We start from the raw sequence: 144,179 nt of genomic DNA on the forward strand, positions 1-144,179 counted from the left end.
CATGTTATTATTATCTGATAAGGTTGACCTGAATGCATGTTTGACTGTTACTATTTACTGCATGCCATGTTATTATTATCTAATGCATGGGACTAGGTTATTGATGGAGGAAGGACTGAAAGTGGCTTGACCACGTACTGGAGGCTTTGCCTCAACTTACTGATATCTGAGCAGCAATGCTGCAACTGTGGAGTGTGGGGCTAGGTGGGTTGAGCTATTCCCCACATGGAGTGTAGGGCTGGTACGGGTGGAGTGTAGCGGTTGGTTATAGGCTGGGTTGGGCTTGCATACACGAATATGTCTGTTCTGTTCTGGAATGGGCCTATGGGCCATACTGTTATCTGAAAAGGGGATAAGGCCCAGTTTACTGTATTTTGAAAAGGGCTTCGGCCCAGTACCCACTATTATCTGAATAGGGCTTAGGCCCAATGGGCTTGAGCTAGCTTGGGCTTTGGATGGGTTTTCCATACACACTGAGTTTTCCAAACTCACCCCCTTTCTATTCCATCCTTGCTTGTGAGCCCTAGTTGGTGGACTTGGAGTTGGGCGGGATTCAGAGTGGCCACGAAGATTAAATTTTTGGTTTTTTTTTAAAATAAGTTTCAATTAGCTTCTTTTTAAATTTCGCATTTATTTTTGATTATTTCTATTTTGGTTAAAGTTGTAATAATGCCGTTCTATTATTTTTATTTTGGGTTTTTAAATTGGTTTGCTCTAGGGTGCATTTTATAAAAGTTACTTATTTTCAAAATATCACGATAACCTAGCAAAGCTTCCGCAACGTAAATGTTTTCAAAGGAAATAAATATTTTAAATAGACTTAAACTTAATTTGTTGTTCGTGGACAAGTAATAAGCTTAAAGTGTGGCAATGGATGTGTGCATGTCTAGGATTGGATCATGGAAGAGCTAGGTACTTAAGCAGTCTAATTGACTCACCTCCTCTTTTTTTGAATCCTACCTGGTGCGCAGCTTCCATTCAGTTTAATTTAAAATGAAAATGTTCTTTAAACACTAAGAAAGATTTTAGATAAAACATGAATTCTCTAATAACGCTTCAATGTGACACGCCAGATTCGGTCGTAACGTCTAGGCCGGGTTTGAGGTGTTACATATTTAGTGTTCAGAGATAGGGTTTGCGTGCCCAAAAATGATGAGCTTATTCGGAAAATTTTGCGAGAAGCACATGATAGCCGTTTTTCTATCCATCTAGGAAGTACCAAGATGTACAATGATTTGAAAAAAATGTACTGGTGGAAAGGTATGAAAAGAGATATCTCTGAATTTGTATCGAATTGCCTGATAGTCAGCAAGTCAAAGCTGAACATCAAGTACCTTCAGGATTGCTACAACCCGTAATGGTTCCCAAATGGAAATGGGACATAGTTACTATGGGTTTTGTGACAGCATTACCATTGACCCCGAAAAAGAAAGATGCTATATGGGTTGTGGTGGATAAATTGACAAAGTCGGCTCATTTTATTACGGTATATGTATTTGAGATTGTGAGATTACACGGTGTACCGCTATCAATAATTTTAGATAGAGACCCGAGATTCACTTTGAGATTTTAGAAAAAGGTGCAAGAATCTTTGTGTACAAAATTGAATTTTAGTATAGCTTTTCACCCACAGACTGATGGTCAGTCTGAACGAATGATACAAGCCATTGAGGATGTGTTGTGATGTTGCATCCTCGAATTTCAAGGTAGCTGGGAAATGTGCTTGCCATTGGTAGAGTTTGCCTATAATAATAGCTTTCAAAAGAGATTGAAGATGGCACCGTATGAAGCCTTGTATGGCAGGAAGTGCCGAACTCTATTGTATTGGACTGAACTCAAAGAGAGTCAGATTCATGGAATTGACCTGATCAAGGAAACTGAAGAAAAGTTTAAAGTGATTCGTGATTGTTTAAAAGTGGCATCGGATAGGAAAAAAGTCATATGCTGATTAAAAAAAGAAAAGAAATTGAATTTCAAGTCGGAGATAAAGTATTCTTGAAAGTATCCTCATAGAAAAAGGTATTGAGATTTGGCTGGAAAGGCAAGCTGAGTCCGCGGTTTATTGGACCATACGAGATCATTGAAAGAGTTAGACATTAGCTTATATTGGCATTGCCACCTGAACTGGAAAAGATTCACGACGTGTTTCATGTATCCATGTCAAGGCGATATCGATCAGACCTTTCTCATGTAATTTCACCGACTGAGATTGAAATTAGACTGGACATGACTTATGGTGAGGAACCGATCAAGATTTTGGCTTGTGAGGTTAAACGGCTGAGAAATAAAGACGTGGCTTTGGTAAAAGTCTTATGGCACTGACATGGTGTGGAAGAGGCTACATAGGAGCCAGAAGTAACCATGTGAAGCCAATATCCAAAACTGTTTACTAGTAAGAGTTTCGAGGACGAAAGTCCCTAAAAGGGGAGAAATGTAACATCCCGAAATAGGGCCTAGTTGGAACAGTGGTTTCGGGACCACAAATCCAACATCAAAATATTTATTTTATGATTATTATAAGGTCTAAAATGTGAGTATAGGTATGAGTTAAAGTTTCATGAAGAAATTTTATGAATAAGTACCCAATTGGAAATTTGGGACTAAATCGAATAAATTGCAAAAATTAGATTCTAGAAGCAATTTGAATGAAATTGCTTTAGATTATAAATTAGAAGGTCTTAAGGAGCAATTCGCCCAATTTCTACGTTTTTGGACAAAAATGGGTTTGTATGGATGAAATTTAAAAAAAAAATATCTTAAGGGCATATTGGTCATTTGGTATTTTAATGAAATAAAATGGGAGAAAGAAGGAAAAAATCAGCCATTTTCATCTCCATGGCTGCCAAAAATTGAAGGGACACCATAGCTAGGGTTTTCAACATTTTCAAGCTCAATAGTAAGTGCTCCCAAGCCTTATTTTTAATGTTCTTCATATTTTTGAAATCTCAGTAGCTTATTCTCTCTATTTTTACCCATATTTCATGCTAGGATTCATGTTTAAAAATTTACCCATGCATGAGTTACTTGTATTTTGATGGTTTACGGCAGAATATGAAAGTTAGGTGAGTGTTAAACATCTTTTTCTAGGTGGTTTTCATGAAAAACCCCTAAAATGACCTTTTTGCAAAAGGTGTAAAATATGTGGTAGATATGAGAAATAATAGAAAATGATAGGCTGCCATAAGAGGGAAAAACATTTGGCTAGGCTTGGGTAAGGTAGAAATTGCATGCATTTTATTATACGAGCATAAGGACTAAATCGTAACAATGTTAAAGGCTAGAGGCAAAATGGTCATTTGGACCGGGAGTGAAATTTAGACTTGAAAACTATAATGTGAGGTGTTAATGATCTATTTTTATTGTTATAAACCCCGAGGAACAAATTTCAGAGGTCGATCAAGGAAAATGAAAGGTTTCAGAATAACCGGAACACGATGCAGAACGAGTACCTGGTAAGTTCGAATAACTAAAAGTAAACTCATAATATACTTAGTTGTATAAATTATTAATGTATGAATATTATATTTGATGGTGGAATGGAAAACCTATCAAATGTATTTTTGGTAATGACATGAGACAAATGTCCCGGTTGAGGTCGAAAAGGAAGTTCGATGGATGAACCATGTGTCATGTGATTTTGAGATCTTGCATGTGTTGCAGAAAAATTTAGCCTGGACTGGTAATCTGATTAGGGTCTGAATTTAGCCTGGACTGGTAATTCAGATTCGAGAAGGATGTTTGTCACTATAAGGGATTTGGCCTGGACTGGTAATCCCGAGATCACCTTATGAGTTTACGATACGGGGGATTTAGCCTGGACTGGTAATCTCGCCGTAGAATGTATGGTTTACGAGAGTGCATGCCTGAAATGATCATTCCTAAGAATTGACGGTAAAAGGATAGTGCATCGAGATTTCCTAGAAACTCAATGGGATTAATATGGAATATAAAGATGAAACGATGAATGATGAGCTCATTTAATGATAAATTACATGATGTATTATGATTGTGACTAACTTGTGGATTGAATGCAAGTGCTAGGGAAACCATTTCATTCTAGTCGGTTTTATTTCTCATTATGGTTGTATGTTAATTATCGGTAAGTTTACTTTCTAGTTATGTGAGCTTACTAAGAATGAAAATGCTTACCCCTCTCTTTTCCCTGTCTTTCAAAGCTCAAGGAGTCATGAAGGTTGGAAAATGATTGGAGAGTCAACACACTATCAACTAGTTTAGCTTTGGTACATAGATACTTATTATGTTCAATGGCATGTATAGGTATTTTTGGGTCATTTTGTTGTATGTGTCATTTGGCTAGCAATGTAAAGGCTTGAATGTTATGTCTATTTATTTTGTGTATGGCCTTGATATATGGCCTGTATTGGTGTAGGTTTCTATCCTACTAATCATGCAATTTGTATTTTTTTAAATCATTACATGGTGTATTATGCATGGATATGATAAATGTGACCAATTCATTTGAAATTGGGAGGATCACAGTTGGAAATGAGTTAAAAGACGAGCCAAATCCGATATTGTGATTAATGAGACTATAATCCTTAATACAAAAAGGGTAACCTAGCATGTGCAAAACTAATGATATGAGATTTACATGCAATTGACAATTATGATAGAACTGGAGTACGATTAGGGCATGTTAGATATCAGTAGAAGCTATAGATGAGAGTCAGAAATTGAGGGTGACCAAAGGCTTGAAAAGTAGCCTAATAAGGTCCACACGGGTAGACACACAGGCATGTGTCCAGGCCATGTGTGATACATGGATCGCCCTTAGGCGTTTAGTATGATCGTGTGTCTCCTGCACCTAAAATTTTAAGTCAGTGTCGAACACGGGCAAGACTCACGGGCGTGTGTCTTGGCCATGTGAATCTAACAGAATACTCAAGTTTTTGACACGGGGTGACCACACGGGCGTGTCTCAATGCACACGGGTGTGTGTATGATCTCAACACGAGCGTGCAAGGTATTAACCTATAAGTTTTGCTCAGATCTTTAGTTTGGTCCCGAACCTTTCTCAATGTTTGTTTAGGGCCTCGTAGGCCCAAAATTGGGACACTACAATGTTAGTGGGTTTGTTTTGAGTTGAAACGAAATTTTATAACCTGTATTTTCCGTTTATTCTCGTATATATGTCTAGTAACGCCTCGTACTTGTCCTCGGTCTCAGGTATGTATAAGGGGTGTTACCTTTAGGGGTATCAGAGCTATGGGTCAGTCGTTTCTAGGTCTACCGTAGAGAGTAATGGATTTCACTATACATGCCATTATTTGAACATTGATAGTGTGACACCTCCTAACCGTTTAAATTTTTTTTGAATATAGTAAATGTCTTTTAAGGAAGAACAAGATGAGTCCGAGGGAGCCGAGAGCGATGCTCCAGCTTCCGTGCATCAAACTATTTCTAGTAGTAGTAGAAGTTCTGTGTCTGAAGGCTGGGAAGAGGCCAAAGCCGCCTTCTTCGAAATGATGGATGAGTGGTTTGGGGATTACTTGAGGAATCGCCCCAACATACCACGACCTCCCCTGCCCCTTAACAAATGTAATGAGGAAGTACCACGAGGTATGGTACCTATAAGAGTTGGTAAAGCCCCTGTAGACAAGCTTAGAAAGTATGGGGCTGAAGAAATTAGAGCTAAGGTTGATGATGCCAAAAGGGCCAAGTTATGGCTTGAGAATACTACACGGGTATTAGATGAATTATCGTACACACCTGAGGAGTGCTTGAAGTGTTTCGTGTCCCTCCTAAAGGATACTGCATACCACTGGTGGAAGACTGTATCTTCCATGGTGCCGAAGGAAAACATTACTTGGGAATTTTTCCAAGTAGAGTTTAAAAAGAAATACATCAGTCAGAGGTTCTTAGACTCAAAGCGAAATGAGTTCCTGGAACTCAAACAAGGAAATAAAACTATAGCAGAATACAAAAGGGAGTTCGTAAGGCTAAGTCAATATGCAACTGAATGGGTCCAAACTGAGCCAGAAATGTGTAAATGCTTCGAGGAAGGTCTGAATAAGGAAATCAAGTTGTTAATCAAGATTCTTGAGATACGAGAGTTCACTGCATTAGCTGTCTGGGTTAAGAAGGCCTAGGAGCTTAATAACGAAAGAAAGCAAGCTAAGAGAGAAGCTCAAGTTTCGGAGCAAAGCTAGTGGTAAGACATTCTCATTTCCTACGAAGAAATCAAGGAGCCAGCATAAACGCTCCATTTCATTGGTAGGATATTCGGGTAAAGCGAGAGGCTCCAAATGACAAAATCAGAGGTCTTCCTCCCCAATGGTGACTAGTGTGGGGAGTGTAGATGAGCAAAAGCTGAAGTGTAAAAGTTGTAACAAATTTCAGATGTGGTTCTCTTGCAGAGACTGCCCAGAACGAAATGAAAAAGAAGTGGAAGTGACTTCGAAGTCGAGTACTCCCATTACTCGAAGTAGACCTCTGAGGTACCCTGAAAGAGCTAGCGCCAGTCGAGTCACGGCTAAAGATGTTGCAAAATCAGAGGCTCGAGCCTCGACGAGAACATACACAATGCACTCTCGAGAGGAAGCCTCTGTTCCCGATGTCATCACGGGTACTTTTTCTCTTTTTGATACATGTGTGATTGCCTTAATTGATCCGGGATCGACACATTCATACATTTGCATGATATTGGTGTCCAGTATGAATATATCTATTGAACCTACAAAATTTATCATCAGAGTGTTGACTCCATTCGGTAAGTCAGTTCTTGTGGATAAAGTCTGCAAGAACTGTTCTTTAACGATTCAGGGTCATTGTTTTCTGGCTGACCTTATGTTGTTACCTTTTGATAAGTTTGACGTAATACTTGGTATGGATTGATTAGCCCTGCATGATGTGATTGTAAACTATGGTAGTAAGTATATCGTGTTGAAGTGCCCAAATGGTGGGACCTTAAAAGTTGATTCTAGAGAATTAGATACGTCACCGGTTGTAATTACCTTGATGGTTACTCTAAGATATATGAGAAAAGGGTGCGAAGCCTATCTTGCTTTTGTACTGAGCACTAAAGAAATGGAATTGAAATTGAGTCTGTGCCGGTAGTGTGTGAATATTTAGATGTGTTTCCAGAGGAATTACCCGGACTACCCCTGAAAGAGAAATAGAGTTTGGCATTGAATTGATACCAGGGATAACTCCTATTTCAATTGCTCCATATAGGATGGCACCAACTGAGCTGAGAGAGTTGAAAGCACAGTTGCAAGAGCTGACAGATAAAGGTTTTGCAAGGTCGACCTTTTCACCTTGGGGTGCTCTTGTGTTATTTGTAAAGAAGAAAGATGGTTTAATTAGGCTATGTATAGACTATCGGCAATTGAACAAGGTTACTATCAAGAATAAGTATCCTGTGCCAAGCATCGACGACCTGTTCGACCAATTGAGGGGAGCCACTTTATTTTCTAAGATAGACTTGAGGTCCGGCTATTATCAGTTGCGAGTTAGAGAATTGGACTGAAGCTCTAGTCTTAGTATTACTTGAGCCGGGAAAAGAGTTTGTGGTCTACAGTAATGCATCCTTGAATGGACTGGGTTGTGTACTCATGCAAGATGGCAAGGTGATAGCTTATGCTTCGTGGCAGTTAAGACCACACGAGAAGAATTATCCGACACATGACTTAGAACTTGCCGCTATTGTTTTTGCCTTAAAAATATAGACGCATTATTTATACGGTGAGACTTGTCGTATATTTACGGACCATAAGAGTTTGAAGTATTTGATGACTAAAAAAGAATAAAATTTGAGATAGTAGAGGTCGTTATAATTGATTAAGGATTATGAGTTGATCATCGATTATCACCCGGGAAAGGTGAATGTGGTCGCTGACGCATTAAGCAGAAAGTCCTTGTTTGCATTGGGAGCCATGGATGCTCGATTGGCATTGCTCGATGATAGTTCAATTTTGGTAGAGCTTGAGGCCAGACTGACATTTCTTTAGGAAATTTGTGATGCCCAAACTAATGATAATAACTTGCAAGCTAAAAGAGATTAGAGTGAGTCGGGTATCGAGTCAGATTTTTGGGTTGGTTCCGATGGATATTTAATGTTTAGAGATAGGGTTTGCATGCCCAAAAAAGATGAACTTATTCGAAAAATTTTGTGAGAAGCACATGATAGCTGTTTGTCTATCCATCTGGGAAGTACCAAGATGTACAATGATTTGAAGAAAATGTACTGGTGGAAAGGCATGAAAAGAGAAATCTTCGAATTTCTATCGAAGTGCCTGATACGTCAGCAAGTCAAAGCCAAACATCAAGTACCTTCAGGATTGCTACAACCCGTAATGGTTCCCAAATGGAAATGGGACATAGTTACTATGGGTTTCGTGACAGGATTACCATTGACCCCGAAAAAGAAAGATACTATATGGGTTGTGGTGGATAAATTGACAAAGCCGGCTCATTTTATTCCGGTAAGGACAGATTTCTCACTTGATAAGTTGGCCGACTTGTATGTATCTTAGATTGTGAGATTACACGGTGTACCGCTATCGATAATTTCAAATAGAGACTCGAGATCCAATTCGAGATTCTGGAAAAATTTGCAAGAAGCTTTGGGTACAAAACTAAATTTTAGTACAGCTTTTCACCCACAGACTGATGGTCAGTCTAAGCGGATGATACAAGTCCTTGGGGATATGTTGTGATGTAGCATCCTCGAATTTCAAGGTAGCTGGGAAAAGTACTTGCCATTGGTAGAGTTTGCCTATAATAATAGCTTTCGAACGAGTTTAAAAATGGCACCGTATGAAGCCTTGTATGGCAGGAAATATTGAACTCCATTATATTGAACTGAACTCAAAGAGAGTCAGATTCATGGAATTGACCTGATCAAGGAAACTGAAGAAAATGATAAAGTGATTTGTGATGTTTAAAAGCGGCATCGGATAGGCAAAAGTCATATGCTGATTTAAAAAGAAAATAAATTGAATTTTAAGTCAGAGATAAAGTATTCTTGAAAGTATCCCCATGAAAAAAGGTATTGAGGTTTGGCCAAAAAAGCAAGCTGAGTTTGCGGTTTATTAGACCATACGAGAACATTAAAAGAGTTAGACCATTAGCTTATAGATTGGCATTGCCACCTGAACTGGAAAAGATTGACGACATGTTTTATGTATCCATGTTAAGGCGATATTGATCAGACCCCTCTCATGTAATTTCACTGACTGATATTGAAATTAGACTGAACATGACTTATGGTGAGGAACTGGTCAAGATCTTGGCTCGTGAGGTTAAACGGCTGAGAAATAAAGACGTGGCTTTGGTAAAAGTCTTATGGAACCAACATGTTGTGGAAGTGGCTACATGGGAGCCAGAAGAAACCATGAGAAGCCAATATTCGAATCTATTTATTGGTAAGACTTTCGAGGACGAAAGTCCTTAAGAGGGGAGAAATGTAACATCCCAAAATAGGGCCTAGTTGGAATAGTGGTTTTGGGACCACAAATCTGACATCAAAATATTTATTTTATGATTATTATAAGGTCTAAAATGTGAGTATAGGTATGTGTTAAAGTTTCATGAAGAAATTTTATGAATAAGTGCCCAATTGGAAATTTGGGACTAAATTGAATAAATTGCAAAACTTGGATTCTAGAAGCAATTTGTATGAAATTGCTTTAGATTATAAATTAGAAGGTATTGAGGAGAAATTTTCCCAATTTCTAAGCTTTTGAAAATAAATTGGGTTTTTATGGATGAAATTTTAAAAAAATGGCTTAAGGGTATTTTGGTTATTTGGCATTTTAATGAAATAAAATGGGAAAAAGAAGGCAAAAATCAGCCATTTTCTTCTCCATGGCTGTCAAAAATTGAAGGGACACCATAGCTAGGGTTTTCAACATTTTCAAGCTCAATAGTAAGTGCTCCCAAGCCCTGTTTTTAATGTTTTTTGTTTTTTTGAAATCTCGGTAGCTTATTCTCTCTATTTTTACCAGTATTTCATGCTAGGATTCATGTTTAAAAATTTACCCATGCATGATTTACTTGTATTTTGATGGTTTATGGAGAATATAAAAGTTGGGTGAGTGTTAAACATCTTTTTCTAGGTGGTTTTCATTAAAAACCCCTAAAAGGACCTTTTCGCAAAAGATGTAAAATATTTTTGCAAAAGGTGTAAAATATGTGGTAGAAATGAGAAATAATGGACAATGTGGGCTGCCATAAGAGGGAAAAACATTCGGCTAGGCTTGGGTAAGGTAGAAATTGCATGCATTTCATTATACGAGCCTAGGGACTAAATTGTAACAATGTTAAAGGCTAGGGGCAAAACAGTCATTTGGACCAGAGGTGAAATTTAAACTTGAAAAGTATAATGTGAGGTGTTAATGATCTATTTTTATTGTTATAGACCCCGAGGAACAAATTTTGGAGGTCGATTGAGGAAAACTAAAGGTTTCAGAATAACCGGAACAAGATACAGAATGAATACTAGGTAAGTTCGAATAACTAGAAGTAAACTTATAATATACTTAATTGAATAATTTGTGAATGTATGAATATTATATTTGATGGTGGAATGAAAAACCTATGAAATGTATTTTTGGTAATGACATGTGACAAATGTCCCAGTTGAGGTTGAAAAGGAAGTTCGATGGATGGACCATGTTTCATGTGATTTTGAGATCCTGCATGTGTTGCAGAAAGGATTTAGCTCAGACGGGTAATCCGTTGATATCAATGATAGAAAGGATCTTGCCCGAATGGGTGTTCCTTGAGTGATTGAGCCTCCCGAGGAATATATGTGTATAAAGGATTTAGCCCCGAAGGGTAATCCGATTAGGGTCTGAATTTAGCCTGGACTGGTAATTCAGATCTGAGCTCATTAAGGATGTTTGTCACTATAAGAGATTTGGCCTAGACTGGTAATCCTGACATCACCTTATGAGTTTACGATACGGGGGATTTAGCATGGATTGGTAATCTCGCCGTAGAATGTATTGTTCACGGGAGTGCATGTCTGAAATGATCATTCCTAAGAATTGACAGTAAAAGGATAGTCCATCGAGATTCTTAGAAACTCAACGGGATTAATATGGAATATAAAGATGAAACGGTGAATGATGAGCTCATCTAATGATAAATTACATGACGTATTATGATTGTGACAAACTTGTGGATTGGATGCAAGTGCTAGGGAAACCATTTCATTCTAGTCGGTTTTATTGCTTATTATGGTTGTATGTTAATTATCGGTAAGTTTACTTTCTAGTTATTCCAGCTTACTAATCATGAAAATGCTTACCCCTCTCTTTTCCATGTCTTTCAGAGCTCGAGGACTCGTAAAGGTTGGAAGACGGTTGGAGAGTCAACACACTATCAACTAGTCCAGCTTTGGTACATAGATACTTTATTATGTTCAATGGCATGTATAGGTATTTTTGGGTCATTTTGTCATATGTGTCATTTGGCTAGCAATGTAAAGGCTTGAATGTTATGTCTATTCATTTTATATATGGCCTTGATATATGGCCTGTATTGGTGTAGGTTGCTATCCTACTAATAATGCAATTTTTACTTGTTGAAATGATTACATGGTGTATTATGAATGAATACGATAAATGTGACCAAGTCATTTGAAATTGGGAGGATCACAGTTGGCAATGAGTTAAAAGACTACCCAAATTTGATATTGTGATTAATGAGACTATAATCCTTAATACAAAAAGGGTAAACTAGCATGTGCAAAACCAATGATATGAGGTTTACATGCAATTGACAATTATGATAGAACTTGAGTGCGATTAGGGCATGTTAGATATCAGTAGAAGCTATAGATGAGAGTGGGCAATTGAGGGTGACCAAAGGCTTGAAAAGTAGCCTAATAAGGTCCACACGGATCGCCCTTGGGCGTTTGGTATGACCGTGTGCCCTCTGCACCTAAAATTTTAAGTCAGTGTCGAACACGGGCTAGGCACACGGACGTGTGTCTTGGCGATGTGAATATAACAGAATACTCAAGTTTTGGACACGGGGTGACCACATGGGCGTGTCCCAATGCACCCGGGCGTGTGTATGATCTCAACACGGGCATTCGAGGTATTAACCTATAAGTTTTCCTCAGATATTTAGTTTGGTCTCGAACCTTTCTCAATGTTTGTTTAGGGCCTTGTTGGCCCAAAATTGGGACACTACAATGTTAGTGGGTTTGTTTTGAGTTGAAACGAAATTTTATAACCTGTATTTTCCATTTATACTCGTATATATGTCCAATAATGCCTTGTCCTTGTCCCCGATCTCGGGTAAGGGTAAGGGGTGTTACAATCTCTACTTGTTACTTAAATGTGTTTTAATATGTTGTGCACTTGAACAGCTGTTGAGAAAACTTAAAGTTGTAATGAAATGGATGTTTTTTTATATAGATAAATGTGTTTGTGGTTACAAGATGGGAATGAATTGTGATGAAACACATTGAGGTGTCAGGTTGATAAATGTTTCATACATAAAATGAATATCTGACTAGGTTTGAGTGTGTTTGAAGTTGAATTGCATATTCCATATGTGTATTTGAAAGTGTGTAGGTACCTATGCAATAAGGGAGTGAAATTGAGCAAGAAAGGGATCATTTTTGGTTCACATGGCTTGAGACGCAAGCGTGTGACTTAGCCCTATAAGGCACACGGCCTCATGTCATTTGAGGGTCTTTCATATGCAAGTTAGTGAGTTACATGACCTAACACATGGCCTGGCATGCAGGCTTGTGGGGGGAACATAGAGAGTTACATGGCCTGGCACACGGGCATGTGACATGGCCGTGCGACACGACCATGTGTCCCTACTTAGATGGGTGAGGACACGGATAGGGACACAGCTGTGTGTCCCTTGTTCAAAAGTGACACGGCCTAGGAGGTTCCACATGGTTTTGCCATACGGCCGTGTGCCCCTTGTTTTCAAATTTTGGTTCTTTTCCTTGAACTTTCGGTTTTGTTTTGAATTAGTCCTAAATTGCTCCTAAGCTATTTTTAGGGCCTTGAGGGCTCGATTCAGGGATGAAATATATGAAAATGAATGGTTTATGATATTTTTGAAATTATTGAATGTTATGATGTTTAAAGGTTCCAATTGATCGGTAATACTCTGTAACCCTAATTCAGCAACGAATACGAGTTAGGGGTGTTACAATTGGATAACTCATTTTATTTAAAGGTGTCACATAGTTAAAGGAACCACTTCAAGTGTTGATTTGGGTCTTCAACCATGTTCTATTTGAGTTGCAACATATTTGGGATCATCTGGATGTTGGTCGTCTTTATCTTGAAATTATTAGTGTTAATCGCCAGTTATTCAATGCTTCATTGACCTCATCTATTGTAGGTAGGCTGAGCCATTGGGTCTTCTTCTCAATTATTTCCTTGTTGCTCTTGATGCTCCTCAAATAACGACTTTTCCCGTGGTAAATTTATAACCACGAGTGGATCAGTATTCATCGTTGGACAATTGTATTGAATTAGTTTCTCTGGATTTGAATTTAGTTCAATTGGAGTGCTAGAGCTTCGAGTCAGAAATGACCTAAACAAAAAATAAAAGAAAAAGTAAAATAAAATAAATAAACAAAAACTAAAAATCATATTTATAGGTCCTAATGTTCCTATATCTTACTAATTGAAATAAATTATTTTCACAATCAATTGCTGAAACCTCTTGGCAATGGCACAACAACTTGATTGCCTATAAATGTGTTATCGTTTATAATAAAATGTGGCACCGAAAATATAAGAGATTAAGAACGACGGTGCTCGCAAGTGCAGGGGTCAATTTGTAATATAGCTTGTACAACAAAATAGTTAGAAGTATTCCGAAGATCATACCCAACAGAAGATGGAATAAATAATAAAAATAATTTTACAATAATAAGTCTAAGTAGTAGTAGTTAATTCCTATATTATGATAAACCATAAAATAAGTTGATGGAATAAAAATAAATAAAGAAAGAAAAATAAACAAATGAAATAAATCAGCAAACCAATTAAGAAGATTAACTTGCTTTAGGGTTTGTAACTAACTTCAAATTAGGGTTTTAGGGTGAATTAGCAATGAATTAACCAATTATTACCTCCCGGTCTGACCTCTAATTAAATAATCAATTCATTGATACTCACTTATCTTTCAACCTCACTTTCTCAACTAGGATAAATTACAATTTACTTGATTCGACTTATCTTCTCACCTCGTCTGTAACACCCCTAACCCGTATCCGTCGTCAAAATAGGGTTTCGAAGTATGACCAAAAATTTCAAAATATTTTACAACTAATTTATGTAAATTACTATTCATTTACCGAGATCATTCAAAACATCTCTTAATTGGACCCTTAAGGTCTAATACGAGCATTAGAATCAAGTCATGACATAATCGGGAGCTCTAAGAATTTTTTCCGAAATTACAAAAATTTTCCAAGGTGCAGGGCTCACATGCCTGTGTAGTCCAAGGGACACGTCCGTGTTGCAAGCCGTGTTCGACCACATGTAACTCTCTGACTTGAACACACGGCCATGGCATACGCCCGTGTGCTAGGCTGTATGGTTAGTTAATTCAATTTGAATTAGGTGTAGGTTTCACATGGCCATGTCTCTGCTTGTGTGCTCAATTCTGAGCATTCTATTTATGAAAATCAAAGTGCAAGGGACACACGACCTAACTATATGTCCAACACTAAAGCTCACATCTATAAACCAACCAATTCAAGTGTTCAAATTAAGCGAATTCCATCATTCATCATGGCTTATCATTTCATGCGTACATGTTTACAATCTTACCTTAGTTCAATCCATGTATTAAACATGATTTGATCAACTACTTAACATATATATAGCTACCATAGTTTGACACTGCAAGTATATTTAAACAAACCATTACTAGCCATTCCAATGGCTAGATTACAAGCATCATTTACATTTGCATGCTAGTATGGCAAATATATCCTATACATGCCATTACAACCATAATTGATTTACCATATTGTACAGCCATGGGCCGATGGATAGTGTAGTGATCTCCACTGAGCTTCCAATCCAACGAGCTTCTGATTCACTATAAAATAAGGAAATAAAACTAAGTAAGCATAAAATGCTTAGTAAGTTCGTATAACATGGTACTTAACTTACCATTCATTCTATTTTGAGGTAACTATGTAAGGTATAATCAATCAGCTTGATTTTAAGCCCAAAACACATTCTTATTACCCTTGTTAGTCATATATTCCATATTAACATCAAAACATATATAGGCTCAACAACAATCAAGTTTCCAAGCACATATGCTTTCCACGACATGTATTCATTTAACATGCATGATTCATCTCATTATTTCAAGTATAATTTCATAATAGTTCATTTCGAGTTCAGATCATTTTATATCAGAACTTTGCTCATTTTACTCAGAACATCAAGGTCACGATTGGTACACTCAAGGTGTACAAGTCTATAATCAAGAATGAACTTATATTTATCAAATAAAGTCTATGTACAAATATCATCATCTCATGTTTTCATATATTATATGTCATGTATCATCATTTACTTGTATTTTAGCTGGATACGTGTAATAACTCATTTCTTATCCATATCTTTTCATATCAAGATTTTTACCTATTGAATTTATCTGAAATATCGATGGTTACACAGGTAGTACACTCGAGGTGTATGAATCAGAATCCGTCAGTTCATGTCCAATGGTACCTATAGGGTACTATATCGAAGAGTACACTCTTGAGCCACACATGTATACGACAAGATTGCCAGTCCAGGCTAAATCATTTTTGTGACATATGCTCTAAAGTGCTTGATCTGGATTACCCGTTCGGGCTAAATCCAATTCATAACATATTCTCGAGAGGATTTATATCAATATTACCAGTCCGGGCTAAGTCCTTTCATAAATGAGGTCAATAGGATTACTCGTCCGAGCTAATCCCATCAGCAACAAATGTAGGACCTCATTCATTTCGAGAAATCAGACATCCATCAATATTTATTTATTCGACAAGATTTAGCATTTTCAAGCATTTCTCGGCATGTAATTATTCCATACATCTATAACATTCACAAAATTTAAATGATCACATTCCACATTCGTTCCAAGTAATATTTTTCTCGTTTATCCTTTATCGGACACTTTCGTTAATTGGGCTCTATCAAGTATATTTTCAATGTCATATACATATAAGATATTTATACAATTCCCAAACACAACACTTAATTCAAGCATAAAAACATATAAAATTTAGTTACACGAACTTATCTCGACAATTGTTCATGTACAAAAAATCTACTAATTTGACATTTTCCTCTTTTCCTCGTTGTAACTCTGAATTTGGTCTATCCGGATCCAAATAAGCTTAATAAGTCTTCTTACTCTCTCCTAGGGTTTCCATAGAAATATTTGGGGAAGATGATATGGCATTGCTTTCTTTTTCATTTAATTAAAATTTCATTTAATAACTTTTTATCTTTCCAATTTAGTCCTTAGCTTTTTTTTTTCCATGAATGAGTCATATCAAAATATCTACATTCTTTCTTTAATGGTCTAATTAGCATATAAGGACCTTAAGTTTTGAATTCCATAGCTATTTGATCTTTCTAGCTACTATAATCAAACTTTTGCATTTTATGCGATTTGGTCCTTCTTGTAATTAAGCACATAATCGGTAAAATTTTCTTATAAAAAATTTCACATGACATGTCTATCATAATACAGACCATATAATAAAATAAAAATAAATTTTATTTTCGGCTCAGATTTGTGGTCCCGAGACCACTATTCTGATTTACCGAAATTGGGTTGTTACAACTCTCCCCTTTACGAAATTTTCGTCCTTGAAAATTTTCCCAGTAAAGAAATTCAGACATTATTTTCTCATAGTTTCCTTTAGTTCCTAGGTACCTTCTTCTATATCATGTCATTGTCAAGGAACTCTCACTAAAGCTACCTTTATATTTTCGTTTCTTTCACTTCACATGCCGAAATTTCAACTAGTCCCTCACTGTAAGTTGTGTCAGGCTAAATTTAACATTTATAAAAGCAACAACAGATAATGGGTCTGACTGATATTGTCATAACACATACCAAAAAAAAAACATTGTGAATTCTGTAGAACTCTGATAATAATAGCAATCAATACGCAACAGATCTAATTCTTTTCAATGATCTCATATGACCCGGTAAGCCACAAACTTAATTTTTGCCTGTACAGCCAATCTGAAGAACTTTATTTCATGGTGAATTTCCAAAAATACTTTGTCACCATCAAAAACTCTATTTCTTTTCCTTTTTGATTCACATCGGATTTTTGACGATCAAATACTACTTTTTAAAACTATCTCAGATCACTTTCATTCTTCTTCGGGTTCAAGGAATTTAAATCTACTACATGTATCTTTTCTCACTGAACTCTGTCCAAAACATCAGAGTTTTATATTTGTGACCATAGAAAGGCTTGTATAGTAAAAGTTTTGTACCTGACTGTCAACTATTATAATAAGCAAATTTAACCAGAGGCAAATACTTTTCCCAATTAGCTTCAAATTCAAGTACACAACATCGAAACAATCATATGTTTAGATTGACCATCCGTTTGAAAATGAAATATGGTACTAAACTGTAACCATATACCCAGAGTTTCCTGTAACTTGTATCAGAATCAGAATTTAAACTGTAGATCTCTATCAGAAATAACAGAAACTAGCACATCATATAATCTGACAATCTCAGAAACAGATCATTTAAGCAATTCATCAAGCGATAAATCCATTCATGCTAGAACAAAATGTGCAGGCTTTATTAAACAATCGACATTTACTTAAATAGTATCTTTCTTTTTCATAGACAGAGATGATCCCAATATAAAGTTCATAGTAACTTTGTCTCATTTCCATTTCGGTATTTTCATGACTATAACCATCTCAAAAGTATCATCTCTATCTTGTTGATACATCCAACATTTAAATATAAATTTAGAGATACCATCTTTCATTCTGGGCTACCAGTAGATCTTTTTCAAATCGATGTGAATCTTATCATTTCCCAAATAAACAGACATAGTACCACTGTAACCATTCATGTAAAATTTTCTATAAAAGTTCTGAATTCTTCAGTACACAGGCTCTATCTCAGAATAATAGAAAATCATCAAATTCAAATCTGCTATCCTAATTGAATAATTATTTCATTCTATACCCGTTTAACTTACAACTCATTATCACTTTTCTGAGTTTCACTGTTCTGTTATAGAATCATCGGTTTAGCTCTATACTCAGCTAAAATTAATCTTTCATCATATAATAGCAATCGGTATCCATGGCTTACAAAGCAAACATAAATTTTCTACTCAGAATATCTGTAACCTCATTCGTTCTTTCTGAGTGATATACAATTATAAAATCATAATCTTTCAACATTTCAAACCATATACGCTATTTCAGATTCAAATCTTTTAGCAACATTAGGTACTTCAACTTTTAATAATCGGTGAATATATGACATTTTTCACTAAACAAGTAATGTTATCAGATTTCAACACAAAAGCAATAGTTTTCAATTCTAGATCATGTATCGGGTAACTCTTTCCATGTGGTCTTTAACTGTCCAAAAGTACAGTCTATCACTTTGCCTTACTGTATCAAAACACAGTCTAATCCTATTCAATAGTGCAGTACTATAATAACAAATTCCTTACCCAATTCAGGCTGAACCAAAATTAATGTTGTTATCAACAGAGTTTCCAATTGGTTTAAACTTTACTAACATTTGTCAGCCCATTCAAATCTTACATCTTTCTCTAATAACAATGTCATCAATGTAACTATTTTAATTATTAACATTGAAGCTTTGAGTTTTTCCAAAGCCACAACCCTCAGATAGATTTAAACCATAGTTCATTAATGTGACAGATATTTCAACCATTTAGATAAAGCAACACTTCAATATCAATAATGTACCTCAAATTAGAAGAGGGAGAACCAAAAGTGGCCCTATGATAACCAATGCAGTAATTTCGTTTCTATAATCCATAATCTCTGTCACCAAATTTCATGATCGAATCAATATTTATAACGGTAATAAACGTAATTACCTCCAACCGATGAATATCTTTCACGGATAAATCATGTTTGAATAATAAAGAGATCGATGATATCTCAGAGAAAATTCAGAAAGGTAATATCATGCATAATCAGTAGAAACAACTGTGATAAAGACAATATAACTTGCACATTCGCAATTCAGGGCTTCAACCAATAGAAGTAGAAAATGATATCATATGAACTTTATCATCAAATCTTATATCAATCATGATAAAATATAAAACCCGAGTATGATAGAGTAATACTACTCATGAGTCAACCAGACTTTCAGTAATTCCATCTATCATAGTTTACTAGCCTTTCAATACGATAAGTATTGCATCTGTACATGCACAATTTTAAATGCCTCTGAGAATAACAAAATTTATGGAGTACTTAGAAGAGGTTGCTATAATATACTCAATTATAACAGTTGTATTCACATATCATTGTAATTTCATCACTATTCCACTGACTAATAAAGTCAACTATAATATTACATTATTCAGTTCACTAAAAGAGTTGATTCGAAAGAATTTTTGGCTAATCCATTCTGTAATTATCATATCTGTATAAGTTGATTACTCATGAATAATCTTTTTCCTTAACAATGACAACACATATTTAGAAAAATCTTCAGAAAAATCTGATATCTCTTTTAATACCGTCTTTACTTATTAACCCATTCTCAATTTTGACTACATTTTAACCATTCAGCCTTTGAACCCTTCTTTCACACTTATAAACTTAATCAATATCTTGTGAATTTTCATCGTATAAAACTATACTGGTAAGGGGGTGGAGATCGTAAGCCTCAAAATTTAACTTTAAAAAATACACGCATATCACTTAACGTGTATCACTAACATTTCTATTATAAAATATTTATTTCATACCTTTATGAGTCTCGTTTCATCATAAGTAGCATTTTTACTCAGGCACGTGAGTATTACTTTCAGCAGTATCGTAATTAGCTCGGTTGTAAAGCATCTATATTTATTTGTAAAACAATTTTCATCAGAGTCGAGATATATCACACTATCACTGGTTATATAATGGCATGTATTTCCAAACTCCACATATGCTACGTTCAGTCTGAGAACCGACTAAATTGTAGATTTGAAGCACTAAATGTAACACCCCTAACCCATATCTATCGTTGAAATAGGGTTTCGAAGCATTACCAGAACTTTCAAAACATTTTACAACTAATTTATGTAAATTAGTATTCAATTACCGAGATCATTCAAAACGTCCCTTAATTGGACCCTCGAGGTCCAATACAAGCATTAGAATCGAGTCAGGAGATAATCAGGAGCTCTAAGAATATTTTGTGAAATTACAAAAATTTTTCAGGGTGCAAGGCTCACACACCCGTGTGTTCCAAGAGACGCGCCAGTATGACTGTAACAACCCGATTTTGGGCTTAGTTGGAACAGTGGTTTCGGGATCACAAATCCAAAGTCAGAGAAATTATTTTATTATTAATTTGGTGTTATAGCATAATTATATGAGTGCATGAAAAATTTGATGAATTAATTGTAGCATTTGGGGGCTTAATTTCGAAAAAGGACTAAATCGCATAAAGGGCTAAATCGCATAAAGGGAAAAAGTTTTATTTTACTAGATAGATAAACCAAATAGCTAGAGAACCAAAATTGGGGGTCTTTAAAGTGAAATTAGGCCTTTAAATGAGTGACGACCGGCCATGAGACAAGGAATTAAAATAGTCAAAATGGTTAGGTGAATTTTGGTAACCAAACTGACTGGAAATAAAATAAAATAAACAAAGAATGATATCATCTCTATCTCATCTTCTTCTTCACCAAAATTTTTAGCAAAAGTAAGGGTTTTGAAGTTTTAAGATTTCACCCAAGCTATCTTCTTGTAAGTAAGTGATTTAGATGCCTATTTTTGATAATTTTGTACTTTTGGAACCCTTGTAGCATGAGCTAGATAATGGGGGAACTATTTTGTGAAATGATTAATAATCTAGGGTTTTTCCATGAGAGCATTTATGTTGTTTGCTGAATTTTTATGGAAGAAAATGAGTCTTGGTTGTGTAATAAACAACTTTTGTGAAAGAAGTTTGCATGAAAACACCAAAAAAGGGCTATTTTGTAAAGTTGTAACATAGGCTGCAAATGTGTGAAATAATTTAAATTGTGAGTTGCTATAGTTATAAAAAGAATTCGGCTAGGCTTGGTAAAGGAGGAAATTCAATAAAAAATGATTTCGAGCCTAAGGGCAAAATTGTAATTTTTGTAAAGTCTAAGGGCAAAACGGTCATTTTTCCAAATTGAGAATTATAGAATGTTTTAATTAATGTAATGATTAAATGGGTGAATTTCATCATGTTAGATCAAGAAAATCGAGATTTCAACTTAAATCGAAAAGTACGAGGTTATGGACTAAAATGGAGTAATTAGCCAAAATTGCATTCGAGATAAGTCCGTGTGACTAAATAAGCACATTATCCATGTTATTGTTAAAATTACATGAAATCTATCTTGCTTTGGTTAGTTGATGATATTGAGTATGATGAAAGTGATGTCAAACGTTAATAACATTTATGTGAAGAAAGAATACATTAGAAATTTGATGGAATATGATATTCTATAGAAACGAGTAAGTTGTACGTAAATAATGCTAATTCAATATTATCATGTATTGTACGATTAGTATGGTATAAATTGTTGATTTGCATTGTGAATGAGAATTTATATAATGAGGACTTCCGGTTGAACATTAGGAATAGATTTGGATATTCATGCCATGACGTTGGGTGATACGTGTGCTAGTGTAAGACATGTTTGGGACATGCATCGGCCACATATTGAGAGCACGTGTAAGACATGTCTGGCACATGCATCGGTCTCGAGATATACCAGCCAGTGTAAGACATGTCTGGGACATGCATCGGCCTCGAGATATACAAGCTACTGTAAGACTTGCCTGGGACATGGCGTCAGCTTGTTGTGTGTCAGTGTAAGACCTATCTAGGACATGGCATCGACACCGATAGATGAGAGCCAGTGTAAGACTTGTTTGGGACAAGGCATCGGCCTCGATATATGGAATTTAGTGTAAGACCTGTCTAGGACATGGCATCGACTTTGATGTGCTAGCCAGTGTAAGACCATGTCTGGGACATGACGTCGGCATCTTATCCCATGTTTGGGGCTAATGAATATCCTGTAGTATTCCAAATGGTTTAACGAAAGATTTATTGTAACAGCCCGATTTAGACCCTAATTAGAACGGTGGTTTTAGGACCACGAATCAGAGTTAAAAAATATTTAAAAAAATATTTTCTATGTTTTTTTTTTGTGTGAATTTATATCTGTGAAAGTTTCGTGATTTAATTTAGTCGTTTAGGTGTCCGATTAAATAAAAGGACTTAATCGCGTAAATTGAAATTTTGATAGTTTAAAACATAAGGGCTGAATTGTTAGTGGCTTTCTAAATTGAAGCATTTCTATTGTAAATAAGCCATAAACATGTGATATGGACAGTAGTGCCCTTGTTATTAATGGTTTTATATTTTTTTTAAAGGATAAATAAGTAAATAATGTAATAACATGTAAAAATAAAACATAAAATTATAATATAGATTATAATATCATCCTCATCAACCGAAACTAAAAACAAAAGAAAAGAAAAAGAGAAACCTAGGGTTTGACCATTTCTAAGCTCAATCAAGGTATGTGTTTAGCTCGGTTTTTGATAATTTTTACGTTTTTGAGATCGTTGCTAAGTTATCTTCAAGACCCAAGCTTGAATTTTTTATTTTGATGAATATTTTGAATTATGCCGTTGATGAGAACCTGTGATTTTTGTTGTTTGATGATGAAATATGAAAGATATGTTTTGGGTTAACATATTTTGTATTGGAATTTTTGATGATTTAGAGTAATTAGGACTAAATTGCAAAAATAATAATTTGAGGGACTAAAATGTGAAATAAATGAAATGTTTGGGCTTGTATGAATATGGGTAAGATTCGTCCTAACATGAGTGAAGTGAAATTTTGCATATTTTGTGTTTTGTGCAATAAGGACTAAATTGTAAAAAGTGTAAATGTTAGGGGTAAATGGTAATTTTCCCATTTATTTGTTTTTGGAATAAATTGAACGAAAATATGTTTGAATGAGCTTAATTTGAATATGTTTAGATCAAGAACCAAAGAAATCAGATTTGGATTGGGGGAAAACAAAAGTTGTCGACTAGCTGTCCCGTTCCGTTTTATATTGACCGAGGTAAGTGTATAAGCAATAGACGTACTTAATTTTAATTAAATGCTAAATATATATGCTAAAATGAAATAGATGGATTTATATATGCTATGGCAGAATCTGAATAAGCTTGGCTGCTATATTTTCGAATTCGTTTCGACCGAGTTACGATGTTCGAAAGCCTCGTATGAACCTTACGAATAGTTGAGATACATATGTCATGGCATAGGATTCCGATACATGTGTGCGACTAAGACCATGGCATCGATATGTGACTCTGATATATGTGTACGAGTAAGACCTTGTCTAGGACAGTGGCATCGATATGTGATTACACGTAAGAGCACGACTGGGACGTTGGCATTGTACGATATATGTGTGATTATCCGAGTGTCCTATCCAATTCTGAATGGTTCATCGGGCAAAGATAAATTGTGTTTGAATTTATAAAATGAGCTAAATGACCAGGTATGAATTAACTTGTTGTTTACCTAAAATAAGTTAAGTGAGTAACTTGACACTTATTACAAATTATGTGTAATGAAAATGAAGATTATATGTGAACTAGGTAAGTGTATTCGGCCTTGTGAATATTATTGAAATGATTCTTAATTAAAGGCATGAATGATTATATGTATTCGGCTACATGACTAATATGTTTGTATGATGTTAAATTGTGATACATGAGCTTATGTATTTGTGTGTATGGGAACTAGGTTATTAATGACTATTTGGCTTTGGAAGTTATATGATAATATGTTAATTTGGCTATATAAACATTCGGCCAAGGTGACATTAATGAATGAATATATATAATATGAACTTTATATGTTTGGATCTAAAGGTGTTATGATAATATAAATTGGTTTAGTTTAATCAAGTTGATAATATCATTGGGTTGCTATTTGCTTATGACTTACTAAGCTAATAAAAAGCTTACTCTGTGTATATGTGCGATTCTGTTTTATAGATTTTGGATTCAAGTTACGAGCTCGAAGATCGTCAGCAAAGTCCATCACACTATCTACTGCTTCGGTATTTAAATAGTTGAACTCAAACTATGGCATGTCTAGGCTGGATTATCTTTTGAATTGTTGAATTTTAGTTTTGTATAATTTGAGCCATGCGAAAATGGCTTAATTTCCATGTTTGATTTCGGTTATGTTTGCTTATGGTTTTAGTTTATTTTGGCTATGGTATCTTATGCTATGGATGAACGATATTTGTGATGTATGTTTTGTTATGCATTGAAGTTGATTGGCAATTTGGATGTGCTTTGAAAGATTCGACTATAGTGTACTTATAAGTATGATCTATAATCGCTATTTTATTCTTGATTAAGATGATTTGGCTATGACTAGTAATAATAATCTCATTTGGTTGACAAGTACACTCGGTTAAATGTTGAAATGTGATAATGAATATATATATATTTGGATATTAGTTCGGCACATATATATTTTCTTGTGAAAATGTGGTTGATTATAATGCTAATGGTTGTTTATACAATTGGTTGTGTTAATTTTGGTAATCGGTTACTATTTTCATGTGATAAATGTTTAGAAATTTGGTTGAAGATTATGGGTATATATATGTTTATGTGGTTGAAAAATCAGCTATGATATATATACATATTTGTATATTCATAAGTGTACTTAATGGACCCAACTATGTTTCATGATAACATATAATATCTATATATATGTGTGATTTTATTATGGATGGTATATTTACGTGTTTAGCTATATAAATTGTTGGTTACTAGTAAGTTTACAACTATGTATAAATGAATTATGATAGCCAGGTGGTTAAAAGAATAAGAGGGGCTTTATGAATAACCGGATGTTTGTTCTTATTTTGTGTTATTATGTAAAACATATGAATTACGTATACATTAATATATTAATGCTGCATAATTACTTAAAAAGGTTAGTAACGAAATTTGTTTTAAAAAAATGTATAATTTGTACGTGAGCATAACTTATATAAAATATATCTAATATTCAATTATCAAAATAGTTGATTTGTTATATGCTCTGTATGCGCAATACTTGTTTTGTTACATGTTGGATTAAGCACTAAATATGCTATGTGGTAAATGATATGAATTTTTTTAGTTTGATTAAATTACGAACATTGATGTAATCAAAATCTTGAATTGTAATCTGTAATGCACATTTTTATGATTTGTAATATGATCGGTAATGCTTCATAATCCTAATCTGGTGACAGATACGACCTAAGGGTGTTACATTTATGGTTAGTATCAAAATGAAAGAACTTATGACCATGTGGTGAGTGGTATAGGTGCCTGAATGAGAATTATGAAATACGAGTTTCATTTACGTTGTATGTTTAGTAAGGAAGGAAAGTGAGTAAGTTATGCTTATGATAATCCATGTATTTTACATGAAATTGATGAGATGTGAATTCAATTCATGTTGTATGATTAATAAGGACTGAATATGAGTAAGTAAAGTATATGAGCATATTGAGTAACACAGGTATGTATGCCAAACTCATGAGAAATGATTCCGGTTTATTATGCACATTTGGTGAGGATGTAAATAGGTAATTCATGCCTATGAGAATGATTTTGTGATGACCTTATGATTATAGGTCTATAATTATGATGTATAAACATGTATTTTTACTAATGTGGTGAAAATGAATTAAGAAGGTGTGATAAACTTAGTATCATTAATTTACACTAAAATAGTTTTGGACAGCAGCTGGAGTCCGAATTTGAAAATCCACCAAAAATTGTGGAATTGAGTTAGAAGCTGAATAAAATATGAAATTAAAAAATATTGAGCATAGTTTCACATAGAAGAAACCGTGTAAGCAAAGAAGTTTCATACTATGAAATATTTAAATTGTTGTGAGACAGAGTTAGAATGATTTCAAAACCCCTTGTTCTAATTTGAGAAATTCATTGAAATTTGTACAAAAATATTTATGGGTTATAATTTATATTCTTATAATTCCTTATGAGTCTATTTTCAAGAGAAATAGATAGGAACATCATTTGAGTCCCGTATTATGAGATAATTAATTTTTAGTGAAGAGGGGTCAGAACTGTCAAATAGCGAAAAAGGGGTAAATTTAAGGAATAAGCTGTACTTATTGGCTAGACAAAAAACTTTGAAAATTTTATGGTAAGAAGATATGTGAGTCTAGTTTCAGGTAAAATTAGCAGATCTTAGTTTGGAGTTCCGTAGCTCCAGCTATAAATAAATTGGTAACTATGACTTGAGAAAACAACATGACCAGAATATAAGTAAAAGTGTAATTATAGTTGTATTACCTTGAGAAGCTTGTTGGTTTATTGCTTATTATTTTCATATGGATTTACTAAGCTTTAAGCTTACTCCCTCATCTCCATTTCTTTAGAGTTTTCAGGTCGGCTCGGGGTTGGAAATCGTCAGAGGCAGCATCACACTATCAAGTCATCATTTTGGAAGTGTCGACTTATATATATATGTTAAGCTTTTACAAGTGAGTGGCATGTATAAAGAAATAGCTTTGATGTTAGATGTTATCATGAGTAGCCAAATGTATTGTTTTATGTTGATTCATTATATATAGCCATGGGATGTGGCTTATAATGTTTTGGCTTATAAGCCTAATTATCCTTACTATTTGTTAATGCCTTACAATGTGATTATAATTGTTTAATAGGAATAAATAGTATAACATATGTGCATGAGATGCCCTAGGACCCTTCGGGGTGGTCATGGCTATGGAATAATAGCATAAATTGGCATTAAGTTGATAATGTTTGAGCATGGACATTTGTTGAATAAGTAGAGATTAATTATTGGGTAATATGTTATGGTTGGTTGTTAAAAACGTGTAAGGCATGTTAAATCATTAAAATGATGCTATGATAGGTGTCTTTAAAGTGGTTTAGTTTGTGAAAGATTAAGGCAATAAAAAGGCTTGGAAAATAGCCTAAGTGCTAGCCACACGGGCAGAGACACGGCCATTTGTCTCAGCCGTGTGGAGGACACGGCCTAACACACAGGCATGTGGCCTGGCCGTGTGGTTCAATTTGTTTTACTGACATTATAAACAGAGAGTTACACGGGCTGAGGACACGAGTGTGTGACCCTGTAACATGAAACTTTTTCTAAGTTTTCCTAAAACTTTCCAAAGTTCTTGGTTTAGTCCCAAACTAACTTTAATGCATGTTTAGAGCCTCGATAGCTCGTGTATGGGACATCCTGCATGTGTTTGGAAAGTTTTGATACGATTGAAATTTTATGGCTCGGTTTTATGAAATGGTGTACGTTTAAGTCTGGTAATGCCTCGTACCCTATCCCAGCATCGAATATGGGTAAGGGGTGTTACATTTAGTGGTATCAAAGCTATGGTTTAGTCGATTCTCAGACTAATCTACCATTTGTGAGAGTCTAGCAATGCATGCCACATAAAATCCGTGATAGTGTGATGTCTACAGACGCGAATGTGGTCTATCTCGCTTAGACAGAGATACTCCCCAACCGAGTTACATTCGACCATGTTGGAAATGATGCTAAAGTATCTTAGTAAAGTGCACTTATGATGAAATGAGACTCACGAAGGTATGAATAAAGATCTATGATGAGTATATGATGATGTAGTATATGATGATGTACGATATGAAAATTTATTATGTGATAAACTCATCCGTAATTGTTTGACAGTTTTATGATGGTATGTGCCTGACGTATTTTGATTAAGTGAATGTGATGAATAAATTGACCCAAAATTCATAAAATGTATGAATTAGTGCACTTGTGTAACACCCCTTACCCGTTACCGTCGCCGGAACAGGATACAAGGTTTTACCAGAACATAACACATACCATTAAACATAACCGAAATATAAATATGTCATCCAATTTGATAGTGCATCGTATAATATATGTCTTGAACAATATTAGCCAACTTTAATGGCTTGTACAAATTAGCTGGTCGAGTACTGTAACTAATATTTTAAACCTAGACAAATATGACACGTAACAAAATAATTAAGCCTACTATACATGCCATAATTCAAAACGTTTAGTTCAAATACCCTAAAGTATGATAGTGCGGGTAGATCTTCACGATCCTTAACTCTGAGCAAGTCAAGAACACTATAAGACAAAAGAGAGAAACAAAGTAAGCTTATAGCTTAGTAAGTAAGTATGTAAATACTAATTAAAAAAAAATCTAACATGTTTACACAACAATTCAAGTATATCTACTTTAACTTCACTATTCATTCCACTTTGTTTAAGCTGTCTCTGCTGCGTCATATTTACTAAATAAATCATAACTTGAGTTACAAAACTCAAAATTCAAATCCGTAAAATTTCCCTGAATCTAGACTCATAAAGCTTTTTGCTAATTTTTTTATATAATTTTTGGTTCAGCCGATTAGTACAGTTTATTAGTTAAATTTTCCCCTGTTACACAGCTCGACTGATCTGACCTCTGTTCACTACAAATTGAATTTCTCTCAGTACACAATTCAAAAAACCCTGAAGTCTGTTTCATTTAAAACTAGTCTCAATAAGGAATTTAGGCATGTAAACTATATTTCTTAATTTGCTTTGTACAATTTTTAATGATTTTTCAAAGTTGGAACAGGGGATCACGTATTCATCCTGAGCAAGTCACATACAATTGTAAATATCTCAAAATATAGAATTCCTTTTCTTGCTCTGTTTCTTTTATATGAAAGTAGACTCATTAAACTTTAATTTCACATCTCATTCAACCTCTAATTATATTCCTCCTATTTTTGGTGATTTTTCAAAATCACGTCACTGCTACCATCTAAAAACAGTTTTAATGCTAATTTCACTCTTTCACACATTCTTTATGCTAACCTCATTTTATCTTATATATGTATATACCACAAATCATTTTCACCACATTTCATTCACCATAAGTGTAGGTCCAAACCACAATATCACCACAAAACCATCCCGTTGAACAATTCGGATCAATCCTCGATATTTAATGGTTTCAAAGACACATTTCACCATCATACTTCGTTTAGTTCGGCTCTCTTGTACACATGGTGAACACTTAGTACCACTCATGCGACCCAACCGATTTGTCTCGTAGCTCTCTTGTCTACATGGTGTCCTTCACTTGGAATCACGCATGCGACCTAGCTACATTTATCTTTCACGTAGCTCTCTTGTCTACATGGTGTCCTTCACTTGGAATCACGCATGCACCTAGCTACATTTATCTTTCACGTAGCTCTCTTGTCTACATGGGATACATCTCGTATCACACATGTGACCTAGCTACTACTGAGGTGTCTCGTAGCTTTCTTGTACACATGATGTGCACTCAGCATCATACATGTGACCTAGCTACGCTCCTCTATTTCATTCGATCTCTCCAATGTTCAACCGGATCTCTCTCTATATTTATTTCCATTCTTCCAATAGTCGATTTATATTTTAACATCAGCTAGTATATTTATATAATAGGCTGAAATATAAGAATGTACATGAAATTATTGTAATATTTACATACAAACTTACCTTGGTGCAAAATGTGGAAATTTTGCAATTTAGTCCAAAACTTTTTCCTTCCCCCCTTCGAGATCAATTCCGCGTCTTTCTTGATCTATAATAACACATTTAGCTCATTTAATACTCATACTATTTATTTCAATCCAAAAATCACATCATGGAAAAATTACATTTTTCCCTAACTTTTCAAAATTACAATTTTGCCCCTAGGCTCGGGAATTTAATTTCAGCCCTTATTCTTATATTTTATGATATGCTGAACATTTTTCTCTTCTACAACAACATCAAATTCTCACTCTATCATATAGTTATGAACAATAGGTATTTTTACCGATTATCTTGCTTTTACTCGCTTTCACTTAAAACCGAGTAGCACAAGTTATTTAACATAATTTAAAACCTCATATTCTATCATAAAACATCAAAATACACAAATTTCACCTATGGGTATTTTTCCAAATGTGAACCCTAGGTTAAATTATTACTAGCATAAGCTTAATCGAGCTTCGGGATTCCAAAACGTAAAGAACATTAAAAGCGGGCTTGGAATCACTTACTATGGAGCTTGAAAATTGAAGAAACCCTAGCTATGGAGAGAGGAGAATTCGCAGCAACTAAGGAGGATGATGATCAATTTTGTGTTATTTTTCCCATTCTATTTCATTTAATATCCAAATGACCAAAATGCCCTCCTTACTAAACTTTCAAAATTCCTTCCATGTCCTAATTTTGTCCATGAACTTAAAATTGGTCAAATTACTATTTAAGACCTCCTAATTAATATTCCAAAACAATTTCATACTAAAACTTCGGGATGCAAATTTTGCAACTTATTCGATTTAATCCCTACTTTCAATTTAAGCACTTTAGGCATAGAATTTCATCACGAAATTTTCACACAATCATGCAATCATATCATAAACCCCAAAATAATTATAAAACAATTATTTCTATCTCGGATTTGTGGTCACGAAACCACTATTCCGATTAGGCCCTAATTAGGGTTGTCACAATTCTCCCCCCTTTTGAGATTTTCGTCCCGAAAATCTTACCCAGAAAGAGGTTTGGGTCTTGTTTCCTCATAGCTTCCTCGGGTTCCCACGTAGCCTCTTCTATCCCATGTCTGTGCCACAATACTTTCACTAAAGCTATACTTTTATTTCTTAACTGCTTAACCTCTCGAGCCAAAATCTTTATTGGTTTCTCCTCATAGGTCATATCCGATCGAATCTCAATTTCGTTGGGAAATCACATGTGAAGGATCGAACGATAACGTCGCAACATTGATACATGAAACACGTTATGAATTCTTTCTAACTCTGCCGGTAAGGCCAACCGATATGCCATCTGGTCCAATTCTCTCAAGAATCTCGTACGCCCAATAAAACGCGGACTCAACTTGCCTTTTCGACTAAATCTCGAATCTTTTTCCATGGTGACACCTTCAAGAACACTTTATCACCCACCGAAATTCAATCTCTTTTCTTTTTAAATCGATATGACTTTTGTCGATCTGAAGCGACTTTCAAGCAATCCCGAATTACTTTTATTTTCTCTTGGTTTCTTTAACTAGATCAACTCCATGAATCTGCTTTCTCACTAAGCTCGGTCCAATAAAAGGAGTTCGACACTTACGACCATACAAGGCTTCAGACGGTGCCATTTGTATACTTGATTGATAACTGTTATTGTAGGCAAACTCAATCAAAGATAGATATTTCTCCCAACTACCTCCAAATTCTAAAACACAAGATCTAAGCATATCTTGAGTACGGATTACTCTTTCCGCTTTGACCATCTGTTTGTGGATGAAATGCGGTACTAAAGTTCAATTTTGTACCCAAAGCTTCTTGTAACTTTTTCCAAAATCTCGAGGTAAATCTTGGATCTCTATCGATATTATAGACATAGGTACTCCGTGCAACTTCACAATTTCAGCAATATATAATTCGGGTAATTTATCAAGTGAGTAATCGGTACGTCTTGGTATAAAGTGGGCTGACTTTGTTAATCTATCAACCACTACCCAAACAAAGATCCTTCTTTTAGGAGTTAAAGGCAAACCGTTACAAAATCCATGGTAATCTTGTCCCATTTCCACTCGTGCACCATTACGGTTGAAGTAATCCTCAAGGCACTTGATGTTCACTTTTACTTGTTGATGATCAAACACTTGGTTACAAATTCGAAATGTCCTTTTCATACCGCCACCAATACTGACTTCTTTAAATCATTATACATTTTTGTGCTACCAGATGAACTGATAAACAGCCATTGTGCGCCTCATGTAATATTTTCGAATCAATTTATCGCTTTTCAAGACACATATCCTGTCTCAAACATCAAATAGTCATCCGGTCCAACTCGAAAATCGAGTCGTAACTTGATTCGCATTGAGTTCTCTTGATCCGCAACTCACTATCATTCTTTTGAGCATCACAAATCAACTGGAGAAATAACGGTTTAGCTCTCATCTCTGCTAAGATTGACCCATCATCAGACAATGCTAACCCCGTGTTCATGACTCTCAAAGTAAAAAGAAATTTTCTGCTCAAGGCGTCAGCAACTACATTTGCTTTTCCCGGATGATAATCAATCACTAAATCATAATCCTTTAATAATTCAAGCCATATTCATTACATAAGCCAGATAAGCTTCACACCCTTTTCTCATGTATTTCTGTGCAGACATGTGCGAAATCACCATAGGCAATTTATTTGATTCATTTGTTTCAACCCACAGAATTTCTCCATTTTCACATTTCAACTCTAGTGTCTTTTGTTTACAATCTACCTTAGCATCATACAATGTTAACCAGGTCCATTCCCAAGATAACGTTAAACTCACCAAATGGTAACAACATCAAGTTGGCCGGAAAAGGACCTTGAATCATTAATGGGCAATTCTTGCAAACCTTGTCAACTAGCACATATTGGCCTAAGGGTTCGACACTTTAATCGTAAACTCAAGAAATTCAACAGCAACTTTTTATTGGATACTAAATTCATGCAAATATAGGAATGAGTGGACCCGGATCAATCAATGCAATAACAATAGTATCATAGAGAGAAATGTACTAGTAATAACATCGGAGATGTTGCATCTTCTCGCACGTATAGCATAAGCTCTAGCAGTGCTCTAGCTTCGATCTTGCCGTTAAATCTTTCATCACAGTTTACTACTAGTCCCACCTCCAAGATTTCTCGGTGGTCTACCTCTACTAGCGGTGGTATTCATCTAGCACTCAAATCTTTCTTCTTTAACTTTCTCCGGACAATCTCTAATAAAATGCTCATGAGAACTGCTTTTGAAACAAGCTCGCTCGGTCCCCAACACTCACCATAATGTTGCTCGCCACATTGTCGACACTCGGCTTTCTAGGTCGCACATTACCCACACTTGCCACCAAGTAGCTTGAGCTTTAGACCCGAATATGCTCTACCACGATCTCTGTGAATCCCCAATTGAAACTGTCATTCGAGGGTTTGTCTCTTTGGACCTCTTAGGTTGAGATTGAAATGGCTTGCTTATCTGTCTTTTTCTCGACATCTCGGGCCTCAATAGCGACTTTTCTTCTTTCTTTGTTCAATTCTTCGACTTTAAAAGCTCGATCAACCAATACTACAAATTCTTTCAACTCCAAAATTCCTACAAGCACTTTAATGTCCTCATTCAGCCCATCTTCAAATCTTCTACACATAATGGCCTCGGTGGACACACATTCTCGGGCATACTTGTCGAGTCTTACAAATTCGCGTTCATACTCGCTACGCACATTTTCCCTCGCTTCAATTCAAGGAACTCCTTCCGTTTTTGATCAATAAATTGCTGACTTATGTATTTCTTTCTAAATTCTTCCCGGAAGAAATCCCAAGTAACTTTTTCTTTTGGCACCACTGCAACCAAAGTCTTCCACCGGTGGTAAGTCAATCTCTCAAAAGTGATACAAGACACTTTAAGCATTCCTCGGTGTACATGAGAGCTCATCAAATACACGGTAGAATTTTCAAGCCGAATTCCGCTTTCTCGGGATCATCATCGACCTTTGCTCTAAACTCTTGCCCCTTGTTTTCGAATCTTGTCAACCGGAGGCTTGTTCATTCTTACCAAATCTATACCTTGAGCAGCTGAGAATCGCCCGAGGTATAGGAGGGGTGGAGGAGGTTGAGCATTTGGATTTGCTCGAATAAATTCAAGATACCAATTGTTCATCATTTGGAGAAAGGCATCCCGAGCCTCATCTCCTTGTCTCAATGTCTCAGTCTACTTTCCACAAAGCGGTCCCTTGTGCGGGAGCCGGCACATTACTAGCAAAGATCATCACCGCAGTTCCTTCAGATCCATTACTAAATTAAAACAAAACACGCTTTAGAATAATCGAGTCACCACACTATCACAATATTTTTATGGCATGTATAGCTAGACTTTTACACACACTTTATTAGTCCGAGAACCGACTAAACCATAGCTCTGATACCACTAAATGTAACACCCCTTACCCGTTACCGTCGCCGGAATAGGATACAAGGTTTTACCAGAACATAACACATACCATTAAACATAACCGAAATATAAATATGTCATCCAATTTGATAGTGCATCGTATAATATATGTCTTGAACAATATTAGCCAACTTTAATGGCTTGTACAAATTAGCTGGTCGAGTAATCAGTAACTAACATTTTAAACCTAGACAAATATGACACGTAACAAAATAATTAAGCCTACTATACATGCCATAATTCAAAACGTTTAGTTCAAATACCCTAAAGCATGATAGTGCGGTAGATCTTCACGATCCTTAACTCCCGAGCAAGTCAAGAACACTATAAGACAAAAGAGAGAAACAAAGTAAGCTTATAGCTTAGTAAGTAAGTATGTAAATACTAATTAAAAAAATCTAACATGTTTACACAACAATTCAAGTATATCTACTTTAACTTCACTATTCATTCCACTTTGTTTAAGCTGTCTCTCAAGCGTCATATTTACTAAATAAATCATAACTCGAGTTACAAAACTCGAAATTCAAATCCGTAAAATTTCCTGAATCTAGACTCATAAAGCTTTTTGCTACTTTTTTCTATAATTTTGGTTCATCCGATTAGTACAGTTTATTAGTTAAATTTTCCCTGTTACACAGCTCGACTGATCTGACCTCTGTTCACTACAAATTGAATTTCTCTCAGTACACAATTCAAAAACCCTGAAGTCTGTTTCATTTAAAACTAGTCTCAATAAGGAATTTAGGCATGTAAACTATATTTCTTAATTTGCTTTGTACAATTTTTAATGATTTTTCAAAGTTGGAACAGGGGATCACGTATTCATCCTGAGCAAGTCACATACAATTGTAAATATCTCAAAATATAGAATTCCTTTTCTTGCTCTGTTTCTTTTATATGAAAGTAGACTCATTAAACTTTAATTTCACATCTCATTCAACCTCTAATTATATTCCTCCTATTTTTGGTGATTTTTCAAAATCACGTCACTGCTACCATCTAAAAACAGTTTTAATGCTAATTTCACTCTTTCACACATTCTTTATGCTAACCTCATTTTATCTTATATATGTATATACCACAAATCATTTTCACCACATTTCATTCACCATAAGTGTAGGTCCAAACCACAATATCACCACAAAACCATCCCGTTGAACAATTCGGATCAATCCTCGATATTTAATGGTTTCAAAGACACACCCCACCATCAATCTTCGCTTAGTTCGGCTCTCTTGTACACATGGTGAACACTTAGTACCACTCATGCACCCAACCGATTTGTCTCGTAGCTCTCTTGTCTACATGGTGTCCTTCACTTGGAATCACGCATGCGACCTAGCTACATTTATCTTTCACGTAGCTCTCTTGTCTACATGGTGTCCTTCACTTGGAATCACGCATGCGACCTAGCTACATTTATCTTTCACGTAGCTCTCTTGTCTACATGGGATACATCTCGTATCACACATGTGACCTAGCTACTACAGGGTGTCTCAGTAGCTTTCTTGTACACATGATGTGCACTCAGCATCATACATGTGACCTAGCTACGCCCTCTATTTCATTCGATCTCTCCAATGTTCAACCGGATCTCTCTCTATATTTATTTCCATTCTTCCAATAGTCGATTTATATTTTAACATCAGCTAGTATATTTATATAATAGGCTGAAATATAAGAATGTACATGAAATTATTGTAATATTTACATACAAACTTACCTTGGTGCAAAATGTGGAAATTTTGCAATTTAGTCCAAAACTTTTCCTTCCCCGCTCGAGATCAATTCGCGTCTTTCTTGATCTATAATAACACATTTAGCTCATTTAATACTCATACTATTTATTTCAATCCAAAATCACATCATGGAAAAATTACATTTTGCCCCTAACTTTTCAAAATTACAATTTTGCCCCTAGGCTCGGAATTTAATTTCAGCCCTTATTCTTATATTTTATGATATGCTGAACATTTTCTCTTCTACAACAACATCAAATTCTCACTCTATCATATAGTTATGAACAATAGGTATTTTTACCGATTATGCTGCTTTTACTCGTTTTCACGTAAAACCGAGTAGCACAAGTTATTTAACATAATTTAAAACCTCATATTCTATCATAAAACATCAAAATACACAAATTTCACCTATGGGTATTTTTCCAAATGTGAACCCTAGGTTAAATTATTACTAGCATAAGCTTAATCGAGCTTAAGGATTCCAAAAACGTAAAGAACATTAAAAGCGGGCTTGGAATCACTTACTATGGAGCTTGAAAATTGAAGAAACCCTAGCTATGGAGAGAGGAGAATTCGGCAGCAACTAAGGAGGATGATGATCAATTTTGTGTTATTTTTCCCATTTTATTTCATTTAATATCCAAATGACCAAAATGCCCCTCCTTACTAAACTTTCAAAAATTCCTTCCATGTCCTAATTTTGTCCATGAACTTAAAATTGGTCAAATTACTATTTAAGACCTCCTAATTAATATTCCAAAACAATTTCATACTAAAAACTTCTGGGATGCAAATTTTGCAACTTATTCGATTTAATCCCTACTTTCAATTTAAGCACTTTAGGCATAGAATTTCATCACGAAATTTTCACACAATCATGCAATCATATCATAAACCCCAAAATAATTATAAAACAATTATTTCTATCTCGGATTTGTGGTCACGAAACCACTATTCCGATTAGGCCCTAATTCGGGTTGTCACAACTTGTTTGGATTAGATAATTGGAAAGTTTATATGACATAAATATGCATATTAATCTACCTGATATGCATAGTATAACTATGAGGACGTTGCTATGATAATGATGAATGTTAATCTACGAACGTGCATATATGAGAGTCAAGTTAGAGGTTTTACGACCTCACCCTCTTACCAACAAGGTGTCCTATAATGAAATTTCATAAGATACTGTTAAATAAGTTCCCAAGTGTGAAATTGAAAAGTTCAGTGGTAGCATAATTATAAATGTGATCCGAGATAGAAAATGGGTTGTTTTGTAAATATAGTATTAAAAGAGATAACAGATTGTTTGAAAGATCATTCAAACTATGCCATGTCACAATTATGAAATAAGTTAATTTCGATTAACCAATCCGGTCAGGTATGGTATTAAAGGGATGTATTACTTGAAATCTCTACTAAATTGATTTTCAGTAATGAATGGAATGATGTCGGGTTAGTGATGACGAAAATAGTTGAGGGAATAATGTTTGAAGGGTAAAGATGTCTAAATATGACAGTTCAGTTAAATAGAATTTGAAGATCTCTTCTGAGGTATTCTTGTGGCTATCTATGTTCCGATAAAATTCTTATTGTACAAGAAAGTTGTTTAATCAATATGATAGCTGAAAGCGTTGTCCATTTGATTGGTTTATAATCTGCATCATTCTATTTCTCTCTGGTGTTCTATTTTATTCTGTCCGTTGAAAGTTGACGAGGAATTGTGCGTGTTACTATGACTCTGTTTCTTCTAATTGGTACTCTATTCCGGTACATATATATATATGAACAGTATGTGGTCCTTGTTGCATTTGATTCTATTAGGTCTGTATGGTATCTTCTTCTGGATTTCTTTTCTCTGAGGGATCATTAAGATCTTTATTATTTCATCTGGGCTATGATCTCAAAAATTTTGTATGTCTTCATATCTTGAATGTAAATGTCTCTGTTCACTTGTCATTCCTATTGTTAATATGTATTGGACATGGTTCATTTTATAGGATATTCTTGGGTCAGAGCTAAAAGTGGTTATTACTATTATATCTTTAGTCTGACCACGAAAACACGGTGATATTGATGTGATGTTTTCTAGTTTTCATAAAAAGGGGTGAAATTGGTCAGAGTATGGATTGTGGTAGCTCAAGTCCAGATTGTGTATTGGGTTGCATTTACTGATTGTGACAGCCCAAAATTGACCCTAGTCGGAATGTGGTTTCGGGACCACAAAACCGAGGCATAAAAAATAATTTAAAAATTTATTTTGATGCCTATGATATGTGTTAATTTGTGTATGACATTTTGATGTTTCAATTTAGAATTATAAATGTGAATTTCACTAGAAAGGACCTAGTAGTAAACTTTGAAAGTATGATGGGGAAATGTGTGATGACTAGTTGATCATGCATGCAAAATAAGGGATTTGCATGTCAAATTTCCCCAAAGATGGTATAGTGGCCGGCCATGACAAGGGAATATGGGCAAGGAAAACATGTTATGACATGTTTTGTTAATGCATGATGTGATAAATGATAAAAAAATTAAGCATGTAGGAAGAGAAACAAAAAATCAAAATTTGCTCATCCTTTCCCCCCTTTTGCCGTGAGTGAAAGAGAAGCAAAGAAAAAAAATTTTGTTCATCCATTTTCTCTTCTTTGGCCGAAAATACTAAGGAAAAAGGAAGGATTTTTGCTTCATGCTTGGTTTAGAAGAGAACTAGAAGGAGATTCGCTATAATTGCATCAAGATTAAGGTATGTCCGAGGTTGTGTCATGAGTTTCATGCTTGTTTTGGTTGCTAACTTGATGTGCATGTTAGCCATGGTTCAAATCCTTGTTATGCCATGAAAATGGTATTTGGCCAAGGTTGATATTGTGTTAAAGCCATTGCATGCTAAATGTGAAGCTTGTTGATGATGCATGTAATGATGGATTTACTACTCTTGAAATTTTTTTAGTATTCTTGAGTAGGACATTGAATTCTTTGTTTAACCATGACCAAAGTTAAAAGGGTATGGTTGTGATGTATTCGCCATGGTGCATTCATGAGCATGATTTATGCTTGTTACTTGATTGGTAAAATTTGTGTTTGGATGGGTATGAACCCCTTGAGATTGACCATGCACCTATATATATATATATATATGTTTGCACATGATGTGTTGGAATGACATATATACTACCTCAAAGTATGTATTTTCATGTGATTGTGTTTTGATTATGAAGCAAATGATAGATGTGTATTGAGCTACAATATGTAAAGCATTAGCTAGTAAAATGTGTGCCATGCATGTGTGGTATTAAACATGTAATTGGCCTCAACATCAACATGCATAATCGGCCCATGAATGAGTACCTAAGAGGTTGTGTTGTTCGCCATGAGTAAGCATGTTGAAGGCTTTGTGTGTTGAGTCGATTCATGAATTCCGTACTTATGTGACTTTAATGTCTAGTGAATATATGTGGGCTAAGTGCCTTGAGTTCCTCTTTTTGATACTCAAATGATTGAATCAATTTATTTGCTAAATTAAGCTCAAGAGCAAAGAGGGACCAAATCCGATAAAAGGAAGGAAAAGTAGTCGAATAGCCATCGGAATCGCTCGACAACATCCGAGGTAAGTTTTCGAGTATCGAAACTTAGATTTTGATTCGATTGAATGAAGTAATAAGCAATCGAAATTCTGCCTTGTATATGGCCATTGAGCCGAAATGATATTTTGTTAAGTGAATTGTGCATAAAAGTTTTGTTGTGAAAATGAAACAAAGATGTGTATGAATGTTCGAGTGATATCGGGCTAAGCCCAAGGCAATTGTGCGAAGTTATGATACCGGGCTAAGCCCAAAGGCAATTGTGCGAAGCTATGATATCCGGGCTAAGCCCAAGGCAATTGTGCGAGCTATGATACGGGCTAAGCCCAAGGCAATTGTGCGAGTTGTGATATCCGGTTAAGTCCGAAGGCATTTGTGCGGTTACCATAACCGGCTATGTCCCAAGGTGTTTTGAACGAGTAGCTATATCCGGATAAACTCGAAGGTATGTGAATTGAAATTTTATAAGCTGCTGGAAAATTTTCAGTTATTGCACATGTGAAATTCCCAAGAACAAGGTATGTTTTGTGTGTGCTTTGCACACTATGAGTAAATGCGCATCTAATATTCGCTCTAATGATAAATGAACTATCGGCATTAACTAGGCCGTTATTTGCGTCTGAATATAAGAGTTGGGATTGTGAAGTAAGCATGTCTTTGAGAAATTGTGCATATGAATTATTGTTTAGCTACTTGAATGCTATGCTTTGGTTGTGTGTATATTATGGCTCAAACTTACTAAGCATAAATTGCTTACTCCGCTTTCTTTGTTTCTCTGTTTATAGATTTTGCTCGTTAGCGATCGGATTCGGGATCATAGAAGTTGAAGTCAACCACACTATCAAAGCCCTTTTTGGTACTCCTTTAGTTGAGTTCGGATATGGCATGTATAGGACCACCCTCGGTTGTTTTAAAGTACTTGTGATGTATATGTGTACGGCCATGCGAAAATGGTTCGTAAAAGTGGAGTATGGAATTTGACCATATGTGGTTTGTAATTATATTTGGTTTCATGATGTGATTATGGTTTGGAATGAGAGAGTTGGTCACATGATCAGCCATTGGAATGGCTAAATACGATCACATGTGGACCTAAGTATGACTAGACAATAGTTGGTCCATGGGAACTACAATATAGGTAAAGCCTACCTTAAAAACAGAGGCTGCCAGCTGCAGTGACGTGGATGTGAAAAATCACCAAAATTTGTAGGAATGGTGTTAAATAGTGAATAAATTATGTGATCGAATATTGACGAGTCTATTTTCATATGAAAGTAACGAAACGATCATATGATCAGTATACCGAGAGATATTAAAGTTCTCGTGAGATAGGGCCGGAACAGTTTGTGGGTCCCCTGTCGCGGCTTTGAAAATTTTCCATAAATTATCCAGAATTAATTTGAAGTCATGCCTTATATGTGAAGATTCCTTTTTGAGTCTAGTTTCATTGGAAACAAACGGTATCAGTATTAAAACCCTGTACAGAGAGATATTCAAGTTGTAACGTGTGAAGGTCAGTGTAGTCGACCCCTGTAACAGGGGCGACTTTAACTAATAAACTGTACCAATTGGCCTGACCAAAAATTCTAGAAATAGATCCATGGATGGATATATGAGTCTAAATTCAGGTAAAATTTACGGAATCAGTTTCCAAGTTGTGAAACTCGAGATATGCTTTTTAAGGCGACAGCGATGCAATTTTCCAGCTTGCCTGGGAATGTCAAATTGGTCGGTGCCATAAGTGGTTTTGGCTTGTTAACCTCGTGTCCGACAACCAAGAACGGTCTCGGGTTCGGGGTGTTACAATTTTATTGGTATCAGAGCCAGGTTTAGTCGATCCTAGGACTACCGTGATATGTTTGGGGTCTAGCTATACATGCCATTAAGTGATAAATTGATAGTGTGGTGATTTCTGACAATCTGATTTTGTGTTTGCTTATAGCAATGGATCCCGATCCCAACCGAGCAATAGCTGATGATGTAGAGAGTGCGGCGCCTGCTCCCGCGCAAGGGACAGCGCCGGCGGACTCTCAACCTATTGCCAGCAATCGAAAGATGAGGCTAAGCAAGCCTTTTATAGTGTGATGAATGATTGGTTTAACCAATACATTCGAACTAACACGGCTGTTCCACAACCTCCATTCCCGACTAATGCAACCCCCGTACCTACAATACCTCCAGAATCCACCAAGTAAGGTCAAGTAAGCCCAAATGACGAATTGAAAACATGGGGCTACTGAATTTAAAGCTACGGATAGCGACGATGCCGAGCAAGCTGAATTTTGGTTGGACAACACTATCCGGGTGCTAGATGAGTTATCATGTACACCCGATGAATGCTTAAAGTGTACTATCTCCTTGCTACGCGATTCCGCCTACTATTGGTGGAGTACTCTGACTTCTGTGGTGTCTAGAGAGCAAGTAACTTGGGAGTTCTTCCAAACTGAATTCAAAGAAGTATATCACCGAGATTTATGGACCAAAACGAAAGGAATTCCTTGATCTTAAGCAAGGTTCCATGTCGATTCTGACTACTGACGAAAATTTGCGAGGCTTAGCCGATGCAGCGCAAAGTGCATTTCTTCGAAGTCGTGATGTGTAAATGCTTCAAGATGGACCGAACGATGATATAAGTCGTATGTTGGCATTTTGGAAATCCGAGAGTTTGTGGCTCTTGTCGAGCGAGCGTACAAAGCCGAGGAGCTCGAGATGGAGAAAAGAAAAGTCAAGTAGGAGTTTCAGTAAGAGGTCTTCGGGGAAGCCCTTCCCACAGTCATCAAAGAAATTTAGAGATGGCTTAGGTCGGTCTAGAGACATTTCGGGCTTTTCTAGACGAGACCGCGATCGACCCCCCCTATGGGCACGCGAGTCACTTCGATCGCCAGTGTTGGCAATGATCGTCGAGATAGAACGAAGTGCCAATATTGTGGCAAGTGGCATTCTAGGAGTTGTAGATTCCGTGACCGCTCCTGTTACAAGTGCGGATCAGTCGATCATTTCATTAAGGATTGCCCGAGTTTATCTGAACAAAACGTAAATCAAAGTGGGAACCCGGGTGCTACCACAACTCGAGGTAGGCCGTCTAGAAACACGGGCAATGCTAGTGGCGGTCGAGAGGATCTAGAGATGCCACCATCGGATCGAGGCTCGTGCTCTCGCTAGGACTTATGCCATACGCAGACGCCGAGGATGCCGCCTCACGGATGTTATTACCGGTATCCTCACTCTTTTCGATACTAATGTGATTGCTTTGATTGACCTGGTTCCACTCATTCTTATATATGCGAAACCTTAGCATCCAAAGAAGACTTTGCCCATTGAGTCTCATCGAGTTTGTAATTCGTGTCAAACCCTTGGGTCATTACGTGCTCGTCAACAAAGTGTGTAAGAAAAGTCCCTAGTATTCGAGGTTCTTGTTTTCCGGCGGACTTGATGCTTTTGCCGTTCGGCGAATTCGACGTTATTCTTGGTTTGGATTGGTTGACCATGGACGATGCGGTTGTAAATTGCAAAAGCAAGACTATCGATTTGAGGTGCGCGAATAACGAGATAATTCGGGTTGAGTCTACAGACTTAAAGGGGTTGCCAGCTGTAATATCAGCAATGTTGGCCCAGAAATATGTAAGAAAAGGGTGCGAAGTGTACCTTGCATATGTGCTCGATGACAAGGAGTCAGAAAAGAAACCCGAATCTGCGCGATGGTTTGTGAATACCGGATGTTTTCCTCAAGAATTGCGGGTTTACCACTGCTCGGAAATAGAGTTTGGCATCGAATTGGTACCGGTACCACTCCAATTTCGATAGCTCCGTATCGTATGGCACCAACGGAATTAAAGGAGTTGAAAGCTCGATTGCAAGAATTGGTGGATAGAGGTTTTGCTCGTCCGAAGTTTTCACCTTTGGGTGCGCCGGTGTTGTTTGTGAAAAGAAGGATGGAACCATGAGGTTGTGCATCGACTATCGTCGACTTAATAAAGCGACGATAAAGAACAAATATCCGTTATCACAGATCGACGATTTGTTCGATCAATCGAAGGAGCCTCGGTGTTCTCGAAAATAGATTTAAGATTGGGCTATTATCGCCATGAATTCGAGATTCGGACGTACCCAAGACGCCTTGAACGAGATATGGTCACCACGAGTTCCTAGTGATACCGCTTTGGGCTTACTAATGCCCTGCGGTATCTATGGATTTGATGAATCGGATCTTCGGACCATATTTGGATCGATTCAAGTTGTCTTCATTGATGACATTTTGGCCTATTCAAGAAATGAGACCGAACATGCTTTGAACACCGAGGTTAGTGCCGCAAATTTTACGGGATAAGCGCTTATATGCTAAGTTCAGCAAGTGTGAGTTACGTTAAGAGAGGTTAGCTTCTTGGGGCATGTGGTATCTGATCGAGTATTCGAGTCGGTCCAGTTGCATATCGTTTGATTTTGCCCCGAACTCGAAAAGATTCACGATGTCTTTCATGTTTCGATGCTTCGATGCTTCGACGCTATAGATCTAATCCATCGCACGTAATTAGTCCATCAGAGGTTGAAATTCAATCCGATATGAGTTATGAAGAAAAACCGATTCGTATCCTAGCTCGTGAAGTGAAGGAGTTGCGAAACAAAAGGGTTCCGTTAGTAAAAGTGTTATGGCTCAAACACGGGATGGAAGAAGCTACTTGGGAACCCAAGAGCTCTATGAAAGAGCGATACCCAAACCTATTTACCGGTAAGATTTTCAGGGACGAAAATCTCTTAAGTGGGGGAGAGTTGTGACACCGCTAACGTGACCCTAGTCGGAGAGTGGTTTCGGGACCACAAAACCGAGTCACAAGAATAATTAGGTGTTATATTCTGTGCTTATTGTATGTGGAATTTGTATGCGTAAATATTTCGTGCCTTGATTTTATTAATTAGGTGCTAATTCATAAGAAAGGACCCATGTGTTAGGAGTGATAGGTGAATTTTTAAGTGGCCAAATAATGCATGAAGTAAAGACATGAGGGATTTGCATGTCAATTTAGCCAACTATAGGAAGTGGCCGCCATGGTAATGAAGATGGCTAAAGAAAACATGTCTTGAACATGTTTTGTTAATGGTGGATGTTAGAAATAATAAAATAAAGAGCATGGGCAAAGGGAACATGTTCCAAACATGTCTAGTTAATGGATCATGTTAGAAAGAATAAAGAAATGGAGAAAAAAAGGGGAAATAATGAACAAAAAAAAAGAGTGTGGATGCCCCCCTTTGTTGCCGTGAGTTGTAGAGAAAGAAAGAAAAAAATTTTTGTTCATCCATTTTTCTCTTCTTTGGCCGAAAATACTAAGGAAAAAGGAAGGATTTTTGCTTCATGCTTGGTTTAGAAGAGAACCAGAAGGAGATTTGGCTATACTTGCATCAAGATTAAGGTATGTTTGAGGTTGTGTCATGAGATTCATGCTTGTTTTGGTTGCTAACTTAATGTGCATGTTAGCCATGGTTCAAATCCTTGTTATGCCATGAAAATGGTATTTGGCCAAGGTGGATATTGTGTTAAAGCCATTGCATGCTAAATGTGAAGCTTGCTAATGATGCATGTGGTGATGGATTGACTACTCTTGAAATTTCTTTGTAGCAATCTTGAGTAAAACATTGAATTTTTTTTGTTTAACCATGACCGAAGTTGAAAGGGTATGGTTGTGATGTATTCGGCCATGGTGCATTCATGAGCATGATTTATGCTTGTTACTTGAGTGGTAAAAATTTGTGTTTTGAATGGATATGAACACCTTGAGATTCGGCCTTGCACCTATAAGTGTACATATGTTTGCACATGATGTATTGGTATGACATACATACTATCTCAAAGTATGTATTTTCTTGTGATTATGTTTTGGTTATGAAGTAAATGATAGATGTGTATTGAGCTACAATATGTAAAGCATTAGCTAGTAAAATGTGTGCCATTCATGTGTGGTATTAAACATGTAATTGGCCTCAACATCAACATGCATAATCGGCCATGAATGAGTGCCTAAGAGGTTGTGTTGTTCGGCCATGAGTAAGCATGTTGAAGGCTTGTGTGTTGAGTTGATTCATGAATTTCGTACTTATGTGACTTTAATGTCTAGTGAATATATGTGGGCTAAGTGCCTTGAGTTCCTCTTTTCGACACTCAAATGATTGAATCAATTTAATTGTTAAATTAAGCTCAAGAGCAAAGAGGGACCAAATCCGATAAAGGGAAGGAAAAAGTAGTCGAATAGCCATCGGAATCATTCGACAACATCCGAGGTAAGTTTTCGAGTATCGAAACTTAGATTTTGATTCAACTGAATGAAGTAATAAGCAATCGAAACTGTGCCCTTGTATATGGCCATTGAGCCGAAATGATATTTTTGATTAAGTAAAATGTGCATAAAAGTTTGTTATGAAATTGAAACAAAGATGCGAAGGTAATTGTGCGAATTGTGATATCCGGGCTAAGCCCGAAGGCAATTGTGCGACCAGATATCGGGCTAAGCCGAAGGCAATTGTGTGAGCTATGATATTCGGCTAAGCCCAAGGCAATTGTGCGAAGTTGTGATATCCGGTTAAGTCCCAAGGCATTTGTGCGGGTTACCATAACCGGGCTATGTCCCGAAGGTGTTTTGAACGAGTAGCTATATCCGGATAAACTCCGAAGGTATGTGATTTGAAATTTATAAGCTGCTGGAAAATTTTCAGTTATTGCATTTGTGAAATTCCCAACAAGGTATGTTTTGTGTGTGCTTTGCACACTATGAGTAAATCGTCATGAATATTCGCTCTAATGATAAATGAGCTATCGGCATTAACTAGGCCGTTATTTGTGTATAGAATATAAGAGTTGGGATTGTGAAGTAAGCATGTCATTGAGAAATTGTACATATGAATTATTGTTTAGCTACTTGAATGCTATGCTTTGGTTGTGTGTATATTATGGCTCGAAACTTACTAAGCATAAATTGCTTACTCCGTTTCTTTGTTTCTCTGTTTATAGATTTTGCTCGTTAGCGATCGGATTCGGGATCATAGAAGTTGAAGTCAACCACACTATCAAAGCCCTTTTTGGTACTCCTTTAGTTGAGTTTTGGATATGGCATGTATAGGACTACCCTCGGTTGTTTTAAGTACTTTGTGATGTATATGTGTGCGGCCATGCGAAAATGGTTCGTAAAAGTGGAGTATGGAATTTGACCATATGTGGTTTGTAATTATATTTGGTTTCATGATGTGATTATGGTTTGGAATGAGAGAGTTGGTCACATGATCAGCCATTGGAATGGCTAAATATGATCATATGTGGACCTAAGTATGACTAGACTATAGTTGGTCCATGGGAACTACAATATAGGTAAAGCCTACCTTAAAAACAGAGGCTACCAGCTGCAGTGACGTGGATGTGAAAAATCACCAAAATTTGTAGGAATGGTGTTAAATAGTGAATAAATTATGTGATCGAATATTGACGAGTCTATTTTCATATGAAAGTAACGAAACGATCATATGATCAGTATACCGAGAGATATTAAAGTTCTCGTGAGATAGGGCCGGAACAGTTTGTGGGTCCCCTGTCGCGGCTTTGAAAATTTTCCATAAATTATCCAGAATTAATTTGAAGTCATGCCTTATATGTGAAGATTCCTTTTTGAGTCTAGTTTCATTGGAAACAAACGGTATCAGTATTAAAACCCTGTACAGAGAGATATTCAAGTTGTAACGCATGAAGGTCAGTGTAGTCGACCCCTGTAACAGGGCGACTTTAACTAATAAACTGTACCAATTGGCCTGACCAAAATTCTAGAAATAGATCCATGGATGGATATATGAGTCTAAATTCAGGTAAAATTTACGGAATCAGTTTCCAAGTTGTGAAACTCGAGATATGCTTTTTAAGGCGACAGCGATGCAATTTTCCAGCTTGCACGGAATGTCAAATTGGTCGGTGCCATAAGTGGTTTTGGCTTGTTAACCTCGTGTCCGGCAACCGCAACGGTCTCGGGTTCGGGTGTTACAATTTATTGGTATCGAGCCAGGTTTAGTCGATCCTAGGACTACCGTGATATGTTTGGGGTCTAGCTATACATGCCATTAAGTGATAAATTGATAGTGTGGTGATTTACGACAATCGATTTTGTGTTTGCTTATAGCAATGGATCCCGATCCCAACCGAGCAATAGTCGATGATGTAGAGAGTCGGCGCCTGCTCCCGCGCAAGGGACAATAATGGCGGACTCTCAACCTATTGCCGACAATCGAAAGATGAGGCTAAGCAAGCCTTTTATAGTGTGATGAATGATTGGTTTAACCAATACATTCGAACTAACACTACTGTTCCACAACCTCCATTCCCGACTAATGCAACCCCAGTACCTACAATACCTCCTAGAATCCGACCAAGTAAGGTCAAGTAAGCCCCAATGATGAATTGAAAACATGGGGCTACTGAATTTAAAGCTACGGATAGCGACGATGCCGAAGCAAGCTGAATTTTGGTTGGACAACACTATCCGGTGCTAGATGAGTTATCATGTACACCGATGAATGCTTAAAGTGTACTATCTCCTTGCTACGCGATTCCGCCTACTATTGGTGGAGTACTCGACTTCGTGGTGTCTAGAGAGCAAGTAACTTGGGAGTTCTTCCAAACTGAATTCAAAGAAGTATATCGATCGAGATTTATGGACCAAAAACGAAAGGAATTCCTTGATCTTAAGCAAGGTTCCATGTCGATTCACCGACTCTGAACGAAAATTTGCGAGGCTTAGCCAGATGCTGCATGCAGTGCATTTCTTCGAAGTCGTGATGTGTAAATGCTTCAAGATGGACCGAACGATGATATAAGTCGTATGTTGGCATTTTGGAAATCCGAGAGTTTGTGGCTCTTGTCGAGCGAGCGTACAAAGCCGAGGAGCTCAAGATGGAGAAAAGAAAAGTCAAGTAGGAGTTTCAGAAGAGGTCTTGAAGCCCTTCCCACATCATCAAAGAAATTTAGAGATGGCTTAGGTCGGTCTAGAGACATTTCGGGCTTTTCTAGACGAGACCGCGATCGACCCCCCTATGGGCACGCTGAGTCACTTGATCGCCAAATGTTGGCAATGATCGTCGAGATAGAACGGTGCCAATATTGTGGCAAGTGGCATTCTAGGAGTTGTAGATTCCGTGACCGCTCTCATTACAAGTGCGGATCATCGATCATTTCATTAAGGATTGCCCGAGTTTATCTCGAACAAAGCGTAAATCAAAGTGGGAACCCGGTGCTACCACAACTCGAGGTAGGCCGTCTAGAAACACGGGCAATGCTAGTGGCGGTCGAGAGGATCTAGAGATGCCACCATCGGATCCGAGGCTCGTGCTCTGCTAGGACTTATGCCATCTGCGACGCCGAGGATGTTTGCCTCACCGGATGTTATTACCGGTATCCTCACTCTTTTCGATACTAATGTGATTGCTTTGATTGACCCCGGTTCCACTCATTCTTATATATGCGAAACCTTAGCATCCAAAGAAGACTTTGCCCATTGAGTCTCTCGAGTTTGTAATTCGGGTGTCAAACCCCTTGGGTCATTACGTGCTCGTCAACAAAGTGTGTAAGAAAAGTCCCCTAGTATTTTGAGGTTCTTGTTTTCCGGCGGACTTGATGCTTTTGCCATTCGACGAATTCGACGTTATTCTTGGTTTGGATTGGTTGACCATGCACGATGCGGTTGTAAATTGCAAAAGCAAGACTATTGATTTGAGGTGCACGAATAACGAGATAATTCGGGTTGAGTCTACGGACTTAAAGGGATTGCCAGCTGTAATATCAGCAATGTTGGCTCAGAAATACGTAAGAAAGGGGTGTGAAGCATACCTTGCGTATGTTCTAGATGACAAGGAGTTAGAAAAGAAACCCGAATCTGTGCAAGTGGTTTGTGAATACCCGGATGTTTTCCTTAAAGAATTGCCGGGTTTACCACCTGTTCGGGAAATAGAGTTTGGCATCGAATTGGTACCTGGTACCATTCCAATTTCGATAGCTCCATATCGTATGGCACCAACGGAATTAAAGGAGTTGAAAGCTCAGTTGCAAGAATTGGTGGATAGAGGTTTTGCTCGCCCGAGTTTTCGCCTTGGGGTGCGCCGGTGTTGTTTGTGAAAAGAAGGATGGAACCATGAGGTTGCAGATCGACTATCGTCGACTTAATAAAGCGACGATAAAGAACAAATATCCGTTACCGCGTACCGATGATTTGTAAAAAGGTTTCTCAACAATAGCCATGCCAATGACGAAGCTACTCCAAAAGGATGTTAAGTTCGAATGGATGGAGAAATATCAGAAAAGTTTCGATCAATTGAAAACTTATTTGACTGAAGCCCCAATTCTAGTGCAACCCGAATCTGGCAAAGAGTTTGTCATCTATAGTGACGCCTCCCTACTTGGGTTAGGTTGCGTATTGATGCAAGAAGGTCTAGTTGTGGCCTATGCGTCGAGGCAATTAAAGCCACATGAGAAAAATTATCCGATCCATGGTCTCAAATTGGCTGCCATCGTATTCGCCTTAAAGATATGGCGACATTACTTATTTGGTGAGAAGTGCCATGTGTATTCGGATCATAAAAGTCCCAAATATTTGATGACTCAAAGAGACTTAAATCTACGACAAAGACGTTGGCTCGAGCTGTTAAAGGATTATGAGCTGGTCATTGACTATCACCTGGGAGAGGCGAATATGGTTGAGGATGCCTTAAGTCGTAAATCATTATTCGCTTCTGACGATGAATGTGCACTTGTCCGTTCGATCCGACAATGTGTCAGTAGCTGAATTGAAAGCCAAACCATTATTGATACATCAAATTCGTGAAGCTCAGAAAGTCAACGACGAGTTGGCTGCAAAACGGGCTGAGTGTGTTCCGAACAAGGACTCGGAGTTTCAAATCGATGATGACGATTGTTTGAGGTTCAGGAGTCGTCTGTGTGTTCCAAAGAATTCGGAACTTATTTCGATAATACTGAACGAAGCCCATTGTAGCCGAATGGCGAACCACCCGGGGAGTACGAAGATGTACAACGATTTGAAACGTCGGTTTTGGTGGCATGGTATGAAACGAGACATCTCCGACTTTGTTTCGAGATGTTTAATATGTCAACAAGTGAAAGCGGAACATCAAGTGCCTTCAGGATTACTTCAGCCGATCACGATACCCGAGTGGAAATGGGATCGAGTCACAATGGACTTTGTATCCGAACTGCCATTGTCAGCGAGTAAGAAAGATACGATTTGGGTCGTTGTAGATAGATTGACTAAGTCGGCTCACTTTGTCCCCGTACGTACGGACTTTTCAATGGACAAACTAGCCGAACTGTACGTTTCTCAAATTGTGAGATTACACGGGGTGCCTATTTCCATCGTGTCGGATAGAGATCCGAGATTTACCTCGCGATTTTGGAAGAAGTTGCGAGAGGCTCTCAGTGCGGTTGCATTTCAGCACCGCCTTTCACCCCCAAACCGATGGTCAATTCGACGGATGATTCGGATACTTGAGGATATGTTAAGATGTTGCATCCTCGAGTTCGATGGTTCATGGGAGCGGTATTTGCCTTTGATTGAATTCGCTTACAACAATAGTTTTCAATCAAGTATTAAGATGGCACCTTACGAGGCCTTGTGCGGGCGTAAATGCCGTACACCATTGTGTTGGACGGAGCTCGGTGAAAGCAAAATTTTCGGGTGGACTTGATTAAAGATCTTTGAATGCAAAGTGATAGTGATCCGTGAAAATCAAGATAGCCTCCGATCGTCGAAGTCGTGACGCGGATCTGAAGCATAAAGACATCGAGCATCGGTGGGAGATAAAGTGTTTCTCAAGGTTTCGCCTTGGAAAAAGATACTCAGATTCGGCCGTAAGGGAAAGTTGAGCCCGAGGTTCATTAGGCCATATGAGATATCCGAGCGAGTCGGTTTAGTTGCGTCTCGTTTGATATTGCCCCCTGAACTCGAAAATATTTACGATGTCTTTCATGTTTCGATGCTTCGACGCTATAGATTTGATCCATCACACGTGGTTAGTCCATCGGAGGTTGAAATTCAAGCCAATATGAGTTATGAGAAAGAACCGGTTCGTATCCTATCACGTGAAGTGAAAGAGTTGCGAAACAAGCGGGTTCCGCTGGTGAAAGTGTTATGGCTCAAACACGGGATAGAAGAAGCTACTTGGGAAACCGAGAACTCTATGAAAGAGCGATACCCAACCCTATTTACCGGTAAGATTTTCGGGAAGAAAATTTCTTAAGTGGGGAGAGTTGTGACACCAAAATTGACCCTAGTCGGAATGTGGTTTCGGGACCACAAAAACCGAGGCATAAAAATAATTTAAAATTTATTTTGATGCCTATGATATGTGTTAATTTGTGTATGACATTTTGATGTTTCAATTTAGAATTATAAATGTGAATTTCACTAGAAAGGACCTAGTAGTAAACTTTGAAAGTATGATGGGGAAATGTGTGATGACTAGTTGATCATGCATGCAAAATAAGGGATTTGCATGTCAAATTTCCCCAAAGATGGTGTAGTGGCCGCCATGACAAGGGAATATGGGCAAGGAAACATGTTATGACATGTTTTGTTAATGCATGATGTGATAAATGATAAAAAAAATTAAGCATGTAGGAAGAGAAACAAAAAAATCAAAAATTTGCTCATCCTTTCCCCCCTTTTGCCGTGAGTGAAAGAGAAGCAAAGAAAAAAAAAATTTTGTTCATCCATTTTTCTCTTCTTTGGCCGAAAATACTAAGGAAAAAGGAAGGATTTTTGCTTCATGCTTGGTTTAGAAGAGAACTAGAAGGAGATTCGGCTATAATTGCATCAAGATTAAGGTATGTCTGAGGTTGTGTCATGAGTTTCATGCTTGTTTTGGTTGCTAACTTGATGTGCATGTTAGCCATGGTTCAAATCCTTGTTATGCCATGAAAATGGTATTTGGCCAAGGTTGATATTGTGTTAAAGCCATTGCATGCTAAATGTGAAGCTTGTTGATGATGCATGTAATGATGGATTGACTACTCTTGAAATTTCTTTTTAGTATTCTTGAGTAGGACATTGAATTCTTTGTTTAACCATGACCAAAGTTAAAAGGGTATGGTTGTGATGTATTCGGCCATGGTGCATTCATGAGCATGATTTATGCTTGTTACTTGATTGGTAAAAATTTGTGTTTGGATGGGTATGAACCCCTTGAGATTCGGCCATGCACCTATATATATATATATATGTTTGCACATGATGTGTTGGAATGACATATATACTACCTCAAAGTATGTATTTTCATGTGATTGTGTTTTGATTATGAAGCAAATGATAGATGTGTATTGAGCTACAATATGTAAAGCATTAGCTAGTAAAATGTGTGCCATGCATGTGTGGTATTAAACATGTAATTGGCCTCAACATCAACATGCATAATCGGCCCATGAATGAGTACCTAAGAGGTTGTGTTGTTCGGCCATGAGTAAGCATGTTGAAGGCTTTGTGTGTTGAGTCGATTCATGAATTCGTACTTATGTGACTTTAATGTCTAGTGAATATATGTGGGCTAAGTGCCTTGAGTTCCTTTTTGATACTCAAATGATTGAATCAATTTATTTGCTAAATTAAGCTCAAGAGCAAAGAGGGACCAAATCCGATAAAAGGAAGGAAAAAGTAGTCGAATAGCCATCTAATCGCTCGACAACATCCGAGGTAAGTTTTCGAGTATCGAAACTTAGATTTTGATTCGATTGAATGAAGTAATAAGCAATCGAAATTCTGCCTTTGTATATGGCCATTGAGCCGAAATGATATTTTTGTTAAGTGAATTGTGCATAAAAGTTTTGTTGTGAAAATGAAACAAAGATGTGTATGAATGTTCGAGTGATATCCGGGCTAAGCCCGAAGGCAATTGTGCGAGTTATGATACCGGGCTAAGCCCAAAGGCAATTGTGCGAAGCTATGATATCCGGGCTAAGCCCAAGGCAATTGTGCGAAGCTATGATACCGGGCTAAGCCGAAGGCAATTGTGCGAGTTGTGATATCCGGTTAAGTCCGAAGGCATTTGTCGGGTTACCATAACGGGCTATGTCCCGAAGGTGTTTTGAACGAGTAGCTATATCCGGATAAACTCCGAAGGTATGTGAATTGAAATTTTATAAGCTGCTGGAAAATTTTCAGTTATTGCACATGTGAAATTCCCAAGAACAAGGTATGTTTTGTGTGTGCTTTGCACACTATGAGTAAATGCGTACGAATATTCGCTCTAATGATAAATGAACTATCGGCATTAACTAGGCCGTTATTTGCGTACGAATATAAGAGTTGGGATTGTGAAGTAAGCATGTCTTTGAGAAATTGTGCATATGAATTATTGTTTAGCTACTTGAATGCTATGCTTTGGTTGTGTGTATATTATGGCTCGAAACTTACTAAGCATAAATTGCTTACTCCGTTTCTTTGTTTCTCTGTTTATAGATTTTGCTCGTTAGCGATCGGATTCGGGATCATAGAAGTTGAAGTCAACCACACTATCAAAGCCCTTTTGGTACTCCTTTAGTTGAGTTCGGATATGGCATGTATAGGACCACCCTCGGTTGTTTTAAGTACTTGTGATGTATATGTGTACGGCCATGCAAAATGGTTCGTAAAAGTGGAGTATGGAATTTGACCATATGTGGTTTGTAATTATATTTGGTTTCATGATGTGATTATGGTTTGGAATGAGAGAGTTGGTCACATGATCAGCCATTGGAATGGCTAAATACGATCACATGTGGACCTAAGTATGACTAGACAATAGTTGGTCCATGGGAACTACAATATAGGTAAAGCCTACCTTAAAAACAGAGGCTGCCAGCTGCAGTGACGTGGATGTGAAAAATCACCAAAATTTGGAGGAATGGTGTTAAATAGTGAATAAATTATGTGATCGAACCTTGACGAGTCTATTTTCATATGAAAGTAACGAAACGATCATATGATCAGTATACCGAGAGATATTAAAGTTCTCGTGAGATAGGGCCGGAACAGTTTGTGGGTCCCCTGTCGCGGCTTTGAAAATTTTCCATAAATTATCCAGAATTAATTAGAAGTCATGCCTTATATGTGAAGATTCCTTTTTGAGTCTAGTTTCATTGGAAACAAACGGTATCAGTATTAAAACCCTGTACAGAGAGATATTCAAGTTGTAACGTGCGAAGGTCAGTGTAGTTGACCCCTGTAACAGGGGCGACTTTAACTAATAAACTGTACCAATTGGCCCGACCAAAAATTCTAGAAATAAATCCATGGATGGATATATGAGTCTAAATTCAGGTAAAATTTACGGAATCAGTTTCCAAGTTGTGAAACTCGAGATATGCTTTTTAAGGCGACAGCGATGCAATTTTCCAGCTTGCCTGGGAATGTCAAATTGGTCGGTGCCATAAGTGGTTTTGGCTTGTTAACCCCTCGTGTCCGACACCGGCAACGGTCTCGGGTTCGGGGTGTTACACTGATAACATTACTTTTCTATTGGAATTAGCAAGAGACTATATGATCTGTTTGGACTAAAATAGTTTATAGTGGATTTTGATTTGTGTTGTGAAAGAATCATAAAAGATTATATGTTTGAATTATTCTATCATCAGTATGAAAGGATTTCTTGAATTATTATTGATTGATAATTAAGATTGATTCGGTTGTTCAATCTGTGTGAGTTATTTGTTCAAAAGATTAAATGAAGTATTTATGCCCGAGTCTATTCTTAGGTTTGGAAATAAAATTCTATTTCTTTATGGGTTAAAGTCGGGTACTCATGAATGAAGGATGTTTATGTTAAAAGACATTGTTAAGAGTTAAGGTTGTCCTAATTGATAGAATTATCGCCTTTGTGAAAGTTGGCCTAGTCGACCACATGTTAGCAAGGTTTTGAATAATTGAGAACATTGTTAACAGAAATGTTAGATCTGGCTTGGCCTGTAACGGGCAAGAAATTCATGATTTTCAGTGATGTGTCATTAAGTGGATTAAGATGTGTTTTAAGACTATAAGGTAATGTGATAGCTTAAAGTGTTCGATGTCATATAAAGATCTGAGTCTGAGGTAGCGTAGATGACTGGGACAGTTGCCAGACTACGAGTTAGTTATTGTTTGATCTTTGAGTAAAGTAAAATGCAGCTACCAATACTTGGGTAGAAAATCCTCGATTTCATTGATAATGATGGTTATACGGTTAATCTTGTCTATTAACGGTTCAGTCTTAGTTGAGTACAAGGCTGAAATTGAAGTTTTATTGTAAGTCTGTGCAGCAGAGAAATGTTATGTGATTTGTTGTCATATGTTTGGCAAAATTGCAAATTGGTGCAGTAGGTACAAAATTCTCACTTGACAGGTAAATGGAAATTATGTGTCTCTGAGGTTGTCATATTTCTTTGAATGATAGTCTGCATTAATCAGACTAAGATCCGGGTTATATATATTGTGATTCCTTGGGAAAGCTAAAGGAGGATTTGAAATTTAAAGGCAACTGAGAATTGATTCGGTAATCAATCAGACTGTGTGAAATTATAGAGAGTGTAAGGCCAAGATGAACTGGCTAGTTTTATTATTTGAATTTGAAAAGATTCAAGTATGTGCGTATATGTGACATGATGGCATAGATCAGACCATTGTGTATATGAACTCTCAGATAGAGGTTGTAATTCAGCTGAGGTGGGGAATAACAATGAACCGCTTATGACATTGATATGAGAAAATAATGATATAAGTATTAAAGGCACAGACGAGTGAAAGTTCTTTAACAATGACTGTGAGAAAGAGAAGTTTATGTGAGAAAAGAAAACCAATTTTTCGGTAGGATTTTTAGGGATGAAAATCCCTAAGGGGGAAGAACTGTAACAGCCCAATTTTGGGCTTAGTCGAAACAGTGGTTTTGGGACCACAAATCCAAATTCAGAGAAATTATTTTATTATTAATTTGGTGTTATAGCATGATTATATGAGTGCATGAAAAATTTTATGAATTAATTGTAGCGTTTGAGGGCTTAATTTTGAAAAAGGAGTAAATCGCATAAAGGGAAAAAGTTTTAATTTACTAGATAGATAAACCAAATAGCTATAGAACCAAAATTGGGGGTCTTTAAAGTGAAATTAGGCCTTTAAATGAGTGATGGCCGGCCATGAGACAAGGAATTAAAATACTCAAAATGGTTAGGTGAATTTTGGTAACCAAATTGACTAGAAATAAAATAAAATAAACAAAAAATGATATCATCTCTTTCTCATCTTCTTCTTTACTGAAATTTTTGGCAAAAGGGTTTTGAAGCTTTAAAATTTCAGCCAAGCTATCTTCTAGCAAGTAAGTGATTTAGATGCCTATTTTTGTTAATTTTTGTGCTTTTAGAACCCTTGTAGCATGAGCTAGATAATGGGGGAACTATTTTGTGGAATGGTTGATAATCTAGGGTTTTTCCATGAGAGCATTTATGTTGTTTGCTGAATTTTTATGGAAGAAAATGAGTCTTGGTTGTGTAATAAACAACTTTTGTGAAAGAAGTTTGCATGAAAACACCATTAAAGGGCTATTTTGTAAAGTTGTAACATAAGCTGTAAATGTGTGAAATAATTGAAATTGTGAGTTGCTATAGTTATAAAAAAGAATTCGGCTAGGCTTGGTAAAGGAGGAAATTCAATTAAAAATGATTTATGAGCCTAAGGGCAAAATTGTAATTTTTGTAAAGTTTAAGGGCAAAACGGTCATTTTTCCAAATTGAGAATTATAGAATGTTTTAATTAATGTAATGATTAAATGGGTGAATTTCATCATGTTAGATCAAGAAAATCGAGATTTCAACTTAAATCGAAAAGTACGAGGTTATGGACTAAAATGGAGTAATTAGCCGAAATTGCATTCGAGATAAGTCCGTGTGACTAAATAAGCATGTTATCCATGTTATTGTTAAAATTACTTGAAATCTATCTTGCTTTGGTTAGTTGATGATATTGAATATGATGAAAGTGATGTCAAACGTTAATAACATTCATGTGAAGATAGAATACATTAGAAAATTGATGGAATATGATATTCAATAGAAACTAGTAAGTTGTACGTAAATAATGCTAATTCAATATTGTCATGTATTGTACGATTAGTATGGTATGAATTGTTGATTTGCGTTGTAAATTAGAATTTATATAATGAAGACTTCCGGTTGAACAGTAGGAATATATTTGGATATTCATGCCATGACATTAGGTGATATGTGTGCTAGTGTAAGACATGTTTGGGACATGCATCGTGTGACAGCCCAAAATTGACCCTAGTCGGAAGGTAGTCTCGGGACCACAAAACCGAGGCATAAAAATAATTAAAAATTTAATTTGATGCCTATAATATGTGTGTGCTCATGTATGACATTTTATGATGATTGATTTAGTGTTATAAGGGTGAATTCCACAAGAAAGGACTTAGTAATGAACTTTGAAAGTATGATAGGGAAATGTGTGATGACTAATTAAAGCATGCATGCAAAATAATGGACTTGCATGTCAAATTCCCCCTTTTATAGGTGGTGGCCGGCCATGACAAGGAGGATGGGCTAAACATGTCATGAAACATGTTTTGTTGGTGCATTAGGGTGAAATAATAAACAAAGGTGTATGGGTGATAAAAAAATGAAAAAAAATGTGTGTGAGTGTGGTAATCCCCCATTGCCGTGAGTTGTAGAGAAGGAAAGAAAAAAATTTTGTTCATCCTTTCTTTGAGCCAAAACTAAGGAAGAAGGAGGATTTTTGCTTCATGCTTGGTTTGGAAGAGATCTAGAAGGAGATTTGGCTAAGTTTGCATCAAGATTAAGGTATGTATGAGGTTGTGTTAGGAGTTTCATGCATGTTTTGGTTGCTAACTTGATGTGCATGTTAGCCATGGCTCAAATCTTTGTTAAGCCATGGAAATGGTATTTGGCCAAAGTTGTTATGGTGATAAAGCCATTGCATGCTAAGTGTGAAGCTTGATGATGATGCATGCAATGATGGATTGTCTACTCTTGAGTAAGATTTTGAGCTTTCTTTTGTTTTATCATGATTGAAGTTGAAAAGGAGCATGATTGTCATATTCGCCATGATGCATTCATGAGCATGGTTCATGCTTCTTGCATGTTAGTTAAAATTTGTGTTTTGGATGGCTATGGACACCTTGAAATTGACCATGCTCATATATGTATATATATGTTTGCACATGATGTTTTGGTTATGAAGGAAGTGATGAATAAGTTTGTTTAAAGAAGAAGATGTTGAAGAATAATTGTGAAATTGTAAGCACATTCGCCTAGCACACATATGAGTGCTTGATGCTATATTGTAAGTTTTGAGCTACAATATGCAAAGCATTAACTAGTAAAATGCATGTTGTTTTTGTGTGGTATTAAGTGCATAATTGGCCTCAACATGGACAAGTATATTCGCCTTGGGTAGCCTATTGAAGGCCTTAGCTTTTCCTTGATGCTCGAATAAATTGTATTGAATTGCTTGATGTAGTATAAAATGTGCATGACCATTGTGTATTCAAGCTAAAGGGTAGCCATATGACCATTTAAATTCCTTGTCATATTCGCCATAAGCTAGCACAATGAGGTTTTGATAAATTGAATTTGTTTGAATTAGCTCAAGAGCTAAGAGGGCCACAATTGGACAAGGGAAGGAAAAAGTGATCGAATAGCCGTAAAAGCCGTTCGACAACATCCGAGGTAAGTCCTCAAGAAGTGACCTTACTTGAATTATGTGGAATGAAATATGGATGTATTGATTATTGATTTATGTGTGTATGAGTATTGAATGATACCCGGCTAAGTCCCGGCGATTATGTTAGTGATTATAATTGTGTTTGAGCCTTAGTAACGAAAATAAATATGTATGTCCAATGATTATTGATGTATGTGTGCATGAGAAATTGATTGATATCCGGCTAAGCCCCAAGACAATTATGCTGGAAATTATAACCGGTTAAGACCAAGGCAATTGTGCTAGTGGCTACATCCGGCTAAGACCAAGGCATTCATGCGAGTCATTCTATCCGGGCTAAGACCAAGGCATTTGTGCAAATCGTGATATCCGGTTAAGTCCGTGAGGCCTTGGTGCGGGTTACCATAACCGGCTATGTCCCAAGGCGATTGATCGAGTAGCGACATCCGGTTAAACTCAAGGTATGTGATTTGAAAATTATAAGCTTGCTGGAAAATTTCAGCTAATGCACTTGTGAAATTTCCCAATGACAAGGTAAGTGCGGTGTGTGCTTTGCTTGCGCTAGGAGTAAGGCGTGTGAATATCCGCTCCTATGATGGAACGAGTTATCGGCCTTAATGAAGCCGTTATTTGTGTATGAACATAAGAGTTGGATGGTGAAGTAAGTATGATTATGTGAATGTGCATTAATGAAATGATGCATTTAACTATGTGAATGTATTGCTGTAATTAGAGTTGATTATATTCCTTGAGACTTACTAAGCATAAAAATGCTTACTCATTGCTTTGGCTCTCGGTTTTCTAGATTTCGCTCGATAGCAATCGGATTCGGGATCGTTGAAGTCGAAGTCATCCACACTATCAAGCCCCCATTTTGGTATAAATTCTTGGTTGAACTTGAAATGGCATGTATAGGACTACCCTTGTTGGTTTAAATATGTTATGATGTATATGTGTGCGGCCATGCGAAAATGGCTCGTAATAGTGAAGTATCAACTTAAACTATTTGCGGTTTGTATATATATATATGGTGTCATGATGTGACTATGAATTGGAAATGGGAATGTTGGTCACATGATCAGCCATTGGCATGGTTAAAATGATCATATGTGGACCTATGTAAGGCAAGACTAGTTGGTTCATGGAGACTACAAAATAGGTAAGACCTACCTTAAAACAGATGCTGCCAGCTGCAGTAATGTGAATGTGAAAAATCACCAAAATTTGTAGGAATGGTATTAAATAGTGAATCAGCTATGTAAATGAACATTGATGAGTCTATTTTCATATGGAAGAAACGAAATGGTCATAGGAGTTACATGTTAAGAGATATTAAAGCTATTGTGAGACAGGGCCAGAACGGTTTCTGGGTTCCCTGTCGCAACTTTAAAAATTTACTATAAATTATCCAGAAATAATTAGGAGACATACCTTATATTTACAGATTCCATTTTGGGTCTAGTTTCATTAGAAATAAACGGTACAAGCATTAAAGCCCTGTACAGAGAGATATTCAAGTTATACCGCGCGAAGGTCAGAGCAGTCGATCCCTGTAACATGGGTGACTTTAACTAATAAAATGTAACAATTGGCCCAACCAAAAATTCTAGAAATAAATCCATGGATGGATATATGAGTCTAAATTCAGGGAAAATTTACGAAACCAGTTTCCGAGTTTTGAAACTCGAGATATGATTTTAAGGCGACAGTGACGCAGTTTTTCCAGCCTGACTGAAATGTCCAATGGATGGGCAAAACAAGTGAACTTGGCTTGCTAACCCCTCGTGTCCGACACGGCGATGGTCTCGGGTTCGGGTGTTACAATTTTATTGGTATCGAGCCACGGTTTAGTCGATTCTAGGACTACCGTGAGGTGTTTGGGGTCTAGCTATACATGCCATTAAATGATGAATCGATAGTGTGGTGATTTACGACAATTTGACTTTGAGTTTGTTTATAGCAATGGATCCCGATCCCAACCGAGCAATAGCTGATGATGTGGAGAGTGTGGCGCTGCTCCCGCAAGGGACAGCTGGCCGGACTCTCAACCTATGGCCAACAATCCGAATGATGAGTCTAGGCAAGCCTTTTATAGTGTGATGAGCGAATGGTTTAATCAATACATTCGAACTAACACGGCTGTCCCACAACCTCCATTCCCGACAAATGCAACCCCCGCACCTACAATTGTGACAGCCTTAAAACGACCCTAGTCGAAATGTGGTTTCGGGACCACAAAACCAAGGCATAAAAATAATTTAATATTTATTTTATTGCCTATAATGTGTGTTAACTCATGTGTGATATTTTTATGCTTTGATTTAGAATTATAGATGTGAATTTCACTAGAAAGGACCTAGTAATAAACTTTGAAAGTATGAGGGAAATGTGTGATGACTAATTAAAGGATGCATGCAAAACAATGGACTTGCATGTCAAATTTCCCCCATAGCTAGTGGCCGCCATGACAAGGATTTATGGGCAAAAATCATGTCATGAAACATGTTTGGTAAATGGGTTATGATGGAAAGAATAAAATAAGGGTATGGAATAAACAATTAATGTTAGTAGATGAGAAACAAAAAAAAAAAAGTGTCCATCTTCCTCCATAGCTTGGCGAATGTCCTAAAGGAAGAAAGAAAAATTTTGTTCATCTCTTTTCACTCTCTTGTTGGCGAAAATACTAAGGTTAAGGAAGGAGTTTTGCTTCATACTTGGTTTGGAAGAGGATTAGGAAGAGGTTGGCTAAACTTGCATCAAGATTAAGGTATGTTTGAGGTTCATGCATGTTTTAGTTGCTAGCTTAATGTTCTTGTTAGCCCATGGTTCAAATCCTTGTTATGTCATGGGAATGAAATTCGCCAAAGTGAATGTGGTGTTAATGCCATTGCATGTTAAATAACAAGCTTGAAAGTGATACATGTGATGGAGGATTGAAGATTCTTAGATTTTCTTTTAGCATTTTTTTGAATGAGATACTAAGTTCTTTGTTTCACCATGACCAAATTGAAATGGTGTGGTGTTGTGGTATTCGCCATGATATATCCATAAGTATAATTCATGCATGTTGCATGGTAAGTAAGATTTAAGCTTTGGAAATGTGTATATATTTGGGATATAAGCCACTTGAGAATTCGCCCTTGCACCTACATGAATATATGTTTGCACATGATGGATTGGTATGACATATATACTAATTCAAAGTGTATATTTGCTTGTGATGATGTGTTGATTATGAAGTAAATAAGAGATGTGCAATGAATTACGATATGTAATGTGTTAGTAGTAAAATGTATGCTGTTTTTTTTGTGTGGTATTAAGTGTATATTCGGCCACATGAGGGTAATTAGTGTGCATGCATTCGGTTTGAGGCAAGCATATTGATGCCTATTCTTGGCTTAGAAAATTCGGCTAAGAGGAATATTAACTAATGTGTTGAGTTCGATTTATGATTTCGTACATATACAACTTTGATGCCTAATGTATATAAGGGCCAAGTACTTTGAACTTCACGTTGATGTTTGAATGTATTGAATTGCTTGTTGTGATGTAAAATGTGCATGACCATTGTGTATTTGAGCTAAAGGATGGCCATATGACCATTTACACTCCTTGTCATATTCGCCATAAGCTATCATGATGAGATTTTAATAAGTTAAATTTGTGTAAATTAGCTCAAGAGCAAAGGGAGCTAAATCCGATAAAGGAAGGAAAAAGTAGTTGAATAGCCGTCGAAATCGCTCGACAACATCCAAGGTAAGTCTTGAGTGATGACCCTACTTGAATTATATCAAAATTATGCTCCTTGTTTGTGTGGCCATTGAGCGAAATAGTAAAGGTTGATAGATATTTTGTGTTAGAGCTTTAGTAACGAAAATGAACTATGGACGTGTCTTGAATATTGATATATATGTAAGTGAACATTGGAGATATATCCGGGCTAAGACCAAGGCATTCGTATGCGAGTTGATATATCCGGGCTAAGACCAAGGCATTCGTGCGAGTTGATATATATCCGGGCTAAGACCGAAGGCATTCGTGCGAGTTGATATATCCGGCTAAGACCAAGGCATTCGTATGCGAGTTGATATATCCGGGCTAAGACCAAGGCCTTTGTGCAAGTCACCAAATCCGGGTTATGACCGAAGGCAATCGTCTGATCGCTATATCCGGTTAAATCCGAAAGTATGTGATTCGGAAGTGAGCAATCTTGCTGTGAAAATTTCAGCCTATACACTTGTGAAAATTCCAGCAATGAGGTATGTTTGTATGTGCTTGTACTAATTGAATTCTTACAAGTAAGTATGCGCTAAGTTGATAAACGAGCTACCGGCCTTGGGCTAAGTTGTTCTTTTGTGTATGAACATAAGGGTCGGTGATGTGAAATAAGTATGAGTATGGGAATGTGAATTAGTAAAGTGGTTTAATTAGCCATGTGAATAAAATACCTTAGTCAAAGCTGATTTCATTGCTTGAGACTTACTAAGCATTAAAATGCTTACCCGTTGCTTTGGCTCTCTGTTTTATAGGTTTCGCTCGTTAGCTATCGGATTCGGGATCAAAGAAGTCGAAGTCATCCACACTATCGAAGCCCCATTTTGGTACAAATTTTGGTTGAACTTTGAAATGGCATGTATAGGACCATCCTTTGTTGAAGGTCATGTACCTTCCGGTTTGTGTAAACTTGGATAGCCATGCGAAAATGGCTTATATACGTTTTAGCATAGAACTATAATCGTTTGTATGTTGACCCTTATGAGGTATGGAATTATTTTGAAACGATTAGCCATTGGAATGGTTAATCATGATCACGCTTTGTGCTATGTATGTAAAAGGGCCAATTGAATCATGGAAAGTATGAAATAGGTAAAGCCTACTAAAGGCAGATGCTGACAGCAGCAGTGACGTGGATGTGAAAAATCACTAAAAATAGTAGGAATGGTATTAAATAGCAAATAAATTATGTAAGTGTACCTTGATGAATCTACTTTCATATGGAAGAAACGAAATGGTCATATGAGTTATAAGTTAACAGATTTTAAAGTTCTTGTGAAATAGGGCCAGAACGGTTTCTGGATCCCTGTTCCAACTTTGGAAAATCATTGTAAATTAACCAGAGATAATTAGGAGTCATTCCATATATGTGTAGATTCCTCTCTGAGTCTAGTTTCTATAGAAACAAACGGCATTAGTATTGAAGCCCTGTACAGGGAGATATCCAATTCGTAATGCACAAAGGTCAGTGTAGTCGATCCCTACAACAGGCGAGACTTTAACTAATAAACTGTACTAATTGGCTCGACCAAAATTCTAGAAAAAATATGTAGATGGACATATGAGTCTAGTTTCAGGAAAAATTTACGGAACTGATTTTCGAGTTGTAAAACTCAAGTTATGAATTTTGGAGCGACTAGTACTCAGATTGGCAGCTTGTCTGAAAATTGTCAATAAGTGGGTTGAAGTCTGTTAACACCTCGCGTTCGACTCGGCTGACGGTCTCGGGTTCGGGTGTTACAATTTTATTGGTATCAGAGCTACGGTTTAGTCGATTCTAGGACTACCGTAATGCGTTTGGGGTCTAGCTATACATGCCATTTTATGTGATTATATGATAGTGTGGTGATTTCGACGTTTGAACTTGTGTTTATTTATAGTAATGGATCCGATCCCAACCGAAGCGATAGCTGATGATGTGGAGAGTGTGGCGCTGCTCCTTTAACAAGGGACAGCGCCGGCGGACTCTCAACCTGTTGCTAGTAATCCGAATGACGAGGCTAGACAAGCCTTTTATAGCGTGATGAATGATTGGTTCAACCAATACATTCGAACTAATACTACTGTTCCACAACCTCCATTCCCAACAAACACAGCCCAAGACCTACAATGCCTCCGTTAATTGACCAAATAAGGTCGAATAAGCCCCAGTTGATAGAATCCAAAACATGGGGCTACTGAATTTAAAGCTACGGATAGTGATGATGCCGAGCAAGCCGAATTTTGGTTGGACAACACGATCCGGGTACTCGATGAGCTATCTTGTACACCCGATGAATGCCTAAAGTGTACCATCTCCTTGCTACGTGATTCTGCCTACTATTGGTGGAGTACTCGACTTCACAGCCCCGCGAACAAGTAACTTGGGAGTTCTTCCAAACCGAGTTTGGAAAAAGTATATCGACCGAGATTTATGGACCAAAACGAAAGGAATTTCTCGAACTTAAACAAGGTTCCATGTCGGTTCATCGACTATGAACGAAAATTCGTGAGGCTTAGCCGATGCTGCGAGAATGCATTTCTTGAAGTCGTGATGTGTAAACGCTCAAGATGGACTGAATGATGAGATAAAGTCTGTATGTTGGCATTTTGGAAATCAGAGTTTGTGACTCTCGTCGGCGAGCGATGCAAAGCCGAGGAGTTTAGTATGGAGAAAAGGAAAGCGGAGCGGGAGCAAGGGAGTTTCAGAAGAGGTATTCGGGAAGCCCTTCCAACAAATCATCAAAGAAACTTAGAGATGGCTTAGGCCGATCTAGAGACACTTCGGGCTTTTCTAGACGAGATCGCGATCGACCCCTGTGACCACACGAATCACTTGATCGCCATGAGTGGGAATGATCGACGAGAGAGGACTGAGTGCCGATGTTGTGGCAAATGGCATTTTGAAGTCTGTAGATTCCGTGACCGCTCTGTTACAAGTGTGGATCAGTTGACCACTTCATTAAAGATTGCCCGAGGTTGTCCGAGCAGAATGTAGATCGGAGTGGGAAACCGGTACTACCACCGCTCGAGGTAGACCATCCGGAAATACGGGCAAGGCTAGTGGTGGTCGAGAGGATCTAGAGATCTTTGCGACCAGATCCGAGGCTCGGCCCAGCTAGGACTTATGCTATCTGGCCATCGCGAGGATGCCTCCTCGCCGGATGTTATTACGGTACTTTCACTCTCTTTGATACTAATGTGATTGCTTTGATTGACCCCGGTTCTACTCATTCCTATATATGCGAAACCTTAGCATCCAAGAAGACTTTGCCTATTGAGTCTCTCGAGTTCGTAATTCGGTGTCAAATCCTTTGGGTCGTTATGTCTTTGGTCGACAAAGTGTGTAAGAAATGCCCCTAGTAATTCGAGGTACTGCTTTTCCCATGGACTTGATGCTTTTGCCGCTCGATGAATTTGATGTTATTCTTGGGTTGGATTGGTTGACCGTGCATGATGCGGTTGTGAATTGCAAAAGCAAGACTATTGATTTGAGATGCAAACAACGAGATGATCCGAGTTGAGTCTACTGAACTTGAAGGGTTGCCACCGTAATATCATCAATGTTGGCCCGAAAATATGTAAGAAAAGGGTGTGAAGCATACCTTGCGTATGTACTTGATGATAAGGAGTTAGGAATAGAACCCAAATCATGCCGGTGGTTTGTGAATACCGGACGTTTTCCCAAGAATTGCGGGTTTGCCACTGCTCGGAGATAGAGTTTGGCATTGAGCTTGTACCAGGACCACACCGATTTCGATAGCTCCATATCGTATGGCACCAACTGAATTAAAGGAGTTGAAAGCTCGGTTGCAAGAGTTGATGGATAGAGGTTTTGCTCGCCGAGTTTTTCACCTTGGGGTGCACCGGTGTTGTTTGTGAAAAAGAAGGACGGAACCATGAGGTTGTGCATCGACTATCGCCGACCTTAATAAAGTGACAATAAAGAACAAGTATCCGTTACCACGTGTCGATGATTTGTTCGATCAATCGAAGAGCCTCGGTGTTCTCAAAAATAGATTTGAGATCGGGCTATTATCGATTCTTGAATCCGAGATTCGGACATACCCAAAACCGCCTTCGAGCGAGATATGGTCACTACGAGTTCTTAGTGATGCCGTTTGGGCTCACTAATGCCCTGCGGTATTTATGGATTTGATGAATCGGATCTTCGGATCATATTTGGATCGGTTCGTAGTTGTGTTCATCGACGACATCTTGGTCTATTCAAGAGATGAGACCAAACATGCGAGCACCCGAGATTAGTGTTGCAAATTTTACGGGATAAGCGGTTATATGCTAAGTTTAGCAAGTGTGAGTTCGGTTAAGAGAGGTTAGCTTCTTGGGTCACGTGGTATCTCGTGATCGGGTATTCGAGTCGACCCAAGCAAAATTTCAGCCATACTTAATCGGAAACCTCCAAGAAATATTATTGAGGTTCGGAGCTTTTTGGGACTTGCTTACACTACCGACGGTTTGTAAAAGGATTCTCGATGATAGCCACACCCATGACGAAACCGCTTGAAAGATGTCAAGTTTGAATGGACGGAAAAGTGTCGTAAAAGTTTTGACCAATTGAAAACTCATTTGACGGAAGCTCCAAGATTAGTACGCACCCGAATCGGCAAAGAGTTTGTCATCTATAGTGACGCCTCCCTACTTGGGTTAGGTTGCGTATTGATGCAAGAAGGTCGAGTTGTGGCCTATCGTCGAGACAATTAAAGCCACATGAGAAAAATTATCCGACCCATGATCTCGAATTGGTCGCCATCGATTCGCCTTAAAGATATGGCGACATTACTTATTTGGTGAGAAGTGCCATGTGTATTCGGATCACAAAAGTCTCAAATATTTGATGACTCAAAGAGACTTAAATCTGCGACAAAGACGTTGGCTCGAGTGTTAAAGGATTATGAGCTGGTCATTGACTATCACCCGGAAAGGCTAATGTGGTTGCGGATGCCTTAAGCCGAAATCACCGCTTGCTTTTCTGACGATGAATGTACACTTGTCTATCCTACCCGACAATGTGTTAGTAGCCAATTAATGTACCAAACCATTGTTGACTCATCAAATTCGTGAAGCTCGAAAGTTGATGAGGAGTTGCGTGCAAAACGGGCCGAGTGTGTTCGAACAAGGAATCGGAGTTTCAAATTGATGATGACGATTGTTTGAGGTTCGAAGTCGTTTGTGTGTTCCAAAGAATTGAACTTATTTCGATAATTCGAACGAAGCTCATTGTAGCCGAATGGCAATCCACCCGGGAGTACGAAGATGTACAATGAGTTGAAACGTCGGTTTTGGTGGCATGGTATGAAACGAGACATCTCCGACTTTGTTGCAAGATGTTTAATATGTCAACAAGTGAAAGCGGAGCATCAAGTGCCTTCGGGTTACTTGACCGATCACGATACCCGAGTGGAAATGGGATCGAGTCACAATGGACTTTGTGTCCGGACCGCCGTTGTCGACAAGTAAGAAGGATGCAATTTGGGTTATTATTGATAGACCGACTAAGTCGGCTCACTTTATCCCCAATAGCGTATGGATTTTTCATTGGATAAACTAGCTGAATTGTACGTTTCTCGGATTGTGAGATTACACGGGTACCGATTTACATTGTGTCGGATAGAGATCCGAGGTTCACCTCGCGATTTTGGAAGAAATTACAAGAAGCATTGGGCACCAAGTTGCATTTCAGCACCGCTTTCACCCCAAACCGATGGTCAATCCGAGCGATAATTGGATACTTGAGGATATGTTGAGATGTTGCATCCTCGAGTTCGGTGGTTCGTGGGAACGGTACCTACCTTTGATTGAATTCGCCACAACAATAGTTTTCAATCAAGTATTAAGATGGCGCTTACGAGGCTTTGTACGGGCGTAAATGCCGTACACCATTGTTTTGGACCGAGCTCGGTGAGAACAAAATTTTTGGAGTGGATTTGATTAAAGATGCTTTGAACAGAAGTAAAAGTAATCCGTGAAAATCAAGATAGCCTCCGATCGTCGTAAATCGTATGCGGATCTCAAACGAAAGGACATTGAGTATCGGTGGGAGATAAAGTGTTTCTTAAAGTTTCGCCGTGGAAAAGATACTCAGATTCGCCGTAAGGGCAAGTTGAGCCCGAGATTCATTGGGCCGTACGAAATCTCCGAACGAGTTGGCCCAGTTGCGTATCGTTTGATCTTGCCCCCTGAACTTGAAAAGATTCACAACGTCTTCCATGTTTCAATGCTTCGACGCTATAGATCTGATCCGTCGCACGTAATTAGTCCATCAGAGGTTGAAATTCAAGCCGATATGAGATATGAAGAAGAACCGATTCGTATCCTAGCTCGTGAAATGAAAGAGTTGCGAAACAAAAGGGTTCCGCTAGTGAAAGTGTTATGGCTCAAACACGGGATAGAAGAAGCTACTTGGGAACCCGAGAACTCTATGAAAGAGCAATATCCAAACCTATTTACCGGTAAGATTTTCGGGGACGAAAATTTCTAAAGTGGGGGAGAGTTGTGACAGCCTTAAAACGACCCTAGTCGAAATGTGGTTTCGGGACCACAAAACCAAGGCATAAAAATAATTTAATATTTATTTTATTGCCTATAATGTGTGTTAACTCATGTGTGATATTTTTATGCTTTGATTTAGAATTATAGATGTGAATTTCACTAGAAAGGACCTAGTAATAAACTTTGAAAGTATGAGGGAAATGTGTGATGACTAATTAAAGGATGCATGCAAAACAATGGACTTGCATGTCAAATTTCCCCATAGCTAGTGGCGGCCATGACAAGGATTTATGGGCAAAAATCATGTCATGAAACATGTTTGGTAAATGGGTTATGATGGAAAGAATAAAATAAGGGGTATGGAATAAACAATTAATGTTAGTAGATGAGAAACAAAAAAAAAAAAGTGTCCATCTTCCTCCATAGCTTGGCAAAATGTCCTAAAGGAAGAAAGAAAAATTTTGTTCATCTCTTTTCACTCTCTTGTTGGCCGAAAATACTAAGGTTAAGGAAGGAGTTTTGCTTCATACTTGGTTTGGAAGAGGATTAGGAAGAGGTTGGCTAAACTTGCATCAAGATTAAGGTATGTTTGAGGTTCATGCATGTTTTTAGTTGCTAGCTTAATGTTCTTGTTAGCCCATGGTTCAAATCCTTGTTATGTCATGGGAATGAAATTCGGCCAAAGTGAATGTGGTGTTAATGCCATTGCATGTTAAATAACAAGCTTGAAAGTGATACATGTGATGGAGGATTGAAGATTCTTAGATTTTCTTTTAGCATTTTTTTGAATGAGATACTAAGTTCTTTGTTTCACCATGACCAAATTGAAATGGTGTGGTGTTGTGGTATTCGGCCATGATATATCCATAAGTATAATTCATGCATGTTGCATGGTAAGTAAGATTTAAGCTTTGGAAATGTGTATATATTTGGGATATAAGCCACTTGAGAATTCGGCCCTTGCACCTACATGAATATATGTTTGCACATGATGGATTGGTATGACATATATACTAATTCAAAGTGTATATTTGCTTGTGATGATGTGTTGATTATGAAGTAAATAAGAGATGTGCAATGAATTACGATATGTAATGTGTTAGTAGTAAAATGTATGCTGTTTTTTTTGTGTGGTATTAAGTGTATATTCGCCACATGAGGGTAATTAGTGTGCATGCATTCGGTTTGAGGCAAGCATATTGATGCCTATTCTTGGCTTAGAAAATTCGCTAAGAGGAATATTAACTAATGTGTTGAGTTCGATTTATGATTTCGTACATATACAACTTTGATGCCTAATGTATATAAGGGCCAAGTACTTTGAACTTCACGTTGATGTTTGAATGTATTGAATTGCTTGTTGTGATGTAAAATGTGCATGACCATTGTGTATTTGAGCTAAAGGATGGCCATATGACCATTTACACTCCTTGTCATATTCGCCATAAGCTATCATGATGAGATTTTAATAAGTTAAATTTGTGTAAATTAGCTCAAGAGCAAAGGGGAGCTAAATCCGATAAAGGGAAGGAAAAAGTAGTTGAATAGCCGTCGAAATCGCTCGACAACATCCAAGGTAAGTCTTCGAGTGATGACCCTACTTGAATTATATCAAAATTATGCTCCTTGTTTGTGTGGCCATTGAGCCAAATAGTAAAGGTTGATAGATATTTTGTGTTAGAGCTTTAGTAACGAAAATGAACTATGGACGTGTCTTGAATATTGATATATATGTAAGTGAACATTGGAGATATATCCGGGCTAAGACCCGAAGGCATTCGTGCGAGTTGATATATCCGGGCTAAGACCCGAAGGCATTCGTATGAAGTTGATATATATCCGGCTAAGACCAAGGCATTCGTGCGAAGTTGATATATCCGGCTAAGACCAAGGCATTCGTGCGAAGTTGATATATCCGGGCTAAGACCGAAGGCCTTTGTGCAAGTCACCAAATCCGGTTATGACCAAGGCAATCGTCTTGAGTCGCTATATCCGGTTAAATCCGAAAGTATGTGATTCGAAGTGAGCAATCTTGCTGTGAAAATTTCAGCCTATACACTTGTGAAAATTCCAGCAATGAGGTATGTTTGTATGTGCTTGTACTAATTGAATTCTTACAAGTAAGTATCGCTAAGTTGATAAACGAGCTACCGCCTTGGGCTAAGTTGTTCTTTTGTGTATGAACATAAGGGTCGGTGATGTGAAATAAGTATGAGTATGGGAATGTGAATTAGTAAAGTGGTTTAATTAGCCATGTGAATAAAATACCTTAGTCAAAGCTGATTTCATTGCTTGAGACTTACTAAGCATTAAAATGCTTACCCGTTGCTTTGGCTCTCTGTTTTATAGGTTTCGCTCGTTAGCTATCGGATTCGGGATCAAAGAAGTCAAGTCATCCACACTATCGAAGCCCCATTTTGGTACAAATTTTGGTTGAACTTTGAAATGGCATGTATAGGACCATCCTTTGTTGAAGGTCATGTACCTTCCGTTTGTGTAAACTTGGATAGCCATGCGAAAATGGCTTATATATGTTTTAGCATAGAACTATAATCGTTTGTATGTTGACCCTTATGAGGTATGGAATTATTTTGAAACGATTAGCCATTGGAATGGTTAATCATGATCACGCTTTGTGCTATGTATGTAAAAAGGGCCAATTGAATCATGGAAAGTATGAAATAGGTAAAGCCTACTAAAGGCAGATGCTGACAGCAGCAGTGACGTGGATGTGAAAAATCACTAAAAATAGTAGGAATGGTATTAAATAGCAAATAAATTATGTAAGTGTACCTTGATGAATCTACTTTCATATGGAAGAAACGAAATGGTCATATGAGTTATAAGTTAACAGATTTTAAAGTTCTTGTGAAATAGGGCCAGAACGGTTTCTGGATCCCCTGTTCCAACTTTGGAAAATCATTGTAAATTAACCAGAGATAATTAGGAGTCATTCCATATATGTGTAGATTCCTCTCTGAGTCTAGTTTCTATAGAAACAAACGGCATTAGTATTGAAGCCCTGTACAGGGAGATATCCAATTCGTAACGCACAAAGGTCAGTGTAGTCGATCCCTACAACAGGCGAGACTTTAACTAATAAACTGTACTAATTGGCTCGACCAAAATTCTAGAAAAAATATGTAGATGGACATATGAGTCTAGTTTCAGGAAAAATTTACGGAACTGATTTTCGAGTTGTAAAACTCAAGTTATGAATTTTGGAGCGACTAGTACTCAGATTGGCAGCTTGTCTGAAAATTGTCAATAAGTGGGTTGAAGTCTGTTAACACCTCGCGTTCGACTCCGGCGACGGTCTCGGGTTCGGGGTGTTACAACAATACCTCCGGTAACTGACCAAATAAGGTCAAGTAAGCCCCCAGTCGATAGGATTCGAAAACATGGGGCCACTGAATTTAAAGCTACGGATGATGATGATGCCGAACGAGCTGAATTTTGGTTGGACAACACTATCCGGGTGCTCGATGAGCTATCTTGTACACCGATGAGTGCTTAAAGTGTACCATCTCCTTGCTACGTGATTCCACCTACTATTGGTGGAGTACTCTGACTTCTGTGGTACCTAGAGAGCAAGTGACTTGGGAATTCTTTCAAACCAAGTTCCTAAAAAAAAAAAAAAGTATATCAGTCAGAGATTCATCGACCAAAAGCGAAGGGAATTTCTTGATCTTAAGCAAGGTTCTATGTCGGTTACCGACTATGAACGAAAATTTGTGAGGCTTAGCCGATACGCGAGAATGCATTTCGTCCGGCTATTATGTGTAAACGCTCGAGGATGGGCTGAATGATGGTATAAGGATGTTCGTTGGCATTCTCGAAATACGAGAGATCGTAGTACTTGTTGAGCGAGCTTGTAAAGTCGAAGAGCTTAGAAAGGAGAAACAAAAAGCTGATGTGGAACCGGAGAATTCGAAAGAGGTCCTCGGAAAGTCTCTTCAACAGCAATCAAGAGATTTCGAGATGATGTGAACCGGTCTAGAGGCGCTTTGGGCTTTCCTAGACGAGGATGCGATCGACCCCCTGTGACCACACGAGTCACTTCGATCGCCAGTGGTGGAAATGATCGCCGAGAGAGGGCGGAGTGTCAACATTGTGGCAAATGGCATTCGGGGAGCTGTTGGTTTCGTGATCGCTCTGCTATAAGTGTGGATCGGCCGACCACTTTAGGAAGGATTGCCCGAGGATGCTTGAATGAATGTGAGTCGAGTGGAAACTCGGGTGCTACCACTACTCGAGGTAGGCCACCTAGAAATATGGGCAATGTCGATGGCGGTCGAGAGGATCTAGAGATGCTACCATCGATCTCGAGGCTCGTGCTCCTGCGAGGACTTATGCCATACGCCGCACGCCGAGGATGCTGCCTCTCCGGATGTCATTACGGTGCTTTCACTCTTTTCAATACTAATGTGATTGCTTTGATTGACCCCGGTTCTACTCAATCTTATATATGTGAAACCTTAGCATCCAAAGAAGACTTTGCCTATTGAGTCTCTCGAGTTTGTAATTCGTGTCAAACCCTTGGGTCATTACGTGCTTGTCAACAAAGTGTGCAAGAAAAGTCCCCTAGTGTTTCGAGGTTCTTGTTTCCGGCGGACTTGATGCTTTTGCCGTTCGATGAATTCGACGTTATTCTTGGTTTGGATGGGTTGACCATGCACAATGCGGTCGTAAATTGCAAAAGCAAGACTATCGATTTGAGGTGCGCGAATAACGAGATAATTCGGGTTAAGTCTACGGACTTAAAGGGTTGCCACCGTAATATCGCAATGTTGGCCCGAAAATATGTAAGAAAAGAGTGCGGCGTACCTTGCATACGTGCTCGATGACAAGGAATCGAAAAGAAACCCGAATCTGCGCTCGTGGTTTGTGAATACCGGATGTTTTCCTCAAGAATTGCCGGGTTTACCACCGTTCGGAAATAGAATTTGGCATCGAATTGGTACCGGTACCACTCCAATTTCGATAGCTTCGTATCGTATGGCACCAACGGAATTAAAGGAGTTGAAAGCTCAGTTGCAAGAATTGGTGGATAGAGGTTTTGCTCGCCCGAGTTGTTCGCCTTGGGTGCGCCGGTGTTGTTTGTGAAAAGAAGGATGGAACCATGCGGTTGTGATCGACTATCGTCGCCTTAATAAGCGACGATAAAGAACAAATATCCGTTACCACGTATCGATGACTTGTTCGATCAACTGAAGGGAGCCTCAGTGTTCTCGAAAATAGATTTGAGATCGGGCTATTATCAATTGCGAATCCGAGATTCGGACGTACCCAAGACTGCCTTCAGAACGAGATATGGTCACTATGAGTTCCTAGTGATGCCGTTTGGGCTCACTAATTCCCCTGCGGTATTTATGGATTTAATGAATCGGATCTTTAGACCATATTTGGATCGATTCGTAGTCGTGTTCATTGATGACATCTTGGTCTATTCAAGAAATGAGACCGAACATCTTGAACACCGCGGTTAGTGCTGCAAATTTTACGGATAAGCAATTATATGCTAAGTTCAAGTGTGAGTTCGTTAAGAGAGGTTAGCTTCTTGGGTCATGTGGTATTTGCATCGGGTATTCGAGTCGAATTCAATAAAATTTCAGCCATACTTAATTGGAAGCCTCCGAGAAATATTACCGAGGTTCGAGCTTTTTGGGGCTTGCCGATTATTACCGACGATTTGTAAAGGCTTCTCAACGATAGCCACGCCGATGACGGTTACTCCAAAAGGATGTTAAGTTCGAATGGATTGAGAAATGCCAAAAAGTTTCGATCAACTGAAAACTTATTTGACCGAAGCCCCAATTCTAGTGCAACCCGAGTCCCAAGGAGTTTGTCATCTATAGCGACGCCTCCCTACTTGGGTTAGGTTGTGTATTGATGCAAGAAGGTCGAGTTGTGGCCTATGCGTCGAGGCAATTAAAGCCACACGAGAAAAATTATCCGACCCATGATCTTGAATTGGCCGCCATCGTATTCGCCTTAAAGATTTGGCGACATTACTTATTTGGTGAAAGGTGCCATGTGTACTCGGATCACAAAAGTCTCAAATATTTGATGACCCAAAGAGACTTAAATCTGCGACAAAGACGTTGGCTCGAGCTGTTAAAGGATTATGAGCTGATCATTGACTATCATCCGGGAAAGGCGAATGTGGTTGCGGATGCCTTGAGTCGTAAATCATTATTCGCTTTACGAGCGATGAACGTGCACTTGTCTGTTCGATCCGATAGTGTGTTAGTAGCTGAATTGAAAGCCAAACCACTATTGATACATCAAATTCGAGAAGCTTAGAAAGTCGACGACGACTTGGCTGCAAAACGGGCTGAGTGTGTTCCGAACAAGGACTCGAAATTTCAAATCGACGATGACGATTGTTTGAGGTTCAAAAGTCGTCTGTGTGTTCCAAAGAATTCGGAACTCAATTCGGTAATTCTGAATGAAGCCCATTGTAGCCGAATGGCAATCCACCTGGGGAGTACGAAGATGTACAATGATTTGAAACGTCGGTTTTGGTGGCATGGTATGAAGCGAGACATCTCTGACTTTGTTTCGAGATGTTTAATATGTCAACAAGTGAAAGCGGAACATCGGTGCCTTGAGATTACTTCACCAATCACGATACCCGAGTGGAAATGGGATCGAGTCACAATGGACTTTATATCCGGACCGCCATTGTCGCAAGTAAGAAGGATGCGGTTTGGGTCGTGGTAGATCGATTGACTAAGTCGGCCCACTTTGTCCCCATACGCACGGATTTTCAATGGACAAATTAGTGAATTGTACGTTTCTCGATTGTGAGATTACACGGGTGCCTATTTCCATCGTGTCGGATAGAGATCCGAGATTTACCTCGCGATTTTGGAAAAAGTTGCAAGAAGCTTTGGGTACCAAGTTGCATTTCAAGACCGCTTTCACCCCCAAACCGATGGTCAATCCGAGCGGATAATTCGGATACTTGAGGATATGTTAAGATGTTGCGTCCTCGAGTTTAGTGGTTCATGGGAACGGTATTTGCCGTTGATTGAATTCGCTTACAACAACAACTTTCAATCAAGTATTAAGATGGCACCCTACGAGGCCTTGTACGGTTAAGTAAATGCCGTACACCATTGTTTTGGACCGAGCTCGGTGAAAGCAAGATTTTCGGGTGGATTTGATTAGGGATGCTGAATGAAAGTGAAAGTAATCCGTGAAAGTCTCAAGATAGCCTCCGATCGTCGAAGTCGACGCGGACCAAGCGTAAGGATATCGAGTATCGTGGGTGATAAAGTGTTTCTCAAGGTATCGCCTTGGAAAAAGATACTCGATTCGGTAGTAAAGGCAAGTTGAGCCCGAGGTTCGTTGGGCCATATGAGATATCCGGCGAGTCGATCCAAGGGCATATCGTTTGATTTTGCCCCGAACTCGAAAAGGTTCACGATGTCTTTCACGCTTCGATGCTTGACGTTATAGATCCGATCCATCGCACGTGATTAGTCCATTAGAAATTGAAATTCAAGCTAATATGAGTTATGAGGAAGAACCGATTCGTATCCTATCACGAGAAGTGAAAGAGTTGTGAAACAAGCGGGTTCCGCTAGTAAAAGTGTTATGGCTCAAGCACGGATAGAAGAAGCTAATTGGGAGACCGAGAACTCTATGAAAGAGCGATATCCAAACCTATTTACGGTAAGATTTTCGGGACGAAAATTTCTTAAGTGGGGAGAGTTGTGACAGCCCAAAATTGACCCTAGTCGGAAGGTGGTCTCGGGACCACAAAACCGAGGCATAAAAATAATTAAAATTTAATTTGATGCCTATAATATGTGTGTGCTCATGTATGACATTTTATGATGATTGATTTAGTGTTATAAGGGTGAATTCCACAAGAAAGGACTTAGTAATGAACTTTGAAAGTATGATAGGAAATGTGTGATGACTAATTAAAGCATGCATGCAAAATAATGGACTTGCATGTCAAATTCCCCTTTATAGGTGGTGGCGGCCATGACAAGGGAGGATGGGCTAAACATGACATGAAACATGTTTTGTTGGTGCATTAGGGTGAAATAATAAACAAAGGTGTATGGGTGATAAAAAATGAAAAAAAAATGTGTGTGAGTGTGGTAATCCCCCATTGCCGTGAGTTGTAGAGAAGGAAAGAAAAAATTTTGTTCATCCTTTCTTTGAGCCAAAACTAAGGAAGAAGGAGGATTTTTGCTTCATGCTTGGTTTGGAAGAGATCTAGAAGGAGATTTGGCTAAGTTTGCATCAAGATTAAGGTATGTATGAGGTTGTGTTAGGAGTTTCATGCATGTTTTGGTTGCTAACTTGATGTGCATGTTAGCCATGGCTCAAATCTTTGTTAAGCCATGGAAATGGTATTTGGCCAAAGTTGTTATGGTGATAAAGCCATTGCATGCTAAGTGTGAAGCTTGATGATGATGCATGCAATGATGGATTGTCTACTCTTGAGTAAGATTTTGAGCTTTCTTTTGTTTTATCATGATTGAAGTTGAAAAGGAGCATGATTGTCATATTCGCCATGATGCATTCATGAGCATGGTTCATGCTTCTTGCATGTTAGTTAAAATTTGTGTTTTGGATGGCTATGGACACCTTGAAATTCGCCATGCTCATATATGTATATATATGTTTGCACATGATGTTTTGGTTATGAAGGAAGTGATGAATAAGTTTGTTTAAAGAAGAAGATGTTGAAGAATAATTGTGAAATTGTAAGCACATTCTACCTAGCACACATATGAGTGCTTGATGCTATATTGTAAGTTTTGAGCTACAATATGCAAAGCATTAACTAGTAAAATGCATGCTGTTTTGTGTGGTATTAAGTGCATAATTGGCCTCAACATGGACAAGTATATTCGCCTTGGGTAGCCTATTGAAGGCCTTAGCTTTTCCTTGATGCTCGAATAAATTGTATTGAATTGCTTGATGTAGTATAAAATGTGCATGACCATTGTGTATTCAAGCTAAAGGGTAGCCATATGACCATTTAAATTCCTTGTCATATTCGCCATAAGCTAGCACAATGAGGTTTTGATAAATTGAATTTGTTTGAATTAGCTCAAGAGCTAAGAGGGCCACAATTGGACAAGGGAAGGAAAAGTGATCGAATAGCCGTAAAAGCCGTTCGACAACATCCGAGGTAAGTCCTCAAGAAGTGACCTTACTTGAATTATGTGGAATGAAATATGGATGTATTGATTATTGATATATGTGTGTATGAGTATTCGAATGATACCCGGCTAAGTCCCAAGGCGATTATGTTAGTGATTATAATTGTGTTTGAGCCTTAGTAACGAAAATAAATATGTATGTCCAATGATTATTGATGTATGTGTGCATGAGAAATTGATTGATATCCGGCTAAGCCCAAGACAATTAAGCTGGAAATTATAACCGGTTAAGACCAAGGCAATTGTGCTAGTGGCTACATCCGGCTAAGACCAAGGCATTCGTGCGAAGTCATTCTATCCGGGCTAAGACCAAGGCATTTGTGCAAATCGTGATATCCGGGTTAAGTCCCGTGAGGCCTTGGTGCGGGTTACCATAACCGGGCTATGTCCCAAGGCGATTGATCGAGTAGCGACATCCGGTTAAACTCAAGGTATGTGATTTGAAAATTATAAGCTTGCTGGAAAATTTCAGCTAATGCACTTGTGAAATTTCCCAATGACAAGGTAAGTGCGGTGTGTGCTTTGCGCGCTAGGAGTAAGAGCGTGTGAATATCCGCTCCTATGATGGAACGAGTTATCGGCCTTAATGAAGCCGTTATTTGTGTATGAACATAAGAGTTGGGATGGTGAAGTAAGTATGATTATGTGAATGTGCATTAATGAAATGATGCATTTAACTATGTGAATGTATTGCTGTAATTATAGTTGATTATATTCCTTGAGACTTACTAAGCATAAAAATGCTTACTCCGCCGCTTTGGCTCTCGCTTTTCTAGATTTCGCCGATAGCAATCGGATTCGGGATCGTTGAAGTCGAAGTCATCCACACTATCAAGCCCCATGTATAAATTCTTGGTTGAACTTGAAATGGCATGTATAGGACTACCCTTGTTGGTTTAAATATGTTATGATGTATATGTGTACGGCCATGCGAAAATGGCTCGTAATAGTGAAGTATCAACTTAAACTATTTGCGGTTTGTATATATATATATGGTGTCATGATGTGACTATGAATTGGAAATGGGAATGTTGGTCACATGATCAGCCTTTGGCATGGTTAAAATGATCATATGTGGACCTATGTAAGGCAAGACTAGTTGGTTCATGGAGACTACAAAATAGGTAAGACCTACCTTAAAAACAGATGCTGCCAGCTGCAGTAATGTGAATGTGAAAAATCACCAAAATTTGTAGGAATGGTATTAAATAGTGAATCAGCCATGTAAATGAACATTGATGAGTCTATTTTCATATGGAAGAAACGAAATGGTCATAGGAGTTACATGTTAAGAGATATTAAAGCTATTGTGAGACAGGGCCAGAACGGTTTCTGGGTTCCCTGTCGCAACTTTAAAAATTTACTATAAATTATCCAGAAATAATTAGGAGACATACCTTATATGTACAGATTCCATTTTGAGCCTAGTTTCATTAGAAACAAACGGCACCAGCATTAAAGCCCTGTACAGAGAGATATTCAAGTTATACCGCGCGAAGGTCAGAGCAGTCGATCCCTGTAACATGGGTGACTTTAACTAATAAACTGTACCAATTGGCCCGACCAAAAATTCTAGAAATAAATCCATGGATGGATATATGAGTCTAAATTCAGGGAAAATTTACGAAACCAGTTTCCGAGTTTTGAAACTCGAGATATGATTTTTAAGGCGACAGTGACGCAGTTTTTCCAGCCTGACTGGAAATGTCCAATGGATGGGCAAAACAAGTGAACTTGGCTTGCTAACCCCTCGTGTCCGACACCGGCGATGGTCTCGGGTTCGGGGTGTTACACATCGGCCACATATTGAGAGCCAGTGTAAGACATGTCTGGGACATGCATCAGCCTTGAGATATACCAGCCAGTGTAAGACATGTTTGGGACATGCATCTGCATTGAAACGAGAGCTAGTGTAAGACATGTCTAGGACATGCATCGACCTCGAGATATACAAGTTGGTGTTAGACTTGTTTGGGACATGGCGTTAGCTTGTTGTGTATTAGTGTAAGACCTGTCTGGGACATGGCATTGACACTGATAGATGAGAACCAATGTAAGACTTGTCTGGGACATGGCATTGACACCAATAGATGAGAGCCAGTGTAAAACCTGCCTAGGTCACGACATCAGCCTCGATATATGAAAGTCAGTGTAAGACCTGTCTAGGACATGGCATCGACTTTGATGTCCTACCTAGTGTAAGACCATTCTGGGACATGGTGTCGGCATCTTATCTCATGTTTGGGGATAATGAATATCCTGTAGTATTCCAAATTGTTCAATGGAAGATTTATGGTTTGTGTCGAAAAGAAAGAACTTATGAACATGTGGTGAGTGGTATAGGTACCTGAGAATTACGAAATACGAGTTTCATTTACGTTGTATGTTTAGTAAGGAAGGAAAGTGAGTAAGTTATGCCTATGACCATCCATGTATTTTACATGAAATTGATGAGATGTGAATTCAATTCATGTTGTATGATTAATAAGGAATGAGTATGAGTAAGTAAAGTGTATGAGCATGTTGAGTAACACTGGTACGTATGCCAAACTCATGAGAAATGATTTTGGTTTCTGATGCACATTTGGTGAGGATGTAAATAGGTAAGCCATGCCCATGAGAATGATTTTGTTATGACCTTATGATTATAGGTCTATACTTATGATGTATAAACATGTATTTTTACCAATGCGGTGGAAATGAATTAATAAGGTGTGATAAACTTAGTATCATTAATTTACACTAAAATAGTTTTGGATAGTAGCTGTAGTCTGACTTTGAAAATCCACCAAAAATTATGGAAGTTCAGTTACAAGCTAAAAAAATATGAAATTAAAATTTATTGAGCCTAGTTGCACATAGAAGAAACGGTGTAAGCAAAGAAGTTTCATACTATGAAATATTTAAATTGTTGTTAGACAGAGTTAGAATGATTTTGCAATCCCTTATTCTAATTTGAAAAATTCATTGAAATTTGTTAAAATATATTTATGGGCTATAATTTATATTCTTAGAATTCGCTATGAGTCTACTTTCAATAGAAATAGAAAGGAACATCATCGGAGTCCCATATTATGAGATGATTAATTTTTAGTGAAGAGAGGTTAGAACTATCAAACAATGAAAAAGGGGTAACTTTATGAAATAAACTGTACTTATTGTCTAGACAAAAAATTATGAAAATTTTATGGTAAGAAGATATGTGAGCCTAGTTTCAGGTAAAATTAGCAGATCTTAGTTTGGAGTTTCATAGCTCTAGATATAACTAAATTGGTAACTATGACTCGGGAAAACAACATGGCCAGAATATAAGTAACAGTGTAATTATGGTTGTATTACCTTGAGAAGCACATCGGCATATTGCTTATTATTTTCATATGGACTTACTAAGCTTTAAGCTTACTCCCTCCTCTCCATTTCTTTATCATTTTCATGTCGGCTCAGGGTTGGAAATCATTGGATGCAACATCACACTATCCAGTCATCATTTTGGAAGTGTCGACTTATATATATATGTTAAGCTTTTACAAGTGAGTGGCATGTATAAAGATTTAGTTTTTATGTTAAATGTTATCATGAGTAGCCAAATGTATTGTCTTATGTTGATTCATTGTATATAGCTATGGGATGTAGTTTATAATGTTTTGGCTTATAAGCCTAATTATCCTTACTATTTGTTAATGCCTTACGATGTGATTATAATTGTTTACTAGGAATGAATAGTATAACATATGTCTATGAGATGCCTTAGGACCCTTCGGGGTGGTCATGGCTATGGAATAATAGAGTAAATTGGCATTAAGTTGATAATGTTTGAGCATGGACATTTCTTGAATAAGTAGAGATTAATTATTGGGTAATATGTTATGGTTGGTTGTTAAAAACGTGTCTTAGTGAGGCATGCAAAATCATTAAAATAATGCAATGATATGTGTCTTTAAAGTGGTTTAGTTTGTGAAAGATTAAAGCAATAAAAAGGCTTGGAAATGGGTAGAGACACGACATGTATCTGAGCCTTGTGGAGGACACGGCCTAACACACGGGTGTGTGGCCTGGCCGTGTGGTTCAATTTGTTTTGCTGACGTTATAAACAGAGAGTTACACGGCCTAAGGACACGGGCGTGTGACCCTGTTTCATGAAAATTTTTCTAAGTTTTCCCAAAACTTTCCAAAATTCTAGGTTTAGTCCCAAACTCCTTTAATGCATGTTTAAAGCCTCGATAGCTCGTGCAAGGGACATTATGCATGTGTATGGAAAGTTTTGGTACGAATGAAATTTTATGGTTCGATTTTATGAAATGGTGTACGTTTAAGTCTGGTAATGCCTCGAACCCTGTCCCACATTGGATACGGGTAAGGGGTGTTACAGTGACCCTAGGACGCCCGTGTTGTAGGCCATGTACAAACCCATGTAACTCTCTAATTTTCACACACGGCTATGCCACACGCCCATGTGTTATGCCATGTGGTTAATTAATTCAATTCGAATTAGGTGCAGGGTTTACACGGCCAAGACACATGCCCGTGTTCTAAGCCGTGTAGCACACACGGCTGACACACACGTTCGTGTCTCTACTCGTGTGCTAAATTCTATGCATTCTGTTTCTGAAAATCAAGGTGCAAGGGACATACAGCCTAACTACATGCCCATGTTACCAGGTCGTGTGTCACACACGGTCTAGACACACGCCCGTGTGGACAAAATAAAGGCATTTCTAGCATCATTTCTCACTCAAAATCACACCCATGTCCTACACTAAAGCTCACATCCATAAACCAACCAATTCAAGTATTCAAATTAAACAAATTCTGTAACAGTCCGGTTTTGACCCTAGTCGGAATAGTGGTTTCAGGACCACAAATTCGATTCTAAAAAAAATTAATATTATTTTCTGTGTCTGTGATATGTGAATTTACATTTGCGAAATTTCTGTGATTAAATTTGTCTGTTTTTGTGCTTAATTATGAAAAAGGATTAAATCGCGTAAAGTGTAAAAGTTTAGTCTAAATGTTAAAGCACCTAATTGGCTTGGCTTTTAAAATATGGGTCCTTGCATGTCTAATTAACCATTTATGTTAATGGTGGACAATTATGGACATGTTAGGTAAGCTTTAATAAATTATAACTATAGGGTATTTTGGTCAATTATAAATTAAACATATGTTAAATAATTATAACATAAAATGGTATTCATTTTTACCATTCTCATAAAATGGTATTCATTTTTACCGTTCTCTTGGCCGATTGAAGCAAGAAAAAGAGACAAATTGGGGTTTTGATATTCGGCTAGCTTAATCCTTGATTAAGGTATGATTTTTCGTCCGTTTTTTATAATTTCTACGTTTCTGTGATCGTTGCTTTGTGTTCTTCAAAGCCCATGTCTGAATTTCTATTTCTGTTAAAGATTTCATGAAATGCTATTGTTGATATCATGAGTGTTGTGATGTTTTTGAATGAATTATGAAGGCTTGGTAGATGGTTCATAAGTTGTCTTTGGGCTTTTGATGAAATTGAGCTATTTGGGTTAAATTTTGAAAATGAGGTTTTGAAGGACTAAATTGTGAATTGAACATGTTGTAGGGGCTTTTATAGAAGCCATGAAAATTCGGCTAGCCCCTGTTGTAAAGAAATTTTGCATATTGGTGATTTTGTGAAAAATGGACTAAATTGTTAAAGTGTGAAAATGTAAGGGCTAAAATGTAAAGTGCCCTAAATATGTGTATATGGATTAAATTGAATGAAATGAATGATTGAATTGTTGAATTTGTATTGTATTAGATCAAGAACAAAGAAAAACGGACTTAGATCGGGGGAAGTCCAAAATAGTTGAATAGACGACTCGTTTTATTCGAAATCCGCCCGAGGTAAGTCAAGTTACAATTACGTGTTAATTGAAATAAATTCTACACATATAAACTGTAATCTGTATTGGATGGCCTTGAGTGCCTAATGTATATCTTTGGAGTAAAGTATGATAATATGTTAATATCTGAAAAACTCTGTATGTTCCTAAGCAAAGTTGACATCTGTATGTGACATTGTGTAAGACCGTGTCTAGGACAAAAGCCTCGATTGAGATTTACGTATAAGACCATGTCTGGGACATCAGCATCGTATCTGATTTCGTGTAAGACCCTGTCTGGGACAGAGGCATCGATATTGAATTACATGTAAGACCACGTCTGGGACGTCAGCATTGTACTTGATTATGAGCATCTGTATCGTTTCTGACCCATCTAATTATAAAGTACGAAATCTGAGATTGAGTATATGAATTGTATAACCTATTCAGGTACATTTGTATCGTACTAAATTTTCTGAATTTGAAAAACTCTGTCTCTGTGAAATATGTATAGAAATGAAGCATGACATATATGCAAACAAAGGAGCATGGTTAAGTTTATAAATTATTCTATGAAATGGTTATGAATCTATATGGTTGAATGGTACATATATGCTTTAGTAATTATACCAATTGTATTTGGCTTACTAAACTCTTTGTAGTTTACTCTATGTGTTTACTGTCTATTTTACAATTATCGTAGCTACTAAAGGCTCGAGGATAGTCGAGGATCGTCACCACACTATTGATCTCATTTTAGTACTTTTGAAAGTGTAAATATTTTAAAGTATTCCATGTATAGGCTAGAAGGTCTATGCATATAAGTTTTGATGTGTTTATATTATGCCATGGGAGTTGGCTAATAATGATGACTTGTGTATAATTTTGGTGTATGTTTGTAATGTGCTAAGTTCTAATGTGTTTTGGTCATTCTTAAGCATGGAATTGATTGGAAATTTCGGTAAGAATGTTATGTATTATTGCTTGTAGGATTAGACACAAAAAGGGGTGGCAAATTGGCTTTAACAAAGCCTGCTTGGTGCCACACGGTCAGGGTACACGGGCATGCCTTGTGGCCGTGTAAGAAAAGCAGTATTCTTCTAAGAATCACACGGTCTCAACACATGGGCGTGTCATATGGCCGTGCGCTAAAGTCAGTAGCTATCTAAGTATCACACGGCCATAGTACACAGGCATGCCTATTGGCCATGTGAAAAAGTCAATATAGGACCTATTTTTGGCACGGCTGGTTCACATAGGCGTGTCTAGTGCCCGTGTGTACCACATGGCCTAGTCACACGGGCATGTGACTTTAGTAGTTTGAAAGAATTGGTTAAGTTCTAAAAATTCTGAATAAGTTTGGTTTAGTTCCGACCTTTCTTTCAATGTATATTTTAGGTCTCGTAGACCATAATTAGAGATGATTGTTTATGAAATGATGTTAAATAGTATCTGTGATTCTGAATTGGTCTGAAATGTTCTGTCTGTCTGGTAATGCCTCGTAGACCTAATCTGATTTCGGTTACGGGTTGGGGGTATTACAAATTCCATCATTCATTATGGCTTATCATTTCATGCATACATGTTTACAATCTTACCTTAGTTCAATCGATTTATTAAACATGATTTGATCGACTACTTAACATATATGTAGCTACCATAGTTTGACATTACAAGTATATTTAAACAAACCATAAGCCATTCCAATGGCTAGATTACAAGCATCATTTACATTTACATGGCAATATGGCCAATATATCCTATACATGCCTTTACAACCATAATTGATTTACCATATTGTACTGACATGGGCCGATGGATAGTGTGAGTGATCTTTGTCGAGCTTCCAATCCAACGAGCTTCTGATTCACTAAAAAACAAGGAAATAAAACTAAGTAAGCATAAAATGATTCATAAGTTCGTATAATACGATACTTAACTTACCATTCATTCTATTTTGAGGTAACTTTGTAAGGCATAATCAATTAGCTTGATCTCAAGCCCTACACACATTCTCATTGCCCTTGTTAGTCATATATTCCATATTAACATCAAAACATATATAGGCTCAACAACAATCAATTTTCCAAGCACATATGCTTTCCACGACATGTATTCATTCAACATGCATGATTCATCTCATTATTTCAAGTATAATTTCATAATAGTTCATTTCGAGTTCAGATCATTTCATATCAGAACTTTGCTCATATTACTCAGAACATCAAGGTCACGATTGGTACACTCAAGGTGTACAAGTCTATAATCAAGAATGAACATATATTTATCAAATAGAGTCCATGTACAAATATCATCATCTCATGTTTTAATATATCATATGTCATGCATCATCATTTACTTGTATTTTAGCCGGATATGTGTAATAACTCATTTCTTATCTATAACTTTTCATATCAATATTTTTACCCGTTGAATTTATCTGAAATATCGATGCTTACATAAGTAGTACACTCGAGGTGTACGAATCAAAATTCGTCAATTCATGTCCAATGGTACCCATAAGGTACTATATCAGAGAGTACACTCTCGAACCACACATGTATACGACAGGATTACAAGTCCAGGCTAAATCCTTTTTGTGACATATGCTCTACAAAGCTTGGTCTGAATTACCCGTTCGAGCTAAATCCAATTCATAACATATGCTCGAGAGGATTTATATCAGGATTACCTGTCCGGCTAAATCTTTCATAAATGAGGTCAATAGGATTACTTGTCTGAGCTAAATCCAGTTAGCAACAAATGGTGGACCTCATTCATTTTGAGAAATCACATATCCATTGATATTCATTTATTCGAGAAGATTTAACATTTTCAAGCGTTTCCCAGCATGTAATTATTTCATACATCTATAACATTCAAATAATTTGAATGATCACATTCCACATTCGTTCCAAGCATATAAGTAACATTTTTTTTATCCTTTATCAGGCATTTTCGTTAATCAGGCTTTATCTGGTATATTTGCAATGTCATATACATATAAGATATTTATACAATTCCCAAACACAACACTTAATTCAAGCATAAAAACATATAAAATTTAGTTACACGAACTTACCTCGACAATTGTTCGTGTACGAAAAATCTACTAATCTGACATTTTCCTCTTTTCTCGTTCTAGCTCCGAATATGGTCTATTCGGATCCAAATAGCTTGATAAGTCTTCTTCCTCTCTCCTAGGGTTTCCATAGAAATATTTGGGGAAGATGATATGAAATTGTTTTCTTTTTCATTTAATTAAATTGTCATTTAATAACTTTTCATCTTTCCAATTTAGTCCTTAGCCTTTTTTTATTTTTCCACGGATGAGTAATACCAAATTATCTACATACTTTCTTTAATGGTGTAATTACCATATAAGGACCTTAAGTTTTGAATTCCATAGCTATTTGATCCTTCTAGCCACTAGAATCCAACTTTTGCATTTTATACGATTTGGTCCTTTTCGTAATTAAGTACATAATCGGTAAAATTTTCTTATCAAAATTTTCACATGACATGTCTATTATAATACGAATCATATAATAAATAAAAATAAATTTTATTTTCGGCTCAGATTTGTGGTCCTAAGACCACTATTTCGATTTCACTGAAATTGGGTTGTTACATCGTCTAACCTATGATAATTTCCTAGGGTTGTCAATCCTAGTGGTTTAAGACATGTAATTCATACCAACTAATCTCTTTCGAGAAACCCTAAATCATTCGTTTATCGTATCCTTATCCACTCATTAATCTCTCCTAAGGGATTCAGCCACTCATATTATTCATAATCTCTATCTCGATTGAATAAACCATATGCAGAACACAACTGATTTGGAAGAGAAAAGAGATTTCAATAATCATGGATTTAATATTGAATAGGGAATGATTTATTAAATCTCTTGATTGGAATAAAGAAATAAAATGAATGCAAAATAACATAAACTGAAATACTTGAATTAAATAAATAAACTCTTGAATCAAAATGGATTTCAAGAGGGAGAACAAAAGAGTAAAAAAAAACCAAAAAGAGGATAATATAAATCTACTCCTAAACTAGTAGGATTTTTAAAGGAATCTAGGATGACTTAGTTACATTCAACCCCTAATGTATTATTTATAGAGGTGTTGGCAGCCCAAATTAGGTCCTTGAAACATCCTAGCTATTCGTAAAAATTTGATTGTGCAGAAAAAAATAACCTCGACAAACTTGGGCAGCGCATCATCGTGTGTCGTGTTACACCCCTTGCATGGTGCGACACGACACCCATACTCTACCTTGGTTGTTTTTTTTTTTTTTTGTGCCTTGACACCCATACACTTACTGCCATGCCAATTTTTCCTTTATATCTTCATCCTACAAACTCAATTAAACCAATTAGCACAACCTAAGGTCCGTGTTGGCCTATTAGGTCACAAAACCTACACAATGTGTCACATCCCAAAAGTGGCAAATCCAAAAAGGTGAGTAAAGTATGTACGTCAATTGTTTCTCACGCTATGGTAACATTATTGACCGCTCTAATAGCTTAGTGGCAAGTTAGGGTATTGGCGTATACTACCATTAAAGTATCTGCCCGTTGTTGGTATCTAATGATTTAGTTATAGGGTATCTTTATGTAAAGAAAGGGTGCACCTAGAGTTTTGGTTGAGCACTAAGATCTTATCAAGTGTATAAGAATGTTGTCAGAGACTTGATTGTCTTTAAGACTTTTCCATAACGAGTCATGACCATGGTATAGTAGGCTTGAGTTACTGGAGCATTGTTCAAATTGATTCTTGCAATAAGTTTAGTTGGGAGTTGTTGGGGTTCTACAACAACAAAGCAAAGAATAAAACAAAATAGAGAGATGCATGAAACATTGCTTATACGCTAAAGCAAGTCAACTAAATAAATCATCATAGTAGCATGGTTGGCCACTATGTGACAAGAGTTAATTAGATTAATTTGACCTTTCCTATGACTAGTCAAATAGTAGAAAAGATCTTCATTATCTTCTCTTACCCCTATATTTTTGTGGGAAAATCAAGGGATTTGGGTTAGGTAAGAATTTTCACTTGTCAAGTCCATAATAAGGGGTTAGGGAATTTATATCTTGTAAAAGGAAGACATTCGGGATGACTTTATTTTCTACTTTATGACTCTAGTTCTTCTCTCTCGAACCAAAATGTTTCCTTCTTATTCGTTTAGCTATAGTCAAGATTTCATTTAATATGTGGATGACTAAACTCTCTGGCAAGTCTTGCAACTCTATATGTTATGATTATTGAAGGGGAATGGTGTTAAAAGTAAGGTGTGATTGGGAAGGCCTTGCTTTGGGGACCCATGTGATTGGAGTTATTGTAAACTATCTATAATGGGGATTCTAATAGAAATTTTATGATCTTTTAAGTTGTCACTGTTGCTGGATCGAGAGAAATGATCAGAACAAAAACTTAGACTAAGGTAAAGGTGAGTATCTAGACCTGTCCCATACACGTTATCTTGTAATGATTCTTTGCATGGTTGATGTCCATATAGATGAGTATATATTCTTGAAGAGTGGCCATATATATGTGTACTTGCATGTTTTATGTAAGGTAAGTGTATGTATGTGCTAAAGTGCATGATATGTTGTATAAAACAGTGATATGTCAAAAGCATGTATGGGAAGTATGATTTCTATTAATGGTATGAGTTGAAATTGTCCATGTAAATTTATTTGAGTAGTGCAAGTCGAAGTATGGTTGGCGATAAAGAGTTCAGACAGAGTGTTGGGAAAATATGTAGTACAATAATGGACACCGCGATGACACTTTGATCATGTCTATAGGGACAATAAACACGAAGGCCAGTATGGTGAAATGCAGTCTACTGAGATTGTAAAGACGAAGTCCTTCAGTATAGTAAACACGAGAAAAGGCCAGTGTGACAATTATGTGGAAAGACCATGGCCATGCCATATTCTTGAAATGGTTGATGAGCTACACTAGCTTATTTGGGTTTCTACGTGTCTCAGGGGTGATGGTTGGCAAACCTCAAAATATGATGAGTTTAGGTAAATCTATACTGTCAAACACGACAGTTGGTGTGGTGCCTTGGTGGCAAACCAAACCAAGCCTTTGTGGCAAATTCTCTAAAAAGTCATTGTGGCGAATTCTTTGAAAAAGCCTTCATGGCCTATTATTTAGAAAGCCTTAGTGGCGGAGTGATCTGGGGAATACTTGTAGAAAGTTTTTTGGAATGTCTTTATTGTGAATTATGCAACTCCTAATTGACAAGTTGTTAGTCCGCCTTTGTGGTGAGACCTAGATATGCTCTTGAAGCATTTTCTGAAATAATTCTCGGTAGTCTGTTGATTGATGAACCTGCCATTGTGATCCACCAAGACAAAAAACGTCGTGTACCTAGAACCATGAGTGAGGCAAGTATTCACCAAAATAAGGTTTTCTTGTTTGTATCGAAGTCATTTGGGAATTCTTTTGTATGATCTAGCATATTGCGTTCCTTAATATGAGATCGTCTTTTGAATATACTTAAACATACGTTGTACCTAGTATTTTAATAGTTGCCAGGGCCAGTATAGGAATCCATCAAGAGTAGAGTCAGTATGGATATCATCTTGAGAATTTCATCCAACTTTTATCTTCCAAATAGGTGTGGATTAAGATCCTTTATAAATTGTGTAGTTTTTGATCCACCAATCTAGTGGAGTATGTACAAAGTGGTTAAGTTGGATGTTGGTGTATAGTTATTCATTAAGAATCAGAAAAGTATCATCCAAAGTCTGAAAGGAAATTTAGAATTCTTAGTTCGGGGGAAATTCAATGACATAGTTTAAAGGTAATAATGATTAAGACTAACTAAGTTATGTTGAATTTATAGATTTCTATTTGTAATGCAAGTCCTTAAGTTGATCCAGTCTGCCAAAAAAGACCAAGCCAGGAATACGTTGAGGTGGTTGATCGTAGGGCGATGTTATGAATATAAAGGGACACTTTTAGAAGCATTTTTTTCTAATGTAAAATAAAAATACATGTTACGAATGTGTCTATCTTATCAAACATTTATGTTGTAAGGCTTTATACTATTTTTGAGAGTCTATGACAAATGATAAACATTTCATTCAACCCTTTTGTCTTAGAAAGAATTTTAAATAGATAAGAAGCACATCCAACATGGGTTTCGCTGATTGTAAAATTTTGTTAAATATGTAAGTGTTGTGACATCTTATATATGAATCTGATAAGTCTAGTCAGGTATAGGGTGTTATAAAATGTGTTAAAAAAATACTTATTTTATTAACATTTTAATCATAAGGCCTAATTACCGAAAACGTAAATTAAAATACTAAATTGCCTAGAAAACAAACTCCATAATTACAGAATTAACCCAAATTGACTACTACATTTGACGGCAGGTCAAAGCTATAGTTTGGTGATGATAGAGGAAGAGAAATGTCACATCTCAAAAATCAAGTTAGTAGAATCGGGTTTGTGAACCGAGAGTGGTCATGTTGTAGTTTTAAAATTATCCTTGTGTATTTGTTAATAAATGAGTTATTAGCCTCATGGTTAAGAGTTATGAGTTCATCCTTGAAACTTAAGTTCGATTCCCTTCTCATTATTTTTTTCAACAAAAATTGCATTTGAATCTTGGCAACACCCCCTTTTCTGTCGCTATAAGTTGCCATACAAAGGAGATTTTTCCCCCCATACCTTTCTCTACCTTCTTTTCTTAACCCCCTTTTTACTCCCCTTATTCCCTCTCTTTCCCCTTTTCTTTTCCTTGAATATTTCACATGCCATTTCCTCCTCTTTGACCACTTTAGTCGTCCTTTGTAGCTAGAGAAACAAATAATTTTTTTTCTTCTCTTTTCTTGCTTTCTCCCCTTTCTTTTTCTTTCATCCTCTTGTGCCACCACTTTTTGCTCCTCCTTGGTCCCCTTGGGGCGTACTAACATCTAGAGTGTGAATACTATAATAAAGAATATATGAATGAGGCAGTATTCTGAATTATATGGGTCCAATTGTAATATAGTTACATCGGAATAAGTGAGTATTTTGAGAATCATACCTAAGGGAAACTAGTACTAGATTAATTTTAACCAAAACACTGAAAGATCTAATTAGTACTTGAAATAGGTTATATTATGAAAATATAAATAATTGGGATTTTTGGGGGTTTTTATAATAATAAGGAAATAAATATCGAGAAATTGAGAAGAGAAATTGATCAAATCTGATTATGGGTGATTAGCTTGCTTTGGTAATTTTCATCGATTGCCTTTTCAGGTTCCTTGTCAATCAACTAGTCGATACCTTAGCAGGATCTTCCGATAGGTCCACTAGAATTATGAGTCAACGAGGACTACTTATCTTTCAACCTCATTGTCTAGACCAGTTCAAGGATAAGGTGTTCACAGATGGGCCATACCAATTTTGGTTTAATTCCCACCTTGATATTTTTCTCGGGCCGTCAAGCCTAGGTTTTAAGTTCTGCCTTTCCCAAACAGTTGATCCATTGAGTAACCTTAAAAAACAGTTAATTTATAATAACTCCACTCACTAATCCCCCAATGAGGGATTAGTTCCTCATTGTTTTCGTAAACAATATAAAATTAGTATAAAGTGAAAACAGGATAATTGAATTGGAAGTATAAAGTTCAAGAAAAAGCCTATTTTGTATTATGAAGAAGAATGAATCCACAAGGTTTAATCGCATCCACAAACTAGATCTCTTGAAATAAATCAAAGAACAAACTAAAATAACCCTAAAAACCTAAGAAAAGAGAAAAACTAAACTAGAATTGAAAAGAGAGATTCTAAGCTAAGTAATTGGTGTGCATAATGTAACAACTGGATTTTGGGCTTAATCGAAATAGTGGTTTCAAGGCCACAAACCCGTCACAGAAAAACTTATTTTTATTATATTTTTATGGTTTATAGTTTTATGAAATGATTCTATGAAAATTTCGTTCGAAAATTTTGACGTTTGAGCACTCAATTCAGTTAAAAGGACTAAATTGCAAAAAGTACAAAACTTGAGTTCTATATGCTAGAGGTGTCTAATTACTATGAAACTTTAAATTGAAGGTCCTTAGATGGCAATTAGACTATTTGTTAAGTTATTGGACAAAAATAGACACGAGGTAAGAGAAATTTTATGTTTTAAGTTAGGGGCATTTTGGTTATTTAGTAATTAAATGAATTAAAAGGCAAAAATCAAGCCAAAAACATAGCTAGGGTTTGGCCAACTTTCAAGCTCGATTGTATGTTCGTTCTTGTCCCGATTTTAATGTTCTTTACATTTTTGAAGTCGTTGACACTCTATCTATCTATTTATAGCACTAATTTGAGAAATGATTAAGGTCTAGGGCTAGACCCATGTTAGACATATGTGTATTTTGATTTTTAATGGTAGATTATGCAAGTCTGATGTTACGTAAATAAGTTTTGCTGAGTGATTTTTTGATGAAACACCTAAAAGGGACCAAACTGTTAAAAGTTATAAAATGAGTAGTAAAAATGAGAAGGAATGGAAAATGTTGGTATTATAAGCATGTAAGAGGTTCCAATAGGCTTGGGAATCGAAGAAATTGACTCCATTTCATTTTACGAGCCTATGGACCAAAGTGTAAAAATGTCAAAGTTTAGGGGGAAAAATATAATTTTACCAAAATATAAATTTTGGGCTGAATTTAACAATGAGAATATTAAATAAGTTAAATTTACTATTATAGATCAAGAGAAATGAGGTTCAAACTTAGATCGGGGGAAAAATAAAATGTTTGACGATTAGGCCCCATTTCTAATATTTTTGCACCGAGGTAAGTTCGTATGCAAATAATGCATTGTTTTAATTATGCTTTAAATGCTTTATTATTGTACCTTGGATGTATTCGACAAAGTTCCGACAAGCGTGAAACTCTGATTGAACCTTAGGAATATATAGGATACAAATGTCATGACCTTAGGGTTATTCAGATTTACGTGTAAGACCATATCTAGGATATGGCATCGATATGAGACTTTATGTAAGACCATAATTGGGCTATTGGCATCGATATGAGATCACATGTAAGACCATATCTGGGATATGGCATTGGTACGGTACTGTGTGTACGAGATTCTCGATTATCTTTTAGTATTCCAAGTGGTTCAATTAGTAATTTAATGAGTATGTCAGAGGTTAATTGCATGTAAATCCAAATTTGAGATGACTCAAGTATGTGCATAAAACTCATACGTAATGAGCTCGATATGTGATGTATCCTCGGTAAGGTTATGATTGAGTAAGTTATGATTTTAAGATCTTAATAATATTTATGCCAATGGTTATCATGTTAATTGTATGTTAAATGTTAGATATGATGCTTATTATTTGCATAGGAACTTACTAAGCTATATAGCTTACTCCCCTTTCCTTTCCCTTGTCTTATAATGTCACCAAGCTAGGCATTGGAGACAGTCGGAGATCCACTCACACTATCAAAAATTATTTTGGTACCAATGATTTCAACATTTTGAGTTATGGCATGTATAGGGGACTTGGTTATTTTGTTATGTATCATAATCAAATTGGCCAAATGTGTTGGCTCATATTAATTGATAATCCATTTTTTATAAGGCCATTGGAAATTGGCTACTATTGGCATAAGTGGTTTATTTGATGATGTCTTTCATGGATGTGGAGCTTTACTTGATTTGAGTTGATAAGTATGTCATGTTTGTGTATGACAGATGGTAGCATGTGAGTGTTATGTTGATGTCTTGGTTGTGACTGATTTTGTTGTATGTATATGCTTGATTGTTATGTTATGTTCTGTAGGTTTTTGGATCAAAAGGTGGCAAAATGGCATGGAAAATAGCCTTATTTTGTCCACGCGGGTAAGCACACGGGTGTGTGTCTAGGCCATGTGTGACACACGGTCTGCCCTACGGGCATGTATTTAGGTCATGTGTCTTTTGCACCCTAATTTTTACAAAATAGAATGCTTAGAATTGAGCACATGGGCAGAGGCACGGGCATGTGTCTCATCCGTATGGATGACACGGCCTCAGGCTCCGGCGTGTGCCCTGGGCGTGTGAAGTCTGCACCTATTCTATGAAGAATCAAAATAATTAAATCAACCACATGGCCTAGCATACGGGAGTGTGACATGGTCGTGTTTCTTCAATTTGTTCTTGGGTTACAAACAGAGAGTTACACGGGTTAGGGACACGGGCGTGTGTGACCACACGGCTTGCCTACACGGGCATGTCCCATACCCACATAGGCGTGTAACCCTTGTTTGGTAAAAATTTTTCTAAGTGATGTAAAAATTACTAAAGTTCTCGGCTCAGTCCTGAATCACTTCCAATGCATGTTTTGGGCCTCATAGGCTCGTAATAGGGACATGGTGACTGAGTATGAAAAGTTTTAATTTGGTCGCAAATTTGTGACTCGAAATTATATGAAAGTTTGTATGATAAGCCTGGTAATGCCTTGTACCCTATTCTGGCGTCAAATACGGGTAAGGGGTGTTACATTCAATGGTACCAGAGCTACGGTTTAGTCGATTCTCAGACTACGTAGCGTGTGTAAGAGTCTAGTTATACATGCCGTAATTGAACTATGATAGTGTGATGACTGCTAACAACTTTAAATTGTGTTTTCATATAGTAAATGGATCCCGATCGGGCTAAGGCTGATGACGTTGAAAGTAATGCACTGGCTCCTGCACAAGGGGCAGCGCCATCTAATAGTAGACCTCCCACGGTTAGTCAGGGAGAAGGGTCTAGGGAAGCCTTTCTCCGCATAATGAATGAGTGGTATATGAAGTTTGTTCGAACAAATCTGAATGCCCAAGCTCCTCCACCCCTACCTATTCCTTGATCGGTTCCCATAGCTCCACAAGGTATGGAATTTGTAAGAATGAACAAGCTCCTGGTTGATAAGATCCGAAAGTACGGGGATAAAGATTTCAGAGCTAATATGGATAATGATCCCGAGAGAGCCTATTTTTGGCTCAAAAACTTCATTAGGGTATTTGATGAGTTATCTTGCACACTGAATAAGTGTTTAAAGTGTGCCATCTTACTTTTGAGAGATTCTGCATATCACTGGTGGAATACGCTTGCATCTGTGGTACTAAGAGAGAGAATTACCTGGGAGTTCTTTCAAGAGGAGTTCCAAAAGAAATATATTAGTCAGCGGTAAATTGATTAGAAACGTAAGGAATTTCTTGAGCTAAAATAGGGCCAAATGTTAGTGACAGAGTATGAGCGAGAATTTGTCAGACTTAGTAAGTATGCTCGAAAGTGTGTTTCCATTGAGGCTATCATGTGCAAGACGTTTGAGGATGGACTAAATGAGGATATTTATGTGTTAGTTGGGATCTTAGAGCTTAAAGAATCTGTGATGTTAGTCGAGCAAGCTTGTAAGGCTGAAGAGTTGAATGAAGAGAAGAGGAAAGCTAATTGTGAAGCTAGAGATACGAGGAAAACATTTCCATCTTAGTTAAAGAAATCTAAAGAAATGTATTCTCGTTCGAATGTATTAGTTGGGTATTCTCATAGAGACCGCGAGAAACAATACTTGAGCTGTAAATCTCACACTACTCCAATGGCAAGTGTGGGTAATGTAAGACCTAATAGACCAGATGTCAGTAGTGTGGAAGAAGACATCCCGACGAGTGTAGGATGAATGACTGGGCTTGTTTCAAGTGTGGTTCTCAGGAGCATTTTATTAGAGATTGCCTTGAAATGGTTGAGAAAGAAAAATTTCAAAGTGCAAGGCTGAGTAATACTACCAACAGGGGTAGGCCACCGAGAAATACTGGAAATGGAACTAGTAGTAAAGGTCTAACGAAAGATTTCGCTGTGAGATCCGGAGCTCAAGCACTTGTTAGAGCCTATGCCATCCGTGCTCGTGAAGAAGCGACATCCCAATGTTATCACTGGTACCTGTTCTCTCTATAATACTAATGTAGTTGCATTGATTGACCCTAGATAGACTCATTCTTATGTTTGTATAAAACTGGTAGCTAGTAAGAGCTTGCCTATTGAGTCTACTGAATTTGTGATTAGAGTATCAAACCCTTTAGGCAAACATGTATTAGTTGATAGAGTTTGCAAGAATTGTCCCTTGATGATTCGAGGTCATTGTTTTTTGACTGATTTAATGTTGTTTCCATTTGATGAATTCGGTGTTATTTTGGGTATGGATTGGTTGACACTATATGATGTCGTAGTGAATTGTAAAAGAAAGATTATTGAATTGAAATGTGAAAAATGTGAAACTCTTCAAATTGATTCAGATAAGCCGGGTGAGTTACCTATTGTGATCTCTTCGAGGTCTGCCCAAAAATATATAAGGAAAGGTTGTAAAGCTGATCTTGTTTTTGTGTTGAATACAAAGATGTCTGAATTGAAAATTGAATCAGTGCCAATAGTTTGTGAATATCCAGATGTGTTTCCAGGAGAGTTGATTGGGTTACCTCCGATTAGAGAAGTTGAGTTTGGTATTGATTTAGTACCAGGGACTTCACCGATAGCTATTGCTCCATATAGAATGGCTCCAACTGAATTGAGAGAATTAAAAGCTAAGTTGCAAGAGTTAACAGATAAGAGTTTTTCAAGACCGAGTATTTCTCCCTAGGGTGCTCCAGTGTTATTTGTAAAGAAGAAAAATGGATCTATGAGACTTTGTATCGATTACCGATAGCTTAATAAGGTGACTATAAAGAACAAGTATCCTTTGTCGAGGATTGATGACTTATTTGATCAGTTAAAAGGAGCAACGGTATTCTTGAAGATTGATATGAGATCTGGCTACTATCAGTTGAGAGTTAAAAAGTCAGATGTGCCAAAAACTGCTTTCAGGATAAGGTATGGGGACTATGAATTCCTTGTTATGCCTTTCGGACTAACTAATACGCCTATTGTTTTCATAGATTTGATGAATAGAATTTTTTGACCTTATTTAGATAAGTTTGTGGTGGTGTTCATTGATTATATTCTGATTTATTCTCGAGACGAGTTTGAGCATACTGAGCACTTGAGAACTATATTGCAGACTTTGAGAGATAGGTAGTTGTTTGCTAAATTCAGTAAAAGTGAGTTTTGGCTCCAAGAAGTCAGATTTTTGGGACATATTGTTTTAGATGATGGTATTTGGGTTGATCCAAGTAAGATTTCGGCAATTGTTGATTGGAAACTGCCAAGAAATGTATCTGAAGTTAGAAGCTTCTTAGGCTTAGCTGGATATTACCGACGTTTTGTCAAAGGATTTTCGATGATTGCTACTCCTATGACCAAGTTGTTGCAAAAATATGTTAAGTTTGAATGGTTCGAAAAATGTTAGCAAAGTTTTGAGATGTTGAAAGCATTATTAACTGAGGCATCAGTTTTAGTACAACCTGAATCGGGTAAAGAATTTGTAATTTATAGCGACGCTTCATTTAATGGTTTGGGTTGTGTGTTGATGCAAGAGGGCAAAGTGGTAGCGTATGCCTCAAGACAGTTGAAACCGCATGAGAAAAATTATCCAATGCACGATTTAGAATTAGCTGCCATCGTTTTTACTTTGAAAATTTGGCGTCTTCATTTGCATGGTTAGAGATGTCATATCTTTACTAATAATAAGAGTTTAAAATATTTGATGACTCAGAAAGATCTGAACTTCCGACAACGAAGATGACTTGAGTTATTGAAGGATTATGAGCTAGTGATTGACTACCATCCGGGAAAGGCGAATGTAGTCCCAGATGCTTTAAGTAGAAAGTCCTTGTTTGCTTTAAGAGCTATGAATACGAGATTGACTTTGGCTAATGATGACTCAATTTTGGTCGAGTTGAGGGCTAGACCAGTATTTATTCGGCAGATTTGTGAAGCTCAGAAAAATGATAATGAATTGTAAGCCAAAAGAGCTCAGTGTAAATCGGGTAGTGATATAGACTTTTAGATTGGATTAGATGATTGTTTGATGTTCCGGGATAGATTATGTATACCGAAAAATGATGAACTTATTTGCAAAATTTTACACGAGGCACACAATGGCTGTTTATCAATTCATCCATGTAACACCCCTATACCATGCTAGACTCAAGGAACCTGATATAGGAATATTACATTTGGTGCCAAAGTAATTCTTGACTAATTACTAATATATTTGAACATAAAAATGGACACTTGGAACATACTTAATATTTTTCCTAAGTACATATCATTCTATTCAAAATTTTAAAACATACCCTGTTGTTGCTTGAAGATGTGATGAGATGAAAGCTTTCAATATCAAAATTCAACTCTTAAAAAAATTTTGTACCTAATCTACACACGAAAACAAACCGTACGCTAAGTATACACCCAAGATTATTACTATAATTCAAATACTTAAAATAGAAAGAATAAATATGCACAATTAATCTTACCACTATTTTACTTTTAATAAATCATTCATGCATTTAAAAGTTTAAATTTTCTTAGTAATATGTATCTTAAATAGCTTTTCTTCATTTTAATTTATATGTCTTCTTACAATATCAATATTCATTTCATGCATTTCATCAATAACCATTTCATAAAATCATTATTTCACATATTTCATTTCTATATCTCAACTCAATAACTTGTTCTATTTCATATCTAAAACCTTACAACATTAGTCTTTCAATAATTATTTAAACCAACATTTTTCAATAAAAATACTTATAATTAATTCATATGATTATATTCAATTAACTCATACACTATTTCATTATTTCAAATTCATTCTATTTTCACTTCTTATTTCGATATTTTAACAAATTCATGAACCTTAAGTTCATGCTTCATATCTCATGTCTCAATTCAATTCAGAGTTCAACTCATAATTTCTTTCTCATATTTCTAATAGTACGATCAATCAAATTTATTTAATTTTCTCATTTCAGTTATTCACCCTATTAACAAACCCGGACCTTGGCGGATATACAGATTCCAACCTAACACACCAGTATGGCACATTGTGCCTAAAACAGTACTCAGTACGATCAATGGATCAAAAATAGTATACGACACATAAAGTGCCTGAAACGACACACGAGGTGCCTAATACGACACATATAGTGCCTGATCGGCATAGCCGATAAATTTTCATACTCTTCCAATCCTATTGCATGCCAACTATATCCGACTCAGCCCCGACTAGTTAATAAGGTATTCAAATCATTTTTCTATTTAAAGTTCACTTTCAATTCAATCACAATTCAATTTAAATTCACTTTCCATTTTCTAATCAATATACATTTCAATACCAATACGTATTTTAGATATTCACATATAATCATACTTCGATTCAATTCAAACCACTTTTCAATCAATACACAACTCACAGATTCACACATATTCATAATTTAATTCACTTTTATTCAATTCATATTTTTAATTCATTTTCCAATTAAATTCAAATCACTAATTACTTTTCAATCAATATAAATTTCAAATACTCACATATTTTCTTCATTCAATTCAATTTGATTCAATTCAAATTACTTTTAGTTTCTAACCAATATACTTTCAAATATTCACATAATTCATAATTCAATTACTTAATTCAAATCACATTTAATTTCCAATTGCTCACATTCAATTTCAATAGCTATAAACATTTTTGAATCAATTTCATTCAAATCAATACTATCATTTTAATTGCTTACCTAATTTTACTTACCATGCATTTTAATTAAAATATAGCAATTAATAATAAATAGATTTGAATTATAGTAATATAAACCGTGATTCTCCTGTCTACTCCTCGTCCACTTTTTCTTTTCTTTTCTTTGTGGATGCCTCGAGTACGATATTAGCAACGAAAAGTTAAAATAATTTTCATAATCGTTAATACAATATTAATTTATGTCTAATATTTAAATTTTCCTATTCAATTTCTATTCAATTTCTACCTTAAATTCAATTTGGTCCTAATTAAAGTCACTTACTTTCCTATCTTAATTCATACTTTATTTCTACTCAAATTTCAACCAAACTTAGACATAACTATCTAAATTTCCTCATAAATACCTAATTTCAATTTTTTTTGCAATTTAGTCCCTACTATGCAAAACTTATAGCTTACTTTACAATTTAATCCTTTAATAAATTCTAACTAGAATTTCTATCAATTAAACCCCTAATTCATCAATTTGTTCAACAAAAACTATATTCAAAAACCTAAGAATTTCCAAAACTTCAATTTGATTTCAACAAAACTTTGTTCCAAAGCTTTTAAAACATCAAAATTAGCTAAAAAAGAATTAATTAACTTACCTATTAAAGCTTTAAGCTTCAATCCCCTAGTTTTTTCTTTTCTTCTTTCCTTTCCCCCTGTTTTGAATTGCTCTCTGTTCCTTTTCTTCTTTGTTTTGTTTCTTTCTTTTTTTTATTTTACTTTATTATATATATTAATTAACAATAATAATGATAATAATAATATAATAAATATTTATTTACTTAAAAGTAATTAAATAAATATATTATAAATGTTTACATATATTTATTACACTTGTGTTTACATATATATAATAAATATATCTATTTACATTTGTATATTTTATCACCATACACTTGGCTTTAATTTAAATCAATTCATAATATGATATTTATAATAAATTAATTTAATAATAATTATAATAAATATATTTTAGCTTAAAATATAAGTAAATAAATAATTATATTACAAATGTTTACATATATTTATTACACATGTGTTTTGTCATCACCCTACATTTGTCAACTATTTAATTTAATTTATAATTTAATATCAATTAAATAATAATAATAAATATCTATTTAATAACAAATATATGTATTACAATAGTGCACACATATATTTTTACAATTGTATATTATCATCACCATCCACTTGTCCTTATTTTATTTATTTATAATATAATATAATATAATAACATAATTAAATTTATAACTAATCTATTTATTTATATTAATTAAACAAACAAAAATCTTAGATTTTTGTTTCGTTTGCCGCCTCAACTTATGCTAAATGGCTTATTTGCCATTTTGGTCATTTTTATTTTCTTTTAATCTACAATTCAACTTTTATCCTTTATTCACTTTAGTCCTTTTTCCTAATTACTCTTAATTAAGCTAAATTCACCTAATTAGAACCTAATTAGGCACACCACTAGTCTCATAAATATTTCTAATAATTATTTACGAACCCATCTCACTAAGATGGAGGCTTGATATTGCACTTTTACGATGCCCGTGAATTTTGGGTCATTACAATCCAGGTAGTACAAAGATGTATAATGATTTGAAGAAAGTGTATTGGTGGTAAAGTATGAAACGAGATATTTCGGAGTTTGTTTCAAGATATTTGATTTGTCAACAAGTAAAAGCCGAACACCAAGTGCCTTCGGGTTTACAACAACCAGTGATGGTACCCGAGTGGAAATGGGATAGGATTACGATGGACTTCATAACTGGGTTGCCTTTGACTCTAAAAAAGAAAGATGTCATTTGGGTTGTTGTTGATATATTGACGAAATCGACTCACTTTATTCTGGTACGGATTGACTACTCACTTGATAAGTTAGCCAAATTGTACATTTTTGAGATTGTGAGATTACACAGAGTGCCTATTTCTATTATTTCGGATAGAGATCCGAGGTTCACTTCAAGATTTTGGAAAAATTTGTAAGAGGCTTTGGGTACAAAGTTGAACTTTAGTACCGCATTTCATCCGCAAATTGACGGTCAGTCTGAAAGAATGATTTAGGTACTCGAAGATATGCACTGATGTTGTGTTCTATAGTTCGAAGGTAGTTGGGAGAAATATCTACCATTGGTCGAATTTGCTTATAACAATAGTTTTCAGTCGAGTATAAAGATGGCACCGTATGAGGCATTGTATGGTCACAAGTGTCGAACTCCGTTGTACTGGACTAAGCTTAGTGAGAGATAGATTCATGGGGTTGACTTGGTTAGAGAAACAGAAGAAAAAGTAAAGGTAATCCGTGATTATTTGAAGGCCGCTTTAGATCTATAAAAGTCATACGCAGATTTGAAAAGAAAAGAGATTGAATTTCAGACAGGTGATAAAGTATTTCTGAAAGTGTCTCCATGGAAGAAGATTCTGTGATTTGGACATAAAGGCTAGTTGAGTTCACGTTTCACTGGGCAGTTTGAGATTTCTGAAAGAATAGGGCTAGTGGCATATCGGTTAGCTTTACCGACAGAGTTAGAAAGGATTCATAATGTGTTTCATGTGTCTATGTTGTGCCATTATCGATTGGATCCTTCACATGTGATTTTACAGACAGAAGTTGAGATTCGACTTGATATGACTTATGGTGAAGAACTGAACAAGATTTTAGCTCGAGAAGTTAAACAGTTGAGAAATAAAAGTATAGCCCTAGTGAAAGTGTTATGGCAATAACATGGGTCGAAGAGGTTACGTGGGAACCTGAAGAAGTATAAGAAAATAGTATCGAAACCTATTTTCTGGAAAGATTTTCGGGGATGAAAATCACTAAAGGGGGGAGAGTTGTAATAGCCCGATTTTGGGCTTATTCGAAATAGTGATTTTGGGACCACAAATCCGTAGCAGAAAAACTTATTTTTATTATATTTTTATGGTCTAAAGTTTTATGAAATGATTCTATGAAAATTTTGTTCGAAAAATTTGACGTTTGAGCACTCAATTTTGTTAAAAGGACTAAATTGCAAAAGTGCAAAACTTGAGTTCTATATGCTGAGGTGTCTAATTGCTATGAAACTTTAAATTGAAGGTCCTTAGATGGTAATTAGACCATTTGTTAAGTTAGTCGACAAAAATGGACATGATGTAAGAGAAATTTTATGTTTTAAGTTAGGGGCATTTTGGTCATTTAGTAATTAAATGAATTATGTGACACCCCTAACGTGACCCTAGTCGGAGAGTGGTTTCGGGACCACAAAACCGAGTCACAAGAATAATTAGGTGTTATATTCTGTGCTTATTGTATGTGGAATTTGTATGCGTAAATATTTCGTGCCTTGATTTTATAAATTAGGTGCTAATTCATAAAAAAGGACCCATGTGTTAGGACTTGAAAATGTGATAGGTGAATTTTAAGTGGCCAAATAATGCATGAAGTAAAGACATGAGGATTTGCATGTCAATTTAGCCAACTATAGGAAGTGGCCGCCATGGTAATGAAGATGGCTAAAGAAAACATGTCTTGAACATGTTTTGTTAATGGTGGATGTTAGAAATAATAAAATAAAGAGCATGGGCAAAGGGAACATGTTCCAAACATGTCTAGTTAATGGATCATGTTAGAAAGAATAAAGAAATGGAGAAAAAAGGGGGAATAATGAACAAAAAAAAAGAGTGTGGATGCCCCGCTTGTTGCCGTGAGTTGTAGAGAAAGAAAGAAAAAATTTTGTTCATCCATTTTTCTCTTCTTTGGCCGAAAATACTAAGGAAAAGGAAGGATTTTTGCTTCATGCTTGGTTTAGAAGAGAACCAGAAGGAGATTTGGCTATACTTGCATCAAGATTAAGGTATGTTTGAGGTTGTGTCATGAGATTCATGCTTGTTTTGGTTGCTAACTTGATGTGCATGTTAGCCATGGTTCAAATCCTTGTTATGCCATGAAAATGGTATTTGGCCAAGGTGGATATTGTGTTAAAGCCATTGCATGCTAAATGTGAAGCTTGCTAATGATGCATGTGGTAATGGATTGACTACTCTTGAAATTTCTTTGTAGCAATCTTGAGTAAAACATTGAATTTTTTTGTTTAACCATGACCGAAGTTGAAAGGGTATGGTTGTGATGTATTCGCCATGGTGCATTCATGAGCATGATTTATGCTTGTTACTTGAGTGGTAAAATTTGTGTTTTGAATGGATATGAACACCTTGAGATTCGCCTTGCACCTATAAGTGTACATATGTTTGCACATGATGTATTGGTATGACATACATACTATCTCAAAGTATGTATTTTCTTGTGATTATGTTTTGGTTATGAAGTAAATGATAGATGTGTATTGAGCTACAATATGTAAAGCATTAGCTAGTAAAATGTGTACCATTCATGTGTGGTATTAAACATGTAATTGGCCTCAACATCAACATGCATAATCGGCCATGAATGAGTGCCTAAGAGGTTGTGTTGTTCGGCCATGAGTAAGCATGTTGAAGGCTTGTGTGTTGAGTTGATTCATGAATTCCGTACTTATGTGACTTTAATGTCTAGTGAATATATGTGGGCTAAGTGCCTTGAGTTCATCTTTTCGATACTCAAATGATTGAATCAATTTAATTGTTAAATTAAGCTCAAGAGCAAAGAGGGACCAAATCCGATAAAGGGAAGGAAAAAGTAGTCGAATAGCCATCGGAATCATTCGACAACATCCGAGGTAAGTTTTTGAGTATCGAAACTTAGATTTTGATTCGATTGAATGAAGTAATAAGCAATCAAATCTGTGCCCTTGTATATGGCCATTGAGCCGAAATGATATTTTGATTAAGTAAAATGTGCATAAAAGTTTGTTATGAAATTGAAACAAAGATGCGAAGGTAATTGTGCGACCAGATATCCGGCTAAGCCCAAGGCAATTGTGCGACCAGATATCGGGCTAAGCCCAAGGCAATTGTGTGAGCTATGATATCGGGCTAAGCCCAAGGCAATTGTGCGAGTTGTGATATCCGGGTTAAGTCCCAAGGCATTTGTGCGGGTTACCATAACCGGCTATGTCCCAAGGTGTTTTGAACGAGTAGCTATATCCGGATAAACTCAAGGTATGTGATTTGAAATTTTTAAGCTGCTGGAAAATTTTCAGTTATTGCATTTGTGAAATTCCTAACAAGGTATGTTTTGTGTGTGCTTTGCACACTATGAGTAAATGCGCATTTAATATTCGCTCTAATGATGAATGAGCTATCGGCATTAACTAGGCCGTTATTTGTGTATGAATATAAGAGTTGGGATTGTGAAGTAAGCATGTCATTGAGAAATTGTACATATGAATTATTGTTTAGCTACTTGAATGCTATGCTTTGGTTGTGTGTATATTATGGCTCAAACTTACTAAGCATAAATTGTTTACTCCGCTTTTTGTTTCTCTGTTTATAGATTTTGCTCGTTAGCGATCGGATTCGGGATCATAGAAGTTGAAGTCAACCACACTATCAAAGCCCTTTTGGTACTCCTTTAGTTGAGTTTTGGATATGGCATGTATAGGACTACCCTTGGTTGTTTTTAAGTACTTTGTGATGTATATGTGTGCGCCATGCGAAAATGGTTCGTAAAAGTGGAGTATGGAATTTGACCATATGTGGTTTGTAATTATATTTGGTTTCATGATGTGATTATGGTTTGAATGAGAGAGTTGGTCACATGATCAGCCATTGGAATGGCTAAATATGATCATATGTGGACCTAAGTATGACTAGACTATAGTTGGTCCATGGGAACTACAATATAGGTAAAGCCTACCTTAAAAAAGAGGCTGCCAAATGCAAGTGACGTGGATGTGAAAAATCACCAAACTTTGTAGGAATGGTGTTAAATAGTGAATAAATTATTTCATCGAACCTTGACGAGTCTATTTTCATATGAAAGTAATGAAACGATCATATGATCAGTATACTGAGAGATATTAAAGTTCTCGTGAGACAGGGCCAGAACGGTTTCTGGGTCCCCTATCGCGACTTTGAAAATTTTCCATAAATTATCCAGAATGAATTAGAAGTCATGCCTTATATATAGAGATTCCTTTTTGAGTCTAGTTTCATTAGAAACAAACGGCATCAGTATTGAAACCCTGTACAGAGAGATATTCAAGTTGTAACGCGCGAAGGTCAATGTAGTCGACCCCTATAACATGGGTGACTTTAACTAATAAACTGTACCAATTGGCCCAACCAAAAATTCTAGAAATAAATCCATGAATGGATATATGAGTCTCTTATTCAGGGAAAATTTACAGAATCAGTTTCTGAATTGTGAAACTCGAGATATGCTTTTTAAGGCGGCAAATGACGCAGCTTTTCCACTTGCTCGGGAACGCCGAATTGGTCGGTGCCATAAGTGGTTTTGCTTGTTAACCCTCGTGTCCGACACATGCGACGGTCTCGGGTTCGGGTGTTACAATTTTATTGGTATCGAGCTACGGTTTAGTCGATCCTAGGACTACCGTGATATGTTTGGGGTCTAGCTATACATGCCATTAAGTGATAAATTGATAGTGTGGTGATTTCGACAATTTGAGTTTGTGTTTGTTTATAGCAATGGATCCCGATCCCAACCGAGCAATAGCTGATGATGAGGAGAGTGTGGCGCTTTGCTCCGCGCAAGGGGACAATAACTGGCGGACTCTCAACCTATTGCCAACAATCCGAATGATGAGGCTAGGCAAGCCTTTTATAGCGTGATGAATGATTGGTTCAACCAATACATTCGAACTAACACTACTGTTCCACAACCACCATTCCCGACTAATGCAACCCCAGACCTACAATACCTCCGTGAATCGACCAAATAAGGTCAAGTAAGCCCCAATGACGAATTCGTAAACATGAGGCCACTGAATTCAAAGCTACGGATAGCGACGATGCCGAGCAAGCTGAATTTTGGTTGGACAACACTATCCGGTGCTCGATGAGCTATCTTGTACACCGATGAGTGCTTAAAGTGTACCATCTCCTTGCTACGCGATTCCGCCTACTATGGGTGGAGTACTCGACTTCACAGTGCCTAGAGAGCAAGTAACTTGGGAGTTCTTTCTAACCGAAGTTCGAAAGAAGTATATCACGAGATTTTGGATCGAAACGAAAGGAATTCCTTGATCTTAAGCAAGGTTCCATGTCGATTACCGACTACTGAACGAAAATTTGTGAGGCTTAGCCAGACGCTGCTGAAAGTGCATTTCTTCGTAAGTCGTGATGTGTAAACGCTCAAGATGGACCTGAACGATGATATAAGTCGTATGTTGGCATTTTGGAAATCCAAGAGTTTGTGGCTCTTGTCGAGCGAGCGGCAAAGCCGAGGAGCTCAAGATGGAGAAAAGAAAAGTGAAGTGGGAGCAAGGGAGTTTCAGTAAGAGGTCTTGGGAAGCCCTTCCCACAGTCATCAAAGAAATTTAGAGATGGCTTAGGCGGTCTAGAGACATTTCGCCTTTTCTAGACGAGACCGCGATCGACCCCCTATGGGCACGCGAGTCACTTCGATCGCCGGTGTTGGGAATGATCGTCAAACCGAATGGAGTGTCAAGATTGTGGCAAATGGCATTCGAGGAGTCAGAGGTTCCGTGATCGCTCCGCTATAAGTGTGGATCGGCCGACCACTTTATCAAGGATTGCCCGAGGTTGCTTGAACAAAATGTAAGTCAGAGTGGAAACCCGAGTGCTACCACTGCTCGAAGTAGGCCATCCAAAAATACGGGCAATGCTAGTGGCGGTCAGAGAGGGTCGAGAGATGCTACAACAAGACCCGAGGCTCGTGCTCCTGCTAGGACTTATGCCATACGCGCACGCGAGGATGCTTCCTCACCAGATGTCATTACCGGTACTTTCACTCTTTTCGATACTAATGTGATTGCTTTGATTGACCTTGGTTCTACTCATTCTTATATATGAGAAACCTTAGCATCCAGTAAGACTTTGCCTATTGAGTCTCATCGAGTTTGTAATTCGGTGTCAAACCCTTGGGTCATTACGTGCTTGTCAACAAAGTGTGTAAGAAAAGTCCCTAGTATTCCGAGGTTCTTGTTTTCCCACGGACTTGATGCTTTTGCCGCTCGACGAATTCGACGTTATTCTTGGTTTGGATTGGTTGACCATGGACGATGCGGTTGTAAATTGCAAAAGCAAGACTATCGATTTGAGGTGCGCGAATAACGAGATAATTCGGGTTGAGTCTACAGACTTAAAGGGGTTGCCAGCTGTAATATCAGCAATGTTGGCCCAGAAATATGTAAGAAAAGGGTGCGAAGTGTACCTTGCATATGTGCTCGATGACAAGGAGTCAGAAAAGAAACCCGAATCTGTGCCAGTGGTTTGTGAATACCCGGATGTTTTCCCTGAAGAATTGCCGGGTTTACCACCTGTTCGGGAAATAGAGTTTGGCATCGAATTGGTACCTGGTACCACTCCAATTTCGATAGCTCCGTATCGTATGGCACCAACGGAATTAAAGGAGTTGAAAGCTCAGTTGCAAGAATTGGTGGATAGAGGTTTTGCTCGTCCGAGTTTTTCACCTTGGGGTGCGCCAGTGTTGTTTGTGAAAAAGAAGGATGGAACCATGAGGCTGTGCATCGACTATCGTCAGCTTAATAAAGCGACGATAAAGAACAAATATCCGTTACCGCGTATCGACGATTTGTTCGATCAACTGAAGGGAGCCTCAGTGTTCTCGAAAATAGATTTAAGATTGGGCTATTATCAGTTGCGAATTCGAGATTCGGACGTACCCAAGACTGCCTTCAGAACGAGATATGGTCACCACGAGTTCCTAGTGATACCGTTTGGGCTTACTAATGCCCCTGCGGTATCTATGGATTTGATGAATCGGATCTTCGGACCATATTTGGATCGATTCGAAGTTGTCTTCATTGATGACATTTTGGCCTATTCAAGAAATGAGACCGAACATGCTGAACACCTGAGGTTAGTGCTGCAAATTTTACGGGATAAGCAGTTATATGCTAAGTTCAGCAAGTGTGAGTTCTGGTTAAGAGAGGTTAGCTTCTTGGGGCATGTGGTATCTGCATCGAGTATTCGAGTCGGTCCAGTTGCATATCGTTTGATTTTTGCCCCCTGAACTCGAAAAGATTCACGATGTCTTTCATGTTTCGATGCTTCGATGCTTCGACGCTATAGATCTAATCCATCGCACGTAATTAGTCCATCAGAGGTTGAAATTCAATCCGATATGAGTTATGAAGAAAAACCGATTCGTATCCTAGCTCGTGAAGTGAAGGAGTTGCGAAACAAAAGGGTTCCGTTAGTAAAAGTGTTATGGCTCAAACACGGGATGGAAGAAGCTACTTGGGAACCCAAGAGCTCTATGAAAGAGCGATACCCAAACCTATTTACCGGTAAGATTTTCAGGGACGAAAATCTCTTAAGTGGGGGAGAGTTGTGACACCGCTAACGTGACCCTAGTCGGAGAGTGGTTTCGGGACCACAAAACCGAGTCACAAGAATAATTAGGTGTTATATTCTGTGCTTATTGTATGTGGAATTTGTATGCGTAAATATTTCGTGCCTTGATTTTATTAATTAGGTGCTAATTCATAAGAAAGGACCCATGTGTTAGGAGTGATAGGTGAATTTTTAAGTGGCCAAATAATGCATGAAGTAAAGACATGAGGGATTTGCATGTCAATTTAGCCAACTATAGGAAGTGGCCGGCCATGGTAATGAAGATGGGCTAAAGAAAACATGTCTTGAACATGTTTTGTTAATGGTGGATGTTAGAAATAATAAAATAAAGAGCATGGGCAAAGGGAACATGTTCCAAACATGTCTAGTTAATGGATCATGTTAGAAAGAATAAAGAAATGGAGAAAAAAAGGGGAAATAATGAACAAAAAAAAAGAGTGTGGATGCCCCCCTTTGTTGCCGTGAGTTGTAGAGAAAGAAAGAAAAAAAATTTTGTTCATCCATTTTTCTCTTCTTTGGCCGAAAATACTAAGGAAAAAGGAAGGATTTTTGCTTCATGCTTGGTTTAGAAGAGAACCAGAAGGAGATTTGGCTATACTTGCATCAAGATTAAGGTATGTTTGAGGTTGTGTCATGAGATTCATGCTTGTTTTGGTTGCTAACTTAATGTGCATGTTAGCCATGGTTCAAATCCTTGTTATGCCATGAAAATGGTATTTGGCCAAGGTGGATATTGTGTTAAAGCCATTGCATGCTAAATGTGAAGCTTGCTAATGATGCATGTGGTGATGGATTGACTACTCTTGAAATTTCTTTGTAGCAATCTTGAGTAAAACATTGAATTTTTTTGTTTAACCATGACCGGTTGAAAGGGTATGGTTGTGATGTATTCGCCATGGTGCATTCATGAGCATGATTTATGCTTGTTACTTGAGTGGTAAAATTTGTGTTTTGAATGGATATGAACACCTTGAGATTCGACCTTGCACCTATAAGTGTACATATGTTTGCACATGATGTATTGGTATGACATACATACTATCTCAAAGTATGTATTTTCTTGTGATTATGTTTTGGTTATGAAGTAAATGATAGATGTGTATTGAGCTACAATATGTAAAGCATTAGCTAGTAAAATGTGTGCCATTCATGTGTGGTATTAAACATGTAATTGGCCTCAACATCAACATGCATAATCGGCCATGAATGAGTGCCTAAGAGGTTGTGTTGTTCGGCCATGAGTAAGCATGTTGAAGGCTTGTGTGTTGAGTTGATTCATGAATTTCGTACTTATGTGACTTTAATGTCTAGTGAATATATGTGGGCTAAGTGCCTTGAGTTCCTCTTTTCGACACTCAAATGATTGAATCAATTTAATTGTTAAATTAAGCTCAAGAGCAAAGAGGGACCAAATCCGATAAAGGGAAGGAAAAAGTAGTCGAATAGCCATCGGAATCATTCGACAACATCCGAGGTAAGTTTTCGAGTATCGAAACTTAGATTTTGATTCAACTGAATGAAGTAATAAGCAATCAAATCGTGCCCTTGTATATGGCCATTGAGCCGAAATGATATTTTGATTAAGTAAAATGTGCATAAAAGTTTGTTATGAAATTGAAACAAAGATGCGAAGGTAATTGTGCGACCAGATATCCGGCTAAGCCCAAGGCAATTGTGCGACCAGATATCGGGCTAAGCCCAAGGCAATTGTGTGAGCTATGATATTCGGGCTAAGCCCAAGGCAATTGTGCGAGTTGTGATATCCGGGTTAAGTCCCAAGGCATTTGTGCGGGTTACCATAACCGGCTATGTCCCAAGGTGTTTTGAACGAGTAGCTATATCCGGATAAACTCCGAAGGTATGTGATTTGAAATTTATAAGCTGCTGGAAAATTTTCAGTTATTGCATTTGTGAAATTCCCAACAAGGTATGTTTTGTGTGTGCTTTGCACACTATGAGTAAATGCGCATTTAATATTCGCTCTAATGATAAATGAGCTATCGGCATTAACTAGGCCGTTATTTGTGTATAGAATATAAGAGTTGGGATTGTGAAGTAAGCATGTCATTGAGAAATTGTACATATGAATTATTGTTTAGCTACTTGAATGCTATGCTTTGGTTGTGTGTATATTATGGCTCAAACTTACTAAGCATAAATTGCTTACTCCGTTTCTTTGTTTCTCTGTTTATAGATTTTGCTCGTTAGCGATCGGATTCGGGATCATAGAAGTTGAAGTCAACCACACTATCAAAGCCCTTTTGGTACTCCTTTAGTTGAGTTTTGGATATGGCATGTATAGGACTACCCTCGGTTGTTTTAAGTACTTTGTGATGTATATGTGTGCGGCCATGCGAAAATGGTTCGTAAAAGTGGAGTATGGAATTTGACCATATGTGGTTTGTAATTATATTTGGTTTCATGATGTGATTATGGTTTGGAATGAGAGAGTTGGTCACATGATCAGCCATTGGAATGGCTAAATATGATCATATGTGGACCTAAGTATGACTAGACTATAGTTGGTCCATGGGAACTACAATATAGGTAAAGCCTACCTTAAAAACAGAGGCTACCAGCTGCAGTGACGTGGATATGAAAAATCACCAAAATTTCTAGGAATGGTGTTAAATAGTTAATAAATTATGTGATCGATCCTTGATGAGTCTATTTTCATATGAAAGTAACGAAACGATCATATGATCAGTATACCGAGAGATATTAAAGTTCTCGTGAGACAGGGCCAGAACGGTTTCTGGGTCCCCTGTTGCGACTTTGAAAATTTTCCATAAATTATCCAGAATGAATTAGAAGTCAGCCTTATATATAGAGATTCCTTTTTGAGTCTAGTTTCATTAGAAACAAACGGTATCAGTATTGAAACCCTGTACAGAGAGATATTCAAGTTGTAACGCGCGAAGGTCAATGTAGTCGACCCCTGTAACATGGGTGACTTTAACTAATAAACTGTACCAATTGGCCCGACCAAAAATTCTAGAAATAAATCCATGAATGGATATATGAGTCTAAATTCATGGAAAATTTACAGAATCAGTTTCCCAATTGTGAAACTCGAGATATGCTTTTTAAGGCGACAGCGACGCAGTTTTCCAACTTGCCTGGGAACGTCGAATTGGTCGGTGCCATAAGTGGTTTTGGCTTGTTAACCCCTCGTGTCCGACACCGGCGACGGTCTCGGGTTCGGGGTGTTACAAATTAAAAGGCAAAAATCATGCCAAAAACCTTGTCCATCTTCTCCTCCTTGTGTCAAAAATTAGAAGGAAGACATAGCTAGGGTTTGGCCAACTGTCAAGCTCGATTGTAAGTCTGTTCTTGTCCCGTTTTTAATGGTCTTTACATTTTTAAAGTCGTCGACACTCGATCTATCTATTTCTACCACTAATTTGAGAAATCATTAAGGTCTAGGATTTGAACCATGTTAGACATGTGTGTATTTTGATGCTTAATGGTAGATTATGAAAGTTTGATGTTAAATAAACAAGTTTTGCTAAGTGATTTTTTTATGAAACACCTAAAAGGGACCTAATTGTAAAAAGTTATAAAATGAGTAGTAAAAATTGGAAGAATGGAAAATGTAGGCTATTATAAGCATGTAAGAGGTTTGATTAAGCTTGGGAATCAAAGAAATTAAATCCATTTCATTTTACGAGCCTAGGGACCAAAGTGTAAAAATGTCAAAGTTTGAGGGGCAAAATAATAATTTTGCTAAAATGTAAATTTTGGGCTTAATTGAATAATGGGAATATCAATTTAGTTAAATTTTCTGTTACAGATCAAGAGAAACGAGGTTCAGACTTAGGTCGGGGGAAAAATAAAGTGTTTGACGATTAGGCCCCATTTCTACTATTTTTATAACAAGGTAAGTTCGTATGCAAATAATGCATTGTTTTAATTATGTTTTAAATAATTTATTATTACATGAATTTTTATTTACCCTTGGACATATTCGAAAAAGTTTCGACAACTTGAAATCCCGATTGAACCTTAAGAATATATAGGATACAAATGTCATGACATTAGGGTTATTGAGATTTACATGTAAGACCATATCTGGAATATGAAATCGATATGAGACTTCATATAAGACCATAGGTAGGCTATTGGCATCAATATGAGATCACATGTAAGACCATATCTAAGATATGGCATTGGTACGATATTGTGTGTACATGATTCCCGAGTACCCTTTAGTATTCCAAGTGGTTCAACGGGTAATTTAATGAGTATGTTAAAGGTGAATTGCATGCAAATCCAAATTTGAGATGATTAGGTATATGTATAAAACTCATACATGATGAGCTTGATATGTGATGTACCCTCAGTAAGGTTATGAGTGAGTAAGTTATGATTTCAAGATCTTAATAATATTTATGCCAATGGTTATGATGTTAATTGTATGTTAAATGTTAGATATGATGCTCATTATTTGCATAAGAACTTACTAAGCTATATAGCCTACTCTCCTTTCCTTTCCCTTATCTTATATTTTCACCAAGCTAGTCAGGGATCGGAGACTGTCGGAGATCCACTCACACTATCAACAATTATTTTGGTACCAATGATTTCAACACTTTGAGTTATGGCATGTATAGAGGACTTGGTTATTTTGTTATGTGTCATAATCGAATTGGCCAAATGTGTTGGCTCATATTGATTGATAGTCCATTTTGTATAAGGCCATTAGAAATTGGCTACTATTGGCATAAGTGATTTATTTGATGATGCCTTTCATGGATGTGGAGCTTTACTTGATTTGAGTTGATAAGTATGTCATGTTTGTGTATGACAGATGGTATCAGGTGAGTGTTGTGTTGATGTCTTGGTTGTGACTAATTTGGCTGTATGTATATGCTTGATTTGGTGTTATGTTATGTTATGTAGGTTTGTGCATCAAAGGGTGGCAAAATGGCTTGGTAAATAGCCTTATTTTGTCCACACGGTCTGCCTTACGGGTATGTCTTTAGTCCTTGTGTCCTTTGCACCCTAATTTTTACAAAACAAAATGCTCAAAATTGAGCACACGGGCAGAGACACGGGCATGTGTCTTAGCCGTGTGGATGACACGGCGTCAGGCACGAGTGTGTGCCCTGGGCGTATGAAATCTGGACTTATTTTATGAGAAATAAAAATAATTAAATTGAGCACACGGCCTAGCACATGGGCGTGTATGTAACACCCCTAACCCATATCCGACGCCGGAATAAGGTTATGAGGCATTACCAGATAACACACCTCATTCACATATATATGCAATCATAGTAAAAATCCATTCATATCAAACACATTATCCCTTATAAGGTGTTACGAGACCTTAAAACATGCCTAGAAGTGGTTCGGACTAAACCAATAACATTCATAAACTTTGAGAAACTTGTAAAATTTTCAAACTTTTAAAGGTCACATGCTCGTGTGAACAGGCCGTTTGCCTCACACGGTTACCAGACACGCCCGTGTCACAGGCTGTGTGAAAATAGGGCATACATACTGACTTGTACCACATGGCCAAGGACACGCTCGTGTGCCATGGCCATGGGAAAACTGGGGAGGTTACTGACTTGGGCCACACAGCCGATCACATGCCCATGTGCCAGCCGTGTCCGTGTGTTTAGGTCATGCCAAACCTGTAAGGTAACTGACTTTAATTTGAAGGGTACCCTAGGGAACACACGGCCATGTAGTATGACCATGTGTCGCATACGGCTGGGACACACGCCAGCGTCTCTGCCCGTGTGGACAGAAATAGGCCATTTGCAAAGCCAATTTGCCACCCTTTCCTCATGCTCACCTAGCCATCAAAATGGTATAATTTTAACACATTAATAGGAAACCAAAAACATGCCAATTCATACTCATATCATGCCATCTATTCACAACCATTTCAACCACTCAATTCCACATTCAAACATACTGAATCATTATGCCAAAATCATCTCAACTTACCTAATTTCCAAATGCATTAACTCATCAACTTATCCTCTATTTCAAGTTACATAACATGCTATATCATCATCTCAAATCAATCCACAATATGCCAACTTCCAAGCATTAGTACAACAATTAATAACCAATCAAAAGAACAACCATTTAGCTATATCAACAACTATGGCAACATACCAAAATAAGCCAACATATAAGGCATTATAAACATAACATACATATCACTTATCAAACACAATTCAAGCCAACTTAAATGGCCATACATATCAGCATTTACAAGCCAAATCTCATGGCTAATATCATGACTCAAAACATACCAAAATGACACTACCCTATACATGTCATATACCATATATACAAAACTTCAAAAGTACCAACTAGATGATCGATTGTGTGATGACGTTTCCCGATGATCACTGAGTCCGAGTTAGCTTCGATAATCTATAAAACATGGAAGAACACACAAGTAAGCTTTAAAAGCTTAGTAAGCCATATACAATTCAAATATACTATGCATAGTTAATAACATTCAAATTCACAAACCTTTCTCATTGAACATATATTCAATATCTTAATCAAGTTCATCAAATATTTCCCCTTTTCAATTCTCGTATGAATCTTATACGTACCTGAGTCATTTAGCTCATTCACATATTCTTTCTCAACTTGACTTTTCCCATTGAACCATTCGGAATCGTGAAAGATACTCGGAAATTACATAAGCTCGTACAATGCCATATCCTAGATATGGTCTTACATGTTATCACATATCGACGCCTTTGTCCCAGACAGGGTCTTACATGAAATTGAATAATGATGTCAATGCCCCAGACATGGTCTTACACGTATTCACAATACAATGCCAATGTCCCAGACATGGTCTTACATGTAATCACATCTCGATAACTTAATGTCATGACATTTGTATCCTACACTATTCCTAAGGTTCGTACGGGACTTTTAGATATCATAACTTCGTCAATTCTTGCTTGTATTTGCTCCTTCAACATTCATAGAAATTCAACTATAATGAAACATATATAATTCAATTGAAAGCCATTTATTTGCATATGAACTTACCTCGTAGTCAGAATAGAGGGACTTGTTCGACTATTCGATAACTTTTTATTTCCCCTGATCTAAATCTGATTTCTTTCGTTCTTGATCTATATACATTCAAAAGTAACTCTTTTATTCATCAAAACATTCAATTTAGTCCACAAACACATATTTGGGCATTTTGCACTTTAGCCCCTAAAGTTTCACATTTGTTCAATTTAGTCATCATTTCATAAAAACACAATTTACAACAATTTCAACTAAACCCAAGCTAGCTGAGTATCTATAGGCTCCATAACAGCCCATATTTATCAATATTTCACATATTTAACCACACATTTTCATCTTTTCACAAATTAATCCCTTTTATGAAATTTCACTAAAAATCACTTTACAAAACATGATAATCTATCAACAAATGCTCATTATCCATCATCAAACATTAAAGGTCTCAAGCATTCATCAATGGCACTACACAAAATCATCATCAAATTAAAAAATTAATGCATGGGCTAGCTAGTACTCAAAGCAACGATCACAAAAACATAGAAATCATCAAAAACCGAGCTAAAAGCGTACCTCAATCAAGCCAAGGGTGTGCTGAAATGTTAAAGGTTCCAAGCCCTAGCTTTCTTTGAAATTTCGGTGAAGAAATGTAAAAGATGAACATAAAATCACCTTGGTTTTGTTTAATATTCATTAATTTGTAATTTACCATTTTAACCTTAATTAAAATCATTTAAAAACATCCATTTAATTGTCATTCATGTCAATTTCCACTATCAATGGTCTAATTACATCATAAGGACCTTCACTTTAATCAACCATAGCAATTAAACACATTTAACATATAGAATACTGCTTTTTCGTTTTACGCGATTTAGTCCTTTTCTCAAATTGAGCTATTAAACGATAAAATTAAAATAATTTTTTGACCTTGGATTTATGGTTCTGAAACAACTGTTTCGATTTAAGCTAAAATAGGGCTGCTACAGTGTGACTTGGCCGTATGTCTTCAATTTGTTCTTGGGTTACAAACAGAGAGTTAAACGAGTTAGGGACACGGGCATGTGTGACCACACAGCTTGCCCGCACGAACATGTCCCATAATACCGAACCACTTCTAAAGCATGTTTTGGGCCTCTTAGGCTCATAATAGGGACGTGATGATTGAGTATGAAAATTTTTAATTTAGTCACAAATTTGTGACTCGAAATTGTATGAAAGTTAGTGTGATAAGCCTGGTAATGCCTTGTACCCTATTCCAGCCTCGAATACGGGTAAAGGGTGTTACACATAAGATTATCCAAATGAGCCTATTTATAGATTTGAGGTGGTCGTCATCCTTCAACCTAGGATAGCTGATATTTCTGAGCTTTAAGTTGGATTGCGTAGGCCAAAACATCCCATGGCTTGTATTAATTCTCAACCAAGTCGATGTCGCAACACATCAGGACCTGTGTCATGACAGAGAAGTCACTATACCCTTCTTCAGGATGTCTTCAAGGGTATGTCACAACACCATTTGGCTGTGTTGTGGCATCGAAGGTAGTCTCGAAATTTCTCCATTCTGCTCCTAGTGTTGCGACATCGAATCCTCCGTGTTGCTACATAATGACTAGTTTCGATTTAGCACACCTTCTAATGGTCTCTTACACACCCAAAAAGTTCATTAGCTCACCTTTAGGCCCCATTTGACCCCTAAGGTTAATAAATACTCAATTTGTGCACTTTATTGAATTCAATTAAACTTGCTAAAACATAATTAAAAGCTAATGATAATGCTTATTTTCAAGCTCCTAAAATGCAAAAATTTGTTTAATCTGCTACACTGAACTAGAACATATCAAACTACCCCACACTTAAGTCATTGTTTGTCCTCAAGCAACACAAACAAAAATAAGAAATGGAAAAGACGACCCTTGAGAAAATATGATACAAACATTAACTTTAGAGCATATGACTAGGCATTCCATCTTTATGACTATTTTTGACATGATGAATACTTGACTTACACTTTTGGCCTCCGGCATCTATGTTCAGTAAATTACAAAATATACAGACATTAAAGGTCTCACGTGTAGGAATATCATACAAATAATTTGATTATCCTAGAAAAATACAAACAATTATAAATGTAATTGTTCAATATGATTTCAAATTTTGAATAAGTCTACCTATATCACATAGGGCTTTTCGGTTTTTAACTTCCTGACACTTAGGATAGGTATAGATTTCAAGAATAGTAAGCGTCAAAAAGTTTAAAGTATAAAAATAGTTTGACACATCATATTGTCTCATATTCTTCTCCTTAGTAACCCTTTCCCATTCACTGCCTTATGTCTCCTTCTCTCACCTTCCTTATTTCTCCACCTAGGAAGTCACAATATAATATAACAATCATGGTTAGCTCATGAGCTTTTGTTCACTTAATGAATGAGCTTTTCTACTATTGTGACTTTGTCACATTTCTTTCTTCTTCAACACATCTCATTCACAGATGCTTTTACTTTTCAAGGACTTTTTCCACTCGTTTTGATTTTCTTTTTGAATTTTTCTTTTGTTGCACAATTTGGCTAAGGTATAATCACTATATCATACCGATCTCTCTGATTTCACTCAATTTTTTTACAAAATCTGTCATGATATATCTACTTAACCCTTAATACGTATGACTAGACGTCTATAGTCATACAATTTAGGACAAAAAAAATGATAAATATAAATTGATATTTTTGGCTTGGGTTTTGGATTAAAGGTTCATCAAGAAGTGTTTTCCAGCTCAAAAATTGGTACTAAAGATAGGTTAGCTTTTTCGGCTCTGGGTGTATTCCACATAATGTATTAGGTCATCCTTAGGTATATCAATATTCACAACTCTAATTAACTAAACAATCACAAATTCAACAATTTATCATTCACACTAGCATGCTCATTTCCTTGTATTTTCTATATCATTTGGTTCATTCAATTGCTTTAATACCTATTTACAATGTAATATATAAAACTTAGTAGTCTAATGCGGTATTAAAGCATTAGTGAACACATTGTTACCCCTCACACTTTAGTGAATACATTGTCCTCAATGTGTAGCCCATAAAAATAGAAGGAAAAAAGATACCTGATTGATCGTGGTCGTTTGCTATTGGTGAGTACATTTTCCTTTATTTGGTGATAGTTCAAATTGTTGTGTTTCCTTCATGTAGGGTTCCTACAAAAAATAAAAATAAAAATCAAGCACAAAATAATAAAAAATCTACTATTATCCTACTCTTAAAACAAATTAAAATCATCCAACAGCTTAATACAATCCATAATAGAATTATGTTTTAATCATCCTCCACATCATCCATCTCATTACTTCTGTGCCCCCCTCCTTCCTCTTCACTTTTAGGCTCCCATTCTTCCTGTCAGGATGGTGTAGGCCCAAACATGTCTGGTGTATAATTGGGGACCTTGATATTGTTTTGCCTTACAAATTCTTAAAATAGGGCCTTAAACTCTTGCATTCATTGTATCATCCAATCCAGATTAGGATGACTACTCTCACCATCTTCTTGTTGAGCTCGTGCCAACCCTTATGATGAAGCTATGTAGTTGTCTCTTCTTGTTGTTGTTTGTTCCAATATTTTATTTATTTTTGTTGAAGCTCTATGTACTGTTGGAATAAGGTATTGCCGATAAACTTTGAGATGGTTTCAGCGACTGTTCGGTGGATGCCATAGAAACACATGCTCTTTTGCATAAAGTCATCACTAAGTGGGGAAAGAAGACTCCCACTTTTTGGCCATTAATACATCTTTTTATGTTCTAGTGGATCTACTTTCAGATAGATACCTATTTTTTTATGCATAATAGCATATAGTAAAACTACTAGAAATGTATTAATGTTAGATACATTTAAAGTATGGACTATTCGTGTACACACAAATTTAATCCAAATTTTAGCATCTGGGAACATGATTGTTTGATTGAAGGAGGTTGGGATACTAGTACTTGGGTGATATTTCCATTCACCCATTTTTTCTGTTAAGAAGTATTCTAAATCTGTTTCATCAATAAAATCTTGGTCATAGTATGGAGCATTGTAGAAATCACAAATAATTCGAGGGGTTACTTTAAATTCTATCCCCCACATAGATACAATATCCCATGTATGGCTGTTAGTATTTCTAGACTTGTAATCTCTTAAATATCCATAAAATTTTGAACTATTGGGACCACAATGATATTATTTGGGATTGATAACTTTCGAAAATAGTTATATTTCATGCCTTTAGACCTAGTCAATTGCTTGTACTTAGGTACATTTAGTAGCATTTTAAGACATTTCACTAGTGTTTTTATCATTGCATGAGGAGCTTGGACTATGTTTAAAAATTAGGTACTTTTAATCGCTTGTGGTAGAGCTTTCTATTTTTGTTGGTTTGGTGGGTGTAGGTCGAGGAACGAGAAATAAATGAGTGATGGTTTACTAGGGCAAAAGGTTAGACATTTTGCCCAACTGTACTTGTATTAGAAAAATCTACCTAAAAAGAGGAAATATAATCCTAGGTTCTTGGTTTTTATCCTAGAAAAAAAATTTAAAAAGAAGATAATTTTGGGTTGTTGAAAAAAGAATTTAAAAAAGGATAAGATAAACTTGGGTTGTTGGATTTACCTTAAGGAAAAAGCCTATAAGAAGCCAAATGAGGAACAAAAGTGGGAGAGATCCTTAGCCATAAATAAGGGTTTGGCTGCAAAAAGGAAAGGAAGTCGAAGGTAGTCCTTCCTAAGCATCATAAGACATTGTGCTATTGAAGTGTGGATTGGGCAAGCTAAAGCTTCTTCCCAAAGTTCTTTCATTATTTCCATTAGTGTTCTTTCGAAATATTGAATTGGAGTAGTTGAATGCAGTGTTGGATAATACTTTGGTTTGGAATTTTAATTCCCAACCCATGAACTAAATCTCACAGGGTTAGGCTTACTTTCGATAAAACCTTAATTGCTTTTATGGATGCAATATATATGTAATTTACTATACTGTTTCATTTTATTATTCTTGTTTCTTAATTAAAATTCAATGATCTCTAGACATAGAAGGTTGTTCGCATGCTATAAACTGATTCTAATTATGAAAGGGATGGGTTGATTGGATTAAAATTGAATGGAATGAGCAAGTATTTGATTGAAATTTGTAGTCGACTCTAGGCAGAGCATCACAATCATACAGAAGGAACCCGTGCAAGATGTTTAAAAAGCTTCTAGACACAGGCAAGCTAACTTGAGGTTTTGTCCTCACGAGAGGTTGGCCAGTTTAGAATTCTTTTATGTAGTAAAGTAGATATGATTTTTCCAAGGCATTATTGATAGTTATGGTCGGTCCTGGGTAATTCCAACCTTTCGAATCAACATCATTCTATCCTTATTCTTTGTCATAGTACCTTTGCCACAACATATTTAGTTGTTTATTTCTTTATTTACATTCTATTTGGATAATTACTCTCATTATTTTCGTTACATTTATGCTTTCACTTTTGTCATAGCATTTCCAGTTATTCACTAATTCCACTTATTGCTTACATAATTACTCTACTAATTGTCATTGCATACTTATCGTTGTTTTTGCCATAGCATTAATAACACCTATTAAAATCACTTGACCACTTTTGTGCCTCAATTCGATCCTTATAGAAACGATACTCACTCATCACTGTGTTACTTAACCCGACGTGTATACTTGCACAAATTGCATATTATTTCACATGCGACAAGTTTTTGGTACCGTTGTCTGGGATCGAGAATTTGGTGAAATTTGGTTTGGTTATTATACTTAGTAGTTTTATTTAACTTAGTGTATTTACTTTTTATAGTTTTTCTATCAGTGCATGGTAAGAGACATTCCTCCTAACACATAATACCTATTTAATTCAGAGATTGACAGAACCTTAAAGAGAAAAGACTTGAGAAAAATGGCTGGAAACAAGAATGATCTTAATGTTATCCAAATGATCGCAATGAAAATCCTCATATTGGACTTGTGGTGGATGATCAAGATAGGCCAATTAGAGATCATGTCGTCCCAATGTTGGATGATCTAAATCTAGGGATAGTTAGACCAAATATATAAGCTCAACAATTTGACTAAAAACCAATAATGTTCCAAATGTTGCAAACTGTAGGACAGTTCAATGAACTCCCCATTGAAGACCTACGATTACATTTAAGACTCTTTCTAGAATTATGTGATTCATTCAAACACCAGAGTGTTCCTAAAGACACCTTAAGACTTAAGCTAATCTCGTATTCTGTAAGAGGTCATGCGAGAGCATGGTTAAATGCTTTATCATCGGGAACAGTTGCATCATTGAATGATCTTTGCCAAAGATTCTTTCTATGGTATAACCTGCCTACTATAAATGCCAAGTTGAGAAATGATATTATGTCCTTTCGGAAGATGAAGGACGAGACCCTAGATGAAGCTTGGGAGTGATTTAAGGAGTTAATTAAAAAATGTTCGATCCATGGATTCTAAAACTGGACTCAAATAGAAATGTTTTATAATGAGTTGAATGGGCATACGAGATTGGTAGTTGATGCGTCTGCCAATGGTACTTTGTTGGATAAAACTTATAATGAAGCATACGAGATTTTGGAAAGGATTGCCAACAATGATTATTAACATCTGATCATGAAAGTTGGGACTGATAGAAGAGCTGTTGGTACCATAGAGCTTGATGTAATCACCTCATTGATAATCCAGGTATCTTCTCTAGCTAATATGATTAAAATAATAATAAATCCAACTACAGTCCAAGAGATGAAATTAGCCAAGCTATCATGTGCTTAGTGCGATAAAAATCATGTATTTGACGAGTGCCCATCAAACCTAGCATCGGTACACTACATGGGTAATTTTAACTAGAATAATAACCTCTATTCCAACACCTACAATTCAGGGTGGAAATAACATCCAGATTTTAGTTGGAGTTATCAAGGTGCGGGGAATTTTAACAATGCACTTCTTAGTTATAATCATCCTAAGCCGAGGCAAAATGCAAAGCAAGGTTAGGTATCATATTCTACTTCCATTGAAGCTTTGTTAAAGGAATATATGGCCAAGAATGATGATGTAATTTTATGCAGCATCAATTTTTCTGTTGGGTGTTCTCATTTTTTGTTGAACCAAGGATGATTGGGAGATGGAGTTTTAACCAAATTAATGAAAATGTGAAATTTAAGTTTAACAATTTAAGAGGTTTTAAGAGATTTGAGAAGGTTGGAAGATTAAAGGGTTAAGAAATGTTTAAATAGGTGGATAATGGGTTTTTAGGGTAAAAAAATGTTATTAGATGGTTAAAAATTGACTAAAATGGGTTTTAATTCCATCGGGTTGCGCTATCGGGTTGGGTCACCTACAAGAAATTGCAGTGATGTCACTGCATAGGGGTTCCGTGTTGCAACATCTCTACCAGTTTACCGACATCGCAACACCAAGGTGTTGTGTCACGACACATCATACAGTTTGGAAAACTTAGGGAAACTATCATCCATGTCACAACGCCAAAGTGCTTTCCCCAATTCTTGCATTATACATGCAGTGTTATGACACGAAGTTGTCGTGTTGCGACATCAACTTTATTTAAGCCAAAATTTTCCCTTTTTAGGATGTTAAACATATAGATAAGTTAGGATCCAAAATACATGGTTATTTGAATATACAATAATATGAATAAAAATAATGTTTCATCACATTTTGCCACCGGATTCATCCAATAGTTCCACTGACACATTCCCACTCGAGCCTTATTTAGCATTTGTCCATCAGTAGTCATGCCCCTTCGTTTTTTTAGCTTGTATCCTTCCTTATACCAGCCCTTTAGCCTTGCATTAATCACATTAAGCATATCCTTGGATTCAGGATAGTTAAATTCAAAGGTAAATAGGTAATGATACTACTCCCCTAGTTTCCTCACATTGGTGAGGTCCATATCTAAAAACGTCAATTTGATCATTAATTTTCATCGTCATTTCATTTTTCTCTAAATCAATTTGTCACTGTAGATGCAGCTAGAAAAGGTCTTCCCAACGAGATGGGTATCTCCCTATCCTTTTTGAAATCTAAAACTACAAAATCTGTGGGGATAATAAAACTGCGCATCTTAACTAATACATCTTCTAACACTCTCTTAGGTCCGATTGCAGATCTATAAGCTAACTTTAGTGTAGTTTGAGTGCTTTTAAGGTCCCCTACCCTGAGTTTTTCATAAATAGATAAGGGCATTAAGTTTATACTAGCATCTAAACAGCATAAAGCTTTTGAAAATGAATGCTCCCTATCTCTATTGAAATTGTAAAGCTTCTGGGTCTTTCAGTTTTTGAGGTACCTATTTGAAAATAATGGCACCGCAGGACGCATTGATGTTGACTTGCTCTCCTACCTTAACTTTTACACATTTAAACATGATTTCTTTTAAAATTTTGGTGTATTTTGAGACTTCCTTGATTAATTCAATTAATGGTCGGTTGACATTCAACGTTTTGAACCTGTTTAGAAAACTTAAAAACTCGTTCTCATCCTGTTTCTATTTCTCTTTTAATTTGGAAGGGAACAATACCTATGTGTTAATGGACTTGTCTTTTATTTTCTCTTCTAGTTTGACTACCGATTCAATGACCTCATTTGGCTCTAGTTCCTAATAAGCTTCTTAGGGTTTTTCTGGGGGACCTTTTGCATTCTCTTTTGCATTCTCTTGTGTTAAGGTTGCCGGGCTACTCAAGATTTTGTCTGACCAGAGCACGATTGCTTTTACCTACTCCTTCCCTTCTATCCGAGGATTATTCTCAATATTACTAGGTATACCTATGCCAATTTTCCTTTTAATATCTCTTTTCATACTCATCAATTGGCTTATTTGGTCTTCTAGTTTAGTCAACATTCTTGACGAATTAATGCACTTAGATTACACTTGCTTTACTTCTATTCTCATTGATTGCATTTCCTCTTGGATTCAATCCAGACGTTGACCACATATACTATGGTCATTTAGGTTGGCCCTATCGTGAGGTTTCTCCAAATAAGGAGGCTGGTAGTGCTTGATTTAAATTATTACCACCTCCTTGATTTCTTACCTATCACAAGTTTGGGTGATCCCTCCAGCCAGGATTGTAAGTATTTGAATAAGGGTTTCCACCCCTATTCCCGATATAATTAACATCATTAATGAGATTATTGATATAATGGAAAAGTGGATTGTCTCCTCCATACACAGATGATGTACTATTTGTGGATTTAATACCGTTAAGTTTGTCCACTAGTTTCTGATATTTATCATCTTCCCAGATAGCGTTTACCGTGGATGGTTTTTGGCCATATGTGATTTGCTTGATAGGCCACTGACAGGAGTTCATTACCATGCTTTCTATTAATTTGTACGCATCATGTTCATAAGAGCTCCTTCTCCTACTCCATCTAATTAGGACCTTGCATGTGCATTCAACCCATTGTAAAACACCTATAATCATATCCATTCAGGGAATCCATGGTGCGAGCATTTTTGGATCAATGTTTTAAATCGTGCCCAAGCCTCATGAAAACTTTTCGCTTCCAATTTTTTGAATAGATAAATCTCTCTTCCCAGTTGAACCGCTTTGATAATAGGGAAAAACTTCTGTAGGAACTTCCCAACAAGCTTATCCCATGTTGTGATAGATCCTGGTGCCTGCAATTCTAACCAAGAAAAGTCGTTATCAATCAAAGAAAAGGGGAACAACCAAAGACGAATAGTGTCAATATTGACCCCGTTGTACTTGAAATTACCACAAAGTTGGAGAAATCATTTTCAGTGTTGATTCGGATCCTCTGTCATTGTGCCCTTCAATTACAGATTATTTTGAATTGTAACACCCCAAACCCGGCCTAGGCGTTTAGGCTGAATTAAAATGTTACATTGATCACCGAAGTGATCGTGAGTAAATTTCACCAAAACCAGTCGATGTTAATTTCGTTTCGGAAAGCTTTAATGTCAATATTTAAAACAAAACCGGAGTAATAAAAATGAATAAGTCTTGTAATAGAATTTGTACCACAAACTTAAAACCTTACATTTCCAAACTGTATATCAAAGTAAAAGTCTAAATTCACAACTAATAATTTATTTTTCCCCCAAGATTGCCTGAGTCCTTCGCATACCGCGTCTAGCATCCAAATTCCGAAGTGTACCTAAAAGGGGAAACAGAAAAAGGGGTGAGCTACTCAAGCTTAGTGTGAGATCAAACCAATTAAACTACAGAGGGGAAACCATGAAAACTAGAAGCAGTTCGGAAATAAAACATACTTACAAGTCGACTAAAACAAAAACAGACCATATGTAACTTTGCAGTCATATGGCTTAGACATACACAGTAACAGTAATTCCCAGTAGTCACAAACTAGGCCTAAGCCCATTTCCAGAATCAGTATCAGTTTTCAACCAGGGCCTCAGACCCTCTCAGTAACTATCCAGTTAGACAGTAGCAATCATATCTACAGAATCCTCTTAGGCACAAGTGCCTTACAGTTAATAAGTCAATCACATCCAAAATACAGTATCACGTTTAGTCAATCATATCATTCGAACATCTCTATCTAGTAGTACCATCACATTTAGTCACACAGAGAAAATCAGATGCATATGAGTGCAAATGAGTTATAAAATAACCCACCCATCCAGCCAACACACCATCTCCGTCCCCCATCCAACCTCAATAGAGTTGTAAGCTCATCAAACCAATCACTCCAGGTGGGGATATAATCAACCCATCCCTCCAACCCTACACTCCATATGATGTCATCCTGGGTTGCCTGACAATGATAGGCATCAGCAGTGTCCTCGACCCTCAGGGAATTGGGACTGCCCATGACCCTTTGGGTATTAGGGGCTATTAGTAAGCTGTACAGTGCCATGCGGAAGACCGCGGTACAGACATGCAGTATGAACTGCCAGATCAGACATATTACGCAGCAAAGCTAGCATATAAGCTATATTGGGCAATGCTGTAAACTGCAGTACAGTCATGTAGTATAAACTGCCAGATCAGATAGTGGTACGTAGTGTAGCTAACGTACTTGCGATATAGTGCAAGGCAGTAATTCGCTACACTGTTATCAGTAATATCCATGACCCTCAATGTATTGGGATCGCCCACGACCCTCTGGGTATTAGGGCTATTAGTAATAACCAGCAAAGCAACTGCCAGTTCAGATCAGACTCCCTTTTCTTCACAATCCCGCCTAAAATAGTTTATGCATATGTATGTATGTATGCAGCCAAATGTACACAACCAGAAAACTAGTCTTAGATAAATAACCAGAAGCAGACATTCACATCCAATCAATCAGACAGTACCCATCGCACACACACTTACCTAGTTAATCAGGTTCAGAAACAAACATGTCTCATACTTAGTCACAAATAGCACATTACTCAAACTCAGATCGGAGTCGTAAATACCCTCACTAGAGATTAACCAAGGGTTAGGTCATACAGAGTAGCATTAACAGTAACTTTGACCTAAAAAGAAACCATATTTGGCGATATAGGGCCACGCGCCCATGTGCCCCGACCGTGTGGAACAAATCAAGCCGTGTTGGGGTCCAAACGCCCGTGTGAAAGGTAACACACGGCCGTGTGATAGAAGAACATGCTCGTGTGGTGTAAGGACATGGCCGTGTGAATAGGCTGTGTAACTCACTGTCTAAAATCACTAAAAGAAGGTATAGAGAAGACACGACCGTGTGAGGGTCTCACATGCCCATGTGCCTACCAGACACGGCTGTGTGTTCTGAAACACACGACTGTGTGAAATCCCTAATCACCAAATCAGTCACACGACCGTGTGGCTAAGCTGTGTGACCTTAAATCTCTAAAACCCTAATCCCTAAACTCACACACCCACGTGGATCAAAGGACATGGTCGTGTGAATTTCGACAAAATCCCCAAATCGACCACATGGCCATGTGGCACCAATATGGCTCGAAACCCTAATTCCCAAATCCACACAACCATGTGCCACGACACACACCCGTGTGGCCATCAGGGAGGTCATGAAACTGCCCCAAAACAGCCTCAAACCACCACTTTAGCCACCAAACTTGTCCCTAACCTTTGCCCTATCAACAATCATCAAAAAGTTATGATTCCTTATCACTTTCGTCGACTAAAACTCAAAATCAATGGGTAGCACATACCCAACAGATGATGAATCAACAGTTGCAAAATAACAACGAAAATAGAATAGATAGAGTTGAATCCCACACTTGTTTTGACGATGAAGAAATGACAAAGTAGTGAAAATCGAAGCCCTTCGAACACCACAACACTTCCGATTTCAAAAAACAAAGAAGAAGAAAATCACAGACAAAAACCCCAAAAAGAAAAGGAAAAGAATGTGTAACCGAAAGAATAATAAAAAAATAAAAATGAAAAATGAAAAAAACAAATACAACTAAACAATTATTAAAACAAAATAAAAAAATGTAAAATATTTTTTTCCCAAAACGCCCACACAAAGACTCTAACTCAAAACCTCCAACACACTAACACCCTTACCACTCGAACCGATAGGCTCATTCTTATCACTAAAGTGCACAACTATACACATATGTGCCTCCACTTCACTGCTCCTATGCTCAAACTCCCAAAACTTCTAGGCCCAAAATTCGGGGCGTTACATGAATCATCTGAATCATTGCCAGTTTGATCTCAAAATCATTGCCTGTTGGATCTCAAAATTGTTAGCTGTAATAGTTGGCCTTGTTATGCTTTCCTGAACCATGTCAAGATTCAATATTACATAATCTCTTAGGATTCTCCCGTTACGTGCCATAGGTAAATTTACAGATAGTTGTGGGGTGCTAATGGATCTCCTAAATCATTATCATTTTCATTGAACAACGAATTCTCACGTGGTACGTTACGCACAGTAGGTGGTGGTGGATCTTACATCTGTTGTTGCTATTGATGATTTCTTCGAATTATTCTCTCTGGATCTGTAACTGGCTCTATAGGTTTTACCCTATCATGAGTCATACACTAACCCAAAAGGAGAATATCAGTAACAAAAAACTGAATTTATAACCTAAAAAGTTCCTAATAATTCTTACTAAACTGCAAAAATTAAAATCAATATAAAGTGTAAACATGACAATTGAATCAAAAGTATAAAGCTTAAGAAAAAACATAATTTGTATCATGAAGAAGAATGAATCCACAAGATTTAATCGCATCCACAAACCAGATCTCCCGAGATAAAACAAAGAACAAAATGAAATAACTCTAAAAGCTAAGAAAAGAGAAAAACTAAACTAGAATTGAAAAGAGAGATTCTAAAATAAGTAATTGGTGTCCATAAGAGGTGCCAAATGAGCCAATTTATAGATTTAAGGTGGTCGTTGTCCTTAACCCTAAGTTACTTGATGTTTTTGAGCTTTAAGTTGGATTGTGTGGACCAAAATACCCCTTGGGTCATATTAATTCCCACCATAATTGATCTCGCGACACATTAGGACCTGTTTCACGATAAAAAAGTCAGTATACCCTTCTTGAGGATGTCTTCAAGGGCATATCACGATACCATTAGGCTCGTGTCACAACATTGAAGGCAGTCTTGGAATTTTTCCATTCTCCTCATGTTGCAACATTGAACCCTCCGTGTTGTGATATATTGACCAATATTAGTTTAGCACGCCTTTTAATGGTCTCTTGCACACTCTCAAAGTTAATTAGCTCTCCCTTATGCCTTATTTAGCCCTTAAGGTCAATAAAATATTCAATTTGCACACTTTGTTTAATTTAATTCAACTTACTAAAACATAATTAAAACCTAATTATAATCCTTATTTTCAAGCTCATAAAGTGTGAAAATTAGTTTAATCTTGTAACAACCTGTTTTTCAATAGTGTCAGAAATAGTAGTTTTATGGCCACAAATCCGATAAGTGAGTCTGTAAATATTATTATTTAATATTTATGAGTCAAATACAAAATTACATTAAAATTTGATTGAATGATTTTTGTTAATTGAAAGAATAATTAGGTTCAAGTGGTATGCCCCTAAAGTCAAGTGGTTTTAGAAAATAAAGTATTGATACCTCGTTTCAGTAAACCGAGCTTGTAAATATTTTACTAAATATTTATGGAGTGTTATTAGGTTCATATTACAATTTGATTAAGAAATTAATTGTTGAGTTAGTTAGTTAATTAAAAGGACTAAATTGTAAAAGTTGTAAAAATTAGTTTCTATTAGTTAATTGATCAATTTAATATAGGTACGGGGTTTATGTGGAAAATATGCCATATTGAAAATGTAGGTACTACTGATATTGTTTTATTATGTTAAAATATATGTTTTACTAGTTAATAAATAAAAAGAATAGTTTAAGTTAAGTTATAATAAAAACAAAACAAAACAATTTATATTTTTATGTTCTGCTTCCTCTAGCCAAAAGACACCATTGTTGAGTCAAGGAGGTTCAGCTAAGCTTCTCCCTTTACATGCTTGTGTTTTTGAGATAAAGAAATGAATCAACCAAATTTGAATCCAGGAAAAGCTAAGGTTTTGGATTAATAATCAACTTTACTTTTACAACTGTTGTAGTCAAGGTAAGTTCGTACTACTATTCCCATGTATATAATGATTTTTACTTATTACATGTTGTATTATAATTAGATTTAATGTTGCTATTTATCTAGTGAATGGTTAGAAAATAAATAATAAATAAATATAATGAGTACGTATTGTACCTGATTAGCAGGATATGAGCCAGTGTTTATTTAGTAAGCTTTGAGTTGGTGATTATTTAGCAGGCTTTGAGCAGTTGTTTACTTAGCAGGCTTTGAGCTAGTGTTTATTTAGCATACTTTGAGCCGGTGAATATTTAGTAGGTAGTATGTACTGATGATATAGACTGTAACGATGGCTTGAGATCCTGCATGTGTTGCGGATACTCTGAACCTTGTGTGAGCAACATCGTGAGTCGATTAAATTTCTAAAGTTAACTCCAATGAGTGTTATCCTTTTGATTATCTAAAATGAGATGTTATTATAATGGTGACTTGGTTTATGATTATTTATCATGTGGTATTTTAATGATATGAATTATCCAAGTCTAAATGTTTTGGAAAGTTGAAACGATGGTATATTGGCCAGAATTGTTAGTTTCATTGTTTGTATGTTTTATAATAAGTATAAAGGTTATATGATTTATATATGTGATTTTGAATATGAAAGTCTGGACACTTTAAATGGAAAAGTGATGCTTATGTGTTACGTGATAAATGAAATATGTACATGGTGTATTTATTATTACAAGATCAACTATATGTTGGAAATTGTATATTTCATTGTTACATTTACTAACCCTATAGGGTTTGTGTTGTATAAACGATAATATATATATTCTAATGAATGAACTTATACATACCGATTATGTGATAAATGGTTTTATGAAATGACTATATGAAATGTTTATATAAAAATAAATATATGAATGGTTATATGAAGTGCTTATAGGAAATATTTGTTGGAATATAAATATTTGAAAAGGGATAATTGAAATGAATATTTGAAATAAGTATATTAAATGTTAATTGATTATGTGATGGCTGAGTTATGTACCAAATGTGTTTTTGGGTATATATTTGACAACACAATAAAGTTACATGTATTATATATGAACTCACTAACCGTGTGAGATTTTTGATGTGTATAGGTGGTTAATGAAATTACGATCGAGATATTGAATTTTCTTATTAAATGGTTAAGTTACTTCCTTTTTGGTAAGTTAAGATTTAAGATTATACAAGCTTACTAAACACTATTTCCTTATAGGTTTGATTGGATGTTTAAGTTGTGGTGTTAATGAGGGCACATTAGTTAGTGTAATGCATAGGTTTGTGCAACTATACACAGTCGTTATCTAGTAATAAGTAAGTATCGAGTTATCGTCTTCACAGGAATTGTATTTGTGTTAAATCACTTGATCATAAAATTACCCTTAACAGTTTGGTAAATAAAAACATCATATGGTTAAGAAGTGATGACTAAAATATATTAAACTAAATGCAATGATCCCTAATGCAAATTATCCTAAGTATGCAAACTATATGAATGGAATAGATTTTAGCAAAATTAAACACAATTTGTAACAATTATAACATAAATAAACTAGGATAATTACTTTAATTAAACTCAATTTATTATCAACATGCTTAATAACATTCGGAAAAATATTCCATGGCAACTCGATCTTTCATGAGTTTGGAAACCACATTAGGTCCTTTCGGAATCCTTTACTTAGTAAATACGCATTTTATTGATCCTTATTTACTAAGGATTTCTTAGCATTAATGTGAGGTAACAGGGACGTGTTAGGTTTGAAACAGTTTAATCACACAAATCTAAAAACTATGCAGATAACAGAGATTAGTTAGAGTTGTTATGCAACCTGCAATTTAATCGGGTTAGGATCTAAATTAAGCATGCACATTTCAATTATGTGTCCACTAGTTGTCGTTTGATTAGGATCGCTCAACTAATTCAGGTGCATCTCAATCACGTATGAACGAAATACAAACTTGATTTTAATTGAAAACATGATCGATTGAGGCACAAACATTATAAGTATGAATCAAATAAATATTATTTAATCAAAGCAATCATCCTAGCTTAAATAAAATTAAGCTAACATTGTTGTAAACAAGAACAAAGAACACATAGCAAACATTTTTAGATTAAATTAAAGAAAAGAAAGATTAAACCCAAATCAGAGTGGCTGTCACCCAAGACTCTGACTAACGAGGCTCCTTCGCTCCTTTGCTAATGGCTCTCCAAGGTGGTGAACCAAGGGCTCTTTAAGAAGCATAATTGCTTAGATCTCTATGAAGAGATGATGCTAAGCATGGGGAATGGAAAATGCTAAAGAGAATTGAGAGAGAAGAGAGAATGATGAGGGATAAGGGATGATTTTTAAGCAATGAGTGGTCGGCCATGCTTAGTGAATTTTGAGTTGAATTTTGTTTGATTTTTAAGCAATTTAAATGTCATAACAACTCCGGACTGAGACTTGGTCAAATGTAAATTTTCGGCCAAATCTCTAATTTCTTCAACATTGCGAGGACCTTGTGCAATTAAACCAAAAAGTAGTTTATGTGGATAATCATGTGTAGCTGAATTTGGGTTGACTTGGTCATCAATTTGGACAGTTTTTTTGTAATCCAGCAAAGCTATTAGACCTGTCCAAAAGATATATGTAAATTAAAGGACCAAAGAATAACATTTATCCAATTTAAATAATTAATTCAAACCCAAATTATTAATGAAATATTTTAAAATGAATTATTAAATATAATTTTATATTTTATTATTTAATTTTATCATGCATGACCCATTTTATGTCTTAAAATATAATATGTTCAAATGAATATAAAATAAGCCATTTTATGCATGAAAACTATATAATAAAGAATAAAATCACATTTTAAGAATTTCTATGTCCTAATTTCATATTTTCACATATTTCATTAATTTATTAAATAGTTACTTAGTTTTAACAATGAATTTAAGTAAAAAGGTGATAAATTACATAGGAAAATCCTATATATTTTTTAGTTTACACACCCCCAAACTTAAATTATTGTTCATCTCGAGTAATGTTTATGCCCAGCAAAAGGTCTTGCTAAGGCAAAATTGCTAACTGTGTAAGCAGCATTAATCTTTGTCCCATAATCATGCATTAATAACTTCATGTTCATAGATCTTCTTTGTTAACAAGTAATTCATATGCAAATATTTTTAAAGTTTTATACTAAGTTTCAAAATATGCCAACATGAATCATAGTTTGTATGCATGTCATAGCAACAGCTAACATTCTTTATTCAAGATAATTTCTTATCAATCAAGCAAACAATCATAAGGCTTATTTATGATCTTCATATGTTGAACTTAGTACTTCCTCTCCACTAATGTAGGTGACATAATCATCAAATCAATAGGTCTTTTATAATGTTGTAATAGGGCTCAGTTAAAGGTAGGGATTTTAAGAGATGAGACATTTTGGTTTCAAAATCTTAACCTCTAGCTATCTTGGATTTCTCGAAATATAGCCTTTTTGTTTAAGTGAACCTTTGGAACACCCCCAAATTTATTATGAACTCAAGCTCATACATTTTTCCTTTTTTTGAGACTGAGCAAACTTTTCTTCACTCTTCCTTCATTTTTTTTGAGGCATGAGCACATACATCTTTTTGAAAATTTCCTCAAATGTTAATTACCAAGAAAACTTTAGTTAAGATGGGTGCACAAAATTAGGATAACTTTAAAAGATGGAAATGTGGCTTATAATGTAGGTTCATTGCAATAAACAGGCCTTTAATCTTAAAATTACAGTTTCAAGGGTCTTATATCATAGGGTTGGCTTGGAAAGGCTCAAATGATCCAAAGAAATAGTGCCTATATCATTTTAGAATTTTATGTCCCCTAGGATTTCGCCTCAAGAAAGTTACTAAGTCAATTCTAAAGATATAAACCTTCATGCATGTCTAATCTCAAGAGAAACTAAGTTTTCATGGAAAACAATACTAAGGATAAGATCATACAAGCATTCAATTCTTCATGATAACATACTGTCACTCAGATAAAATCATCATTCATACATGCATACAAACTATCTCATAAAAAAAAGTCTCTAAACATTCATTTATTAAAAAATACTTATGAAAGAAATGATTGAAACATACTTGAAAAATTTTAAAATTTGAGCAATTTATTTGCCTTACCCACTTTAAAAAGAAGCAATGTCCTCATTGCAAGAACAGAGTAATGAATGAAAACTGAACACTAGGTAGGGTTGAAAATAAAGAGAGGTGAGTCATTAAGACTGCTTAAATACTAAGTCTTTCCTAATAACCCAATCCTAGACATGTTCATTCCCATTACCACATTACTTAGTCTTTTTCTTTGTAAAAAAGTGCTAAGTTTATTCATGCTTGTTATGTTTTATTCTGCAGAAATTAAATTGTAATTACGAAAGAAATAAATTCCTAAAGACCTAAAAATAATTAAATAAATCAAGAAAAGAATCCCCCCTTTTATTTTTCTGACTCATTCCCCTTGTTTTCTTCAGCTCCATCTCCGCTTGCATAGTCAGTATCTTCCGTCCATGTTTCAAAGATAACATTTGGGAACTCAGGAATAAAAGTATTAGAGATATTCTTAAAAGTATTTCAAATTGAGTCATCTCTAATTTTTGCCTATTTCCAATAAGTTTGCTGTTGATTGTGCATGAACTTGCACATATCCATCATAATTGACAACTCTGACTTCTTTGAAGCACTTACAAAAGTCAGCATTGGAGTTGTAGATTTAGGTTCAACACTTAGCTTGACTGTTTCTTTTTCTGGCTTAACCTCTGGTTCAAGGGTTTCAGATCCTTGAATTGGTTTAGAACTGTTCGGTTCCTTGTCAGATTCTTCTTCTTCAGTGTGTGTAACTGAATTAGCTTCAGTTTCAGTTTCATTTGTTGAATCCTCAGTATCTAGCACAATTCGCTCTTCTTGCTCGCCTTGATTCAGCTCATGCACCTTCTCTACTAACCTTTCAAGATCGTGATTTGTAATGCACCCTTGAACATATTTCCCCTTCAGATTTGCTTGTGTTTTAACATGGGCCCTTAAGCAAAGTGAAGTGATTAATGATGAGAAATAAGCATTTTCTGTCTTCTTTTTAGCACAATCATGAATCTCCTTGACAATAATTTTCCTAACATTAATGGACTTTTCTGTCAAGATTGCATATAACAAAAGCATCCGTTCCATCGAGATGGTGGAACTATGTATAGGCATAAAACTGTAGCAAACAAAATAAAACCATACATTTGCTACTAGTTTTAGATATTCCCTTTGGCAAGAATGGCTTCCGTACTTTCTTATAATCCATTGGGATCCCAGATTTGTCACAACATCAAGCACTTGTTGAAGAAAATCCTAATTGATATTGTTCATCATAGGGCATCTTCTTCAACATCAGGTAAGTTAAACAAATAATTGATGGACTTAGAAGTAAGAGGTATCCTTTTCTTTCGAACGATGACCTTAGTAACATCTTCCATAGTCAAACTAGCATAGAATTCTTTAACTAGTTCATCATCGAGAAGTGAATGAGCATCACAAAATCGTTCCCACTTGAGAGCATTGATTTTCTTTCTAATCGACATAGGAACAACCATCAATCATGACTCTTCAAGTTAAAACCCTTTTCTAGCATCATAGGTTGATGCTTGAAGATTGAATCAAATCTCTCTTTCATTTCTTCATTGATCAAAATCAGGTTTTCAAGAGTAGTCTTTGAAGATCTGGTTCTTTTGCAAGACATGATATCTTTTCTTGAGAATTTGGCAAATTTTCTGCACAAGGGGAAAAGAGAAATTGACAAGATGGGTAAGGACTTGCTACGACGAAAATCTTGTGACGGCAAGGATGGTGTGGCGATAATGACAATGTGAAATAGCAACGACGGTGTGTAGCGACAACGTTGGTTCTTTGGAAATCTTCTTGCGGTGGCAATAGGTAACTTCGGTAAAAAGGGATGAGAGACTGGGGTTTCTTTCGGGATTTGAGGCTATTGGCATAATAGGGAGATTTAGGGATTTTTAGGGTTAAGCAAATTGCTTTGAGGGATATGGAAAATAGTAGAATGAAGAGGAGTTTATATAAGGAAGAATTAGGGCAACATGCAGCAAACATTTAGCTAATTAGTGTTACTTGGGCGGTGAGTAATGGGAGTGGTGGCAGAGTATGGAATTTTCCCTCCTTTTTGCTGTCTTGGGCCTCAAACTTAGACTCTATTTACAAACTTACTCAAAAGAAAAACTGATTAGTACTTGGGCCAAATTTGACCCCCTTTATTAACATAAAAATTTAAAATTTAAACAAAACAAACGAAAGTTAAAAAATTTAAATCTTAATTAGAAAATTTCTTCTTAACAAATTACATTAAATTAATTCCTAGGAAAGATTGGAGTGGCCCCAACGGTCCCCCTTAATTTCCAATCTCCTTAGACATAATTAATTAAATGTAATAAGTTAAGAAAATAAGTTCTAATTATTTATTTATTTACAAAACGAGTTCATGAAAAATCAATGGTTTGTTAATTTGAACTAGGATTCAACACGCTCAACTTCACCATCCCAGTAGCGTTTGAGACATTGACCATTAACTTTAAACATACCTCCACAATTTTTGTATAATTCAATAGCTCCATAAAGATAAACTCAGTAGATGGTATAGGGTCCTTTCCATTGGGATTTAAGCTTCCCAGGAAATAACTTCAACCTTGAATTAAACAACAAAACCTTTTGACCTTCTTTAAACTCGCGAGGTTGTATATGACTATCATGCCATCTCTTTGGTCTTTCTGTACACATTTTGGCATTCTCATAGGAAAAAACCTCAGCTCTTCCAACTCATCAAGTTGTAACATATTTCTCTCACCGGCTTGCTTAAAATCAAAGTTTGACTGCTTCAAAGCCCAATGAGCTCTATTCTTCAACTCTAATGGCAAATGACATGCCTTTCCAATGACTAACAGATAAGGATTCATTCCTAACAGTGTCTTAAATGTTGTTTGATAGACCCATAATGCATCATCGAGCCTTTCAAAACCAATCTTTTCTGTTAGGGTGTCCCTTTCAAGGATACCTTTGATTTCACGGTTCACTCTTTCAACTTGCCCATTAGATTGGGGGTGATAGGCAGTAGCAATCTTGTGCTTTACATCATATTTTTCAGGAAGCCACTTAAGTCATTTGTTCACAAAGTGAGAACCTTCATCACTAATAATAGCTTTTGGTGTCCCAAATTGTGTAAACACATGCTTATGTAGGAATCACATGACTACCTTAGTATCATTTGTAGGGTATGCTTCAGCTTCAACCCTCTTGGATACATAGTCCACAACAACTAAGATGTATTTGTTCCCATATGAAGAAAGAAATGGGCCTAAGAAGTCAATGCCCCATACGTGGAACAATTCAATCTCCAAAATGTTTGTCAAGGGGATATCATTCCTCCTTGATATATTTTTGGTCTTTTGGCATTTATCACAGTTCTTCACATAAGCATAAGCATCTTTAAATAGTGTAGGCCAAAAGAAACTAGCTTGCAAAATCTTTGCTGCAGTCCGTGAACCACCAAAGTGTCCCCCACTTGGAGATGAATGGCAATGATACAAGATCTCAGCAATCTCACTTTTAGCTACACACTTTCAGATTATATTATCTACACACATTTAAAAAAAATGGATCTTCCCAAAAATAATACCGATTATCATGAAGGAATTTTTCCTTTGTTGGTATGTCATTTCTCGAGGAATTATTCCACATGCAAGATAATTGGAAAAATCAACAAAACAAGGTGTTTCATAAATTCGACTTACCTCAAATAAGTGTTCATCTGGGAAATTCTCATTGATAGGCACACATGATCGAGTTACCTCGTCTTGTCCAACCTCGACAGATGATCATCTATTTGATTTTCAACACCTTTTCTGTCTTGGATCTCATGGTCAAATTCTTGGAGTAGAAGTATCCAATGAATTAGCCTCGGTTTCGCATCTTTCTTTGTGAGTAGGTATTTAATGGTCGTATGGTCAGTAAATACTGTAACTTTGGTACCTATAAGATATAAGCGAAATTTGTCAAAAGTAAAAACTATAGCAAACAGTTCATTTTCAGTTACCATATAATTGAGTTGGGCTCTTGTCAAAGTTCTACTTGCATAGTAAATAGGGTGAAACACTTTGTTTCTTCTTTGACCCATAACAGCTCCAACGACATAATCACTTGCATTGCACATCAACTCAAAAAGTGAGCTCCAATTAGGTGTAACAATTATTGGGGCTGAGATTAACCATTTTTTTCATATCTTTAAAAGCTTCCAAACATGCTTTGTTGAAATCAAACACTGTATCTTTCTCTAATAACAAACACAACGGTTTAGAAATTTTTGAGAAATCTTTGATAAACCTTCGGCAAAAACTGGCATGGCCTAAGAAACCCCTGACTCCTTTCACATTAATTGGGCTGATAATCTTTCAATTATGTCCACCTTTGCTTTATCATCTTCAATTCCTCACTCTGAGATTTTATGCCCTAAGAAAATCCCTTCCTTAACCATAAATTGGCATTTTTCCCATTTAAGGATAAGATTCGTCTCTTCGCATCTCTTCCGTACCTTAGCTAAATTACTCAAACAAATATCATAAGTGTTACAAAAAATAGAAAAATCATCCATGAAAACCTCAACAAAATTTTCAACCATATCAGTGAAAATTGCCATCATGCATCGTTGAAATGTTGTAGGTGCATTGCATAAACCAAAAGGCATTCACTTAAAAGAAAATGTACGATATTGAAAAGTAAAGGTTGTTTTATGTTGGTCTTCCAAAGCTAAAACTATTTGGTTATATCCCAAATAGCCATCTAAGAAATAATAGAATTCATTACCTGCCAGTCGATCTAACATTTGATCCATAAAAGGCAATGAAAAATGGTCCTTCCGAGTGGCTTTATTCAATTTTCTGTAATCAATACAGATTCTCCAACCAGTAACAATTCTCATTGGAATCTACTCGTTACACTCATTTTCAACAATCTTGATTCCAACTTTCTTCTGTACACACTGCATCAGACTTACCTACTAACTATTTGAAATAGGATAGATGATTCCTACATCTAACCATTTGATCACTTCCTTTCTCACAAGTTCTTTCATAATAGGATTGAGCCTCCTTTGTCCATCAATTCGAGCTCTTTCACCTTTTTCTAAAATAATTTTATGCATGCAAAAAGAAGGGCTTATACCTTGAATATCAGCTATAGTCTAACCAATTGCTTTCTTAAATTCTTTTGAATAGCAATTAGTTGCTCCTCTTGATCTTTCGTTAGTTCTACTGAAATAATCACAGGAAAAGTGGAACAGTCACCTAAATAAACGTATTTAAAATTGGAAGGAAGTACCTTTAGTTTGAGTTTAAGTGGTTCTTCAATTGACAACTTGGGTTGCACAAATTCTCTGACTTTTAAGTCCAACGGTTCAAACCGTGTAGATTAAATAAAATTTCTCGGATTGGCTTCCATTAACGCCATGTTTCTTTACCTTCTTCATCCTCCAAAGGGTCAAGATCTAAGTATTTCTCCAATGGATCTTCTTCAAAATTACTTTCCATAGAAACCAAGGTTTCTATCGCTTCCATAACTAAACGCTCTTCTGTCGGATCATGAAATTTCATCGCTTTAAGAATGTTAAAGGTTACCTAATCATCTTGAACTCACATGGTGAGTTTACCTTTCTGCACATCAATTAACGTTCTTATCGTGGCTTAGAAAGTCTCCCAAGGATGATCGACACTTCCTTATCTGCTTCAAAATCTAAGACAATGAAATCAGCAGGAAAAATAAATTTATCAACTCTTACCAAAACATCCACGATCTTTCCATCAGGATATGCTAAAGATCGATCCGCTAGTTGAAGTGTAACGGTTGTAGATCTTACTTCACCTATCCCTAGCATCTTGAAAATAGACTTTGGCATCAAGTTGATACTCGCACCTAAATCACACAAAGCTTTACCACAGTAAGATTCACCAATGTTACAAAGTATAGTAAAGCTTTCTAGGTCTTTCAATTTTGGTGGCAATTTGTTCTGCAAGAACGCACTGCACTCCTTTGTCAAGGCAACAGTCTCATACTCACTCAATTGTTTTTTCTTGGATAGTATATCCTTCATAAACTTCACATAATTTTGCATTTGTTCTAAAGCCTCCACCAACGAAAATTGATGTGTAATTTCTTCAGAACATCCAAAAACTTCTTGAATTGCACCTCATGTTTCTGCTTGTGTTGTTGCAATCTTTGTGGATATGGAGGTGATGAAACTTTCAGTTGAATCGGATAACTCTTCTGGGTAGGTAAATCTGCATCTAAAAAAGATGTTAAAGTATCTGTGTAACACCCCAAACCTGTCCTGGACGTTACAGCCGAATCTGGCATGTCACATCGAAGTGCTTTTCGAAAATAGGACTTGATGTTAAGAATCCAAACTTCAGTTAAAACCCTTTTAGTCTTTATTGCTTGAGAAAATTTGGCAAATTAAGTTGTTACTAAATGAAATCAATTTGTCAAAAAAATTTCCATATTTATCACCGTCGATTCCTTAAACTGAATAAAATCGCGAAAGCTTTTATAAGCTTTGAAGTTTAAAATGTGTGTTTTCCTTGAAAATAGTTATTATTTTGCGAACTCATCTTTTCCTAGTCTAGCAGTTTAGGGTAAGAAATCAAAGCCCAAATAAAAGTTAAAACCACAAATGACCTTATTACATAAATTAAAACCCAAAGGAAATCTAAATAAATAAAGTCAAAAGTAGAACATCAGCAATCGTGTGGCCACCTTTGAGTCCCTTGCAGCACCAAACCGTCTAAGGCTAAGGATTACCTGTATAGTTAAAAGAAAGGGTGAGTTTACGAAAACTCAGTGTGTAATCCCCTATCAGTCAAACAGTAAATAATGCAAGTAGTAACAATCTGGGCCTGAGCCCTATCAAGTATCAGTACAGTTTGGGCCTTAGCCCTGTACAATAATAGAACAGTCTGGGCTTTAGCCCTATACAGTAACAGTGCGGGCCTAAACCCAATACAATATCAGAACAGTGTAATGTAATTATGCATCCCACCCAAATCCAGCCAGCACACCACTCGTACCAACCAATACACCATGTGGGGATATAAATTGACCCACCCAACCAGCACACCGATATTGCAACAAAGCATTCAGAAACAGTAAATGTGGCAAGCCACCAGTGTCAGTAATTTTGGCACAACCACCAGTAAGAGTGAATGTGACATAGTCACCTATACGGTACTTCCTCCATATCAAAAACCCAACCCCATGCAGTATGTCATGTCATAAACATTACGTACATGCAAAGTCATACTCAGTACAATCATATATGTAAATCATAAGCACATCAATCATACAAAACATAAAGCCATAATCGTCATTCTACCCTACAGGGGCATTACGGTCATTTTACCCTACAGGGGCATTATGTTCATTTTACACTACAAGGGTATTTCAGTAATTTTACAAACTGAGGGTATTTCGATAATTTTACAAACTGAGGGTATTTCGGTAATTTTAAAAATTAGGGATATTTTAATAATTTTACAATCTAGGGTATTTCAGTAATTTTACAAATCGAGGTCTTAACAACCCCACCGAGGGTCCATTGTTGCCTCGAGCAACCTAAAGTAA

At 36.6% G+C, this 144,179-nt stretch overlaps 1 non-coding gene across 1 annotated transcript; it reads right to left on the reverse strand.

The window, feature by feature from the left end:
- Positions 1 to 124,254: 124,254 nt before the first annotated feature.
- LOC128292070 (small nucleolar RNA R71) lies at positions 124,255 to 124,361 on the reverse strand. Its single transcript, XR_008282055.1, has one exon. It is a non-coding gene; the product is annotated as a small nucleolar RNA R71 (small nucleolar RNA).
- Between the last annotated feature and the right edge of the window lie 19,818 nt (positions 124,362 to 144,179).

The sequence above is a fragment of the Gossypium arboreum genome, chromosome 4 (genome assembly GCF_025698485.1).
Source record: "Gossypium arboreum isolate Shixiya-1 chromosome 4, ASM2569848v2, whole genome shotgun sequence".
Taxonomy (NCBI): Eukaryota; Viridiplantae; Streptophyta; class Magnoliopsida; order Malvales; family Malvaceae; genus Gossypium; species Gossypium arboreum.